Source organism: Nicotiana tomentosiformis, chromosome 1, assembly GCF_000390325.3.
Source record: "Nicotiana tomentosiformis chromosome 1, ASM39032v3, whole genome shotgun sequence".
NCBI lineage: Eukaryota > Viridiplantae > Streptophyta > Magnoliopsida > Solanales > Solanaceae > Nicotiana > Nicotiana tomentosiformis.
The window spans coordinates 67259676-67403854 of NC_090812.1; positions in this window are offsets into that span (position 1 = coordinate 67259676).

Consider the following 144179-nt stretch of genomic DNA (forward strand, 5'->3'; position numbering starts at 1 on the left):
AAGCCTTAACCTCACGAGACGAACCAAATTAAGCAGTGTGAAGATATGCAAGAATGCGTAGTGGATTGGTCTTTAGGAAAATCTCTTTCGATTATTCTCCTAACTAGGTTTAATCAATGATTCAACTAGCCTCTCTTTTGATTACTTAGAAGAATCTATTAACTCAACCAACAATATAATGCAAAGATATCACAAGTTATGCCTCTTTCGATTACATGAATTAGTGAATATAGATCCAACAATTAAATCTTCCAAAACGATTCAATACATAAAACTAGAGTTATAATCCACAAACAATCATCAATACACCAAATCCATCAAACTCTAAAGGGAACTACTCTATAGACATGGAGAAATTCATCACAAATATAACTAACCTATAGTAAAACATAGATTCAGTACAAACTCGGGTCTTGAGTGAGGAAGGAATGATGAAATTCTTGTGCTTGTTTTCTTCCAAAATCCTAACTTGTCGTGATGGCGCCTATCTCAATACTAGGCAAGCCGATAACCTCAATAAATCACAATAATCTCTTAAGTTTGAAAATATAATATTTGACTTCTGAAAGGAAAGAGAGTCAAGGTCTGCGGACGCCAAGAAGTTACCTTGATAGTCTCCAACAGATAAATCCTCAAATCTGGCGACCACCGTATTCGGAAGTACCTAGATCTGCACACGAGGTGCAAAGTGTAGTATGAGTACAACCAACCCAATAAGTAACAAGACTAACCTTTGGGATGAAAGTAGTGATGAGCTCAATAGGTACAGTCTAGTATAGAAATAACAGTACAGAAATATAGGCATGCTTTCTAGTTCAACAGTTAAACTCAATACAGAAAAAATAGATAAAATCTGCATGATATGAGGAAGGTGACATCTCTACATCTACATGCCAAAGTATATGCTGTATGTGATGTACCACAATGGAAACCTCGTGTACTCACACTCTCAGAATACTCAATCACCAAGCACTGTATATGGCCAATCCAGCCCAGGGAAGATCCATCCCATATATATATATATATATACATATATATACATCAACTGACAATCAGTCACTTAGTACTGTATAAGGCCAATCCAAGCCAGGGGAAGTTCCATCCCCAAATATAAATTATTCGGACAAGATCCATGTCCAGGGAAGATCCATCCCTCAATATAAATGATTCGGACAAGATTCATGCACAGGGAAAATCCATCCCTCGATATAAATGCTTCGGGCAAGATCCATGCCCGGGGAAGGCCCATCCCTCAATATAAATCAACCGCGCTCACTGTGGAGGGTGAAGACTCTGGAGGGGCTCCTTCAGCCCAAGCGCTATAATAGCCAGATCCAGGCATAAATAAAAATCACATGTTGCATCATGCAGCCCGATCCTATAAATATGACTCGAAAGATTTTTTCAGTCTCTCGGGCTCTCAATGACATGAAAATCAACCCTACATGATGATATGATATATCGATAAATGACAACAGAGACTGAGATATGATATGCAAATGATAAATGTGACTGAGTACAAACTTACAATTCAAACAAGTAATTCAATAGCAATAAGACCTTTGTGGATCTCAAATATCGGCACGTAGCCTACACATGATCTTTAACATGAGTCTCAGCTCAATTTCCTCTAACACATGGAGGATATGTGGATAATGACATGATTATTTGATTATGCAACTCCATGAAATCAATTAAGTCACAATTTCTATGGTGCACGCCCACACGCTCGTCACCTAGCATGTGCGTCACCTCCATACAATTCAGATAATACGTAATTCAGTGAATTTATACCCTTAGAATCAAGTTTAGAAATGTTACTTACCTCAATCCGAGAAATTCCTTATTACAATAAACCTTTTCCTACCGATTCGGCCTCCGGAAGCCTCGAATCTTAGTCAAAATAATTCGATACAATCAATACGAGGTATAGGAATCAATTCCATATGAAAATGCTAAATTTCACAATAAAAACCTGAAATTAATTCAAATATCAACAGTGGGGCCCACATCTCGGAATCCGAAGAATTCATAAAATCCGACAACCCATTCAATTACGAGTCCAGCCATACTAATTTTACTCAAATCTGACTCCGAATCGATGTTCAAATCTCGAAAATTCATTTTAGGAAATTGTTGAAACTTCCTCTGATTACTCTTGAAAAATCAATAATCTAATGCCGAAAACGAAGATTAATTCATGGAATATAATAATAAGGGAGTCAAGAACACTTACTCCAAGTTTTGTGGTGAAATTTCTTTTGAAAATCACCCAAACCGAGCTCCCCAACTCCGTTTTCGTCAAAAAAGGCAAAAACCTCCCATTTATAGGGATATTTAGTGTTCGGGCGCCACAGGTGGCATAGGGCATACATGTGGCGCCGTTTCCATAACTTCAGAAGTTCCAGAACCAGGGATAGAGCCCCACGCTACCCTGGATACTGACGACGACGAAAAATATTTTCTGACACGGAAATTGGCATAACTCTCTCATACGATGTCCGAATTTGACGATTCGTTTTGCTATGGCTCCGAAATATCAATACGGATCTAATGCTTCAATTAAAACTGAATTTGGAGCTAATTTTCTTAATGTGAAACAACTTAATCTTGAAGAAACAACGTCGGAACATTCTACATTCGATGCTGAAACTTAGCAAATCAAGTCTGATTGACCTCAGATTTTGCACACAAGTCATTAATGACATAACAGACTTATTCCAATTTTCAGAATCGGATTTCGATCCCGATATTAAAAAGTCAACTCCCCGGTCATACTTTCAACTTAAATTTCTATTTTAGCCATTTCAAGCCTAATTTAACTACGGACTTCCAAATAATTTTCCGGACACGCTTCCAAGTCCAAAATCACCATACGAAACTACTCTCTTTTAGCCGAAGTGGGAAAAGCTACAAACATTTTACACTTCATGCATCGCACTATGCTACACAGGGTGCGTAGCATTTGTCACGACCCGAAATTCCCACCTTCGGGACTGTGATGGTGCCTAACATTTCACTTGCTAGGCAATCCAATGTTAGAATAATCTTAACCATTTTTTTAAAAAATTAAATTAAATGAAAGTCAATTACTGAAATAAAGTGCGGAACACCATAACTACCGAATCATCAAAACACATCCCCGAATCTGGTGTCACAAGTACATGAACTACTAGAATAATACAAATAAAGGTCTGAATAAAATTCAAGTTGTTTGAAAGATAATACACAGCTAAGATAAGATAGAAGGTGACTTCAGAACTGCGGACGCTGTGCAGGTATACCTCAATTCTCCTCTGGGTAGCTGAATCCGAGCAAGTCTATGGTACGCCGGGACCAACTCCAAAATTTGCACAAAAAGTGCAGAATGTAGTATGAGTACAACCGACCTCATGTACTCCGTAAGTGTCGAGACTAACCTCGACGAAGTAGTGACGAGGATATGACAAGACACGTACGTAAACAACCAGTACAAGTATATACAAATACGAAGCAACAATAACACAATAAATAACAATTTATAAATTTGGGAGGGAATATGCGAAGGGAAAAAAATATAATAATTTCAGCAGGAGAAGTGTAACGTAGCAGCCAATTAATTCATCAACAATAAAATGAGCAGCCGATAATATGAAAATGGAATGGCACCACCCTTCGTGCTTATACTTTCATTCTTCCCACAAGCTGATAAATAAATAATAATAATTGACACGGCATTACCCTTCGTGCTTTAACTCTCTTTGAAAATGGCACAACATCACCCTTCATGCTTTTACACTCTTTCTCACCATAGCAAGGATAATATAAATAATATAAATGGCACGGCATCACCCTTCGTGCTTTTACACTCTTCCTTACCATGAAAATAATAATACAAATTCGGAAGAGTATTTAAATGCGGGGATATATACTTATCAATCAATTCAATACCAGAATACTGACCTTACCTTCCAAAATATTCAACAATAATTAAACTAACTATAATCTCATTAAAAATGATCAAATAAACAATAATAATTTAAGCAGGAATATCTTAATTAAATAGGAAATTATTCACAATAAATAAATTCCACCCGCATGCTTTGACTCAACCACAACGCATAAGTACTCGTCACCTCACATATACATTGTACCCGCATATTAAATCATGTGGCAAATAGACAAATAAGCCATACTCCCTCAAGTCAAGGTTAACCACAACACTTACCTCGCTTCGCAACCAAATGCAAGATTCCAATAAACCTTTGTCTCTCGAATTGATGCCTGAAAGCTTCAAATCTAGTCACAAACAAGTCAATATACTCAACACGAATCATAGGAGTTAATTCCATATGAATAAATGATGAATATAGACATGGATTTATGAAATATCATTAATATATGATAATGAACACTTACCCAGTTTGAGGTCGTGAAAAACGCCTTCAAATCGCCCAAAAACCGTGGTTTTAAAACACAAACGATATGAATAAAAATGGCCATTTTTGACCCTTTAATATTGTGCCCAGTCTCGCATTTGCGAGACAAGGGCCGCATTTGCGAAGCCAAGTAGCCAGATCAGTTCCGCATATGCGTAAAATGGGCCGCATTTGCGGCTGCGCAGATGCGCAAGATGGAGTCGCAGAAGCAATGAGTTGCGCATTTGCGATCGGCTGGCCGCAGAAGCGGTATCGCACCTGCGATCAAAGCTTCGCAGAAGCGAAGCTTCCTTCCCAGCCTCAATGTCACAGAAGCGACTTTTCCTTCACAGAAGCGGGCACTCACATGCGGCCAAAAATGCGCAGGTGCGACACACTATAACCAGCACTAGACAGCATGTTCTAAATGGTCTGTGGCTCGTCCGAAATTCATCCGAGCTACTTGGGACCTCGTTTGAATATTCCAACAAGTCCCGTAACATAATACGGACTTACTCGGGGTCTAAAATCACGTCGAATAACTTTGAAATTACAATTCACACCTCGATTCGAACTTTTGAGTTTCAAACTTTTTAATTTACAAAACTCATGCCGAAACGTATTAAACGAATCCGGAATGACTTCAAATTTGGCGCACAAGTCATGAAATTCTGTGTGCCATGCTTAGTTAAGTCCCTACTTTCCTTATATGTGTTCAATATAGACTGTATAACTCGACGTCATACTTGCCATTTCATCTTGCGTTGCATATTTAAATTGGGACTACGAACGTATTCCGGGAGATCCCCTAGCACTGCATATTTACTTTGGGACTACAGATGTATTCCGGGAGATCCCCTAGCACTGCATATTTACTTTGGGACTACAGATGTATTCCGGGAGATCCCCTAGCACTGCATATTTACTTTGGGACTACAGACGTATTTCGGGAGATCCCCCAGTACTGCATATTTACTTTGGGACTACAGACGTATTCTGCGAGATCCCCATATACTGCATATTTATTTGGAACTACGGGACGATATCCCGGGAGATTCCCCACTATGTTTACCTTGTCCTGAGTCGAGGACTCCCTTAACTGTTAAATTTTCGAGAATTTCTTTAACTGTGTTACCGTAAATTTTTCTTATATCTTTTAGTGTTTAATTTATTATATTTACTCCGGTAGGGCCTTGACCTGACCTCGTAATTACTTGACCGAGGTTAGACTTGACACTTCCTGGGTACCATTGTGGTGTACTCATGCCCTTTCCTGCACATGTTTTCATGTGCAGATCCAGGTGCGAGCTATCAGCCTCGGGGTTAGTACGTGTTAGTAATTTTAGGAGACTTCAAGGTACTACTGCTTGCTTTCCGCAGATCTTCGGAGTCCCCTTCTACTCCCTCGCCTAGAGACTTTCTTTATTATCTTCAAACTTTTGTATAGAACTATATAGATTATAGTAGCTTGTGACTTATTGATATTCCGGGTCTTGGGAAAATATTTTGTATATGCCGAGTGGTACTACTCTTGGCTATTCACAATATGTTGTTATCTTTAATATGTTGTGTTTTCTTTATATTTTTCATAATATTAGGCTTACCTAGTTGTAATGACTAGGTGCCATCACGACACCTTACGGAGGGTTAAATTTAGGGTCGTGACAGAACGGTTGCGTCAGGTCACCATGAATGTGTCATAATATGCCATCAGGTTCATTAAGTTAACCCGTCATATTCCTACTTTGCTTCCTACAACCAGAGAGCGAGTCCACAAACTCATTAAAGGACCCAATTACAATCGTAAAATTTTGTACGACTCGGGAGCTATATGCTGATACTTTATTTCTGCTAGTAGTAGAAATTGCCAAGATATTAGAACGATTTCGGGGTGAGGAAAAAGGAAACTAAGGAGACCAAGACATCTCGAGGTTCTAGGGGATTCAGTGGATTCTACTCTGCAAGTATAAATCATCATGGTGGGGGCTCGGGCAGTCGGCTAGCCCAGTCCACACATCGGATTACTCGATGTGCTCTAGTAAGTTCGTTTACCGACATGAGTTTCCTACAATGGTTATTCCATTTATCTGGCACAGACTCAATATGTGCAGCCAAACCCACAAAGGGGTTGTTATGAATACGGTGATACTAGGCACATCATGAGAAAATTATCCCAAAATTGGGAGAGACATATTTCATCAAAGCACTCAGGCTATGTGCCCCATTGCAGTTACTACACCACCCACACGACTAGTTAGGGGTGGAGGACATGCGGGTAGAAGGCATCCTAGAAGTGGAGACCCAGCCGTTGATATATATATATATATATATATATATATATATATATATATATATATATATATATATTATGGTATGGCAGAGGTCGCTACATCAGATGGTGTTGTTACAGGTACGACCTCGATTTAATATAAAGGAATAATCTCCTTAACTTTATTCGATTCTCAGTATCGAAACGAGTCCTCCTATGGTGCTCCACTTATGAGTGAGCTTTGTAATTCAATAATCTACTTATGTGTTTACTCCTGTTGGGAGATTCCATGGAGATAATGTAACGACCCGACCGGTCGTTTTGAGAATTACAACCCCGATCCCCTAATATATGCTTTCCCCATATTTGTTTCTACTTTTGGGATTTGCTGGAGTGATTGGTAATGGAATTCGGGGAGTTTTGGGATACTTAGTCCCTAGTTATGAGTTTAAGCCTTAGAGATTGGACCGTAGTCGGAACTATGTGAAGACGGATCCAGAATGGAATTCCGTCAACTCCTTTTGCTCCATTGAGTGATTTTGAGCTTAGGAGTGTATCCGAAATGTGTTTTGGAGGTCTGTAGTAGATTTAGGCTTTAATTGACGAAAGTTAGATTTTCAGCGATTTCGGTCGATAGTGGAATTTTTGATATCAAGCTCGAAATAGATTTCCGGAAGTGGGTGTAGGTTCGTAGTGTCATTTGTGACCTGTGTGTAAAATTTGAGGTCATTCAGACTAGATTTGACATGTTTCGGTGTCGTTTGTAGAATTTGGAAAATTCTAAATTCTTAGGCTTGAATCCGTGCTTAATTCATGATTTTGGTGTTATTCGATGTGGTTTGAAGGCTCGACTAAGTTTGTATGGTGTTATAGGATTGGTTAGTAGGTTTTGTTGAGGTCCCGGGGGCCTCGGGTGTGTTTCGGGTGCTTAACAGGTCAATGCTTGGACTTAGAGGAACTTTTGATTTTTTGCTGGTTCTGGTGTTTTCGCACCTGCGGTGGGGAGTCCGCTGGTGCGGCCTTGCAGAAGCAAGGATTGGATCGCAGGTGCGCTTTTAGGCCGGGAAGTCAGTGGTCGCAGATGTAACGAGTGAGCCACAAGAGCGGAGCCGCATCTGCGGAAGGGCAGTCGCAGATGCGGAGGTGAGAAGTACTAAAGGTTTCGCAGAAGCGGACGATTGAGCGCAGAAGCGCATCCGCAGGTTGCGGACTCAAGCGCGCAGGTGCGGGCTCTGGAGTTTTATGATAACTCGCAGGTGTGGCTGGTTGTCCGCAAAAGCGGAACCCCAGATGCGGCTCAGGGATCGCAGGTGCGGACCCAACCCAAGTAAGTGGACTTCACACCTGCTGCGATGGGTTGTCCGCAGGTGCGTGACCGCAGATGCGGTCCTAGGTCCGCAGGTGCGGAAATCGCTGGGCAGAGAAGGGGATTTCGAGGGTTTGAATTTTCATAACACAAAATTCGATTTAGAGCTCGGTGGGAGACGATTTCTCGGGGGATTTTGAAGGAGAACTATTGGGTAACTAATTCTAACTCTATTTTGATCATATTACATTAATCTATTGTTGTTTTCCTCGTCTAATTAAGGATATTGAGGGTAGAAATTTGGAAATGGGGGAAAAGGTTCCCCAATTGAAAATCTTAGATTTGAATGGGAATTTGACGTTGGATTTAGATGATTTTTGTTCGAGTGAACTCGTGAGTAAATGGGTGTTCATAATTTGTAATTTTTACCCGATTCCGAGACGTGGGCCCGAGTAAACATTTTGGGCGGTTTTCCTAATTTCACGCTTTAGCTTCGAATTAATTAGTTCAATTAGTTACTTGTAGTTATATTTACGTTATGCAATTAATTTGAATAGATTCGGTCCATTTGGAGTCGGATACTCATGGAAAGAACATGATATCAAGTTGATTTGAACGGTTGAGGTAAGTGGCTTGCCTAACCTTGTGTTGGGAACTTTCCCCTTAGGATGTTTGATATTAGTTGATGTATGGGCGCCGTGTACGCGAGGTGACGAGTATGTACATGGGCTATTATTGCAAATATTCCGTTTTTCCGTTCTAAATCATAAACTATTTTCCCTTGTTAAATTGCACTAATACGTTTAATTGTTTAGCTTAGATTAGAGGAGCATGCTTACGTGTTTTAACTGCCTATTTGACATTCTGTGCGCCATTCTTAGTTAAGTCCCTACTTTCCTTATCTGTGTTCAGTGTAAACTGTATAACTTGATGCCATACCTGTCATTTCATCTTGCATTGCATATTTATTTTGGGATTACGGATGTATTCCGGGAGATCCCCTAGTACTGCATATTTACTTTGGAACTAGAGACGTATTCCAGGAGATCCCCCAGCACTGCATATTTACTTTGCGACTACGGACGTATTACGGGAGATCCCCCTATACTGCATAGTTATTCGGAACTACGGGACGGTATCCCCGGAGATTCCCTATTGTGTCTACCTTGTTCTGAGCCGAGACCTTCCTTAACTGTTAAATTTTCGAGAATTTCTTTAACTGTGTTACCGTAAAATATACTTATATATTTTACTATTAAATTTATTATATTTACTCCGGTAGGGCCTTGACCTGAACTCGTCACTACTCGACCGAGGTTAGGCTTGGCACTTACTGGGTACCATTGTGGTGTACTCATGCCCTTTCCTGCACATGTTTTTGTGTGCAGATCTAGGTGCGAGCTATCAGCCTCGGAGTTAGTGTGTGCTGCTGATTCTAGGAGACTTAAAGGTACTTCTGCTTGTGTCCGCAGATCCTCGAAGTTCCCTTCTACTCCCTCGCCTAGAGACTTTCTTTATTATATTCATACTTTTGTATAGAGCTACATAGATTATAACAGCTTGTGACTTAGTGAAATTCCGGGTCTTGGGAAATTATTTTGTATATGCCGAGTGGTTCTACTTTTGGTTATTCACAATATGCTATTTATCTTTAAAATATTATGTTTTCTTTACATTTTTTGTAATATTAGGCTTACCTAGTCGTAAAGACTAGGTGCCGTCACGACACCTTACGGAGGGTTAATTTGGGTCATGACAGATAAATACGCCTATCATTCCATGTTGGTCACTAATAAGACCTGTGAGGCTAAATGTTGCTTTCTGTTACTCATTTCGGTAAGTTTTGATGTAATTTACGAATAATTAATTAAAAAGTTTGAATTATATGCCCTACCGATGTGGGGTTCATTATGTGTTGTGATTTTGTTTAATGAAAATTATTTAGAAGGAGCAAATGAAAAGTTTTGATTGGCTCGATATGCATATTACTTGTGATTCAGAACCGAGGACGAGATCCTCGCATTTTAATATAAAATGATATGTTTAAACCGGGCTACAAGCTGCGATGAAAGTTATATAAGGACATGATCCTTGTGAGGAAAATTCTTGTGTTTAAGTTCTCCCTTGTGAAATTTAATTTGTACTATAGTACCAATAGGGAGTCATGCCTGTTAGGCTTATTTGAAAATTCTATATGAAATTCTCTATGCATACTTGGCAATTTTGTGTTGTAATTATTGAGTTTTAACATACGAGGTAGGTTCTCGCCCAAGTGACTTTAAATGTGAATCATTAATTCGGGTAAATAATTATGAGGTCTTCATACCTCGTGTCTCGTTATCAGTATTGTGAAGGTCTGAAACGAGGTTTTTGTTAATATGAAGTTAATTGATGATTTTGTAATTGATTATGTACAACTATTAAGACCATATTGACCCAGAAGGGTGCTCCGTTCATATGGACAGAGGAATGTGAGGAGAGCTTCCAAAAGCTCAAGGCAACGTTGACTACAGCCCCAGTATTAGTATTACCTATAGGTTCAGGGTCTTATAATGTGTATTGTGATGCATCGCGTATTGATCTCGGTACAGTGTTGATGCAAGACGGTAGGGTGATTGCCTACGCGTCCAGACAGTTAAAGGTGCATGAGAAGAATTATCTTGTACACGACCTTGAGTTAGCGGCTATTGTTCATGCCTTGAATATTTGGCGGCATTATTTCTACGGTCTCCATTGTGAGGTCTACACTGATCACCAGAGTCTACAACATCTATTTAAACAGAAGGATCTTAATTTGCGGTAGTAGAGATGGTTGGAGTTGCTTAAGGATTATGATATCACCATTCTCTATCATCCCAAGAAGGACAATGTAGTGGTCGATGCCTTGAGTCGTAAGGCGGAGAGTTTGGGAAGCTTAGCATATTTACCGGTAGCAGAGAGGCCTTTAGCCTTAGATGTTCGTTCCTTAGCCAACCAGCTTGTCAGGTTGGATATTTTCGAGCCTAGCCGCGTTTTGGCTTGTGTGGTTTCTCAGTATTCTCTTTATGATCGTATCACTGAGCGTCAGTATAATGACTCCCATCTGCTTGTCCTTAAGGATACAGTTCAGCATGGTGATGCCAAGGAAGTTACTATTGGATATGGCAGTGTATTATGGATGCAGGGCAGGCTATGTGTACCTAATGTAGATGGCTTGCGTGAGTTAAATCTCCAAGAAGCTCACAGTTCTCGATACTCCATTCATCCGGGTGCTGCAAAGATGTATCAAGACTTGAGACATCACTATTGGTGGATGCAGATGAAGAAAGACATAATGGAATATGTAGCTCGGTGCCTAAATTGTCAGCATGTGAAATATGAGCATCAACGACCGGGTGGATTGCTTCAGAAGTTGGAAATTCCAGAATGGAAATGGGAGCGGATCACTATGAATTTTGTTGTTCGGCTCCCACGGACTCAGAGGAAGTTCGATGCAGCTTGGGTGATTGTGGATAGATTGACCAAGTCAGCTCGTTTCATTCCTGTGGTTACTACTTATTCTTCGGAGCAGCTGGCTCAGGTCTATATTCACGAGATTGTCAGACTCCATAGCGTACCGGTATCTATCATCTCTAACCAGGTTACATAGTTTACCTCACGATTTTGGAGGGTTGTACATCGAGAGTTGGGTACTCGTGTGGAGTTGAGTACAACATTTCACCCTCAGACGGACGGGAAATCCGAACGCACTATTCAGATACTGGAGGATATGCTTCATGTGTGTGTGATAGATTTTGGGGGTGCTTGGGATCAGTTCTTACTACTTGCGGAGTTTGCTTACAACAACAGTCGCCAGTCAAGCATTTAGATGGCTCCGTATGAGGCCTTGTATGGCAGGCGATGCCGGTCTCCAGTGGGTTGGTTCGAACCAGGCAAGGCTAGACTACTGGGTACAGACTTGGTTCAAGATGCCTTGAAAAAGGTTAAGTTGATTCATGATCGACTTCATACAGCCCAATCTAGACAGAAGAGTTATGCGGATCAAACGGTTCGTGATGTTGCATTCATGGTTGGTGAGCGGGTATTGCTCCGGGTCTCGCCTATGAAGGGTGTGATGAGGTTCGGGAAGAAGGGAAAGTTGAGCCCTAGGTATATTGGGCCTTTTGAGATTCTTGAGAGAGTTAGAGAGGCAGCTTACAGACTTGCACTACCACCTAGTCTTTCTGCAGTTCATCCAGTATTCCATGTTGCTATGCTTCGAAAATATTATGACAATCCGTCTCATGTGTAAGACTTCAGTTCAGTTCAGTTGGACAAGGATCAATCTTATATTGAGGAACCAGTGGCTATTTTAGATAGGCAGGTTCGAAAGCTGAGGTCAAAGAATATTGCTTCCGTGAAGGTTCAGTGGAGGGGTCATCCGGTCGAGGAGGCGACTTGGGAGACCAAGCATGATATGAGTAGCTGTTATCCACACTTATTCACCAACTCAGGTACTTTTTCTAACTCCGTTCGAGGACGAACGTTTGTTTTAGAGGTGGAGAATGTGATGACCCAAAATGTCATCTTTAAATTTAATAATTTATTTTGTGTTCTAAGACCTCGAAAAACAATATTTATCATTTCCTCGACTTGCATGAATAGTCCATAAAATTTTCCGGATTGTTTTTATGTGAAAAATAGATTAAAATATGAATTACAGCTTTAAAACTCAACTGAGTTAACTTCGGTCAACATTTTGAGCAAACGGACTCAGATCAGTGTTTTGACAGTTCCAGTAGGTTCGTATAGTGATTTAGGAATTGGGCGTATGCGCCCGGAATCAAATTCTGGGGTCCCTAGCTCGAGATATGAAATTTTGATGAAAAATTAAAAGTTTAAAGTTCAAATAGTGACCGGATATCGAATTATGTGCAAACGACCCCGGAATAGAATTTTGATGATTCCAACAGCTCCGTATGGTGATTTTGGACTTAGGAGCATGATCGAAATTTTATTTGGAAGTCCGTAGTGGAATTAGGCTTGAAATGCCTAAAGTTGAATTTTGGGAAGTTTCACCGGGGGTTTGACTTTTTGATATCGAGGTCTGAATCCGATTCTAGAAATTGAAATAGGTCTATTATGTCATTTATGACTTGTACGCAAAATTTATAGTTATTCCGAATTGATTTGATGTGTTTTGGCACAAGATATAGAATTTGAAAGTTCAAAGTTCATAGATTTTTATTTGAGGTGCGATTCGTCGTTTTGATGTTGTTTGATATGGTTTGAAGCCTCGACAAAGTTCGTATTGTATTTTGGGACATGTTGGTATAATTGGTTAAGGTCCCGAGGGTTTCAGGTGGATTTCAGAAGGTAAACGGAATGGATTGTGGACAAAGAGGGTTGCTGAAAATTTCTGTTGCAGAGCTGTTCGTCAGAAATTTTTGGTACGTGGAGCCAACTTTGAAAACTTATATCTCGCAATCTATAAAGAATCTGAAAATGTTTAAAACTTCAAAGTTGTAGCCCTTTGATTTTAGTTTCCAGAAAGTTAAACCAATCATTATTTAGACATTTGTACAAAAGGTTATGATGGATTGAATGAAGGATGGTAGAGTAGTTTCGCCAGAAATTTCGCCAAAAATTTATGATGCGTGGAGCCGACTTTGAAAACTTATATCTCGCAATTCATAAGGAATCGGAAAAGTTTCAAAACATAAAAGTTGTTGTTGTTTGATTCTAGTTTCCAGAAAGTTAAACCATTCATCAGTTGGACATTTATACATAAAGTTATGATTGATTGAATAAAGGTTGGTACAAGCAAGTTCTGGTGGACTTTTAGTGACTGAAAATGGACTTTTAGTGACGGATGGGCAGAAACTTAAGGACCAAAAATGGTCATTTCCTTCATTTCGTTTTGGATTTTTGGAGCATGGTTCTTGTGCGATTTTTGGGCGATTTTCACGAGAAAACATTGGGGTAAGTGTTCCTTATCCTATATTGATTATATTTTATGATTCTTTACTCATTTACATCATGAATCCGTGAATTTATGGAAGAAAAATCATGACTTTTGCAGAATCTTCCAAAAACGAAAATTTAAGATTTGGAGGTCTAGTTGTTATTGGAATTTGATAAAATTTGTATGGGTGGACTCGTAATTGAATGGGTTATCGGAATTTGTGAGTTTCGCCGGATTCCGAGACGTGGGCCCCACGGGTGATTTTTGAGCTAATTTCGGATTTTAATAAAAAATGTAGTATTTTCTTATGAAATTGATTCCTATAATTTTTGTTGACTGTATCGAATTAATTATGACTAGATACGAGTCGACCGGAGTCAAAAAATCGAGGAAAAAGCATAATACTTGGTTAAATTGGAGCAAGTCGAGATAAGTGACTTGTCTAACCTTGTGCGTGGAAACTTTTCCCTAGGATTAGTATTGATGTGATTATTGAAATGTGTTGAAAGTCGTGTACACGAGGTGACGAGTATGTATACGGGCTAAATGTGAAAGATTATATTTTTAAATTGTGTAGATCACTATTGCACATTTATTAAATTATTTTATCTTGTTATATTCTTCATCAATGATCTGAGATATATACTTTAAATTTGTTTGACCTTTTTCTTCTAATTGTTTTATCTGTTTAGTTGAAACTTGGTTTCTTTTATTCTGTGCATTATTTGAAGGTTGATTTTCTTTAAATTAAATATTATTAATATGAAGTATTTGACATTTTTTTAAAATTTTATATTGAAGCAACGCATTAAAGATTTTGAAATATTATTTTCCTGAATTATTTATTCCTGAATATTTTTGTAAGATTTTCGTACTCATTGTGATTGAGCCGTGAGCTCTTTATTGTGGAAAAATATTATTGATGATTTATTTTGGCATGAGCCGTGAGCTCTTTATTGTGAAAAAATATTGTTATTGAATTATTTTGGCAAGTTACATTATTTGAGCACTTGAGGTGTAAATTGTGATATATTGTGATATTGATACACATGCAGTGGTATAAGGTCTGAGTATTGAAATGCATGCGGTGAGATAAGGGTGGCTTGATACGCGTGGCTAGTAGGGGACACTACTAGAAGTCATGCGGTGTGATCAGGATGGCAAAAACGCGGGATGCTATTTCGAGAAAAATATTTTCTTTAAAATAAATTGTGAAGGCTCCCGCGGTGAGATAAGGAAATGAGATATTTTGAATTTATTTATGATTTAGGACCACGAGGCGGTACCTCGGGAGTTCCCTTGTTGATATTGATTTATGTCCGCAGTTGCCTTTGATTATTGTTGTGATTTTCTTAAAGTTGAAAAGAAATTATATTTTGTTTCCACGAGGTATTTATTTGCCATTATTTGGTGTAATTAAATGTGACATACTACTTGATTCATTTCCATTGTTATTTTATCTTATTATATTATTTAAACATTTTTACCATGTCATTATTTATTCTCCAGTAGGGCTTGACCTAACCTTGTCACTACTCTACCAAGTTTAGGCTTGGCACTTACTGGGTACCGCTGTGGTGTAGTCATATTACGCTTCTGCACATATTTTTCTGCAGATCCAGGTACATCTTATCAAACCAGGCATCAGTAAACTAGCTTTACGAGGAAGCTTCAAGGTATATCTGCCAGCGCCCGCAGACTCCGGAGTCCCCTTTTATTCTTGTTATGTTGCTTCCTTATTTTCTTTAGACTCAGTTATATAGAAACATTGAGGATAAATTCTTAGAAGCTTGTGACTTATTTCTACCGGGTTTTGGGAGTTGAAATTATTTGAATTGTAGTTTATTTATTTCAGATATTTATTATTTTTCCACATTGATAGGCTTACCTAGTCTTAGAGACTAGGTTCCATCACGACATCCTACAGAGGGAATTTGAGTTCGTGACAGCTACGAAAGTCGTATATATGAATAGTAGTAATGCATGATAAAATAAAAGAAAATGGAGATTTTGCGAAAACTTACTGTAACGACCCGGCCGGTCGTTTTGAGAGTAATAGCCTCGATCCCCTATTAACTGCTTTCCTCAAATCATTTTCTGCTATTGTGACTTGCCGGGATGATCGATTTTGAGTTTCGGAGTGTTTCGGGACACTTAGTCCCAAAATGAGAGCTTAAGCTTTAGGATTTGGGCCATAGTCAGAACTGTGTGAAGACGATTCCGGAAGGAAATTCTGTCGGTTTTTTTAGCTCCGTTTGGTGATTTTGGATTTAGGAGCGTGTCTGGATTGTGTTTTGGAGGTTCATAGCTCATTTAAGCTTGAAATGGCGAAAGTCAAATTTTTGGGCCGGTAATAGAATTTTTGATATCGGGTCATTTTTTGATTCCAGAAGTTGGAGTAGGTTTGTAATGGTGATTATGACTTGTGCGGAAAATTTGAGGTCAATCGAACGTGATTTGATAGATTTCGGCATCGGTTGTAGAATTTTGAAGTTTCAAGTTCTTTAAGTTTGAATTGGAGGGTGATTCATGATTTTAGCGTTGTTTGATGTGATTTGAGAGCTCGACTAAGTTCGTATGGTGTTTTAGGATTGGTTGGTATGTTTGGTCGAGGTCCCGGGGGCCTCGGGTGTGTTTCGGATGCTCAACGAGTCATCTTTGGACTTAAAGAAGTGGCAGATTTCTGGTGTTTTATTGCAGAAAAATCCTTCATCGCGTTCGCGAGAGGTGCCTCGCGTTCGCGTAGAGCATCTGGGAAAGGCAGCGAAGTTGTTCTTCGCATTTGCGGTGTTTTTCCCGCGTTCGCAAAGGTGTGGGACCTTAAGCCTACGCGTTCGCTATATGGTCCTCGCGTTCGCGTAGAGGAACGGGGCAGAGGAAGCTTCAGGCATTAATCCTTCGCGTTCACGAAGAGGTTCCCGCGTTCGCGAAGGGTCTGTCAGTGGAAGGTATGCATTCGTAAGAGTCCCCTCGCATTTGCGAAGGAGGAATTTTGGGTCAGTGGAAGATTGTTCATCGAGTTCGCGATCGTGATGTTGCGTTCGCGAAGAAGAACGCACCTGGGCATAATTTAAGGTTAAAAAATGAGGGTTGAGTTCATAACAGAAAATTTTGATTGAGAGCTCGGTTGAAGGAGAAATTTGGAGAGATTTTTGGAGGAAGTTTTTAGGTAATGATTCCTAACTCCTTTTTGGTTATATTCCACTAATCTATGGTTGATTTCATCATTTAATTTCGGATTTGGGGTGAAACCTTGAGAAAGATTCTTAGGCCGAACTTTGGGGTTTTGATCGATATTTTTGTATCAGATTTGAGCAATTTTGGCACGAGTAAACTCGTGAGTGAATGGGGGTTCGTATTTTGCAACTTTTACTCAATTTCGAGATGTGTGCCCGGGGGTGACGTTTTGGGCGTTTTTCCTAATTTCACGCTTTAGCTTCGAATTAATTAGCTAAATTAGTTACTCGTAGTTATATTTACATTATGCAATTTATTTGAATAGATTCGGGCCATTTGGAGTCAGATACCTGTGGCAAAAATGTGTTATCGAGGTGATTTGAGTAGTTTGAGGTAAGTGGCTTGCCTAACCTTGTGTTGGGGACTTCCCCCTTAGGATATCTTGATATTATTTGGTGTGTGGGCGCCGTATACGTGAGGTGACGAGTACGTACACGGGATATTATTGCAAAAATCCTATTTAACCTTTTTACATCATAAATTATTTCTCTTATTAAGTTGTACTTGTATGTTTAATTGTGTAGTTTAGACTAGAAAAGCATGTTTACGTGTTTTAACTACCTAATTGACATTATGTGCGTCATGTTTAGCTAAGTCCTTATTTGCCTTATCTGTGTCCAGTATAAACTGTATAACTCGATGTCATACCTGTCATTTCATCTTGCGTTGCATATTTACTTTGGGACTACGGACGTATTCCGGGAGATCCCCATGTACTGCATATTTACTTTGGCACTACGGACGTATTCCGGGAGATCCCCAAGCACTGCATATTTACTTTGGGACTACGGATGTATTCCGAGAGATCCCCCTGTACTGCATATTTACTTTGGGACTACGAACGTATTCCGGGAGATCCCCATGTACTACATATTTACTTTGGGACTACGAACGTATTCCGGGAGATCCCCCTGTACTGCATATTCATTTGAACGTATTCCCAATGTGTTTACCTTGTTTTGAGTTGAGGGCTCCCTTAACTGTTAAATTTTCAAAAATTTCTTTAACTCCGGTTGGGCCTTGACCTGACCTTGTCACTACTCGACCGAGGTTAGGCTTGGCACTTACTGGGTACCATTGTGGTGTACTCATGCCCTTCCCTGCATATGTTTTCGTGAGCAGATCCAGGTGCGAGCTATCAACCTCGGGGTTAGTACGTGTTGCTTATTTTAGGAGACTTCAAGGTACTACTGCTTGCGTCCGCATATCTTTGGAGTCTCCTTCTACTCCCTCGCCTAGAGACTTTCTTTATTATCTTCAGACTTTTGTATAGAGCTACATAGATTATAGGAGTTTGTGACTTAGTGATATTTCTGGTCTTGGAAAATTATTTTGTATATGCCGAGTTGTACTACTCTTGGCTATTTATAATATGTTGTTTATCTTTAAAATATTGTGTTTCTTTATATTTTTCGCAATATTAGGCTTACCTAGTCGTAAAGATTAGGTGCCATCACGACACCTTACGGAGGGATAATTTGGATCAAGACAAGTTGGTATCAGAGCACTAGGTTCAAAGGAGTCGCGAGTCACTAGCCGGTTTATTAGAGTCTCACAGATCGGTGCGGAGACATCCGTACTTATCTTCAGGAGGCTATGTAACTGTTAAGAACAATCATATTTCTTTGATTTCCTTGTCGTGCGTGTTATTGACACCAAAAAAAAAATCTAAGACTCTATTCTATTCTTTCTCACAAATAGTGAGGACCTGCAATGGGTGGACCGACGATCAAGCACCTGAGCTCAGAGGCCGGGGTTGGGGTAGAGGATGACCACACGTGGTAGCCCGAGCACCTGCGAGAGCTACGTCAGAGTAGCCCCCAGCAGCTCCAGTTGGAGGGAGAGCACCGGAGATTCCTATTGCTACTCCAGCCCTCCAGGAGACTTTAGCTCAATTCTTGAGCATGTTCAGCACTCTGGCTCAGGATGGACTATTTCCGATAGCTCCCGCTACATCTCAGGCCGGGGGAGGGGCACAGACTCCCGCACTCCTGAGCAGAGGGTCCAGGTTGATCAGGCCCCAGAGTATATTCCTATGCCTCCAGTGGCTCAGGTTCAGCATGAGATCAGGGTAGCTGCTTTTAAGGCAGAGCAGCTCAAACTTGAGAGGTACAAGAAATACCACCCACCTACTTTTAGCGGACTAGCTTCAGATGATGCTCTGGGTTTTCTTGAGGAGTGTCATCGTATTCTCCGCACTATGGGCATTGTGGAGACGAGTGGGGTTTCTTTCACCGCTTTCCAGCTGAGGGGAGCAGCATATCAGTGGTGGCGTGCCTATGAGCTGAGTAGTCCGGACGAGGCAGCCTCAGTCACTTGGACTCAATTTTCAGAAATGTTCTTGTGTGAGTATGTTCCTCAGAGACTGTGTCGGAGTATGCAGTCCATTTTAGTGGGTTAGCTTGCCATGCACCGGCTCTGGTTGCTACAGTCAGAGAGAGGGTTTGTCGCTTTATTGAGGGACTCCACCCCAGTATTCGGACCAGTATGGCCAGGGAGTTGGAGATGGACATCACTTATCACCAGGCAGTGAGCATTGCCAGGAGGGTGGAGGGCATGTTTTCCCTGGACAGAGAGGAGAGAGAGGCCAAGAGGTCTCGAGAGACTGGTCATTATTCAGGATCTTGTGCACCAGCAGCACGCTATGGTAGGGGATTTGTGAGTCACCCTGTTCATTCAGCTCTTCCAGCAGCCAGCGGTGTTCCAGCTCCTCCTAAACCTCAGGAGCCCTATTATGCACCGCTAGTATCCAGTATGCCTCCTACTCGAGGTGCTATTATCGGCTAGTCCAGCAAGTCATGTCCGAGTCAGTCTCATCGCCACGTCCTCTAAGAGGTTGTTTTGAGTGTGGTGACACACGTCACCTGGTTAGATATTGCCCCAGAGCCAGGAGGGGTGAACCTCCAGAGACTTATTAGCCTCCACGTGCTCCACCGGGTCCTCCTGTCATTTTTCCAGCACCAGCTACTACCCCACCTCCTCAGCTAGCTTGAGGTAGAGGTCGGGGAGGTCGAGTTCGCCCTAGAGGGGGAGGCTAGGCCAAGTACTATGACCTTCCAGCCCGTTCAGAGGTCGTTGCTTCAGATTCATTCATCACAGGTATCGTCCATGTCTGTCATAGGGATGCATCGCTATTATTTGACCCAGGCTCTACGTATTCATATGTGTCTTCTTATTTTGCTCCACATTTGGGGATATCTCGGTATTCTTTGAGTTCCCCTGTTTATGTATCTACTCATGTGGGATATTCTCTCATTGTGGACCGCGTATATCGGTCGTGTTTGATTGCTCTTAGTGGTTTTGAGACCAGAGCCGATTTTTTATTATTCAGTATGGTAGATTTTGATGTTATCTTGGGCATGGACTGGTTGTCGCCTCATTATGCTATTCTTGATTGTCACGCTAAGACCGTGATGATGGCTATGCCAAGTTTGCCTAGATTAGAGTGGAGAGGTACCTTAGAGTATACTCCCCGTAGGGTCATTTCATTTCATAAGGCTCAGCGAATGGTTGAGAAGAGGTGTGATACGTATTTGGCCTATGTGAGAGACGTTAGTATTGATACCCCTACAGTCGAGTTAGTTCTTGTAGTGATGGAATTCCTAGATATGTTTTCGTCTGATCTTCCGGGCATGCCGCCCGACAGAGATATTGATTTTGGCATTGATTTATTTCTGGGCACTCAACCCATCTCTATTCCTCCATATCGTATGGCTCCTCCTAAATTAAAAGAGTTGAAGGAGAAGTTACAGGAGTTGCTCGATAAGGGCTTCATTCAGCCTAGTGTGTCACCTTGGGGTGATCCGGTCTTATTTGTGAAGAAGAAGGATGGTTCTATGCGTATATGTATTGATTATCGGCAGCTGAACAAGGTTATAGTGAAGAACATGTATCCTTTGCCTCACATTGATGATTTATTTGATCAGTTACAGGGTTCCAGGGTGTTTTCCAAGATTGACTTGCGTTCTGGCTATCATCAGTTGAAGATTCGGGAGCCGGATATCCCGAAGACTGCTTTCAGAACCAGATATGGTCACTATGAGTTTCTTGTCATGTCATTTGGGCTGACCAATGCCCCAGCAGCCTTTATACATTTGATGCACAGTGTATCCCAGCCTTATCTTGATTCTTTCGTCATTGTGTTTATTGACGACATCCTAGTATATTCCCGGTCTCGGGAAGATCATGAGTAGCACCTGAAGACCGTGCTTCATACTTTGAGGGAGAAGAGATTGTATGCAAAATTTTCTAAGTGTGAATTCTAGCTTGATTCAGTGACATTCTTGGGCCACATAGTGTCTGGTGATGGTATCAAGGTAGATTCGAAGAAGGTGGAGGCAGTGCAGAGTTGGCCTAGATCGTCATCAGCCACGGAGATCCACAGTTTCCTTAGTTTGGTGGTGGTATTACCGTCGCTTTGTGAAGGGATTTTCATCCATTGCAGCACCTATGACTAGGCTGACCCAGAAGGGTGCTCCGTTCAGGTGTACCGAGGAGTATGAGCAGAGCTTTCAGAAGCTCAAGACAGCTTTGACTACAGCCCCAATATTAGTATTGCCTACAGGTTCAGGGTCCTACACTGTCTATTGTGATGCCTCGAGGAATGGCCTTGGAGTGGTATTGATGCACGACGGTAGGGTGATTTTCTACGCGTCTAGACAGTTGAAGGTGCATGAGAAGAATTATCCAGTTCATTATCTCGAGTTAGCAACTATTGTTCACACCCTGAATATCTGGCGTCATTATTTGTACAGTGTTCCCTGTGAGATTTACACTGACCACCGGAGTTTGCAGTACTTGTCCAGGCAGAAGTACCTTAATTTGCGTCAGCGGAGGTGGTTGGAGCTACTTAAAGACTATGATATCACTATATTATACCACCCAGGGAAGGCCAACGTAGTGGCCGGCGCCTTGAGTCACCTGGCAAAGAGTTTGGAGAGTTTGGCATATCTTCCGACAGCTGAGAGGCCCTTAGCCTTGGATGTTCAGGCCTTAGCCAACTAGTTCGTGAGATTGGATATTTCAGAGCCTAGCCGGGTATTAGCTTGTGTGGTTGCTCGGTCTTCTCTTTATGACCGTATCAGTGAGTGCCAGTAGGATGATCCTCATCTTCTAGTTCTTCAGGATAGGGTTCGGGGAGGTGATGCCAGAAATGTAACTATTGGTGATGACGGTGTGATGACTATTCTACACTGCTTTGTTCCTGCTTCAAACAAAGAAATATTGTGAGTTTTAAAAGTGGTGGTCGGTTTGTGGCCATGATGTCTTTGGAAGCTTGGCTTTGTGCCCATTCACTTCTAGAAGACTGACTGTATTGGTAGTTGGCTACACTGTTGCTTAATTGTTTTAACTAGAGAGTCAGGATAGATCCGATCCTAAGTGAGTTATCCCGGAGTTCCAAGTCACCTTTTATTTGAATCCCTAGTCAAAGGAAGGTTTGACTCTATTTTTATCGGTCTGCGAAACCAAAGTTCGGGTAAGGAATTCTGTTGACCGGGGAGAAGGTGTAAGGCATTCCCCGAGCCCCGTGGTTTTAGCACGGTCGCTTTATTAACTTAAATTTGGCATGAATTAATTTTGGACAAACTGTGATTTATAAGATTTTCATGTTTTACTTATCCGATTTTATTGCTTGATTATTAAAAAAATTGAAGAATTTTTGAATGATAAGATGTCATAACCACACTATGCAAGAGAATGCGTGATCGAGACGAAATTAATTAATTTTTTCATAATAGCGCTACACAAGAGAATCCGCAGTCATGACAAAGGATTATTAGCACGTTATTTTTTTTGTTTTGTTTTTTGGGAAAAGAGTTACTACAATTGTTCTTTGAGAAAATTAATACAAAATTACTATCGTGCTACGCAAGTAAATCTGCAGTTAGCCAAGGATTGATTAAATTTGAAATTAATTAAAGCTATTAGATACGGTATATGGTTATTGAATTTATTTATTAAATATTAAATATCACAATATGCAAGCGAATCTGTGAGCGAAAAGGTTAAAACGCGCCTACTAATTACCTAGCGTTTAAATTAATTACTAAGGTTATTAAATTACATAGGTAATTAAGCTACATAATTTAGAAGGAAATATGACAAATTGAAAACTATTTGAAAAACTAATAATTAGAAATTTGGACCAGCTTTCTTTATTAGGTTTGAAATGGCACTGGGCCACTTTCTTTGTTATTGGGGTTGCTCGGCCAATTTTGGTGCATTTACAGTGCTGGGCCATTTTGGACAACTTTAACATTGGGCCAGCCCTTACCTTGTTGTAGTTGGGCCTACAGAAATTTAGGTTTTGGCCCATGATACTTTGAAATTGGGGTTTGCATAGACAGCTACCTAAGGGCCAGATTATTGACCCAACCAATTTTACTATAGCCATTTCTACCAAGTTATGATTGCATAAACCACCACTTTATTAAAATGCCACTTTTATCATAATTTAGATCTAAATCAAAGTGGCAGGCCAAAAATTCAGCACTAATCAATTTTCAATATTTTAAACATAAAGCATTCAAAACTAACCTCCATAAACATACAACAAAATGGTTTCAACTACCCATGTAAAAGAAAGTTAATGTTAACTGACTTCTACCATGTTTCAAGGCTTAATCACAATCATAATATTTATTCTTAGACAAAATTGAACATATTCTTGTTCCAACAATCCAAACTAAATTCAAATCTTTATTACTTCTGAAAGTATCTGCAATACAAAGTAAAACAATACTCGGAACGTAGAATTGTAAAAGTACAGTCATAGAATGAGCAAGAATAGCAGCAAAAAACAGCAGCAGAAATGACGTTAATACATCCCAAAAAACCAACAAAGATGCTTGAAACTAGTCACTAAACAAGTTCACAAATTGCCAAAAGAGTCTTTCTATTTTTTCATAAAGGTTTTGCACTCTAAGAGACACTCACAAAGCTCACAATTTTCACATACTAAAGATGATTTTACTGAAATTTTTCTCTCAAAATTCTCTCCTTTATTTTTAGTCAATAGAAATATCCCTGCTACTCTAAAGATGTATGTTTTTAGGGGAAAACACCCATTTCATGATTAAAAATTTGTCTCCTTTTTTTTGGACAGATTGTTCAACAGGATCTGCTCTAAAATTCAAAATGCAAGATTTTCGAGTTCAATCTTGTCCAAAAGAGAGTATTCCAAACAAATTCTGTTCTTCACTATTCAAAGACAGACTTTTGTTAAAACAATTATCCAAAAGTATATATTTGTTTACCAAACAATTGACTTTTGCGTTTTGTACTCAAAAAGTCTCCGAAGTAGTAAATAAGAAACCAAACATGTGAAGAGAGAGAGAGAGGAAGGAGAAACGAAATATGGGTGGAAATGGGGGCAATTTTCAGATTTTTGAGGCTTTAAATACCTCGGCAAATAGTGAATGAGAGCCATTGGATCAAGATGAAATGGATGGGTAAGATTTGATCTCGCTTCATTTAGTGAAACGACGTAGTTTTATTACGAAACTACGTCGTTTTGATCGGGGTCTTAGCAAGCCAACAACTAGATTGGGTCGGCCGAATTCGGCTAAATAATTGGGCATGATTTGTATATAACTTAACTGAAAAATGGCATTAATCCAAACATTTAAACCCCTTAATTAATTAATTAATTAATTAATAATTTAATTCTAAAGTCTATAAACACACACAATAAACCTAAAAACAATATAATGTGGGAGAAATATAAAGAGCAAAAAATTGATATTTACAGCTGCCCCTATTTGCTCGAGAATACGAAGAGTTTTCGTGAAAATAAAATGAATGCCATAGCTAATTTTTCTCATGTGTAACTCCAATGAAATCATTTTTTTTAAAAACGTGACCGACCCTTGCTTCTGAGGTTGCCTACATATCCTTGGCTATAAAGTAATCAGGTTAGTGTAGTTCTAGGAAATATTTGGTAGCTGGGACTACCGGAGACTGGAGTTAAGACTGTTGCTGCTGTTGTTGTTGTTATTATTGTCACTTGTTGCTTACATCAAAAGAAAAAGAGAAGATAACTACATATGTCTGCAAGCTAAGATTTACAAAATTTCTATCTACATGTCTTCTTAAGTCAAATCATGATTATTAGTTTGCTCGTTTTTGTTGACCTTAGATTGTATCTTGTCGCCCTTTGAAAAAAGGATTATGGTTCATTATCAATTGCTTGATTTATCGATCAGAATTTGAGAAGATGGGCTACTGACACATTATCAAAACTAACTCCAAGTATCTTATGATCGAACGACTTCTCTCTTCTGAAGAGAAACTGAAACTACAAGCTTCAATCGTCACTTGTGCTTAAGGCAGGGCCTGCAAACCCATAAAAAACGAATAAAACGAACAAAATTTCTCTGCCCTAGTTTGCAGTAGAGAAATTTTGTTAGTTGTTAGAGAAAGTTATAAACTATCTAACTTATTGAAAGGAAGAAAAAGACAACAGTATAACCTAGCTATGTGAGGATATGCAACCATGGGCTAGTATCATGTGTTACCAAGAGGAAATATAACCAGGGGTTAGTACCCTGTATTATTGAAAGGAATGTAACCAGGGGTTGGTACCATGTATTACAGAAAAATATAACCAGGGGTTGGTACCCTATTTTACTGAGGAGGAATCTAGCCAGGGGTTTGGGCCTTGTATCACTAAGGAGAAATGTAACCAGGGGTTGGTACCCTGTATAACCGAAAGGAATGTAACCAGGGGTTGGCGCCTTATATCACTAAGGAGAAATGTAACCAGGGGTTGGTAGCCTGTATTACTGAACGTATTGTAACCAGGGGTTGGTACCCTGCATTAGTGAAAGAAATATAACCAATGGTTAGTACCCTGTATTACTGAACGGAATATAACCAGGGGTTGGTACCCTGTATTACCGAAAGGAATATAACTAGGGGTTGGTATCATGTGTTACTGAAAAAGTGCTGAATCCATCTACGTGAAAAAGGTTCTACTTGAGTTGAGCTACATAAAATATCCTGAGCGAAGAGTACTTCTACCCGAAAATATGAGTTGGATCCCCCTAGGCGAAAAGGTTCTACCTGGGTTAAGCTACGTAAAATAAACTCGAGTGAAGAGTACTTCTACCCGAAAATATGAGCTGGATCCCCCTAGGCGAAAAGGTTTTACCTTAGTTAAGCTATGTAAAACAAGCTTGAGCGAAGAGTAACTTTACCCAAAAATATGAGCTGGATCCCCCTAGACGAAAAGGTTTTACCTAGGTTAAGCTACGTAAAACAACCTGAGCGAAGAGTACTTCTACCCGAAAATATGAGCTGGATCCCCCTAGGCGAAAAGGTTCCACCTAGTTTAAGCTACGAAAGTGTTCTATATGAACAGTAGTGATGTATGCTAAAAATAAAAGAAAATGGAGATTTTGCGGAAACATACCTTTGGTGACATTCGTCATTTCAGAATCACCATTCTGCACTGCTTTGTTGTTGCTTCAAACAAAGAAACATTGTGAGTTTTAAAAGTGGTGGTCGATTTGTGGCCATGATGTATTTGCCAGCTTGTCTTTGTGCCCATTCGCTTCTGGAAGACTGACTGTATTGGTGGTTGGTTACACTACTGGCGGACTTTGTTGTTTCTATCAAGAGAAGTTTGCTCTCTGTACCAACGCTGATTGTGTTTGTGACTCAATCTGCCTTATCCCAAAAGGAACACACATTTTTTTAACCATTTTTTTGATATTTTGCATGACTTTTGCTTTAAAGAAATTTGTCTATCAGAGAGAATCACAACTTGATATGTGCCTTTTGCATGATGTGCATACACCATAGTCTTTGTTTGATACTATAAGAAATCCATGATTAATCTTGCGGTCTTTTCTTTGCTTGCTTTTGACAAGTAGGCCAACATGAGTATTTTTTGGAGGAACCTTTGTATTGCACGAATCCTCAAGATATGTCGATTGTAACAACTGAGTGCATGTTGCTCCCTGGACAGTGTTATCTTGAACGTTCTAGCCAGAATTTGCTTTGTGCAATTGAACATCTGGTAGCAGATTTTGAAATACTTTCTTGCTTGTTTTGATGAGGACTGACTCAAAAGCAAAAAGTCAAAGCTATGCACTAATAGAATGAATCAATTTTTAACTAGAGACACAACTTTTATAGGAAAGGAAGGAAAGAAGGGGCTCATGTGAGTGTGGTAGCCAACCTTAGTGCTGATGACATGCATTTTGGACTTAACGGCCTGATCTTTCAAACCAATCTAACCTTTCCTCTTGTCATTCCTTCTAGCTTTGAAACTAAGCATATTTGTGCCAATTATTTTGCATTAGACTCACGACTCACCTTTGACTAGTGGTGCTCCGAGGGGTTTTCACAAACAAGTCTCTCTCATTTATAAATCTCTACTTACCGTCGCCTTAAAGGTGTCCGTGAAGGTTTTCACTAGTAAGGCTCTCTCTCTTCTTTTTGTGTAATTAACTTGATAGTTTTTTATGTCACGTGACAAATGTTTCTCATTGCATGCTTCTCTTGGCATTCTTGAAGGTTTATCAAGAGGTCTTTATTTGGAAGGCTTTTGGATATGGTTAGAAAGAAACAATGAAGTGAAGGCTCAAAATAGACTCAATATGATGGGGTTGTACACTTACAACTCTTGGAATCGACTCTTTAAGAAAAGAAACTAAAACAAACTCATGCCAAATTTTAGATATTGGATTTTATTTTTGATTGGACTGAACCCTAGAATAGAACTGCCTACATATCCTTTAAAGGAATCTAGTCAAACGTAGTTAAAACTAACACGAAAGATTTGTTTTTTTTTTCATTTTTCTCTTTTCCTTTTCCTTTTTTATTTTTCTATATAATCCAATTGTCCTAACTCCTATTTTCTGGTGGCATAGATATTCGATGTTTTTGACTATATACTTGTAATGACCCGGTCGGTTGTTTCTAAAGTTGTAGCCCCGTTCTCCCTTTTCTGTTCATTTTTGTACTTCAATATTGCTTTACGACTTATCGGGTTAGTTGGTTCGGGTCCAGAGAGAATTCTAAGTGAGTTGAGACACTTAGTCTCTTAATTGAAAGCTAAAGTTGGATAAGTCGACTGGATGTCGACTTATCTGTAAATGACCTCGGATTTGATGTTTGATGGTTCCGTTAGCTCTGTTGGGTAATTATAGACTTAGGAGCGTGCCCGGATTGTGATTTAGAGGTCTGTAGTAGAATTAGGCTTGGAAAGGCGAAAGTTGAAATTTTGGAAAGTTTCGCCGGGAATGAACTTTTTGATATCGGGGTCGAATTCCGATTCCGGAAGTTCCAGTAGGTTCGTGGGGTCATATGTGACTAGTTAAAGGGATGTAACTAGGGGTTGGTACCATGTGTTACTGAAAAAGTGCTGAATCCATCTAGGTGCAAAAGGTTTTACCTGAATTGAGCTACGTAAAATAGCCTGAGCGAAGAGTACTTCTACCCAAAAATATGAGTTAGATCCCCCTAGGCGAAAAGGTTCTACCTAGGTTAAGTGACGTAAAACAAACCCAGTGAAGAGTACTTCTACCCGGAAATATTAGCTAGATCCCCATAGGCGAAAAGGTTCTACCTCGGTTAAGCTATGTAAAACAAGCCTGAGCGAAGAGTACTTCAACTCGGAAATATGAGCTGGATCCCCTTAGACGAAAAGGTTCTACCTAGGTTGAGCTACGTAAAACAACCTAAGCGAAGAGTACTTCTACCCGAAAATACGAGCTAGATCCCCCTAGGCTAGAAGGTTCCACCTGGGTCAAGCTACGAAAGTGGTACATATGAATAGTAGTGATGCATGATAAAAATAAAAGAAAATGGAGATTTTGCGGAAGCTTACCTTTGGTGACATTCGTCCTTTAAGAATCACCATTCTACACTGTTTTGTTCTTGCTTCAAACAAAGACATATTGTGAGTTTTAAAAGTAGTAGTCGGTTTGTGACCATGATGTCTTTGGTAGCTTGGCTTTGTGCCCATTCGCTTCGGGAATACTGACTGTATTGGTAGTTGGCTACACTGTTGCTTAACTATTTTGACTAGAGAGTCGAGATAGATCTGATCCTAAGTGAGTTATGTGTCAATGTATGAGTGAGGGTTTTGTTGATATTTTGTGCATTTCAGTGATGTCTAGACCTTGCCCCGTGTGTTTGCAAAGTGAAATAGTAATCTTGTTCAGTCTAGGAAGTGATATAGATATTTTTTTGCGGAGCCAATTAAATTTCTGTGACCCGCCTAGTTTTTGTGTATCCTAGTTAACCCCAATGAGCTCGTGATCCTATTTCTTTAGCAATCACACTGCAAGCCTGATCCACTTTGTTTGAATTAACTATCGGTTTGAACTTTTTACCTCTCTTTAGCATTTAATATATTTATGAGCTTGTTAAAATCTAAGTGGAAGTATGGTTGGCGTTTTGAGTGGAACTATAGAGAAGGAAAAAGGTGCACTATTTGAAAAAAAATTATTGTGAGAGCCACTTGTAGGGAATTGAAAAAAAAAGAGAGGACAAAATCAGAATCTAGAAAAAGAAAAAAAATGTTGGTGTGTTTATATTATAAAGAAAATTATTCCTTGCTAGTGGTAAATCTTGCTTTGTCTGTGCTTTAAGAAATTGGGACCTTGGTGCAATTATAAATGAAGGTTGGGGTTTGGTTCAACATAGGTGTGGGGATTGAATTGTTAATTTATATGTATTAAAGTGATTAGAGAGGTGTAGGCATTATATCTAAATGTATCCTACCCATCCCGCATCTTACATTACAACCAAATAAAGTCCTACTTGATCCTTGACTGAATGAGCTCAATTAGTAGAGTATTACACTACGGACAAGCCTATGGTACATCTCTTGTGGCATATGTGTCACACCCCCTTTTACCTCGAAAAGATATGTGTTTTATGGATTTCACGTTAAAGAGTATTTTCAATTAAAGTGACAAACTTGAGTATGGATTATTTTTTTTAAAGAGTCGCCACTTGGAATTGATTTATTTTTCCGGTGTTCCAAATCGCCTTTTATTTGAATCCCTAGTCAAAGGAAGGTTTGACTCTATTTTTATCAGTGTGCGAAACCAAAGCTCGGGTAAGGAATTCTGTTAACCGGGGAGAAGGTGTAAGGCATTCTCCGAGCCCCATGGTTCTAGCACAGTCGTTATATTGACTTAAACTTGGTCTGGACTAATTTTGGACAAACTGTGATTTATAAGATTTTCATGTTTTACTTATCCGCTTTTATTGCTTGATTATTGAAAAAATTGAAGAATTTTTGAATGATAAGATGTCCTAACCACACTACGCAAGCGAATGCGTGATCGAGACGAACCAAATTAATTTTGTCATAATAGCGCTACACAAGCGAATCCGCAGTCATGACAAAGGATTATTTGCACGTTATTATTTTTGTTTTTCTTTTTGGAAAATAAGTTACTATAATTGTTCTTTGAGAAAATTAATTTTTAAAATTAATACAAAATTACTATCGTGCTACGCAAGTGAATCTGCAGTTAGCCAAGGATTGATTAAATTTGAAATTAATTAAAGCTATTAGATACGGTATATGGTTATTGGATTTATTTATTAAATATTAAATATCACAATATGCGAGCGAATCTGTGAGCGAAAAGGTTAAAACGCGCCTACTAATTGCCTAGCGTTTAAAATAATTACTAAGGTTATTAAGTTACATAGTTTAGAAGGAAATATGACAAATTAAAAATTATTTGAAAAGCTGATAATTGAAAATTTGGACAAGCTTTGGTTATTGGGTTTAAAATGGCACTGGGCCACTTTCTTTGTTATTGGGGTTGCTGAGCCAATTTTGGTGCATTTACACTACTGGGCCCATTTTATACAACTTGAACATTGGGCCAGCCCTTAACTTGTTGTAGTTGGGCCTACAGAAATTTAGGTTTTGGCCCAGGATACTTTGAAATTGGGGATTGTATAGACAACCACCTGAAGGCCAGATTATTGACCCAACCAATTTTAGTATAGCCATTTCTACCAAGTTATGATTGCATAAACAACCACTTTATTAAACTGGCACTGTTATCTTAATTAAGATCTAAATCAGAGTGGCCGGCCAAAAATCCAGCACTAATCAATTTTCAATATTTTAAACATAAAGCATTCAAAACTAACCTCCATAAACATACAAAAAAATGGTTTCAACTGCCCATGTAAAAGAAAGTTAATGTTAACTGACTTCTACCACATTTCTAGGCTTAATCAAAATTATAATATTTATTCTTAGACAAAATTGAACATATTCTTGTTCCAACAATCCAAACTAAATTCAAATCTTTATTACTTCTTAAAGTATCTGCAATACAAAGTAAAACAATACTTGGATCGTAGAATTATAAAAATACAGTCGTAGAATGAGCAAGAATAGCAGCAAAAAACAACAGCATAAATGACGTCCAAATATCCTAGAAAACCAACAAAGATGCTTGAAACTAGTGGCTAAACAAGTTCACAAATTGCCTCAAGAGTCTTTCTATTTTTTCTCAAAGGTTTTGCACTCTAAGAGACACTCACAAAGCTCACAATTTTCACATACTAAAGATGATTTTACTGAAATTTTTATCTCAAAATTCTCTCCTTTTTTTCCCAGTCAGTACAGATCTCCCTGCTACTCTAAAGATGTATGTTTTTAGGAGAAAAACTAGGCATTTCATGATTAAAAATTTGTTTCTTTTTTTTTTTGGACAGATTTTTCAACAAGATCTACTGTAGAATTCAAAAGACAAGACTTTCGAGTTCAATCTTGTCCAAAAGAGAGTATTCTGAATGAAATTTTCTCCTCACTATTCAACGACAGACTTTTGTTCAAAAAACTATCCTAAAGTATATATTTTCTTACCAAATAATTGACTTTTGAGTTTTGTACTCAAAAAGTCTCCGAAGTAGTAAATAAGAAACCAAGCAAGTGAAGAGAGAGAGAGAGAGAGAGAGAGAGAGAGAGAGATAAGAGAGAGGAAGGAGAAAAGAAAAATGGGTTGAAATGGTCGCAATTTTCAGATTTTTGAGGCTTTAAATACCTAGGCAAATAGTGAATGAGAGCCATTGGATCAAGATGGAATGGATGAGTAAGATTTGATCTTGCTTCATTTTGAGAGCCATTTGATCAGGGTCTTGGTAAGCCAACAATTGAACTGGTTCGGCTGAATTCGGCTAAAACATTGGGCCTGATTTGTGCATAACTCAACTGAAAAATGGAATTAATCCAAATATATAAACCCCTTAACTAATTAATTAATAAACTAATTCTAAAGTCTATAAACACATACAATAAACCTAAAAACAATGTAATATAGGAGAAGTATAAAGAGCAAAAATTTGATATTTACAGCTGCCCCTATTTGCTCGAGAACACGAAGAGTTTTCGTGAAAAGAAAATGAAGGCCATAGCTAATTTTGCTCGTGTGTAACTCCAATGAAAGGATTTTTGTTTGAAAAAAGTGACCGAACCTTGCTTCCGAGGTTGCCTACATATCCTTGGCTAAAAGGTAATCAGGTCAGTGTAGTTATTGGAAATTTTGGCAGCTGGGACTACCGGACACTGGAGTTAAGAATGTTGTTGTTGTTGTTATTGTTGTTGTTACTATCACTTGTTGCTTACATCAAAAGAAAAAGAGAAGATAACTACATATGTCTGCAAGCTAAGATTTACAAAATTTATATCTATATGTCTTCTGGAGTCAAATCTTGATTATTGGCCTGCTCGCTGGCGTTGACCTTAGATTGTATCTTGACGTCCTCTGAAAAAAAGATTATGGCTCATTATCAATTGCTTGATTTATCGATCAGAATTTGATAAAATGAAACTTGAGAAGATAGACTACTGACACATTATCAAAGCTAACTCCATGTATCTTGTGATCGAACGACTTCTCTCTTCTGATGAGAAACTGAAACTGCAGGCTTCAATCGTCACTTGTGCTTAAGGCATGGCCTGCAAACCCATCAAAAACAAACAAAATGAACAAAATTTCTCTACCCCAGTTTGGTCTAGGGAAATTTTGTTAGTTGTTAGAGAAAGCTATAAACTATCTAACTTATTGAAAGGAAGACAAAGACAACAGTATAACCTAGCTATGTGAGGATATGCAACCATGGGATAGTATCATGTGTTACTCAAAGGAAATGTAACTAGGGGTTGGTACCCTATATTATTGAAAAGAATGTAACTAGGGGTTGGTACCATGTACTACTGAGAGAATGTAACCAGGGGTTGGTACCCTATTTTACTGAGGAGGAATCTAACCAGGGGTTTCGGCCTTATACCACTAAGGAGAAATATAACCAGGGGTTGGTACCCTGTATAACCGAAAGGAATGTAACCAGGGGTTGGCGCCCTGTATCACTAAGGAGAAATGTAACCAGAGGTTGGTAGCCTGTATTACTGAACGTATTGTAACCAGGGGTTGGTACCCTATATTATAAAAAGAAATATAACCAGGGGTTGGTACCCTGTATTACTGAATGGAATATAACCAGAGGTTGGTGCCCTGTATTACCGAAATGAATGTAACTAGGGGTTGGTACCCTGTGTTACTGAAAAAGTGCTGAATCCATCTAGGTGAAAAAGGTTCTACCTGAGTTAAGCTACGTAAAATAGCGTGAGCAAAGAGTACTTCTACCCGAAAATATGAGCTGGATCCCCCTAGGCGAAAAGGTTCTACCTAGGTTAAGGTACGTAAAAACAAGCTCGAGTGAAGAGTACTTCTACCCGGAAATATGAGCTGGATCCCCCTAGGCGAAAATATTTTACTTGGGTTAAGCTATGTAAAACAAGCTTGAGCGAAGAGTACCTTTACCCTAAAATATGAGTTGGATCCCCTTAGACGAAAATGTTCTACCTGGGTTAAGCAACGTAAAACAACTTGAGCGAAGAGTGCTTCTACCCGAACATATGAGTTGTATCCCCTAGGCAAAAATGTTCCACATAGGTTAATCTACGAAAGTGGTCTATATGAATAGTAGTGATACATGTTAAAAATTAAAGAAAATGTAGATTTTGCGGAAACTTATCTTTGGTGACATTCGTCCTTTCAGAATCACCATTCTGCACTGCTTTGTTGTTTCTTCAAACAAAGAAACATTGTGAGTTTTAAAAGTGGTGGTCGGTTTGTGGCCATGATGTCTTTGGCAGCTTGGCTTTGTGCCCATTCACTTCTAGAAGACTGACTGTATTGGTGGTTGGTTACACTACTGGCGGACTTTGTTGTTTCTATCAAGAGAAGTTTGCTCTTTGTGCCAACGCTGATTGTGTTTATGACTCAATCCGCCTTATCCCAAAAGGAACACACATTTTTTTAAACTATTTTTTCAATATCTTGCATGAATTTTGCTTTAAAGCAATTTGTCTATCAGAGCGAATCACAACTGGATATGTGCCTCTTGCATGATGGGCATACACCATAGTCTTTGTTCGATACTACAAGAAATCCATGATTAATCTTGCGGTCTTTTCTTTGCTTGCTTTTGACAAGTAGGCCAACATGAGTATTTTTGGGAGGAACCTTTGTATTGCACGAATCTTCAAGATATGTCAATTGTAACAACTGAGTGCATGTTGCTCCCTGGACAGTGTTATCTTGAACGTTCTAGCCGAAATTTGCTTTGTGCAATTGAACAGCTGGTAGCAGATTTTGAAATCCTTTCTTGCTTGTTTTGATGAGGACTGACTAAAAAGCAAAAAGACAAAGCTATGCACAAATAGAATGAAGCAATTTTTAACAAGAGACACAACTTTTATAGGAAAGGAAGGAATAAAAGGGCTCATGTGAGTGTGGTAGCCAACCTTAGTGCTGATGACATGAATTTTGGACTTAACGGCCTGATCTTTCAAACCAGTCTAACCTTTCCTCTTGTCATTCCTTCGAGCTTTGAATCTGAGCATATTTGTGCCAATTATTTTGCATCAGACTCACGACTCACCTTCGACTAGTGGTGCCCTGAGGTTTTTTCACCAACAAGTCTCTCACATTTATTTATCTCTACTTACCGTCGCCTTAAAGTGTCCGTGACGATTTTCACTAGTAAGGCTCTCTCTCTTCTTTTGTGTGATTAACTTGATAGTGTTCTATGTCGCGTGACAATTATTGCTCATTGCATGCTTCTCTTGGAAATCTTGAAGGTTTATCAAGAGGTCTTTATTTGGAAGGCTTTTGGATATGATTAGAAAGAAAGAATGGTATGAAGGCTCATAAAAGACTTAATATGATGGGGCTGTACACTTATAACTCTTGGAATCGACTCTTTAAGAACAAAAACTAAAATAAACTCATGCCAGTTGTAGATATTGGATTTTATTTTTGGGTGGACTGAACCCTAGAATAGAGCTGCCTACAAATGCTTTAAAGGAATCTAGTCAAACGTAGTTCAAACTAACACGAAAAATTTCTTTATTTTGTTTTCTTTTCATTTTTTTCTTTTCCTTTTTATTTTTTATTTCTTTTTATATAATCCAATTGTCCTAACTCCTATTTTCTGGTGGCATGGATATTCGATTTTTTTGCCTCTATACTTGTATTGACCCGACCGGTCGTTTCAAGAGTTGTAGCCCCATTTCCCATTCTCTGCTCATTTTTGTACTTCACTGTTGCTTTACGACTTATCGGGTTAGTTAGTTCGGGTCCGGAGAGAATTCAGAGTTAGTTGAGATACTTAGTCTCTTAATTGAAAGCTTAAGTTTGAAAAGTCGACTAGATATCGACTTATGTATAAATGACCTCAGATTTGAAGTTTGATGGTTCCGTTAGCTCTGCTGGCTAATTCTGGACTTAGAAGCATGTACGGATTGTGATTTAGAGGTCCATAGTAGAATTAGGCTTGAAATGGCGAAAGTTGAAATTTTGAAAAGTTTGGTTGGGAGTGGACTTTTTGATATCGGGGTCGGATTCGGATTCTGGATGTTGCAGTAGGTTCATGTGGTCATTTGTGACTTGTGTGCAAAATTTAAGGTCAGTCGGACGGGATTTGATAAGTTTCGGCGTCGTTTGTAGAATTTAGAAATTTTGAAGTTCATTAAACTTGAATTCGTGATTAATTCGTGTTTTTGACGTTGTTTGAGGTGATTTGAGGGTTCAACTAAGTTCGTACTGGATATAAGATGTTTGGTTGGGGTCTCAATGGCCTCGGGTTGATTTCGGGTGATTAACGGATTTAGTTTTGAAGTTGTAAGCTTGCTAATGATTTACCACTACTGGTGTAATCGCACCTACGGAATGGGAACCGCATGTGCGTGCCCGCAGAAGCGGGAGGCAAGCCGAAAAAGCATCCAAGGGAGTGATGTAGCAGAAGGTCACAGGTGTGATGGTGTTCCTGCGTCTGCGTGACCGCAGATGTAGCAGAAGGACCGCAGAAGCGGATTTGGCCTTGAAGCTTGATTCCGCAGAAGTGGAGATTTGTCTCGCAGAAGCGAGTCTGCTGGAGCAGAAAAAGGGATGCAGGTGCGGAGTTAGACACAAAAGCGGGCTTTAGGGCGCACCTGCGAGACCACAAAAGCGGCTATGTTGTCGCAGGTGCCGAAGACCTGGGCAGAACCTATAAATGCGAGACTTTGAAATCTTTCACCATTTTCATCATTTTGAGCTCGGACTTTGGAGTTTTTTGAAGAGATTACTGAGGTAAGGTCCTTGTGTTCATTTTTCTTCAATAATGATGTTTCCCCACTGATTGCCCACCTATTTGGTGTGTTTTTGAGTGAAATTTAGGGGTTTGAGGCTAGGGATATGGAGAGTTACGTTTGGGGAATTGAATGGCCATTTGATGTCGGATTTTGTTAAATTTGGTACGGTTAGACTCATGAGTGAATGGGCTTTTGGGTTTTGTGACTTCTGTCGGATTTCGAGATGTGGGCCCGGGGCTGGTTTTGGAGCCAATTTTGGATTGTTGGCTTATAATTTGTATTTATCCGATGGAATTAATTCCTTTAGCAGTATTGATTGTATTGTATTGCTTGTGGCTAGATTCAGGACGTTTGGAGGCTGATTCGCGAGGCAAGGGCATTTTGGAGTAGAGTTTTGGCTCGAATTGAGGTAAGTAACAGTTTTAAATCTGGTCCTGAGGGTATGAAACCTCGAATTTTGTTGTTATACGATTATTTTGGAGGTGACGCACATGCTAGGTGACGCGCGTGTGGGCATGCACCATAGGAATGTGACTTGGTCCATTCCGTTGAACTGTAAAGTTGAATAACTTATTATTAGGTATATTCTCTCCCTGTGTTATAGAAATTTGACTACAAATCATGTTAGGAGTCATGCTTAGCTATGTGATTATATTGTTGGGACCGTAGAGGCCGTGTATTCGTTAAGTTAATTGCTAATTATTGTTTTGTACCCAGTCACTGTTTACTTGCATATCATATCTCAGTCTCTTCTTGTTTCTTGTTGATACATTAAATTATCTTTGTTTGGGCTGATTTTTATGATTTCTGAGAGCCCGAGAAACTGGAGAGGTTGGTGACTGAGTTATGGCCTCAGTGCCGAGCTGTGAGCTATATGTATATATATGGAACGGGTTGCATGCCACAATGAGCCTTAGTACTGTATATATATATATATATATATATATATATATATATATATATATATATATATATATATATATATATATGGGGATCGGGCTGCACGCTGCAACGATATAGTGCTTGGGCTGAAGGAGCCCCTCCGGAGTCTGTACACCCCCAGTGAGCGCAGGTACCTATTGAGTGTGAGTGTTGAGTGCTTCCATTGTTGTTGCACATAGTTGTTATATATCATTGTTTTGAAACTTCTAAGGGATATTATATCAGGATTTTACTTGAACTTGGCATTTATAAATTGATTTGACTTAAATTGTCGAATTTGAAAGCATGTCTGCTCACGCTACACCCTGCACTTCGTGTGCTGATCCAGGTGTTCCCGGTCATAGCGGGTGGTGATATTTGAGCAGCTGATCCCGGAGACTATCGAGGTAGCTGCATGGCGTTCGCAGGCCTAGGTTCTCCTTCATTGTGATGCAAGTTTATTTCTGTTCCACAAAGGTTTTTCTTAAATATTTATTGCTTCCGTCTATAATTTCAAAGCTTTTACTTTGTTAAGATAGTTGAGTAGTGACTTGCCTAGTACCACGATAGGCGCCATCATGACGGTTGGTTTTTGGGTCGTGACAATACTTGATTCCAAAAGAGGGGGGTCAAAGAAATATTAAAACAGGCTAAAAAAGGGGTGACGAAGGATATAAAGAGTTTGGGTAGCAGAAAAGGGGCCTCCCAGCCTCAAGAATGCCAAACATTCTATCTCTTCTCAGGTTCGACATTGATGAAGATGAATATCTTCTTGGTTTTGTCAGTTGTGTAGCTCCATCGTCAATATCTTGTTTGCAACAAATAACCTTTGACAATTTGGAGCCACCTTTTCTTGGTCTTTGTCTTTATGTGAAATGATGCACTTCAGTACCAGCTAATCCATTTAAAATTCTCTAGAATGCACCTTCTCTGGAGATTTGGGTCATCTACCCTTCTTTGATTAGATTACGGCAGGCCGTGGCAAAAAACCTTTTTCATTGATTAGTCCAACAAAACTTCAAACCATTCAAATATTGCTTAAGCCCGATTTTCGTGATAGATTGAGATGAAGATCTTTAACCTCTACTGATATAACTATTTTTGTTCTTCCTGAACTTGACATAGGCTTATCATCAAAGTGTTTCACCCTTTTTCCTTATCTTCAAAGTGTTTTTCCTTGTTTCAATTTAAGATTGGACAGGCTTTCCAAAATCTAGCCGAAAACTCTGCATGCATGTCATGTCACTAAAATTGACGTGAAAAGAAACATATATGCAAGAAGAATTAAACACAATGGATTAAAATGACACAAAACGAAAAGTTACATTTTATTGATTAAAGAATAGAGAGGTTTGATGACAGGACAAATAAAAACAACATCTGGATCACAACCTCGAAGTAATCTAGATGATAGAAATTATGACAAAATAAGTTACCAAGACTCTTTCCTAACAAGGGAGGAGTGACTTTCCAATTACCAAGCTTGACATCTTAGCTACCCATTTGCACATCAGCATTACTACGGAATTCAATAAGATTGCTGTGGAATCAACATTCAAATTTTGACTTTTTGATCAAACCATTCCCCAATATTGGCTATCGGATTTCAGGACTGGCGGTATGAGAAATTTCATAGCAACCAATTTGCCAAAAGATTTGGAAGAACTCTCATGTCCCTATCATCACAAATCGTCTCATACAAAGCATGTCCTATTGGTCAAACCTGGTAAAAGTCAACCAACATTTGCCTCTACTTATCACCACCAATCTGTGTATTTGCCTTTTCGTGATCTTAGTTGGATCAACAATTGCGGTGCTTATTCCCTTGGTTGAGAAGATGATAGAGTGATCCTGGATTATTTTTGTGATTCACCACTGCAAACCAACAAACTGACCACCTTTAATTAGGTTTTATTTCAAAATAACAAGCATGTTAGAATGAACACTCTTTAGCTCTTTCTTTTTTTCTTTTTCTCTTTTTTAATTCTTCTTCTTTTCTTTTTTTTTTTATTTCAAAACCATTCGATTGAATCTGATGTGGGTTGCCTACGTATCATGTGAGAACATGAATCAAATCTTGTGCAGTTCGAGGGGAACAAGAATAAAGTAAATAAACTAACTCTTTTTCTTTTACTTATATACAAATAATCCCACAAAAGCTCCTAACAAGGAAAATATTTTAGATTTTTTTGGTTGAAAGAAACATTCTAAAGAAGAAAGAATTGTTTATTTGCATTTCGATTTGTTTTTTTTTTTTTTTTGGAATTGGTGCAAGAAAGGCTTCTAAAGAAGAAAGAAAATATTTTTGGATTTTGAATTTTTTTCTTTGAATTTCTGAAAATATTTTTGGATTAAGAGTTTTCTTTATAATTTTCGAAAGAAAAACTTCTAAAGAAGAACGAAAATATTTTGAAATTCAATTTTTTTTTTTATAATTTTTTTCTGGATTTGATGTCTCAAAGAAATATTCAAAGAAAAATATTTTTGGATTTTTTAAAATTGGGGATTGTTGAAAGAAAGACTTCTAAAGAAGAAAGATGTTTTTTTTACTTTGCTTTTTTTTGTTTTGTAATTTTTTTTTTTGGAATCTTCAAAAGAAAGACTTCTAAAAAGTAAGAAAATATTTTGTATTTTCATTTTTTTTTTGTAAATTTCGAAAGAAAGAAAATATTTTTTGGATTGTTTTTTTAATTTTTGGAGAAAGACTTCTAAAAAAGGAAGAAAATATTTTTGGATTTTTTGATATTTTTGAGAGAAAGACTTCTGAAAATATTATACAAAATTAATAAAGCCAAATAAAGTCAATGTACAAGCTCGATTTCTGGTAAGGTCCCCAGTAGAGTCGCCAGAGCTGTCACACCCCTTTTTATCCCGAAAAGATATGTGCTTTATGGATTGTGGGTTCAAGAGTTTTTCCAATTAAAGTGACAAACTTGAATACGAATTATTTTATTTACAGAGTCACCACTTGGAATTGATTTTTCTTTCTGGTGTTCCAAGTCACCTTTTATTTGAATCTCTAGTCAAAGGAAGGTTTGACTCTATTTTTATCATTCTGTGAAAATAAAGTTCGGGTAAGAAATTCTGTTGACCGGGGAGAAGGTGTAAGGTATTCCCCGAGCCCTGTGGTTCTAGCTCAGTCGCTTTATTGAGTTAAATTTGGGTTGAATTAATTTTGGCCAAATTGTGATTTATAAGATTTTCATGTGTAGCTTATCCGCTTTTATTGCTTGATTATTGAAACAATTAAAGAATTTTTGAATGATAAGATGCCATAACCACATTACGTAAGTGAATGCGTGATTGAGACGAAATTAATTAATTTTGTCATAATAGCGCTACGCAAGAGAATCCACAGTCATGATAAAGGATTATTAGCACGTTATTATTTTTATTTTACTTTTTGGAAAACGAGTTACTACAATTGTGCTTTGAGAAAAATTATTTTGAAAATTAATAAAAAAATTACTAATGCGCTACGCAAGCGAATCAGCGGTTAGCCAAGGATTGATTAAATTAGAAATTAATTGAAGCTAATAGATACGTTATATGATTATTGAATTTATTTATTGAATATTAAATATCACACTATGAAAGCGAATATGTGAGCGAAAAGGTTAAAACGTGCCTACTAATTGCCTAGCTTTTAAATTAATTACTAATGTTATTAAGTTACATAGGTAATTAATATACATAATTTAGAAGGAAATATGACAATAAAATTATTAGAAAAGCTGATAATTGGAAATTTTGACCAGCTTTGTTTATTTGGTTTAAAATGGCATTAGGCCACTTTTTTTATTATTGGTGCAGCTGGGCCAATTTTCATGCATTTACAGTGCTAGCCCATTTTGGACATCTTTAACATTGGGGCAGCCCTTAACTTATTGTTGTTGGGCATGCTGAAATTTATGTTTTGGCCCAGGATACATTGAAATTGGGGTTTGCATAGACATCCACCTAAAGGCCAGATTATTGACCCAACCAATTTTACTATAGCCATTTCTATGAAGTTATGGTTGCATAAACAACCACTTTATTAAACTGCCACTTATATCTTAATTAAGATCTAAATCAGAGTGGTAGGCCAAAAATCCAGCACTAATCAATTTTTAATATTTTGAACATAAAGCATTCAAAACTAACCTCCATAAACATACAAAAAATAAAATGGTTTTAACTACCCATGTAAAGGAAAGTTAATGTTAACTCACTTCTAGCACGTTTTCAGGCTCAATCACAATCATAATATTTATTCTTAGACAAAATTGAACATATTCATGTTCCAACAATCCAAAATAAATTCTAATGTTTATTACTTCTGAAAGTATCTGCAATACAAAGTATAAAAAAATACCTGGATCGCAGAATTATAAAAATACAGTCGTAGAATGAGTAAGAATAGCAGCAAAAAACAGCAGCATAAATGGCGTTAAGACAACACAGAAAACCAATAAAGATGCTTGAAACTAGTGGCTAAACAACTTCACAAATTTCGCGAAGGGTCTTTCTACTTTTTCTCAAAGGTTTTTGTAACGACCCGACCGGTCGTTTTGAGTATCACAGCCCCGTTCTCCAATTTACTACTCAATATATGCCTTACAATTAATTTATGACTTATCGTGTTAGTTGGTTCGAGTCCGGAAGGATTTCAGAGTGAAATGAGACACTTAGTCTTATAATTGAAAACTTAAGTTGGAAATTTCTTAAGACTAAAGTTTCAAGTGAGTTCGCACAAGACCTAATTTCAAATGAGCATAACTCTCATGATACGAAGTGTTATATGGTGTATTACCTATCAAATAAAATATCTTTGAATGTAGTTTTTAACCATTCAAACTGTTTGCCATTTGGACATTCCTACAAGAAGTTATGACACATTTACCAAAGGCTGGAAAAATACAATTATGCGACCGCAAAACAGTTATGCGATCGCAAAACTGCTTCTGCGACCGCAAACTGGTTGCAGAATGGACCAGAAGAGCCCAATTTTGGGCACCGATTTTGCGATCAATTTTGCGGCCCGCATACCCATTCTGCGGTCCATTATGCGACCGCAGACTTGCTTTCGGAGGGTTAATTTTTTTATTTTCATAACCCGACCCTATTTTGATAAATAGGCTTTGGGGCTTATTTTGGGGCAATTATCTAATAATTTTAGAGAGAAGTGAGAGTGTTCTAGAGAGAGGAAGTAGATGAATTGTCTTGTTCATCAAATTCTTGTCCAAGCCTTGAAATCCAACAAGAAATTGAGCTGAAAATCATATTAAAAATCATACTGAGGCTATGTGCCAGTATTATTGTGATCCATAGATATCATATTGCTGTGAATTATTTGTTTAAATTGAAGATTTATACTCAGTCATAGTCATTTCATTATATATCATATCTCAGTCTCTGTTGCTATTTATTGATTCATCATATCATCATTTTGGGCTAGTTTCATGACATTCTAAGCCCGAGAGCATGATTGTGAGGATAATTATGGGATAGGGCTGCACACCGCAGCATGCCATATTGGCTTTATATACTTTATTATTATGTGGGTCGGGGCTGCCCGCCTGCAGCAGGCCTTATAGGCTTTATTATTAAACGTGAGTTTTTCGTGCAGATACAGATATTGATATTATAGCATGTGAGTTGTCCGTGCAGCACGTGAGTTGACCGTACAGATTATAGCGCTTGGACTGAAGGAGCCCCTCCGGAGTCTGTATACATCCCCAGTGAGCATAGGTACCTACTGAGCGCGAGTGCCAAGCGCGAGTGCCGAGTGATTTGGGATGATTGAGTAACTGTGAGGCATGAGTGTCTGTGAGGACTGAAAGACAGTGAGAACGAGTGACTGGGAGGACCGAGTGATTGGGATGACTAAGTGAAATGATACTCTGAGAGTATGCATAGAATTTTATCATTGAGTTGCATCGCATTGACATGCACACATGACATATAGGTATAGAGATGAATTTTTCCTCATGTTGTACAGTATCACATCATTCATGAATTCTCACACATGTTGATAGATGGTCATAGTGATGTAATTGTTTTATATGGGTTATTTGGAAAGAAAATGAAACATCCCATTTATTATTGAAAAGATTTTGGGAAAATCACAGTTTTCAGACTCAATATTATATTTCAGACTCAATAACTCAATATTTTGGTGTTTTTAGCAAAAAGAATTGAGTTTTACTATTATATTTGAAAAGAAAAATGTTTATTTTTTCGGAACTGTGAACGAACTGAGCACTTTATTATTGAGTTATTCATTGTGCTGCCTTAATTCTGTTGTTATGAGATTTGTTTTCTGGATATTGTTGTGAACTATTGGTTTTGGTCCCGAGCTTGGTAAAAGCTCGCCACTGCTTTCAACCTAAGGTTAGGTTTGTTACTTACTCAGTACATAGGATCAGTTGTACTGATACTATACTTCTGCACCTTGCGTGCAGATGTTGGCTGCTGATGTTGCTGTGTTCGTTGGGATATGGATTTGAAGATGTACCTGCGTTCCGGTTGTAGCTGCCTCTTGTTCATAATAGACTTAGGTTTATAACAATCTGTTCATGTATATTTCGAACAGATGATGTGTTATTTCATACCAGTTTTGTAAATTCTATTCTTAGAAGCTCGTGATTTGTACTACCAGTTCTTGGGGAAAAGTATTAGTTTTAGATATTTTCTTTTAATTAATTGTCTCGTTAATTTCATTGGAATTAGATAGTTGGTAATTGGCTTACCTAACGGGTTGGGTTAGGTGCCATCACGACTAGTTGGATTTTGGGTCGTGAGAAGGTGGTATCAGAGCACTAGGTTCATAGGTTCTACAAATCATGAGCAAGTGTCTACTAGAGTCTTCCGATCGGTATGATGACTTCCATACTATCTTCGAGAGGCTACAGGGAATTTAGGATAATTTCCCATCGTTCTTTCTTTATCGTGTGGAGTTGATTCAGCTTGAAATATAACTCTTTGAATTCCTTCCACGTATTCGTATGCGCACATGAGCGCTCGGTATCAACTGTGCATCGCCAACTTATGATTCTATGAACGACGTACGAGATGTGTATTCTGTATTTTGGCGATAGGCCAGTCTGGAGGACTTGAGGCCAGGTTTGGACCATAGCTTAGGCTCGGTAGCTTCAGTTGTAACTTGTACAATTGGACTCATATGTCCGGTAATGACCCTACAAGTGGAATTTGTGGCTCGATGAGCTGTGGAATGGCTGTGTGATAGGTATGATGTGACCACGGGATGTGTTAAGATAATTTGAATATAATGAGAAGTGTTTCCTTGAAATGTAAAGGAAATTCCATTGGGAGTGCTTGATTTTTGATTTGATGTGACGTACAGTCTCGAGTATGAATTCTAGCACATTTTCAGGCTCAATCACAATCATAATATTTATTCTTAGACAAAATTGAACATATTCATGTTCAACAATCCAAACTAAATTCAAATCTTTATTACTTCTGAAAGTATCTACAATACAAAGTAAAACAAAATACCTGGATCGCAGAATTATAAAAATACAGTCGTACAATGAGTAAGAATAGCAGCATAAATGGCGTTAAGACAACACAGAAAACCAATAAAGATGCTTGAAACTAGTGGCTAAACAACTTCACAAATTGCCTGAAGGGTCTTTCTATTTTTTCTCAAAGGTTTTTGTAACGACCCGACCGGTCGTTTTGAGTATCACAGCCCCGTTCCCCAATTTACTACTCAATATATGCCTTACAATTAATTTATGACTTATCGTGTTAGTTGGTTCGAGTCCCGAAGGATTTCAGAGTGAAATGAGACACTTAGTCTTATAATTGAAAACTTAAGTTGGAAATTTCCTAAGACTAAAGTTTCAAGTGAGTTCGCACAAGACCTAACTTCAAATGAGCATAACTCTCATGATACGAAGTGTTATATGGTGTATTACCTATCAAATAAAATATCTTTGAGTCTAGTTTCTAACGCGACAAACCGTTAGCCATTTGTACATTCCTACAAGAAGTTATGATACATTTACCAAAGGCTGGAAAAATGCAATTATGCGACTAATTATTCGACCACAAAATAGTTATGCGATCGCAAAACTGCTTCTGCGACCGCATACTGGTCGCAGAATGGACCAGAAGAACCCAATTCTAGGCACCGATTTTGCGATCAATTTTGCAGCCTGCATACCCATTCTGCGGTCCATTATATGACCGCAGACCTACTTTCGGAGGGTTAATTTTTTTATTTTCATAACCCGGCCCCATTTTGATAAATAGGCTTTGGGGCTTATTTTGGGGCAATTATCTAATGATTTTAGAGAGAAGTGAGAGTGTTCTAGAGAGAGGAAGTAGATGAAGTGTCTTGTTCATCAAATTCTTGTCCAAGCCTTGATATCCAACAAAAAATCCATCAAGTTCTTCATCAAAGAGGTAAGGTTCCATACCCTTATTTTCAATTTCGAGTTTGGGTAATGATGGGTGATGGATGATTAAGAGTATGATTCTTGGGTGTAATATTATTATTGATACGTATCAATATGGTTTATGAAAGAGTGTTGAGTTCAAATGAGTAAAGATTGGGTTGAAATGGTAGAAATCTTCAAAGACTTTAATTCAAGATTTGAGGGTCGAGTTGATATCGGAATTTGGTGAAATTTCTATGTTTGGACTCGTGGTTAGATGGGCGTTCATATTTTGTAATTTTTGTCGGGTTTCGATACGTGGGTCCCAGGGGCAATTTTTTGAGCGTAATTTTGGATTTTGTGGAAAAAATAGTATTTTGATATGGAATAAATTCCTATAATTTGGGTTGACTGAATCAAATTAATTGTGACTAACTTCGAGTAGTTCGAAAGTTTTTACGCGCAGAATGGAATTTCTAGAGCATTGTTTAGCTTGCTCGACATTGGATTCGGGTTGTTCGAGGTAAGTAACTCTTCTAATCTTGGAGCTGAGGGTATGAACCCTGAATATATGTATTATGTGAATTGTTGGGAGGTGACGCATATGCTAGGTGACGGGCGTGTGGGCGTGCACCATAGAATTGTAACATAATTGGTTCCGTGAAATTTTGTAGTCGAATAATCTTGGCATTTTCTATGTAGTTTTATGTGTTAAAGAAATTGAGCTGAATATCATATTAAAAATCATGTTGAGGCTATGTGCCAGTATTATTGGGACCCACAGAGGTCATATTGCTGTGAATTATTTCTTTAAATTGAAGATTTATACTCAGTCATATTCTTTTCATTACATATCACATCTCAGTCTCTGTTGCTATTTATTGATTCATCATATCATCATTTTGGGCTAGTTTCATAACATTTTAAGCTCGAAAGACTAGAAGGATTGATGACTGAGTGAGGCCGAGGGCCTGATTATGAGGATAATTATAGGATCGGGCTGCACGCCGCAGCAGGCTATATTGGCTTTATATACTTTATTATTATGTGAATCGGGGCTACCCGTCTGCAGCAGGCCTTATAGGCTTTATTATAGCACATGAGTTGTCTGTGCGGATATAGATATAGATACTATAGCACGTGAGTTGTCCGTACAGATTATAGCGCTTGGGCTGAGGGAGCCCCTCCGGAGTCTGTACACACCCCCCAGTGAGCGCAGGTACCTACTGAGTGCGAGTGCCGAGTACGCGTGCCGAGTGATTTGGGAGGATTGAGTGACTGTGAGGACTGAGTGACTGGGAGGACTGAGTGATTGGGAGGACTGAGTGAAATCATACTTTGAGAGTATGCATATAATTTTATCACTGAGTTGCATCGCATTGACATGCACACATGACATACAGGAATAGAGATGGATTTTTTCTCATGCTGTACAGTATCACATCATTCATGATTTCTCATACATGTTGACAGATAGGCATAGTGATGCAATTTTTTTATACGGGTTATTTGGAAAGAAAATGAAATATCCCATTTATTATTGAAAGGATTTTGGGAAAATCACAGTTTTCAGACTTACTCGTATTTTGGTGATTTTAGTGAAAAGAATTGAGTTTTACTATTCTATTTGAAAAGAAAAATGTTTATTTTTTCAGAACTGTGAACGAACTGAGCACTTTATTATTGAGTTATTCATTGTGTTGCCTCAATTCTGTTGTTATGAGATTTGTTTTCTAGATAGTGTTGTGGACTATTGCTTTTGGACCTGACTTCCGTAAAACCTCGTCACTGCTTTCAACCTAAGGTTAGGTTTATTACTTACTTAGTATATGGGGTTGGTTGTACTGATACTACACTTCTGCACCTTGCCCGCAGATGTTAGCTGCTGATGTTGCTGTGTTCTTTGGGATATGGATCTGAAGATGTACCTGCATTCCGGTTGTAGCTGCCTCTTGTTCATGGTAGCGTTAGATTTATAACAATCTGTTCATGTACATTTCGAACAGCTGATGTATTATTTCATACCAGTTTTGTAAATTCTATTCTTAGAAGCTCGTGATTTGTACTACCAGTTCTTGGGGAAAAGTATTGGTTTTAGATATTTTCTTTTAATTAATTGCCTCGTTAATTTCATTAGAATTAGATAGTTGGTAATTGGCTTACCTAACGGGTTGGTTTAGGTGCCATCACGACCAGTTGGATTTTGGGTATTGATAGTTTTGCACTCTAAGAGACACTCACAAAGCTCTCAATTTTCACTACTAAAGATGATTTTACTGAAACTTTTCTCTCAAAATTCTCTCCTTTTTTTTCTAGTCAGTAGAGATCTCCCTGCTACTCTAAAGATGTATGTTTTTTATAGGAGAAATACCTGGCATTTCATGATTAAAAATCTGTCTCTTTTTTTTGGATAGATTTTTCAACAAGATCTGCTCTAAAATTCAAAAGGCAAGACGTTCTAGTTCAATCTTGTTCAAAAGAGAGTATTCAAAAAAAACATCTGCTCTTCACTATTTAAAGACAGATTTTTGTTCAAAAACTTTCCAAAAGTATATATTTTCTTACCAAACAATTGACTTTTGAGTTTGTTTTACTCAAAACGTCTCTGAAGTAGTAAACAAGAAACCAAATAAGTACCCTATACTCTCAAGTATTCCTTCATTACCTCATTTTTAATCAATACAAAACCATTATACTACTTCAATAAGTACAAAAATAGAAAATTTAGCATTTCAAACTTCAAAAACTAATGCTAAAATAATTAATCAGAGAAAAAATAAAATCTGAAAAATAAAAAAAAAAAAAATCAGCCATGAAAAAAGAATAGGATTTTTACCATTTTACAATTCAAGTGGCCGAAACAATGGTGGTATGCCAATTCGGTAGAACTTTGAACTTCGAGCACAATTTTCTTATTGATAAATCGTGACCGCAAACTCCGGTGAGCCGACGATCAGTCACGATATCATCAACAACAGAGTCATGTTTCGCGTTCGAGGCTAGCCTAAGCAGAGGCGAGGTATTGATGGCGGCGGGCGTCAGTGGTATTCTTGGGGTGAAATTAACATCAATGGGTAGGTCTTGAGGAGCTCTATCCATTGATATAGGTATTGCGAGGTGGTAGTGGCCGAGGCTTTAAGTATTTGGGCAAAGAAGTGGCGGCTAAAGTTTCCTAGATCTAAAATTCAAGGAGTATGAGGGCTTTTTGAAGGATTTTGTTTGGAGATATGAAAAGAGGAGGTTGTGGAGATTACATGGTGTGAATTTGGGGGTGTTTGGAGGTGGTCCACCACTGGTGGGCGGTTTTCGGCGACGAAGGAGGGGCAGTGGCTAGGGAGAAAGAGAGAGTGAAGAGAGAGAGAAGAGAGAGGAAGGAAAAAAAAAGAAATATGGGTGGAAATGGGGGAAATTTTCAGATTTTTTAAGCTTTAAATACCTATGCAGATAGTGAATGAGAGCCGTTGGATCAAGATGGAATGGATGGGTAAGATTTGATATTTCTTCATTTATTGAAACGACGTAGTTTTATGTTGAAACTACGTTGTTTTGATCCGGGTCTTGGCAAGCCAACAATTGGACTAGGTCGGTCGAATTAGGCTAAATAATTGGGCCTGATTTATACATAACTCAACTGAAAAATGACATTAATCCAAACCTTTAAACCCCTTAATTAATTAATTAATAATCTAATGCTAAAGTCTATAAACACAGACAATAAACCTAAAAACAATGTAATGTAGGAGAAATAGAAAGAGCAAAAATTAGATATTTATAATATGAATGTTATTTATGAGAGTGAGTGAATTCTTTCTATCTAGAGTTCCTATTTGTTCTGAATTTTAGTGTGTGTGGAACTAATCTCTATTGTTGTGTGAGGCTACTTGATTCACTAAGGAAAGGTAATGTTGTTGACCTCTGTGTTAGAGTAAGTTGTGAAAATGCTTGGTACATTTGAGTCAAATCTTGAGGCAAGGATATTACGTTAGGGTGCTTAGTATGTTTTAAATATTCTTGGTATGATGAGTTGGGAGATTTGTGTAAAAGGGTCGTGTCTACGTGAAATGTAGTTTGATTGCTCGAGGATGAGCAATGGTTTACATGTGGGAGGTTGATGGTAGGCTAGGAACACGTGTTTTAGTCGCATTTTGCACTTTAATCCACTGCACTTTACTTGTGTTTGAGCTTTAATTAGTAGTATTTTGCACTGATTGTGTGTTTTATGCTTTCTAGAAGATGTTCTAGAGCTAAATCGGATAATTTAGAGCTTTGAAATATGAGTAAAAGTCCAAAGAATAAAACCAGTATCGCGTCCGGAGCTCGTGGACCGGCGTTGCACATGAAAGTTGGAAGCAAGGGCTAGAGCAAAAAGCACTATTTATCATTCATTTTTGTGTTCTTTAGCAAAAAGCACTATTTAAAGATGGCCCAAAATGTTATCTTTAATTTAAACAATTATTTATCATTCCTCGACTTGCGTGCGCAGTCCGTATAATTTTTCGGAGAGTTTTTATGTGAAAATGGATTAAAATACGAAATAGAGCTTTAAAACTCAACTGAGTTGACTTTGGTCAACATTTTGAGCAAAGAGACTTGGATCAGTGTTTTGACAGTTCCGGTAGGTCCGTATCGTGATTTAGGACTTAAGTGTATGCCCGAAATTGAATTCGGAGGTCCCTAGCTCAAATTATCACCATTTAACGAAAACTAGAAATCTAATGGCTAAAGATTTTGAAAATAAGGAAAAACAGTTTATGATTTAGAAGGGAAAAACGGGATTTTTGCAATAATTGCCCGTGTACGTACTCATCACCTCGCGTACACGACTCCCACACATCAATTAATATCAAACATCTTAAAGAAAAGTCCCCAACACAAGGTTAGGCAAGCCACTTATCTCGAACCGCTCAAATTAACTCGATATCACATTCTTGCCACGAGTATCCGACTCCAAATGGACCGAATCTATTCAAATTAATTGCATAATTTAAATATAGCTACAAGTAACTAATTTAGCTAATTAATTCGAAGCTAAAGCGTGAAATTAGGAAAAACACCCAAAAAGTCTCCCTAGGCCCACGTCTCGGAATCGAGTAAAAATTACAAATTATGAACACCTATTCACTCACGAGTTCACTCGAACAAAAATCATCTAAATCTGACGTCAAATTCCCATTCAAATCTCAGATTTTCAATTGGGGAACCTTTTCCCCCATTTCCAAACTTCTACCCTAAATTTCCCTTATTAGACGAGGAAAACAATTATTATGCTTTTTCCTCGATTTTCCGACTCCGATCGACTCGTATATAGTCATAATTAATTTGATATAGTGAACAAAAATTACGAGTCCATTCAATTACGAGTTCACCCATACCAATTTTATCAAATTCCGATAACAACTCGACCTCCAAATCTTAAATTTTCGTTTTTGGAAGATTTTACAAAAATCATGATTTTTCTTCCATAAATTTACGGATTCATGATGTAAATGAGTATGGAATCATGAAATATAATTAATATAGGATAAGGAACAGTTACCCCAATGTTTTCCCGTGAAAATCACCCAAGAACCATTCTCCAAAAATCCAAAACGAAATAAAGGAAATGACCATTTTTGGTCCTTAAGTTTATGCACATCCGTCACTAAAAGTCCATTTTCCGTCACTAAAAGTCCAACAGAACTTGCTTGTACCAGCCTTCATTTAATTGACCATAACTTTATGTATAAATGTCCAACTAATGAATGGTTTAACTTTATGGAAACTAGAATCAACGACTAGAACTTTTATGTTTTGAAACTTTTCTGATTCCTTATGAATTGCGAGATATAAGCTTCCTAAATCGGCTCCACGCATCAGAAATTTTTGGCCAAACTGCTCTACCATCCTTCATTCAATCCATCATAACTTTCTTTACAAATGTCTAAATAATAAATGGTTTAACTTTCTGGAAACTAAGATCAAACATCTACAACTTTGAAGTTTTAAACATTTTCAGATTCCTTATAGATTGCGAGATATAGGCTTCCAAAGTTGGCTCCACGTACTAGAAATTTCTGGCGAACAGCTCTGCAACAGAAATTTTCAGCAACCCTCTTTGTCCGAAATCCATTCCGTTTACCTTCCGAAATTCAGCTGAGACGTTCGGGACCTTAACCAATTATACCAACATATCCCAAAATAAAATATGAACTTAGTCGAGGCTTCAAACCATATCAAACAACATCAAAATGACGAATCGCACCTCAAATAAAAATCTATGAAGTTTGAACTTTCAAATTCTATATGTTGTGCCAAAACGCATCAAATCAATTCGGAATGACTTCAAATTTTGCACACAATTCATAAATGACATAACAAATCTATTCCAAGTTCTAGAATTGGATTCTGACATCGAAAACAAAAAGTCAACCCCCGGTCAAACTTCCCAAAAATTCAACTTTTGGCATTTCAAGCCTAATTCCACTACGAACTTCCAAATAAAATTCCGATACGGACCTAGTGGAACTGTCAAAACACTGATCCGAGTCCGTTTGCTCAAAATATTGACCGAAGTCAACTCAATTGAGTTTTAAAGCTCTAATTCATATTTTAATCCATTTTTCACATTAAAACATTTCGGAAAATTTTATGGACTATGCACGCAAGTAGAGAAAATGATAAATAGTGTTTTTCGAGGTCTTCGAACACAAAATTAATTATTAAATTTAAATATGACATTTTGGGTCATCACATTTCCATCTCTAAAACAAACGTTCGTCCTCGAACGGAGTTAGAAAAAGTACCTGAGCTGGTGAATAAGTGTGGATAACAGCTACTCATATCATGCTCGGTCTCCCAAGTCGCCTCCTCGACCGGATGACCCCTCCACTGAACCTTCACGGAAGCAATGTTCTTTGACCTCAGCTTTCGAATCTGCCTATCTAAAATAGCCACTGGTTCCTCAATATAAGATTGATCCTTGTCCAACTGAACTGAACTGAAGTCTAACACATGAGACGGATCGCCGTAATATTTTCGAAGCATAGCAACATGGAATACCGGATGAACCGTAGAAAGACTCGATGGTAGTGCAAGTCTGTAAGCCACCTCTCCAACTCTCTCAAGAATCTCAAAAGGCCCAATATACCTAGGGCTCAACTTGCCCTTCTTCCCGAACCTCATCACACCCTTCATAGGCGAGACCTGGAGCAATACCCGCTCACCAACCATGAATGCAACATCACGAACCTTTCGATCTGCATAACTCTTCTGTCTAGATTGGGCTGTACGAAGTCGATCTTGAATCAACTTAAACTTTTCCAAGGCATCCTGAACCAAGTCTGTACCCAATAGTCTAGCCTCGCCCAGTTCGAACCAACCCACTGGAGACCGGCACCGCCTACCATACAAGGCCTCATACGGAGCCATCTAAATGCTTGACTGGCGACTGTTGTTGTAAGCAAACTCCGCAAGTGGTATGAACTGATCCCAAGCACCCCCAAAATCTATCACACACACACGAAGCATATGCTCTAGTATCTGAATAGTGCGTTTGGATTGCCCGTCCGTCTGAGGGTGAAATATTGTACTCAACTACACACGAGTACCCAACTCTTGATGTACAACCCTCCAAAATTGTAAGGTAAACTGTGTAACCTGGTCAGAGATGATAGATAACGGTACACCATGGAGTCTGACAATCTCGCGAATATAGACCTGAGCCAGCTGCTCCAAAGAGTAAGTAGTAACCACAGGAATGAAATGAGCTGACTTGGTCAATCTATCCATAGTCACCCAAGCTGCATCGAACTTCCTCTGAGTCTGTGGGAGCCGAACAACGAAATCCATAGTGATCCGCTCCCATTACCATTCTGGAATTTCAAACTTCTGAAGCAATCCACCCGGTCGTTGATGCTCATATTTCACCTGCTGACAATTTAGGCACCGAGCTACATATTCCATTATGTCTTTCTTCATCCGCATCTACCAATAGTGATGTATAAAGTCTTGATACATCTTTGTAGCACCCGGATGAATGGAGTACCGTGAACTGTGAGCCTCCTGGAGAATCAACTCACGCAAGCTATCTACATTGGGTACACATAGCCTGCCCTGCATCCGTAATACACTGTCATCTCCAATAGTGACTTCCTTGGCATCACCGTGCGGAACTGTATACTTAAGGACAAGTAGATGGAAGTCATCATACCGACGCTCAGTGATACGATCATAAAGATAATACTGAGAAACCACACAAGCCAAAACTCGGCTAGGCTCAGAAATATCCAACCTGACAAGCTGGTTGGCTAAGGCACGAACATCCAAGGCTAAAGACCTCTCTGCTACCGGTAAATATGCTAAGCTTCCCAAACTCTCCGCCTTATGAATCAAGGCATCGACCACGACATTGGCCTTCCCGGGATGATAGAGAATGGTGATATAATAATCCTTAAGCAACTCCAACCATCTCTGCTACCACAAATTCAGATCCTTCTATTTAAATAGATATTGTAGACTCTGATGATCAGTGTAGACCTCACAATGGACACCATACAAATAATGCCGCCAAATCTTCAAGGCATAAACAATAGCTGCTAACTCAAGGTCGTGTACATGATAATTTTTCTCATGCACCTTTAACTGTTTGGACGCGTAGGCAATCACCCTACCGTCTTGTATCAACACTGCATTGAGACCAATACGCGATGCATCACAATACATAGTATAAGACCCTGAACCTATAGGTAATACCAATACTAGGGCTGTAGTCAAAGCTGCCTTGAGCTTTTGAAGGCTCTCCTCACATTCCTCTATCCATATGAACGGAGCACCCTTCTAGGTCAATATGGTTTTTATAGTTGTTCATAATCAATTACAGAATCGTCAATTAACTTCATATTAACAAAAATCTCGTTTCAAACCTTCACAATACTGATAACGAGATACGAGGCATGAAGACCTCTTAATTATTTACCTGAATTAATGATTCACATTTAACGTCACCTGGGCGGGAACCTACCTTGTATGTTAAAACTCAATAATTACAACACAAAATTGGCAAGTATGCATAGAGAATTTTCAAATAAGCCTAACATGCATGACTCCCTATTAGTACTGTAGTACAAATTAAATTTCATAAGGGAGAACTTAAATACAAGAATTTTCCTCACAAGGATCTTGTCCTTATATAATGTTCACCGCAGCTCGTAGCCCAGTTTAAACATATCAGTTTATATTAAAATGCGAGGATCTTGTCCTTGGTTCCGAATCAAAAGTAATATGCACATCGTGCCAATCAAAACTTTTCATTTGCTCCTTCTAAATAATTTTCGTTAAACAAAATCACATCACATAATGAACCCTACACCGTAGGGCATATAATTCAAAATTTTAATTAATTATCCGTAAATTACATCAAAACTTACCGAATTGAATAACAAAAAGCAACATTTAGCCTCACAGGTCTTATTAGTGACCAACATGGAATGATAGGCGTATTTATCTGTCACGACCCAAATTAACCCTCCGTAAGGTGTCGTGACGATGCCTAGTCTTTACGAATAGGTAAGCCTAATATTACGAAAAATGTATAGAAAACACAACATTTTAAAGATAAATAGCATATTGTGAATAACCAAAAGTAGAACTACTCGGCATATACAAAATAATTTCCCAAGACCCGGAATATCACTAAGTCACAAGTTGTTATAATCTATGTAGCTCTATACAAAAGTATAAAGATAATAAAGAAAGTCACTAGGCGAGGGAGTAGAAGGGAACTCCGAGGATCTGCGAACACAAGCAAAAGTACCTTGAAGTCTCCTAGAATCAGCAGCACGCACTAACTCCGAGGCTGATAGCTCGCACCTGGATCTGCAGACGAAAAAATGTGCAGGAAAGGGCATGAGTACACCACAATGGTACCCAGTAAGTGCCAAGCCTAACCTTGGTCGAGTAGTGACGAGTTCAGGTCAAGGACTTACGGGAGTAAATATAATAAATTAAACAGAAAAAGATATAAGTAAAGTTTACGGTAACACAGTTAAAGAAATTCTCAAAAATTTAACAGTTAAGGGAGCTCTCGGCTCAGAACAAGGTAGACACAATGGGGAATCTCCCGGGATACCGTCCCGTAGTTCCGAATGACTATGTAGTACAGGGGGATCTCCCGTAATACGTCCGTAGTCGCAAAGTAAATATGCAGTGCTGGGGGATCTCCCGGAATACGTCTCTAGTTCCAAAGTAAATATGCAGTACTGGGGGATCTCCCGGAATATATCCGTAATCCCAAAATAAATATGCAACGCAAGATGAAATGACAGGTATGGCAGCGAGTTATACAGTTTACACTGAACACAGATAAGGAAAGTAGGGACTTAACTAAGAATGGCGCACAGAATGTTAATAGGCGGTGAAAACACGTAAGCATGCTCCTCTAATCTAAGCTAAACAATTAAACGTATTAGTGTAATTTAACAAGGGAAAACAGTTTATGATTTAGAGAGGAAAAATGGGATTTTTGCAATAATAAGCCGTGTACGTACTCGTCACCTCACGTACACGGCGCCCACACATCAACTTATATCAAACATCCTAAGGGGAAAGTCCCCAACACAAGGTTATTGATATCATGTTCTTGCCACGTGTATCCGACTACAAATGGCCCGAATCAATTCAAATTAATTGCATAATGTAAATATAACTATTAGTAACTAATTTAACTAATTAATTCGACGCTAAAGCGTGAAATTAGGAAAAACGCCCAAAAAGTCTCCTCGGTCTCACAGCTCGGAATTGGATAAAAATTACAAATTATGAACACCCATTCACTCACGAGTTCACTCGAACAAAAATCATCTAAATCCGACGTAAAATTCCCATTCAAATCTCAGATTTTCAATTGGGGAACCTTTTCCCCCATTTCCAAACTTCTACCCTCAATTTCCTTAATTAGACAAGGAAAACAACAATAGATTAATGTATTATGATCAAAATAGAGTTAGAATTAGTTACCCAATAGTTCTCCTTCAAAATCCCCCGAGAAATCGTCTCCCACCGAGCTCTAAATCGAATTTTGTGTTATGAAAATTCAAACCCTCAAAATCCCCTTTTCTGCCCAGCGATTTCCACACCTGTGGACCTAGGACCGCATCTGCGGTCACGCACCTGCGGACAACCCATCGCAGGTGTGAAGTCCACTTACTTGGATTGGGTCCGCACCTGCGACCCCTGAGCCGCATCTGCGACTGGCCTTTCGCAGATGCAGCTCCGCTCCTGCAACTCACTAGTCGCATCTGCGACCACTGACTCCCCGGCCTAAAAGCGCACCTGTGATCCCAGCCTCTCTCTGCGAGGCCGCACCTGCGGACTCCCCACCGCAGGTGTGAAAACACCAGAACCAGCAACTAAAAAATTCCTCTAAGTCCAAGCTTTCACCCGTTAAGCACCCGAAACACATCCGATGTCCCCAGGACCTCAACCAAACCTACTAACCAATCCTATAACACCATACAAACTTAGTTGAGCCTTCAAACCACATCGAACAACACCAAAATCATGAATTAAGCATGAATTCAAGCCTAAGAATTTAGAATTTTCCAAATTCAAACGATGCCGAAACACGTCAAATCTAGTCTGAACGACCTCAAATTTTACACTCAGGTCACAAATGACACTAAGAACCTACAGCAACTTCCGGAAATCCATTCCGAGCTCGATGTCAAAAATTCCACTATCGGTCGAAATCGCCGAAAATCTAACTTTCGCCAATTCAAGCGTAAATCTACTACAGACCTCCGAAACATATTCCAGACACACTCATAAGCTCAAAATCACTCGACGGAGCTAACGAAGTCAACGGAATTCCATTCCAGATCCATCTTTACATAGTTCCGACTACGGTCCAATCTCTAAGTCTTAAACTCACAACTAGGGACTAAGTGTCCCAAAACCCCCCGAATTCCATAACCAATCACTCCGGCAAATCCCAAAAGAAGAAACAAATATGGGGAAAGCAGATACTAAAGGGATCGGGGCTCTAATTCTCAAAACGACCGCTCGGGTCGTTACATTATCTCCATGGAATCTCCCAAAAGGAGTAAACACATAAGTAGATTATAGAATTTCGAAGCTCACTCATAAGTGGAGCACCATAGGAGGACTCATTTCGATACTGAGAATTGAATCAAGTTAAGGAAATTATTCCTTTATTTTAAATCGAGGTCGTACCTGTAACAACACCATCTGATGTAGCGACCTCCGCCATATTGTAAAATATATATATCAACGGCTGGGTCTCCACCTCTAGGACGCCTTCTACCCGCATGTCCTCCACCCCTAACTAGTCGTGTGGGTGGTGTAGTAACTGCAATGGGGCACGTAGCCTGAGTGCTTTGATGAAATATGTCTCTCCCAACTTTGGGACAATTTTCTCATGATGTGCCTAGTATCACCGTATTCATAATAACCCTTTTGTCGGTTTGGTTGCACATATTGAGTCAGTGCCAGATAACTGGAATAACCATTGTAGGAAACTCATGTCGGTGGTGCATTAAACGAACTTACTGGAGCACACCGAGTAATCTGATGTGTGGACTGGGCTAGCCGACTTCCCGAGCCCCCGCCATAATGATTTATACTTGTAGAGTAGAATCCACTGAATCCCCCAGAACCTCGAGATGTCTTTGTCTCCTTAGTTTCCTTTATCCTCAACCCGAAATCGTTCTAATATCTTGGCAATTTCTACTACTGGCAGAAATGAAGTATCAACATATAGCTCCCGAGTCGTACAAAATTTTACGATTGTAATTGGGTCCTTTAATGAGTTTGTGGACTCGCTCTCTGGTTGTAGGAATCAAAGTAGGAATAATACGGGTTAACTTATTGAACCTGATGGCATATTATGACACATTCATGGTGACCTGGTGCAACTGTTCTGTCACGACCCCAAATTTAACCCTCCGTAAGGTGTCGTGATGGCACCTAGTCTTTACGATTAGGTAAGCCTAATATTACGAATAATATAATGAAAACACAATATATTAAAGATAAACAGCATATTGTGAATAGCCAAGAGTAGTACCACTCGGCATATACAAAATATTTTCCCAAGACCCGGAATATCACTAAGTCACAAGCTGCTATAATCTATGTTGTTCTATACAAAAGTCTGAATATAATAAAGAAAGTCTCTAGGCGAAGGAGTGAAGGGGACTCCAAAGATCTGCGGACGCAAGCAGTAGAACCTTGAAATCTCCTAAAATCAGCAACACGCACTAACTCCGAGGCTGATAGCTCACACCTAGATGTGCACACGAAAACATGTGCAGGAAAGGGCATGAGTACACCACAATGGTACCCAGTAAGTGTCAAGCCTAACCTCGGTCGAGTAATGACGAGGTCTGGTCAAGGCTACCGGAGTAAATATTATAAATTAAACAGTAAAAGATATAAGTAAAATTTACGGTAACACAGTTAAAGAAATTCTCGAAAATTTAACAATTAAGGGAGTCCTCGACTAAGAACAAGGTAAACACAGTGGGGAATCTCTCGGGATACCGTCCCATAGTTCCAAATGAATATGCAGTACAGGGGGATCTCACGAAATACGTTCGTAGTCCCAAAGTAAATATGCAGTACTGGGGGATCTCTCGAAATATGTCCGTAGTCCCAAAGTAAATATGCAGTGCTGGGAGATCTCCCGGAATACGTATGTAGTCCCTAAGTAAATATGCAGTGCTGGGGGATCTCCCGAAATACGTTCGTAGTCCCAATTTAAATATGCAATGCAAGATGAAATGGCAGGTATGGCATCGAGTTATACAGTCTATACTGAACACATATAAGGAAAGTAGGGACTTAACTAAGCATGGCACACAGAGTTTCAAATAGGCAGTTAAAACACGTAAGCATGCTTCTCTAGTCTAACTTTAACAATTAAATGTATTAGTGCAATTTAATAAGGAAAAATAGTTTATGATTTAGAAGGGGAAAATGGGATTTTTGCAATAATAGCCCGTGTACGTACTTATCACCTCACGTACACGGCGCCCACACATAAATTAATATCAAACATCTTAAATAAAAGTCTCCAACATAAGGTTAGGCAAGCTACTTACCTCGAACTACTCAAATCAACTCGATATCACGTTCTTGCCACGAGTATCCGACTCCAAATGGACTGAATCTATTCAAATTAATTGCATAATGTAAATATATCTACAAGTAACTAATTTAGCTAATTAATTCAAAGCTAAAGCGTGAAATTAAGAAAAACGCCCAAAAGGTCTTCCCAGGCCTACATCTCGGAATCGGGTAAAATTACAAATTATGAACACCCATTCACTCACGATTTCTCTCGAACAAAAATCATCTAAATCCGACGTCAAATTCCCATTCAAATCTCAGATTTTCAATTGGGGAACCTTTTTCCCCATTTCCAAACTTCTACCCTAAATTTCCATTATTAGACGAGGAAAACAACAATAGATTAATGTAGTATTATCAAAATAAAGTTAGAATTAGTTACCCAATAGTTCACCTTCAAAATCCCTCGAGAAATCGTCTCCCACCGAGCTCTAAATCGAATTGGTGAAAAAATGAGGGATATGATGAACCTTCGAAGCTGCCTCTTCAACCCAGCGATTTCCGCACCTGCACTAATGGGGCTGCATCTGCGGTCATGCACCTGCGGAAAAATCATCGCAGGTGTGAAAGTCACTTATCCGGGATGGGTTCGCACCTGCGCGCTTGAGTCCACACCTACGGATGCGCTTCTGTGCTCAATCGTCCGCTTCTGTGGAACCTTAGGTTCTTCTCACCTCCGCACCTGCGACTGCACTTTCGCAGATGCGGCTCCGCTCCTGCGGCTCACTCGTCGCATCTGTGACCACTGACTCCCCAGCCTAAAAGCGCACCTGCTATCCAAGCCTCACTTCTGCGAGGCCGCACCTGCGGACTCCCCACCGCAGGTGCAAAAACACCAGAACCAGCAAGAAATCAAAAGTTCCTCTAAGTCCAAGCTTTCACCCGTTAAGCATCGAAACACACCCGAGGCCCCCGGTACCTCAACCAAACATACCAACCAATCCTAAAACACCATAAGAACTTAGTCGAGCCTTCAAACCACGTCGAACAATAACAAAATCATGAATTAAGCACGGATTCAAGCCTAAGAATTTAAAATTTTCCAAATTCTACAAACGATGCCGAACCACATCAAATCTAGTCCGAATGACCTCAAATTTTACACCCAGGTCACAAATGACACTCCGAACCTACAACCACTTTCGGAATTCCATTTAGAGCTCGATATCAAAATTTCCACTCTCGGCCAAAATTGCCGAAAAACTAACTTCTGCCAATTCAAGCCTAAATCTACTACAGACCTCCAAAACACATTCCGGACGCGCTCCTAACCCCAAAATCACTCACCGGAGCTAACAGAGTCGACGGAATTCCATTACAAATCCATCTTCACATAGTTCCGACTACGGTCCAAACTCCAAGGCTTAAACTCACAACTAGGGACTAAGTGTCCCAAAACTCTCTGAATTCCATAACCAATCACTTCGGTAAGTCCCAAAAGCAGAAACAAATATGGGGAAAGCAGATATTAGGGGATCGGGGCTCTAATTCTCAAAACAACCGGCCGGGTCGTTACATTCCCCCCCTCTTAAAACAATCATTCGTCCTCGAACGAGTATAAAGACCTACCTGAAACTTTGAAAAGATGAGGGTACTGGCTGCGCATATCCTGCTCGGTCTCCCATGTTGCCTCCTCGACCGGCTGACCCCTCCACTGGACCTTTACTGAAGCAATATTCTTTGACATGAGCTTTCTGACCTACCTGTCCAAAATGGCTACTGACTCCTCAACATAAGATAGATCTTTGTCCAACTGGACTGAGCTGAAATCTAATACATGAGTCGGATCACCGTGATACTTCCGGAGCATAGACACATGGAATACCGGGTGAACTCCTGCTAGGATAGGAGGCAAGTGAACCCCAACTCGCCGCAATATCTCAAAAGACCAGTGAACCTCGGGCTTAGCTTGCCCTTCTTCCTGAACCTTATGATGCCCTTCATAGGCGATACCCGAAGCAAGACCTGCTCACCAACCATAAATGCCAAGTCATGAACCTTCCGGTCCGCATAACTCTTCTTCCTGGACTGGGCTATGAGAAGTCTCTCCTGAATCACCTTCACCTTATCCAGGGCATCTGGGACCAAATCTGTACCCAACAATCGGGCCTCGCCCGGCTTAAACCATCCCACTGGGGACCGGCACCGCCTACCATACAAAGCCTCATACGGTGCCATCTGAATGCTGGACTGGTAACTGTTGTTGTAAGCGAACTCTGCAAGTGGCAAGTAATGGTCCCATGACCCTCCGAACTCCATCACACAGGCACGGAGCATATCCTCAAGAATCTGAATCATGCGCTCAGACTGCCCGTCCGTCTGAGGGTGAAAGGTTGTACTCAACTCCACCCTAGTACCCAACTCATGTTGTACGGCCCTCCAAAACCGTGATGTGACCTGTGTACCTCTGTCTGAAATGATGGATACTGGAATACCATGAAGCCGGACAATCTCTCTGATATAAATCTCAGCCAACCTCTCCGAAAAATAAGTGGTCAACACTATAATAAAATGAGTTGACTTGGTCAGCCGATCCACGATCACCCAAATAGCATCGAACCTTCTCGAAGTTCGTGGAAGTCCAACTACACATGGTGATCCGCTCCCACTTCCACTCTAGGATCTCTAACCTCTGAAGTAATCCACCTAGCCTCTGGTGCTCATATTTGACCTGCTGACAGTTGAGACACTTGGCCACAAACCCAACTATATCCTTCTTCATCCTCCTCCACTAGTAGTGCTATCTCAAATCCTGGTACATCTTCGCGGCACCGGGATTAATGGAGTACCGCGAGCTGTGGGCCTCCTCGAGAATCAACTCCCGAAGCCCATGTACATTGGGCACAAAGATCTGGCCATGCATCCTCATCACATCTTCATCACCAATAGTCACATCTATGGTATCACCTCGCTGAACCCTGTCCTGAAGGACTAGAAGATGAGGTTCATCATACTGGCACTCCCTGATACGTTCATAAGGAGAAGACCGAGCAACCACACAAGCTAATACCCGGCTAGGCTCTGAAATATCAAACCTCACGAACTGAGTGGCTAAGGCCTGAACATCCAAGGCTAAGGGACTCTCAGCTGCCGGAAGATATGCCAAATTCCCCAAACTCTCTGCCCGGCGAGTCAAGGCGTCGGCCACTACATTGGCCTTCCCCAGGTTATATAATATAGTGATATCATAGTCTTTAAGTAGCTGCAACCACCTCCGCTGATGCAAATTAAGGTCCTTCTTCCTGGACAAGTACTACAAACTCCGGTGATCAGTGTAGATCTCACAAGGAACACCGTACAAATAATGACGCCAGATCTTCAGGGTGTGAACAATAGCTGCTAACTCGAGATCATGGACCGGATAATTCTTCTCATGCTCCTTTAACTATCTAGACGCGTAGGCAATCACCCTACTATCCTTTATCAATACCGCCCCAAGGCCAATTCTCGAGGCATCACAATAGACAGTGTAGGACCCCGAACCTATAGGCAATACTAATACTGGGGCTGTAGCCAAGGTTGTCTTGAGCTTCTGAAATCACTCCTCACACTCCTCGGTCCACCTGAACGGAGCACTCTTCTGGGTCAGCCTGGTCATAGGTGCTGAAATGGATGAAAATCCCCCCACAAAGCGACGGTAATACCCCACCAAACCAAGGAAATTGCGGATCTCCATAGCTGATGATGGTCTGGGCCAACTCTGCACTGCCTCCACCTTCTTCGGATCTACCTTGATCCCATCACAAGACACTATGTGGCCCAAGAATGCCACTTAATCAAGCCAGAATTCGCACTTAGAAAATTTTGCATACAATTTCTTCTCCCTCAAAGTCTGAAGCACGGTCCTCAGGTGGTGCTCATGATCTTCCCGAGACCGGGAATGTACCAGGATGTCGTCAATAAACAAAATGACGAAGGAATTAATATAAGGCCGGAACACACTGTGCATCAAATGCATAAAGGCTGCTGGGACATTGGTCAGCCCAAATGACATGACAAGAAACTCATAGTGACCATATCTGGTCCTGAAAGCAGTCTTCGGGATGTCCGGCTCCCGAATCTTCAACTGATAATAGCCAGAACGCAAGTCAATCTTGGAAAATACCCTGGAACCCTGTAACTGATCAAATAAATCATCGATGCGAGGCAAAGGATACATGTTCTTCACTGTAACCTTATTCAACTGCCGATAATCAATACACATACGCATAGAACCATCCTTCTTCTTCACAAATAAGACCGGAGCACCCCAAGGTGATACACTGGGCCTGATGAATCCCTAATCAAGCAACTCCTACAACTGCTCCTTCAACTACTTCAACTCAGGAGGGGCCATACGGTAGGGATGAATAGAAATGGGCTGAGTGCCCGGCAACAAATCAATGCCAAAATCAATATCTCTGTCGGGTGGCATGCCTGGAAGGTCAGCTGGAAACACATCTGGAAAGTCCCTCACTATTGGAACTGACTCAACTGTAGGGGTATCAATACTGACATCTCTCACATAGTCCAAATACGCATCACACCCCTTCTCAACCATTCGATGAGCCTTAAGAAATGAAATGACCCTGCGGGGAGCATACTCTAAGGTACCTCTCCACTCTAATCTCGGCAAGCCTGGCATAGCCAGCGTCACGGTCTTAACATGACAATCAATAATAGCATAATGAGGCGACAACTAGTCCATGCCCAAGATAACATCCAAGTCTACCATACTGAGTAATACCAAATCGGCTCTGGTCTCAAAACCACTAAGAGCAATCAAACATGACCGATATACGCGGTCCACAATGAGAGAATCTCCCACAAGAGTAGATACATAAACAGGGGAACTTAAAGAATCCCGAGATATCCCCAAATGTGGAGCAAAATAAGAAAACACATATGAATACATAGAGCCTAAGTCAAATAATACTGATGCATCCCTATGACAAACAAGGACGATACCTGTGATGACTGAATCTGAAGCAACGGCCTCTGAACGGGCTGGAAGGGCATAGTTCCTAGCCTGGCCTCAACCTCTAGGGCAACTTCGACCTCCCCGACCTCCACCTCGAGCTGGCTGAGGAGGTAGGGTGGCAGCTAGTGCTGGAAGAATGGCTGGAGGACCCGGTGGAGCATGGGGAGGCTGATAAGTCTGTGAAGGTGTACCCCTCTTGGCTCTGGGGCAATCTCTAACCATGTGACGAGTGTCACCATACTCAAAACAACCTCTCAGAGGATGCGACGGCTGAGACTGACTTGGACCTGGCCTACTAGACTGGCCAGTAATAGCACCTCGAGTAGGAGGCATACTGGACACTGGTAGTGCATAATAGGGCTCCTGAGGTCTAGGAGGGGCTAGAACACCGCTGGCTACTGCAAGAGCTGAATGAACAAGGCGACTCACAAAACCCCTACCATAGCATGATGTTGGCGTACGAGCTCCTAAATAATGACCAGTCTCTTGAGACCTTTTGGCCTCTCTCTCCTCTCTGTCCCGGGCGAACATGCCCTCCACTCTCCTGGCACTGCTCACTGCCTGCTGATAAGTGATGTCCATCTCCAACTCCCTGGCCATACTGGTCTGAATACTGGGGTGGAGTCCCTCAATGAAGCGATGAACCCTCTCTCTGATTGTAGCAACTAGAGTCGGTGCACGGCGTGCTAACTCACTAAAATAGACTGAATACTCTGACACAATCATAGACCCCTGACACAACTACTCAAACTCTGTGCGCCAAGCATCCCTGAGGCTCTGAGGAACATACTCACGCAAGAACATCTCAAAAAACTGAGTCCAAGTGAGTGAGGATGCCTCATCCGGACTACTCAGCTCATAGGCACACCACCACTCTTATGCTGCTCCCCTCAGCTGAAAAGCGGTGAAAGAAACCCCACTCGTCGCCACAATGCCCATAGTGCAGAGAATACGATGACACTCCTCAAGAAAACCCAGAGCATTATCTGAAGCTAGTCCACTGAAAGTAGGTGGGTGGTACTTCTTGTACCTCTCAAGTTTGAGCTGCTCTGCCTCAGAAGAAGCTACCCTGATTTCATGATGAACCGGAGCCACTGTGGGTATAGGAATATACTCTGGGGCCTAATCAGTCTGGACCCTCTGCTCAGGAGTGCGGGCTACGGGAATCTGTGCCCCTCCCCCGGCCTGAGATGTAGAGGGAGCTATCGAAAATAGTTTGTCCTGAGCCAGAGTGCTGAACATGCTCATGAACTGAGCTAAAGACTCCTGGAGGTCTGGAGTTGCAATAGGGATCTCCGGTGCTGGCCCATGTAGAGGGAGCTATCGGAAATAGTCCGTCCTGAGCCAGAGTGCTGAACATGCTCATGAACTAAGCTAAAGACTCCTGGAGGTCTGGAGTTGCTGGGGTCTCCTCTAACGCAGCTCTCGCAGGTGCTCGAGCTGCACCACGTGGTCGTCTCTACCCTGACCCCGGCCTCTGGCGGCTCTGGCAGGGGGCTCGGGTGCTTGATCGTCGGTCCTCCCATTACGGGTCCTCACCATCTGTGAGAAAGAATATAATAGAATCTTAGAATTCTTTTGTGTTAATAACTCGCACGACAAGGAAATCAAAGAAATATGATTGTTCTTAACAATTACATAGCCTCTCGAAGATAAGTACGGACCTCTCTGCACCAATCCGCGAGACTCTAATAAACCGGCTTGTGACTCGCGACTCCTATGAACCTAGTGCTCTGATACCAACTTGTCACGACCCCAAATTTAATCCTCTGTAAGGTGTCATCATGGCACCTAGTCTTTACGACTAGGTAAGCCTAATATTACTAAAAATATAAAGAAAAAACAACATATTAAATATAAACAGCATATTGTGAATAGCCAAGAGTAGTACCACTCGACATATACAAAATATTTTCCTAAGACCCGGAATATCACTAAGTCACAAGCTGCTATAATCAATGTAGCTCTATACAAAAGTTTGAAGATAATAAAGAAAGTCTCTAGGCGAGGGAGTAGAAGGGGACTCCGAAGATCTGCGGACGCAAGCAGTAGTTCCTTGAAGTCTCCTAAATTCAACAACATGCAATAACCCCGAGGCTAATAGCTCGCACCTGAATCTGCACACGAAAACATGTGCAGGAAAGGGCATGAGTACATCACAATGGTATCCAGTAAGTGACAAACCTAACCTCGGTCGAGTAGTGACGAGGTCAGGTCAAGGCCCTACCGGAGTAAATATAATAAATTAAATAGTAAAAGATATTAGTAAAATTTACGGTAACACAGTTAAATAAATTCTCGAAATTTTAACAGTTAAGGGAGTCCTCGACTCGGAACAAGATAAACATAGTGGGGAATCCCCCGGGATATCGTCCCGTAGTTCCAAATGAATATACAGTACAAGGGGATCTCCCGGAATACGTTCGTAATCCCAAAGTAAATATGCAGTGCTGGGGGATCTCCCAGAATACGTCCGTAGTCCCAAAGTAAATATGCAGTGCTGGGGGATCTCCCAGAATACGTCCGTAGTCCCAAAGTAAATATGCAGTGCTGGGGGATCTCCCGGAATACGTCTGTAGTCCCAATTTAAATATGAAATGCAAGATGAAATGGAAGGTATGACATCGAGTTATACAGTCTATACTGAACACATATAAGGAAAGTAGGGACTTAACTAAGTATGGTACACAGAATGTCAAATAGGCAGTTAAACATGTATTAGTACAATATAATAAGGAAAAACAGTTTATGATTTAGAACAGAAAAATGGGATTTTTGCAATAATAGACCGTGTACGTACTCATCACCTCACGTACACGGCGCCCACACATCAATTAATATCAAACATCTTAAAGGAAAGTCCCCAACACAAGGTTAGGCAAGCCACTTACCTCGGACAGCTCAAATCAACTCGATATCACGTTCTTGCCACGATTATCCGACTCCAAATGGCCCAAATCTATTCAAATTAATTTCATAATGTAAATATAGCTACAAGTAACTAATTTAGCTAATTAATTCGAAGCTAAAGCGTGAAATTAGGAAAAACGCCCAAAAAGTCTCCCCGGGCCCACGTCTCGGAATGGGGTAAAACTTACAAATTATGAACACTCATTCACTCACGAGTTCATTCGAACAAAAATCAACTAAATCCGACGTCAAATTCTCATTCAAATCTCAGATTATCAATTGGGGAATCTTTTCCCCCATTTCCAAACTTCTACCCTAAATTTCCTTAATTAGACGAGGAAAACAACAATAGATTATTGTATTATGATCAAAATAGAGTTAGAATTAGTTACCCAATAGTTCTCCTTCAAAATCCCTCAAGAAATCGTCTCCCACCGAGCTCTATATCGAATTGGTGAAAAAATGAGGGATGAACCCTCGAAGCTGCCTCTTCAACCCAGCAATTTCCGCACCTGCGCTCATGGGGCCGCATCTGCAGTCACGCACCTGCGAAAAATTCATCGCAGGTGCAAAGGACACTTATCCAGGCAGGGTTTGAACCTGTGCGCTTGAGTCCGCAACCTGCGGATGCGCTTCTGCACTCAATCGTCCGCTTCTGCGGAACCTTGGGTTCTTCTCACCTCCGCATCTGCGACTGCCCTTCCGCAGATGCGGCTCCGCTTCTGCGGCTAACTCGTCGCATCTGTGACCACTGACTCCCCGACCTAAAATCGCACCTGCGATCCAAGCCTCGCTTCTGCGAGGCCGCACCAGCGGACTCCCTACCGCAGGTGCAAAAACACCAGATCCAGCAAAAAACCAAAAGTTACTCTAAGTCCAAGCTTTTACCCGTTAAGCATCTGAAACACACCCGAGGCCCCCGCGACCTCAACCAAACATACAAACCAATCCTAAAATACCATACGAACTTAGTCGAGCCTTCAAAGTACGTCGAACAACACCAAAATCATGAATTAAGCATGGATTCAAGCCTAAGAATTTAAAATTTTCCAAATTCTACAAACGACGCCGAACCACATCAAATCTAGTCCGAATGACCTCAAATTTTACACACAAGTCAAAAATGACACTACGAACCTACATCCACTTTTGGAATTCCATTCCGAGCTCGATATCAAAATTTCCACTCTCGACCGAAATTGCCAAAAAACTAACTTCCGCCAATTCAAGCCTGAATCTACTATAGACCTCCAAAACACATTCTGGACACGCTACTAACCCCAAAATCACTCAACAGAGCTAACAGAGTCGACAGAATTCCATTTCGGATCCGTCTTCACATAGTTTTGACAACGGTTCAAACTCCAAGGCTTAAACTAATAACTAGGGACTAAGTTTCCCAAAACTCTCTGAATTCCATAACTAATCACTCCGAAAAGTCCCAAAAGCAGAAACAAATATTGGAAAAGTAGATAATAGGTGATCGGGGCTTTAATTCTCAATACTACCGGCCGGGTCATTACATGTTGAAATCCTATGTGCCACGCATTATGGAGAGTCCGGGAAACAAACTCTTTCAAAAGCATTTCTGAGAACTGAGCCAAGTGGGCGGTGTTGCATTGGATGGTATGCCCTCTTAATAGGCTTTCCACGAACACCGGTGGAGAATTATCTCTCCCAAGGCCAATTTCTTCTTTTGTTATGCTGACTCAACACTATTGAGCTGACCCATTTCTTAACATACTCTTCGATTCTTCTTTGGGGTAACCCTTACCCCTATTTATACACAACGATCACAAAAGTAGATCTCCATACAGACAAATCTTGGCACGAACCACATTGTCCAGAATCTCGTCAACAACTGTACTTCATCTTAAGCACCCCCAAAATCCATAACCGTAATGTCCACGCTAAGTAGACCTTCTGTAATTTAGAGTTGTTTCTATACCGCAAGTCCCAAACTTATCCTCTACAAAATCTCAGGCCTTAAACATGTGTAAATTTCAGGGAACCTTACAGTATCACATATATACATTTCAGGCCAAAACTGATATAACACATGACCCCGCAATCCATTAATTGATAATGGACTCCCCCCACTCGGCACGAAGTCATAGGTCACAATGTCCGATGATCCACAATAATAACCTTCAAAGCTCGTATAAATCAACCAGATGCCAACGTCCGTTGCAACCCCCCCCCACATGATTCACTAGGTGATCTCTCAATACGCCTGCATCTTCAGTCGGTACCACACGTTGAGGCAATTTTTGAGCATCTCTGGCTCCCTCGTAGTCTATCTGCGGCATCACGAACCGTCGATGCACAACTGATACCGAGTGCGCAATGTCATACACGAGTGAATACAAAAGAATATAATATATATGTTTCAAGCTAAATCAATGCCGCACGATAAGGAATCAAAGAAGTGAATATTTCCTAACAGTTCCATAGCCTCTGGAAGATAAGTACAGACTTCTCTGTACCGATCCGCAAGACTCTACTAAACCTGCTTATGACTCATGACACCTATGAACCTAGTGCTCTGATACCAACTTGTCACGACCCCAAACTCCCTCTGTAGGATGTCATGATGGCACCTAGTCTCTAAGACTAGGTAATCCTTTCAATGAGGAAAAATAATAAATATCTTAAATAACTAAACTACAATTCAAACAATTTCAACTCCCAAAACCCGGTAGAAATAAGTCACAAGCTTCTAAGAATTTATCCTCAATGTCTCTATATAACAGTGTCTAAAGAAAATAAGGAAGCAACATAACAAGAATATAAGGGGACTCCAGAGTCTGTGGGAGCTGGCATATATACCTCGAAGTCTCCTCGTACAGCTAGTTTACTTATGCCTGGTCTGTTAAGATGTACCTAGATCTGCACAAAAAGATGTGCAGAAGCATAGTATGAGTACACCACAGCGGTACCCAGTAAGTGTCAAGCCTAACCTCGGTAGAGTAGTGGCGAGGTCAGGTCAGGCGCTACTGGAGAATAAATAATGACATGGTAAAAATGTTTAAACAATATAATAAGATAAAATGACAATGGAAATGAATCAAGTAGTATGTCACATTTAATTACACCAAATAATGGCAAATAAATACCTTGTGGAAACAAAACAGAATTTCTTTTCAACTTTAAGAAAATCACAACAATAATCAAAGACAACTGCGGCTATAAAGCAATATCAATAAGGGTACTCCCGAGGTACCGCCTCTTAGTCCCAAATCATAAATAAATTCACAATATCTCATTTTCTTATCTCACCGCGGGAGCCTTCACAATTTATTTTAAAGAAAATATTTTTTCCGAAATAGCATCCCGTGTTTTAGCCATCCTTATCACACCGCATGACTTCTAGTAGTTTTCCCTACTAGCCACGCGTATCAAGCCACCCTTATCTCACCGCATGCATTTCAATACTCAGACCTTATACCACCGCATGCGTATCAATATCACAATATATCATAATTTGCACCTCAAGTGCTCAAATAATATAACTTGCCAAAATAATTCGACAATAATATTTTTCCACAATAAAGACCTCACGGCTCATGCCAAAATAAATCATCAATAATATTTTTCCACAATAAATAGCTCACCGCTCCATCACAATGAGTACGAAAATATTACAAAAATATTCAGGAATAAATAATTCAGGAAAATAATATTTCAAAATCTTTAATACGTTGCTTCAATATCAAATTTTAAAAAAATGTCAAATACTTCATATTAATAATATTTAATTTAAAGAAAATCAACCTTCAAATAATGCACAGAATAAAAGAAACCAAGTTTCAACTAAATAGGTAAAACAATTAGAAGGAAAAGGTCAAACAAATTTAAAGTATATATCTCAGATCAATGATGCAGAATATAACAAGATAAAATAATTTAATAAATGCGCAACAGTGATCTACACAATTTAAAAATATAATATTTCACATTTAGCCCGTGTACACACTCGTCACCTCGTGTACATGACTTTCAACACATTTCAATAATCACATCAATACCAATCCTAGGGGAAATTTCTCTCACACAAGGTTAGACAAGTCACTTACCTCGACTTGCTCCAATTTAACCAAGTATTATATTTTTTTCTCGATTTTCTGACTCCGATCGACTCGTATCTAGTCATAATTAATTCGATACAGTCAACAAAAATTGTAGGAATCAATTTCATAAGAAAATACTACATTTTTTAATAAAATCCGAAATTAGCTCAAAAATTGCCTGTGGGGCCCACGCCTCGGAATCCGGAGAAACTCACAAAATCCGATAACTCATTCAATTACGAGTCCACCCATACCAATTTTATCAAATTCCTATAACAACTCGACCTCCAAATCTTAAATTTTCTTTTTGGAAGATTTTGCAAAAATCTTGATTTTTCTTCCATAAATTCACAGATTAATGATGTAAATAGGTATGGAATCATGAAATATAATCAATATAGGATAAGGAACACTTACCCCAATATTTTTCCTTGAAAATCGCCCAAAATTCTCCCAAGAACCGTGCTACAAAAATCCAAAACGAAATGAAGGAAATGATTACTTTTGGTCCTTAAGTTTCTGCCCTTCCCTCACTAAAAGTCCACCAGAACTTGCTTGTACCAGCTTTCATTCAATCAATCATAACTTTATGTACAAATGTCCAAATGATGAATGGTTTAAATTTTTGGAAACTAAAATCAAACTACTACAACTTTCATGTTTTAAAAATATTCTGATTCCTTATGCATTGCGAGATATAAGCTTCCAAAATAGGCTCCACGCATCAGAAATTTCTGGCAAAACTGCTCTACCATCCTTTATTCAATCTATCATAACTTTCTGTACAAATATCTAAATAATGAATATTTAACTTTATGGAAACTAGAATCAAAGGGCTACAACTTTGAAGTTTTAAAGATTTTCAGATTCCTTATAGATTGCGAGATATAAGCTTTCAACGTTGGCTCCACGCACCAGAAATTTCTGGCGAACAGCTCTGCAACAGAAATTTCCAGCAACCCTCTTTGTCCGAAATCCATTCCGTTTACCTTCCGAAATCCACCTGAGACCCTCGGGACCTTAACCAACTATACCAACATGTCCCAAAAAATAATATGAACTTATTAGAGGCTTCAAACCGCATCAAATAATATCAAAATGACGAATCTCACCTCAAATAAAAATCTATGAACTTTGAACTTCCAAAATCTATATCTTGTGCTAAAACACATCAAATCAATTCGGAATGACTTCAAATTTTGCACACAAGTCATAAATGACATAACAGAACTATTCCAATTTCTAGAATTGGATTTCGACCTCGATATCAAAAAGTCAACTCCCCGGTCAAACTTCCCAAAAATTCAACTTTTGGCATTTCAAGCCTAATTCCACTACGGGCTTTCAAATAAAATTCTGATCACGCTCCTAAGTCCAAAATTTTTATACGGAGCTGTTGGAATCATTAAAATTCTATTCTGGGGTCATTTGCACATAATTCGACATCCGGTTACTTTTTGAACTTAAACTTTTAATTTTTCATCAAAATTCTATATCTCGAGCTAGGGACATCGGAATTTGATTCTGGGCATATGCCCAAGTACCAAATCACGATACGGACCTACTGGAACTGTCAAGACACTAATCTGAGTCTGTTTGCTCAAAATGTTGATCGAAGTCAACTCAATTGAGTTTTAAAGCTCTAATTCATATTTTAATCCATTTTTCACATAAAAACTTTCTAGAAAATTTTATGGATTGCGCACGCAAGTCATATTGTTTTTCGAGGTCTTAGAACACAAAATTAATTATTAAATTTAAAGATGACATTTTGGATCATCATAGTAGCTTAACCCAGGTGGAACCTTTTTGCCCAAGGGTTCCAGCTCATATTTCCAGGTAGAAGCACTCTTCGCTCAGGTTATTTTACGTAGCTTAACCCAGGTAGAACCTTTTCGTCTAGGGGGATCCAGCTCATATTTCCGAGTAGAAGTACTCTTCGCTCAGGCTTGTTTTGAATAGCTTAACCGAGGTAGAACCTTTTCGCATAGGGGGATCCAGCTTATATTTCCGGGTAGAAGTACTCTTCACTCGGGTTTGTTTTAGATTGCTTAACCCAGGTATACCCTTTTCGCCTAGGGGGATCCAGCTCATATTTCCGAGTAAAAGTACTCTTCGCTCGGGCTATTTTACATAGCTCAACTCAGGTATAACCTTTTTCACCTAGATGGATTCAGCACTTTTTCAGTAACACAGGGTACCAACCCCTTGTTATATTCCTTTCGGTTATATAGGGTACCAACCACTAGTTACATTCCATTCTGTAATACAGGGTACCAATCCCAGGTTATATTTCTTTCAGTAATGCAGGGTACCAACTCCTGGTTATATTTTGTTCATTAATACAGGATACCAACCCCTGGTTACATTTCTCCTTAGTGATACAGAGTGCCAACCCCTGGTTACATTCCTTTCGGTTGAACAGGGTACCAACCCCTGGTAACATTTCTCCTTAGTGATACAGGGCGCAAACCCCTGGTTAGATTCCACCTCAGTAAAATAGGGTACCAACCCCTGGTTACATTCCATTCAGTAATGCAGGGTACCAACCCCTGGTTACATTTCCTTTTGGTAACATATGGTGCTAGCTCGTGGTTGCATATCCTCAAATAGCTAAGTTATACTGTTGTCTTTGTCTTTCTTTCAATAAGTTAGATAGTTTATAGCTTTCTCTAACAACTCACAAAATTTCAATAGTCAAAACTGGGGCAGAGAAATGTTGTTCGTTTTGTTCATTTTTGATAGGTTTGTAGGCCCTGCCTTAAGCACAAGAGACGATTGAAGCTTGCAGTTTCAATTTCTCATAAGAAGAGAGAAGTCGTTCGATCACAAGATACTTGGAGTTAGTTTTGATAATGTGTTAGTAGCCCATCTTCTCAAGTTTCACTTTCTCAAATGCTGATCAGAAAATCAAGCAATTGATAATGAGCCATAATCGTTTATTCAAAGGGCATCAAGATCTAATCTAAGGTCTACGCAAGCGAGCAGGTAGCTTGCAGTTTCTATTTCTCATAAGAAGAGAGAAGTCGTTCGACCACAAGATACTTGGAGTTAGTATTGATAATGTGTCAGTAGCCCATCTTCTCAAGTTTCATTTTCTCAAATGCTGATCGGGAAATCAAGCAATTGATAATGAGCCATAATCGTTTCTTCAAAGGGCATCAAAATCCAATCTAAGGTCAACGCAAGCGAGCAGGTCAAGAATCAATATTTGACTTAAGAAGACACATAGATAAGAATTTTGTAAATCTTAGCTTGCAAACTATTTAGGTATCTTTTCTTTTTCTTTTGATGTAAGCAGCAGGTGACAGTAACAGCAACAATACCAACAACAACAGTCTTAACTCCAGTGTACGGTAGTCCCAGCTACCAAAATCTTGCCAGAACTACACTAACCTGATTACTTTATAGCCAAGGATATATAGGCAACCTCGGAACCAAGGTTCGGTCAAGTTTTTCAAAACAAATTATGCTTTCATTGGAGTTACGCACAAGCAAAATTTTCTATGGCATTCATTTTGCTTTGCACGAAAACTCTTCGTGTTCTAGAGCAAATAGAGGCAGCTGTAAATATCTATTTTTTGCTATTTATATTTCTCCTACATTACATTTTTTTAAGTTTATTGTGTGTGTTTATAGACTTTAGCATTAGATTATTAATTAATTTATTAAGGGGTTTAAAGGTTTGGATTAATGCGATTTTTCAGTTGAGTTATGCACAAATCAGGCCCAATTTTTTAGCCCAATTCAGTTAACCCAGTCCAATTGTTGGCTTGCCACACCCCTGATCAAAACGATGTAGTTTCATAAGAAAACTACGTCGTTTCACTAAATGAAGCAAGATCAAATCTTACCCATCCATTCCATCTTGATCCAATGGCTCTCATTCACTATTTGCTTAGGTATTTAAAGCCTCAAAAATCTGAAAGTTGCCCCCATTTCCACCCATATTTCTTTTCTCCTTCCTCTCTCTTCTCTCTCTCTCTCTCCACTTGTTTGGTTTCTTATTTACTACTTCGGAGACCTTTTGAGTACAAAACTCAAAAGTCAATTGTTTGGTAAGAAAATATATACTTTTGGACTGTTTTATGAACAAAAGTTTTTCTTTGAATAGTGAAGAGAAGATTTTGTTTGGAATACTCTCTTTTGGACAAGATTGAACTCGAAAGCCTTGCCTTTTGAATTTTAGAGCATATCTTGTTGAAAAATCTGTCCAAAAATAAGGAGACAATTTTTTAATCATGAAATTCATGGTTTTTCTCTTATAAAAAAACATACATCTTTCGAGTAGCATGGAGATCTCTACTTACTGGAAAAAAAGGAGAGAATTTTGAGAGAAACATTTCAGTAAAATCATCTTTAGTAGGTAAAAATTGTGAGCTTTGTGAGTATCTCTTAGAGTGCAAAACCTTTAAGAAAAAATAGAAAGACTCTTCAGGCAATTTGTGAACTTGTTTAGCCACTAGTTTCAAGCATCTTTGTTGGTTTTCTGGGATGTCTTAACACCATTTTTGTTGCTGTTTTTTGTTACTATTCTTGCTCATTCTACGGCTGTAATTTTAAAATTCTACGAGCTAGGCATTTCTTTTATTTTGTATTGCAGATACTTTTAGAAGTAATAAAGATTTGAATTTAGTTTGGATTGTTAGAACATGAATATGTTCAATTTTGTCTAAGAATAAATATTATGATTGTGATTGAGCCTAGAAACGTGGTAGAAGTCAGTTAATATTAACTTTCTTTTACATGGGTAGTTGAAATCATTTTTTTGTATGTTTATGGAGGTTAGTTTTGAATGCTTTATGTTTAAAATATTGAAAATTGATTAGTGCTGGATTTTTGGCCTGCCACTCTGATTTAGATCTTAATTAAGATAAAAGTGGCATTTTAATAAAGTGGTTATTTATGCAATCATAACTTGGTAGAAATGGCTATAGTAAAATTGGTTCGGTCAATAATCTGGCCTACAGGTGGCTATCTATGCAAACCCCAATTTCAACATATCTTGGGCCAAAACCTAAATTTCCGTAGGCCCAACTACAATAAGTTAAGGGCTGGCCCAATGTTAAAGTTATCCAAAATGGACCAGCAGTGTATATGCACCAAAATTAGCCCAGCAGCCCCAATAACAAAGAAAGTATCCCAATGCCATTTTAAGCTGGTCCAAATTTCCAATTATTAGCTTTTTAAATAATTTTCAATTTGTCATATTTCATTCTAAACTGTGTAGCTTAATTACATATGTAACTTAATAACCTTAGTAATTAATTTAAACGCTAGGCAATTAGTAGGCGCGTTTTAACCTTTTCGCTCACAAATTCGCTTGCGTATTGTGATATTTAATATTCAATAAATAAATTCTATAATCATATATAGTATCTAATAGCTTTAATTAATTTATAATTTAATCAATCTTTGGCTAACCGCATATTCGCTTGCGTAGCATAATAGTAATTTTGAATTAATTATAAAAATTAATTTTCTCAAAGCACAATTATAGTAATGTTTTTTCCAAAAAATAATAATAATATTAACGATCTAATAATATTTGTCATGACTGCGGATTCGCTTGCGTAGTGCTATTATGAAAAAATTAATTACTTTTGTCTCGATCACGCATTCGCTTGCGTAGTATGGTTATGACATCTTATCATTCAAAAATTCTTCAGTTTTTTCAATAATCAAGCAATAAAAGCAAATAAATAAAATATGAAAATCTTATAAAACACAGTTTGTCCAAAATTAATTCATGCCAAGTTTAAGTCAATAAAGCGACCGTGCTAGAACCACGGGACTCAAAAAATACCTTACACCGTCTCCACGGTCAACAGAATTCCTTACCCGAACTTTGATTTCGCAGACCGATAAAAATAGAGTCAAACCTTCCTTCGACTAGGGATTCAAATAAAAGGTGACTTGGAACACCGGAAAAAAAAATTAATTCCAAGTGGCAACTTTTTAAATAAAATAATCTATAATCAAGTTTGTCACTTTAATTGGAAAAACTCTTTAACCTCTAATCCACAATACACATATCTTTTCGGGGTAAAGGAGGTGTGACACATATGCCACAAGAGACGTACCATAGGTTTGCCCGTAGTGTAATACTCTACTAATTGAGCTCATTCAGTCAAGGATCAAGTAGGACTTTATTTGGTTGTAATGTAGGTTGCGGGATGAGTAGGATACATTTAGATATAATGCATACACCTCCCTAAGCACTTTAATACATACACATTAACAATTCAAACCCCACACCTATGTTGAACCAAACCCCAACCTCATTCATAATAGCACCAAGCTCCCAATTTATTTAAGCACAGACAAAGCAAGATTTACCACTAGCAAGGAATAATATTTTTATAATATAAACAAACCAACATTTTTTTTCTCTTTTTAGATTCTGATTTTGTCCTCTCTTTTTTTCAATTCCTTACAAATGGCTCTCACAATAATTTTGTTCAAATAGTGCATATTTTTCCTTCTCTATAGTTCCACTCAAAAACTCAACCACACATCCACTTAAGTGCTCAAAAGAAGTAAAAAGTTCAAACAGATAGTTAATTCAAAAAAAGTAGATCAGGCTTGCAGTGTGGTTTCCAAAAAAATAGGATCACGGGCTCAACAGGGTTAACAAGGATACACAACAACTATGTGGGTCACAGACATATAACTGAATCAACAAAACTACTATTTCGCTTTGCAAACACGCGGGGCAAGTTCTAGACATCACTGAAATGCACAAAATATCAACAAAACCCTCACACATACATTGGCACATAACTCACTTAGGATCGGATCTATCCCGACTCTCTAGTCAAAACAGTCAAACAACAGTGTAGCCAACTACCAATGCAGTCAGTCTTCGAGAAGAGAATGGGCACAAAACCAAGCTGCCAAAGACATCATGGCCACAAATCATCCACCACTTTTAAAACTCACAATTTTTCTTTGTTTGAAGCAGTAACAAAGCAATGCAGAATGGTGATTCTTAAAGGACGAATGTCAGCAAAGGCAAGTTTCCGCAAAATCTCTATTTTTTTTATTTTTAGCATGCATCACTACTGTTCATATAGACCACTTTCGTAGCTTAACCCAGGTGGAACCTTTTCACCTATTGGGATCCAGCTCATATTTTCGAGTAGAGGTACTCTTCGCTCAGGTTATTTTATGTAGCTTAACTCAGGTAGTACCTTTTCGTCTAGGGGGATCCAGCTCATATTTCCGAGTAGAAGTACTCTTCGCCAACGCTTGTTTTACATAGCATAACCCAGGTAGAACCTTTTCATCTAGGGGGATCCAGTTTATATTTTCGGGTAGAATTACTCTTCACTCGGGTTTGTTTTACGTAGCTTAACCCAGGTAGAACCTTTTCGTCTAGGGAGATCCAGCTCATATTTCCAGGTAGAAGTACTCTTCGCTCAGGCTATTTTACGTAGCTCAACTCAGGTATAGCCTTTTTCACCTAGATGGATTTAACACTTTTTCAGTAACACAGGGTACCAACCCCTAGTTACATTCCTTTCGGTAATATATGGTACCAACCCCTGGTTACATTCCGTTCAGTAATATAGGGTACTAACCCCTGATTATATTTCTTTCAGTAATGCAGAGTACCAACCCCTAGTTACATTACGTTCAGTAATACAGGGTACCAACCCCTAGTTACATTTCTCCTTAGTGATACAAGGCGCTAACCTCTGGTTACATTCCTTTCGGTTATACAAGGTACCAACCCCTGGTTATATTTATGCTTAATGATATAGGGCGCAAACCCTTGGTTACATTCCTCCTTAGTAAAACAAGGTACCAACTCCTGGTTATATTCTTTCCGTAATATAGGGTACCAACCCCTGGTTACATTCCTTTCAGTAATATAGGGTACCAACCGTTGGTTATATTTCCTTTTGATAACACATGGTACTAGCCCGTGGTTACATATCCTCACATAGCTAGGTTATACTGCTGTCTTTGTCTTCCTTTCAATAAGTTAGATAGTTTATAGCTTTCTCTAACAACTCACAAAATTTAACTTGTCCAAACTGGGGCAGAGAAATTTTGTTCGTTTTGTTCGCTTTTTATGGGACTGCAGGCCCTGCCTTAAGTACAAGTGACGATTGAAGCTTGCACTTTAAGTTTGATAATGACCCATAATCTTTACTTCAAAGGGCGTCAAGATCCAATCTAAGGTCAACGCAAGCGAGCAGGTCAAGAATAAATATTTGACTCCAGAAGACACATAGATAGGAATTTTGTAAATCTTAGCTTGCAGACATATTTAGTTATTTTCTCTTTTTCTTTTGATGTAAGCAGCAAGTGACAGTAACAGCAACAATAGCAGCAACAACAGTCTTAACTCCAGTATCTGGTAGTCCCAGCTACCAAAAGTTTGCCAGAACTACACTGATCTGATTACTTTATAGCCAAGGATATGTAGGCAACCTCGAAACCAAGGTTCAATCACGTTTTTCAAAAATAAATATGCTTTCATTGGAGTTACGCACAATCAAAAGTTGTTATGGCATTCATTTTGCTTTCCAAGAAAACTCTTTGTGTTCTCGAGCAAATAGGGGCTGCTGTAAATATCTATTTTTTGCTCTTTATATTTCTCCTATATTACATTGTTTTTAGGTTTATTGTGTGTGTTTATAGACTTTAGCATTAGATTATTATTAATTTATTAAGGGGTTTAAAGGTTTGGATTAATGTCATTTTTCAGTTGAGTTATGCACAAATCAGGCTCAATATTTTAGCCCAATTCGGCTGACCCGGTCCAATTGTTGGCTTGCCAAGACCCGGATCAAAACGACGTAGTTTCATAATAAAACTACGTCGTTTCACTAAATGAAGCAAGATCAAATCTTACTCATCCATTCCATCTTGATCCAATGGGTCTCATTCACTATCTGCCTAGGTATTTAAAGCCTCAAAAATCTAAAAATTGCCCCAATTTTCACCCATATTTCTTTTCTTCTTCCTCTCTCTCCTCTCTCTTTTCACTCTCTCTTTCTCCCTAGCCGCAACCCCTCCGTTGTAGCCAAACAATGCCCATCGGCGGTGGACCACCTCCAAACACCCCCAAATTCACACCATGTAATCTCCACAACCTCCTATTTTCATATCTCCAAGCCAAATCCTTCAAAACCCCCCTCAAACTCCTTGAATTTTAGATTTAGGAAACTTTAGCCGCCACTTCTTTGCCCAAATTCTTGAAGCTCTGGCCACTACCACCTCGCAATACCTATATCAATGGATAGAGATCATCAAGACCTACCCATTAATGTCAATTTCATCCCAAGAACACCAGTGTCGCCGCCGCGATACCGTCGCCACTGCCACCGGATGCCATCACTACCTCGCCTCTGCTTAGGCTAGTCTCAAACTAGAAATACGACTTTGTTGTTGATGATTTCGTGACTAATCATTGGCTCACCGTAGTTTGCGATCACGATTTATCAATAAGAAAATTATGCACGAAGTTCAAAGTTCTACCGAGTTGGCATACCACCATTGTTTCGGCCACTTGAATTATAAAATGGTAAAAATCCTATTCTATTTTCATGGCTGATTTTGTTTTTCAGATTATATTTTGTCTCTGATTAATTATTTTAGCATTAGTTTTTAAAGTTTAAAATGCTAAATATTTTTGTTTTTGCACTTGTTGAAGTAGTAGAATGGTTTTGTATTGATGAAAGATGAGGTAATGAAGGAATACTTGAGAGTATAGGGAACTTGTTTGGTTTCTTATTTACAACTTCAGAGACTTTTTGAGTACAAAAGTCAAAAGTCAATTATTTGGTAAGAAAATATATACTTTTGGACAGGTTTTGAACAAAAGTATGCCTTGGAATAGTGAAGAGCAGATTTGGTTTGGAATACTCTCTTTTGGACAAGATTGAACTCGAAAGTCTTGCCTTTTGAATTTTACAGCAGATCTTGTTGAAACATCTGTCAAAAAAAGGAGACAAATTTTTAATCATGAAATGCTTGGTTTTTTTCCTATATTAATCATGAAATGCTTGGTTTTTCTCCTATAAAAAAACATACATCTTTAGAGTAGCAGGGAGATCTCTATTGACTAAAAAAAAGGAAAGAATTTAGAGAGAAAAAATTCAGTAAAATCATCTTTAGTAGGTGTAAATTGTGAGCTTTGTGAGTGTCTCTTAGAGTGCAAAACCTTTAAGAAAAAATAGAAAGACTCTTCATGCAATTTGTGAACTTGTTTAGCCACTAGTTTCAAACATCTTTGTTGGTTTTCTGGGATGTCTTAACGCCATTTCTGCTGCTATTCTTGCTCATTCTATGACTGTATTTTTACAATTCTGTGATCCAGGTATTTTTTTACTTTGTATTGCAGATACTTTCATAAGTAATAAAGATTTGAATTTACTTTGTCTAAGAATAAATATCATGTTCTTTTACGTGGGTAGTTGAAACCATTTTTTTGTATGTTTATGGAGGTTAGTTTTGAATTCTTTATGTATAAAATATTGAAAATTAATTAGTGCTGAATTTTTGGCATGCCACTCTAATTTAGATCTTAATTAAGATAAAAGTGACAGCTTAATAAAGTGGTTGTTTTATGAAATCTTAACTTGGTAGAAATGGATATAGTAAAATGGTTGGTCAATAATCTGGCCTTCGGATAGTTGTCTATGCAAACCCCAATTTCAAAGTATCCAAGGCCAAAACCTAAATTTCTGCAGGCCCAACTACAACAAGTTAAGGGCTGGCCCAATGTTAAAGTTGTCCAAAATGGGCCAGCAGTGTAAATGCACCAAAATTGGCCAAGCAACCTCAATAACAAAGAAAGTGGCCCAATGCCATTTTAAACCCAATAAACAAAGCTGGTCCAAATTTCCAATTATCAGCTTTTCAAATAACTTTTAATTTGTCATATTTTCTTCTAAACTATGTAGCTTAATTACCTATATAACTTAATAACTTTAGTAATTAATTTAAACGCTAGGCAATTAGTAAGCGCGTTTTAACTTTTTCGCTCACAAATTTGCTTGCGTATAGTGATATTTAATATTCAATAAATAAATTCAATAATCATATACCGTATCTAATAGCTTTAATTAATTTCTAATTTAATCAATCCTTGGCTAACTGCATATTCGCTTGCGTAGCATGATAGTAATTTTGTATTAATTTTCTCAAGGCACAATTGTAGTAACTTTTTTCCAAAAATAATAATAATAATATTAACGTGCTAATAATCCTTTGTCATGACTGCGGATTCTCTTGCGTAGAACTATTATGATAAAATTAATTAATTTCGTCTCGATCGCGCATTCGCTTGCGTAGTATCGTTATGGCATCTTATCGTTCAAAAATTCTTCAGTTTTTTCAATAATCAAGCAATTAAAGCGGATAAGTAAAATATGAAACTCTTATAAATTACAGTTTGTTCAAAATTTATTCAGGCCAAGTTTAAGTTAATAAAGCGACCGCGCTAGAACTACGGGGCTCGGGGAATGCCTTACATCTTCTTTCCGGTCAACAAAATTCCTTACCCGAACTTTTATTTTGCAGACCGATAAAATAGAGTCAAACCTTCCTTTGACTAGGGATTCAAATAAAAGGTGACTTGGAACACCAGGAAAAAAAATCAATTCCAAATGGTGACTCTTTAAATTAAATAATCCCTACTCAAGTTTGTCATTTTAATTGGAAAAACTCTTTAACCTGTAATCCATAAAATACATATCTTTTTGGGGTAAAAGGGGGTGTGACACATATGCCACAAGAAACGTACCATAGGCTTGACCGTAGTGGAATACTCTACTAATTGAGCTCATTCAGTCAAGGATCAAGTAGGTCTTTATTTGTTTGTAATATAGGCTGCGGGATGGGTAGGATACATTTAGATATAATGCCTACACCTCCCTAAGCACTTTAATACATATAAATTAAAAATTCAAACCTCATGCCTATGTTGAACCAAACCCCAACCTTCATTCATAATAGCACCAAGCTCCCAATTTCTTTAAGCACAGACAAAGCAAGATTTACCACTAGCAAGGAATAATTTTCTTTATAATATATACACACCAACATTTTTTTTCTTTTTCTAGATTCTGATTTTGTCCTCTTATTTTTTCAATTTTCTACAAGTGGCTCTCACAACAATTTGTTTCAAATAGTGCATCTTTTTCCTTCTCTGTGTTTCCACTCAAAACCCTAACCATACATCCACTTAGCTTTTAACAAGCTCATAAATATATTAAGTGCTCAAGAGAGATAAAAAGTTCAAACATATAGTTAATTCAAACAAAGTGGATCAGGCTTGCAGTGTTGTTGGCAAAGAAATAGGATCACGGGCTCAACGGGGTTAACTAGGATACACAACAATTAGGTGGGTCACAGACATATAATTGTCTCAATAAAGAAATGTCTATATCACTTCCTAGACTGAACAAGACTACTATTTTGCTTTGCAAATACACGGGGCAAGTTCTAGACATCACTGAAATACACAAAATTTCAACAAAAACCTTACTCATACATTGGCACATAACTTACTTAGGATCGGATCTATCCTGACTCTCTAGTCAAAACAGTTAAGCAAAGTTGCAATCACACAATTTAAGGTGCTTATTTAGGAGTCAAGAACTGAGCCTAGGCGTCACAAATAAGGTACTCTTTACTCTCAAGGCACAACAAAGTCAAGGAAAGTCATCTCCATTCAATACATAGCACAAGACTACACTACTCTTAATAAAAGAAAGAATAACTACACGTGATACAAGCAAAACCCTTGAAAAAGAACCGCGGCATAAAGATAAACCAGAGGGGAATTATTACACTACCTACGGAAAAAAATAAAACAAACCAAAAGAAAATCTTTTTATTCTTTTTTCTTCGACTTTAATCCCTCAAGAAACCCATCGATGATATCCTTCGTCGGGAAAAAATGATAACTTAAAAAAGATTCAACTTTTCTATCTCTAACTCCTACAACTAACAATAAGGAAAACTAATATACACACACATATACATACATACATACATACATACATATATACATACATACATACATACATACATACATACATACATACATACATGCATACATACATACATACACACACACACACAAATATCCCCCACCCCACACTTTAAGTTGTGGCATGTCCCCATGGCACACAATAAAAAAAATATAAGGTAAAAGAAACTTCCCTGATCATCTAGTCAGGGTCTGAGTCGAAGTCGAAGTCAAACCCCATTTCTCACGCCCGAACTAATGCACACATCCATGCAGACAACTTCTTCTCGGACTTTTTTGGGTACACCCCACACTTATATTTCTCGCTCACCGCAACCTTCTATTTCGATCCCTTTAACTTCCACTCAACACTCGCAACTTTTTTGTCCTTTTGTGCCCCATTTGCAACATCCATCTTAAAAGTCACAGTCTCCTCACCAACTCTAAGCATGAGTTTTCTCTCGTGTATATCTAATATAGCTCTACCCTTTGCTAAAAATGGTCTTCCTAGAATGAGAGAGACCTCTTTATTTTCCTCCATATTCACCACTATAAAATCTACAGAAAATATAAACTTATCCACCCGAACTAACACATCTTCCACTATCCCCTCGGGTGTTATAGTCATTTGGTCTACCAGCTGCAAAGATATGGGTGCAGACCTTATCTCTCCAATCTTCTTCTACAATTTTCTATAGATAGATAGAGGAATTAAATTAATTGAAGCACCTGAATCACATAACGATTTATCAAAATTAATAGTTCCTAAAGAGAAAGGTATAGTAAAACTTCCTGGATCTCCACATTTTTATGGGAGTTTATTTTGCAATATCGCGTTGCAATGCTCGGTGAGCTTGACCACTGAGGTCTCCTCTATTTTCCTCCTCTTCGTAAGGATCTCTTTCCAGAATTTAGCATAATCAGGCATCTGTGAGAGCACTTCTGTGAATGGTAAGTTTACATGAACCTGTTTCAGCACATCCAGAAATCTCTCAAACTGCTTGTCCGATTTTTCTCTACTTAGCTTTTGGGGAAAGGGTAGAGAATACATATTCTTGTTCTCCTAAGGTTCCTCCCTGCTCGAGTTTTCTCCCTTCTTCTTTTTCTTAGCTTCCATATAGCATTTCTTCTTCTTATCAACATCACTTTTCAGTTACTACCTACTTTCCTTTTCAAGTCTCATATCTTTTTGGGTTGGGGTGATATCTTTCAACACTTGCCCACTTCTCAACGTTACAACATTCACTATTTCTTTGGAATTTCTTTATGTATCATTCGGGAGCGTTCTTAGGACCCACTTAGATATTAGAGTAGCTAGTTTCCCAACCTGTCTTTCCAAATTTCAAAAAGATATGCCCAGTTCTTTGATAGATGCACCATAGGCGTCAAGCCTCTCATATGTCTTGATAATGAAATCCTTCATTAGATCTTCCATGCTAGACTGATTAGACTTTGGAGGCTGATATTGCTGCCTCTGCTGATTTTGAAAACCCAGAGCTCCTTGTCCCTAGGATCTAGAGTTACTTTGTTGTCATGAGTCCTAGCTACTATTTTGTGAGTTCCACGAAAAGCCTGGGTGTTTCTGTCCTATGATTGAAATTATTACCACTCTGGTAGTTGCCTATATCAAAACTTCCCACAGAATTTACCACTTCATCTATTGTTCCAGCCTGACACTCAAACATTGGATGACTCTTTCCATAGAATTCACAAGCAGGTGATGGTTGACTTTGGATCTTGGCTAAGGTCAGTTTTCTTATCTCTTTGGCCATGGCATTTAGTTAGGTTTGCACTGCTGTATTGGAATATACTTGAGGAACCCCAACTGATTTTCTTCTATAATTGCTCTCAGAAGGCCATTGGTTAGCATCTTCAGAGAGCTCATCAAGAATTGCCACAATCTCCTTTGGAGTCTTCTTCATTAAAGGACCTCCAACTGCAGTGTTCAGAGTTCATCGTGATGCATCCACAATTCAATTCCACTATGCTGACACTTCCTCACTATCTTGTTGAATCTTTCCCAAGGCTCGAAAACTGTTTCGGTGTCCGTCTAGAAAAAGTTGTGAATTTCCTTTCTGAACTTCACTGTTTTTGCAGCTGAGAATTATTTATCAAGAAACTTTCTAGTCATATCTTCCCATGTCCTAATCGACCCTATTGGAAAGCTACGAAGCCAATGCTTTGTGTTATGCTTCGGTGAAAAGGGGAATGCCCTTAAGTAGACCGCATCCTTTGATACTCCATTGTATTGGAAAGGTGTTCATGATTTTTTCAAAGTCCATCAAGTGTGTGTTAGGATCTTCATTCATTTTTCCTCTGAAAATGCAATTATTTTGGTTGTTTGAAGCAAGCCTTGCTTCAACTCAAAATTATCCTTTGCTACTGGTGGAGGTATGACACTGGACAATCCATGATTGTAGACTGGTCTGGCATAATCACCCAATGCTCTACCAGGCATGGGTACCTCATTCTCGAACGGATCTTCAATCAAGGGTCGATTCAGATTGAACATTCGACCCCCATCATCGTTGACGGTCTCATCAACAGCTCTACGGGTTGCCTAAGCTACTATCCTTGTAGGTTCTTCTCTCTGTTGTGCTGCTTCTCTTGCAGCCAGATTTGCCGCATCTTCACTGTGATTAGCCATGTGTTCTTGGGTTGAAGGCTGTCCCAAGAACTTTCTGATGAGTTCTTTCTCTTTCCTCAACTTTTGCAGACTCTTTTCTACCTTTGGGTTGTATGGAATCAATTCCTTTGAAGAAGATCGAGTCATACACCAAAGGAGTCAATATGTTGCATGTGTATGGAAGAGGAAACCCATGAAGAATAAAAAATAAAAATAAAATAAAATAAAATAAATTACTGAATTAGCACCAAAAACTATTTTGAATACTATTGATTTCCAATCTCCAGCAACGGCGCCAAATTTTGAAGAGCGCAAAATACACTTAAATTATACTCGCTAATCAAAGACATCATAGTATAATATCGTATCCACAAGGATTGGATTTAAACAGTATTCTCGTAGCTTCTATCTTGATTGCTATCCAGGTGGATCAACAGTTAAGATATATATGATTCATAATTAAAATTAACTAAGAATCTAAAGCTATTGACTAGTGACTATCGAGACAAGGAATAAGCAAATAAGGTTATCAATGGGACAAGGTAGGGTTTTGATAGGATAGGTGCAAGATAATTGTTCGGGATCTAACTCTAGATAGTTCACTTCTAATGTTCAAGTGAGTCTCTCGAATTCACTCACTTATTAGTTCAAACGTTCAGTAGAAACTCCTCTCTCTATTAAACCTTAACCTCACGAGACGAACCAAATTAAGCACTGTGAAGATATGCAAGAATGCGCAGCGGATTGGTTTTTAGAAAAACTTATTTCAATTATTCTCCTAACCAGGTTTAATCAATGATTCAACTAGCCTCTTTCGAATACTTAGAAGAATCTATGAACTCGACCAACAATATAATGCAAAGATATCACAAGTTATGCCTCTCTCGATTATATGAACTAGTGAATATAAATACAACAATTAAATCTTCCAAAATAATTCAATACATAAATCTAGAGTTATAATTTATAAACAATCATCAATACAATAAATCCATCAAACCCTAAAGGAAACTACTCCATAGACATGGAGAAATTCATCACAAATATAATTAAGGTATAGAAAAACATAGATTCGGTCCAAACTCGGGTCTTGAGTGAGGAAGGAATGATGAAATCCTTGTGCTTGTGTTCTTCCAACTCATCCTTAGCTTCCTTAGGTAGAAAGTATGTCAAAAGTCCTTTCAAAAACGTATTTCTAGTGTATTGATACCAAGTAGGAACGAACCCGGATGAAACTACCCTCTTTGAGCTAAAGTGGAAAAACCTACAGACTTTTTACACTTCATGCGTCGCACTATGCTACGCAGGGTGCGTAGCACTAGTGTATTTTGCTCGGTTGTAAACTCTCTGAGCTTAGCTTGTCTAACGAATTTTTGTACTAGTGCGACGCTTAATGCCATGCCTTATGCGACACACTAGTACTTTTTTTTGCTCTAGCCCTTACTCTTTCTTCCAACTTTCGTATGCAACGCCGGTCCACGAGCACCAGACGCGATCCCGGTTTAATTCCTTGGGCTTTTACTCGGATTTCAAAGCTCCAAATTATCCGATTTAGCTCCAGAACATCTTCTTCACTTAGCATCATCTCCTACAAAGCATAAAATACACAATCAGTGTAAAACACTATCAATTAAAGCTCAAACACAAGTATAGTGAATTAGTGTGCAAAATGCGGCTAAAACACGTGTTCCTAGCCTACCATCAATTACCATATACCTATTTTACCTTCTAAATTATCAACGTTTGTCTTCTTTTTATTTTTATTTTAAAAAATATTAATATTATAATTTTTTTTCTCTTTTAATTAATATTATGGTTTTACTTATAGAATAAATAAATTTTATTTATAAATTAAAAAGATAAAAATAGTATTTAAGCATGTATAATGTTGGAATAATAAAATGTTGAGAATAGTAAAAAAATTAATTAGAACAATTTGTTAGTAATGATATTTTTTATGTTAATAATGAAAACTCAAAATTTATTTACATAATTGAGAATGAAAGAAAATAAATATTTTAAAATATATATATTCTATCAACGTAATATAAAAAATAATTATTTAAAATAAAGATATTATTATAATATGCATTATATATTCTTGAAGATTATGCTCAATTATATTATTATTCCGATATTATGTATGCTAGAAAACTTTTTTATTTTAAAAATAAATTTATTTGTTCTTTAGGTAAGTCCATAATGTACATTAAAAAGATAAATGAATCATAATATTAAAAAAAGATAAGAGTTGATAATTTAGAGGGTAAAATAGGTATTTGACAATCAAAAGATTGAGAAATCTGGTCGAGTGACATTCTGAGTGTTATAGGCATAATTAAGTGATTTTTCTGTTATAAACAAAAGAAAGATGACTTTATTAGATAACTTTGGATAATTGAGTAACCATTTAAATAATGAACTCTACTATACAACTTTAATTTTTAGTTAAGTAGTGTAGGGTTTAAATTGGGCTTTTTTCACTAAAAGCCCTCCTCTCATATTCACGGACTAGCTCCTACTCCCCCCCCCCCCCCCCCCACAAAAAACCCCCTAAAAAATTATCTCTTTAAACTTTATAGTGTTACCATGGAATTACTTAATCGTAGCTAGTGAGATATGATGACGGTGGTAATAGAAAGTTAAAATGGCAACGACTTTTAGAGTAATTTTTATCAATCTGGAAAATATAGAGTATGTTTCTTTTTTAATTCGCTACAAGATAAATAATTTCACGCCTAGACTATGGAATTCGGAGATACTGCTTTGTTCATTAATTGATACACATACCCACATTAAAACAACTTTTTAAAAAAATCTCATGGCCACACTTGAACTGCTAGTTTCGAAATAAGATACGCAAAGGACCTTAAAAGGGCCCAAAAAAAATAGATTACTTTAAATTTTAGCGGGCTACATGGTACAGAAAGCTGATAAAACTTACCATCAAATGATATATGGCTCTACAGAAAAATAAATATTTATAACTCTAATTTATTTCCCTTTTAACAACGAATCTATGCAAATAATTATATATTAAAACCAAAAAAAGTAAGCAAACTACCTAATAATTAATTTTTATGAGTAATTAGCATAATAGATCCAGTCAAACAAAGATTGTGTAATGTGATTGTGAACTTTCCCCAGTTGGTGCCACCTTAACTAAATTCTGTGCCACGAATTAGAGCTTAATTTCACGTATTATTACTGAGGTTTACCCATTGTAACAATAAATTTACAAAATTGTTACTAGGCACATTAAAATAACTAAAATTTTACCCCTATGAAAGTAAAATTCACAAAAATATTTTGTGTTACATTAAAGTAACTCAACTATGTATGTATTGCTCAAAAAATACAAATGATCATAGGTTCAAGTTTTTCACACGTTACTTGTTATGTCATGCAGTACATTTCATGTAAGAAAATTAAAAATTTCTACCTGGCAAAAATTTCGTTTACCCATATTTTAAATAAAAGGCAATTAAAAAGACCTTTAAATGGAGCCAAAAGAATAAACAATTACGATATAGATATGTTCAGTTCCTAAATCCAAATCCTTTTTTATATTGTAATTGTTTTTTTCCCTTTCAAACTCAATAATTAAGGAAGATTACCTGGTTGGTGGTATTTGCAACATCTAACTCGGTGATCCAAATTGGCAATCCAGCTGAAGCAAGAATGTCCCTGGAGTCCAATCCCTAAAGGGCCATTGTAACCATGGGATCGAAGCTCTTTAATCTTTTTTAGGTACTTAGCTGGATTTGAAGTTCCATCACATCCATGTTCAAGCGTATTGAATTCATTCAAGAACGGAATTGCCTTGCTATCAATTTCATTAACCTTTTTGTAGTAAACAGCAGACGCATTCTTCCCTAGCATCTGCTCTAAGAACGAGAAGTGGACATTTTCATTCACAACATCCCAATGAATAAGTTGGCCTAAATATCTATTCATCACTGAATTTATCCTTCTTGATGCAGCTGCGGATAACTGTGCTGGTGAAAGATAGCGCGCCCACGTGGGCATATTCTGAGGATTATCCCAAAAGACATTGTGGCTGCGGACTTTAATGTTATATTTTTGGACAAGACTAAGCATAGCATCAGCTACGTTGTAGTCTAGTTGGCCGGGGATTTTCTCGTTGGCGTACCATTTCATTTCGTTTTCGAAAACTGTGTATTTAAATCTTGAAGTAAACCAATCTTGGTAGGCTTTGTTGTTTAGGATGTGTTGGCTTATTGCATTGCCAAACGGGAAATTGTTCTTTTGTTGTGCCAGGGAGACAGTTGCATTTGGTAAAGGTTGGCCTTGAGAATCCACTGCTTGCATTTTCACTCTAGCTTTGCGTACCTGCGGCATTTTCTAGTGATTTTTTAGAATTTAGCTTACATAAACTAATTGTTTTTAATACTATCAGAAAAGTTACAAGATAATACATGCAACCTATAATAAGATTGTAACATGCTATAATATGTTAAAATCATTGACAGCATAAAAAAAATTATATTATTGTCAATATATATAAATTAAATTCATTTTAAATGAGAAATCTCATGAAATAAAATTAAACATATCGTAAGAACTAGTTAAGTTATTCTCCTTCATATTTATATATATAGGATTAAAGCAGTAACAAGTTTGCTACGTAATATTTTATATATATATATATAGAGAGTGTTTTCAATTAATTAACGGTTCAGTGAGATGTATAATATTTAATTTCATTCACCTTCTCAGTGCTTTGATCTTGATGAAATCTCCACTCATCTAGAGAAAATGGCTTTACTGATATGCTATCTGCCCATAGCTCAACGACTGTGTTGTTTGCCTAGGAACAGACAAGGGAATTAAGTGAAAATAAACAAATTAGGTCCAACAATCAGAATTTTGTGTTTGAAAACATAATAGTACTAGCTAGTACATTTTATTCTGTTTAAGTATGGTTATAGAATATGAACAATGACTAATAATTATGAAAAAGTGAAAACTCACTTCAAGATATAGCTCGACAGGACCAGAAATATTGAGCACAAAACCACCTTTTAGCATAGACCAGCAACCAGAACGAGCAATAGCCCATCCACTACGTTGGATGCCAAATGCTGTTCCGAATGCAAGAGCTACGTGAATCATGTCTCCTTGGCTCACTTGTACCCAAGCTGCAATTGAATTTCAATACATATACATTTTGACCGATCAGTAACAACCATCTCCTATAATATATATGCTACATCGACGACACGGCTTGAAAATAATGGTCAAAATTAAATTGAATTTAGTAATTAAACATAGAAATCAATATGATACCTAAATAATAATAACCACTTCAAATTCAAAAAAAATATAAAAATTTAATATATCTTGACATATGAATAAGGAAGAACAAAAAGAGATTGACGCATTTCAGTAACACTTGATAAGAAAGTAATCATACAATCCATTATTTAAGGTTAATAAATATGGAGCACTTCATATTCTATTAAATATTTTATCCCATAATAGAATCTCAAATATTTCTAAATAATTTTTAAAGAAAATTATATATAAAATCTTAAACGTATATATATAAAACTTATACATTTATATGTCGGTTTGGTTCGGATTTTTTACTCAATACCAAACCAAATCAAACCAAACTTAGTCGGGGTTTTTTAATTGGTTCGGTTTGACTTTTCAGTTTAGTGTGGTTTTTTGGTTCGGTTTGAACACCCCTAAAATATAGTATATAAATTATTTGCATTGTCGGTGTATATATTAAATCCTCTTCAGAAAATCTGGACTTCAAATCCTCCAGGTTGTAAAATATTACTATAAAGATAGCAGAAAAGGCATGCGTATATCAAAATTTAAAATTTGTGCTTGATTTTGCTTCACCAAAATGTCAAATATTCCTTGAAGGAATATTATTCCTTTGAACTTTTTTTTTTGACTTAATCAATGCATTTTTCGTTATACTGCAAGTAATTTCTTCCTTGACTCGTCTTGGAAAATGGAAAGAGAAATATTTGTTTGCAATTTAATTAGTATGTTTCAACAGAGTATCAAATCAATTGGCTAGTAGTAACGAAAAACCAAAGGTCTTAACTAATGATTTATCAAATAGGCTAGGCTTAATTGCAAACCTGGATAATAAACAAGGAAATAAATCACAAGCCAAAGTATAAAATTTTCCATCTTCACGGTTTCCATGGCCAGAGTTCGCTGTTTCAATCACAATAACACTAAAAATTAGAGTATATACAAAAATAAAAATAAAAAATAACTTAAGACAAAAATTAAAGAAGATATGCATCTCCCAGAAAAGTATTGGCTGCAAAACCGCATTTTTCCAACATTTGTTTATTACATGGATGACGTGCCCTTCAATATAAAAGAAATAAAATGAAAAATGTGCGGTATCCTTCCATGTTTGATTACCTCTAGGCTTGATATTGTGTTTGCTCGAGGTGTCGGATTAAGCTATGAATGCATGCATGCATATATATAGGACTATAGGTGAAGCCTGTACATTTTAGTATGTGTTAATGGAAAAAACCTCCTTCATCACTTCGGACTAAAAAATACCAGCGTCACCTACCAACGCCTAGTAAACCGGATGTTCGAGGAACAAATACGAAAATCAATGGAGGTTTACATTGATGATATGTTGGTTAAGTTCCTGCGATGAGAGGACCATTTGAAACATTTGCAGGAAACCTTCGGCATATTGAAGAAATACAATATAAAACTAAATTCAGAGAAGTGTGCATTTGGAGTCGGGTCCGATAAATTCCTCGGATTCATGGTTTCCAACCGGTGAATCGAGATCAACCCCAATAAGATCAAAGACATCAAAAATATCACTATTGTGGACAACATGAAGGCCGTACAAAGATTAACCGGACGTATAGCAGTCCTGGGGTGATTCAACTCGAGGTCTTCCAACAAGAGCCACCGGTTCTTCTCACTGTTTAAAAAGAAGAATAACTTCCCGTGGACCCCGGAGTGCCAACAGGCCTTGGAGGAGCTCAAGCGATATCTATCGAGCCCGCCGCTACTCCACACGCCGAAGACAGGCGAGCAGCTATACTTATACCTAGCAGTATCGGAGATAGCAGTAAGCGGAGTCCTAGTCCGGGAAGATAAAAGTACGCAATTTTCAATTTACTATGTTAGCAGGATTATAGGCGAGGCCGAAACTAGATACCTTCAGCTAGAAAAAATTGCGCTCGCTTTGCTAAGCGCCTGCAGGAAGCTGAAATCGTATTTTCAATGTCACCCCATATGTGTTGTGACTACTTAACCATTGAGGAATGTAATGCATAAACCCGAGCTCTCGGGACGGTTGGCCAAATGGGCCATGGAGATTAGCGGGTACGATATTGAATATCGGCCCCGGACCGTGATTAAGTCTCAAATTTTAGTAGACTTTGTAGTCGACTTTACGCCAGCCGTGATACCTGAGGTCGAAAGAGAGTTATTGTTGAAACCGGAGACTTTTTCGGGGATCTGGACCCTCTTTACGGATGGCGCCTCGAACGCAAAAGGGTCCGGACTTGGCATCTTATTGAAGCCACCAAAATGCAATGCAGTTAGACAATCTATTAGGACTATAAAATTGACTAACAACGAGGCCGAATATCAGGCCATGATTTCAAGTCTCGAACTAGCCAAAAGCTTGGGGACAGAGGTAATCGAAGCTAAGTGTGACTCCATCCTTGTGATAAACCAAGTTAATGGGACGTTCGAAATCAGATAGGAACGAATGCAAAGGTACCTGGATAAGTTGCAGGTAACATTACACCGGTTCAAGGAGTGAACTTTACAACACATACCTCGGGATCAAAATAGTGAGGCCAATGCCCTTGCTAAATTGGGGTCGTCGGTCGAAGACGATGAGTTCAACTCCGAGGCGGTCGTACAACTCATAATATCGGTAGTGGAAGAAGTCCACGCCGAGATAAACTCAAAGAGCCTGACTTGGGACTGGAGAAATAAATATATAGAATATCTAAAGACCAGAAAACTGCCCTCAGATCCAAAAGAATCGAGGGCCATGTGTACGAAGGCAGCCCGGTTTAGCTTGTCCGAAGACCGAACCCTATTCAGAAGAACATTCGATGGCCCACTCGCGATATGTCTAGGAACAGGAGATACCGAGTACGTTCTGAGGGAAATTTATGAAGGAATCTGCGGAAATCATTCAGGTGTCGCATCATTGGTTCGAGAGATAATCAGAGTCGGCTACTACTAGATCGATATGGAAAAGGATGCGAAGGAGTTCGTACGAAAATGTGATGAATGTCAAATACATGATCTGATGATTCATCAACTTGGGGAGCTACTGCATTTGATTTTGTCACCGTGGTCGTTCATGAAATGGGGGACATCGTTGCCCCCTTCCTTGGGCACCCGGTAAGGCTCAATTTATATTTTTTATGACTGTTTATTTTCTAAGTGAGTGGAAGCCCAGGCATACGAGAAAGTCAGGGAGAAGGAAGTCATAGATTTCATTTGGGACCACATCATATGCCGATTCAGAATGTCGGCCGAGATCGTATGCGACAATAGGAAACAGTTCGTCGGTAGCAAAGTAAGCAAGTTTCTCGAGGACCATAAGATCAAAAGGATCCTATCAACACCCTGCCACCCTAGTGGGAATGGACAGGCAGAGTCCACTAACAAAACCATACTCCTAAACCTTAAAAATAGGTTGGTCGACGCCAAGGGAAAATAGAAGGAAATCTTGCCCGAAATCCTGTAGGCATACCATACGACCTCTAAGTCCAGTACCGGGTCCACCCCGTTCTCGCTGGTTTACGGCATCAAAACTCTAATACCGGTCGAAGTCGGAGAACGAAGTCTCAGGTTTCGATATGCAACCAAGGAGTCAAGCGACGAAGCCATGAATATGAGCCTAGATCTGATGGATGAAAGGCTCGAAGCCGCCCTTGTTCGGTTAGCCGTCCAAAAGCAGCAGATCGAGAGGTATTACAATCGAAGATCCAACCTTCGACATTTCAATGTCGGGGACTTGGTGTTAAGGAAGGCCACGATAAGCACTCGGAACCCAAACGAAGGAAAGTTGGGGCCGAACTGGGAAGGTCCTTATCAAATTATCGAGATCACCAGAAAAGTATCATACAAACTCGGGACAATGAACGGTGAATAACTACTGAATAGTCTCGGCTCGATCGATAGGACTTACTATAAGGGCCAAACGGTCGAATGAACTGTGCCCACATAGACTGCTCGAGTCCTGATATAAAGCTTGTACGCATGTGTAATCGTATATATTATACATAGAAATAAAAAGAAGTTTCTACCTTGCAGATAAATATCTTTCCCCTTAAAAATATTTTTATCTTAAGGAATTTCCTACATTCGATCCCCTAAAGATATCAAGCTCGAGGGATGCCTTTATCCGGGTTCAAAGGACCGCTCTCACTCGGGGACTGCCGTCCCAAGACAAACTCGGACAGCACGGCCTCTCAGAGCCCGGGGGCACAAGACCTACTAGGCAGTGCCCGAACCTGAAAGGCTACGGCCATCCCCACTCGGGGACTGTTATCTTAGGCAAGCCTGGATAACTCGGGGTAACAAGCCCATTGGGCAACACCCGAACTAAAAAGGCTACTGCCATATTAAAACGGCTCGGAGACTGTGAACACCTAATTTTTGACCATGCTTGAATTTTTTCCCAGTCATCTCACAAATACCTCACTTACTACTCCATCATTCTCGCTCCCATTATCCCCACGCGTGTCCCCACTCTACTTTCCCACACATGTCCCTCACTCTTTGTCCCCCCACTCTTTGTCCCCCGACTCATGTCCCCCACTCCTTATCCCTCCACAAATACACACGTACACTCACAAAGAGGGAGCTTCATCTCCACCCCAAAGACCAACAAAACCCCTCTATATAGTTGTTGCAAAAATCAGCCATAAAAGGCCATGAAGTCCAGCAAGAAAACAGCCCCCAAAACAGTAAAGAATGACCCCAAAAAAACATAAAAATAGCTCCAAACCCAGCTGAAAAATACCATAAAAATTAGCTGAAATTTCACTATTAGACTGCCCCCTGTAACACTTGAAACCTCCGTCCAAACCGAGTCGAGTCAGTGAAGTTTTCGTTCGAGGTGATTGGTAGAGCTCGCTATTTGTTTGCAAGTTTTGTCGTGGTCTCAAGTAATCTTTGGAATCTTGTTTTCTCCTCATTAAATCGATAAAGGGAGCTGATTTATTAAGGTCCATTTTCTCACTTCTGTTTTATTTTTTAAAGAGTATTCTTGTTGGTTTGGTGAATGTTTAAGCTACTAGATTGTCACATTTGACTCATATATATTTTTTATTTGTTTCTTGAATGAATGGCGTAAACTTTATAATAATGCTCGAGTGTTTGTGATTGATATTTGTATGTTTTACTTGGGATGAACGTAGTACAATTTTATTTTATTTTTCTTCTTTCTTAGTTTAGCTCTCAAGATACGTGTTTTTTTGTTTTTGGTTTATATCGGGGAAAAGGTAGTACGTTAAACAAGTATGGCCAGTTAGTTAAGTAACAAAATGAGCCATTGAAACTTAATGCAAGATCTAATGAAATTAGGCCATAAAACGTTTACTGCTTTTTCTACCTCTCTTTAATTAAATATTTTATTATTTTTTTGTTTTTTTTATTTCCTTGTTTAGTTTTCTTTAAATATTTGTTGCTCTTAATTTGTTTGTTTCAATTAAAATAGTTTAATAAATATGTGAGTTTGTCTACATACGTTGTTCATAAAGTGTGACTAAAAGGATGACCTCATCGGGTCAAGTAGTTGAGAATCAAAATCTATTAGAGTTGGATAATCTCAATAATAGAATTAACAAAAATAAATAATTTTGTCTTAATCGATGTCTGAAAAACTCGCTTCGGAATAAAAACATAAATAAAATGGCAAGGTTGTGAAGACGCGCCTTGTTCCAATTTTTTCCAAATAATTAAAAGTTTGTTATTTAATTAACTCCGAGTATGCTCCAATTTTAGGTGCGATACACAAGCTAAGGTCGGGGATACTCGTCTTGGTTAGTGTAAGCTAGGGTTGGGGATACTCATCCTAGTTTGAAGGTTAATAAAATTATCAACAATACAAATAAGACATAGGCAAAACATGAAAATCAAATAAACCACAGTTTATCCAAAATTAATTCAATCCAAAGTGTAGTCAATAAAGCGACTGTGCTAGAACCACAAGACTCGGGGAATGCCTTATACCTTCTTTCCGGTCAATAGAATTCCTTACCGAGTCTCTTATTTTTTCAGACCAATAAAAATAGAGTCAAACCTTCCTTTGATTAGAGATTCAAAATAAAAGGTGACTTGGAACACACAAAAATTAAATTTGAAGTGGCGACTCTGTAAATAAAATAATCTCTATTTCAAAAATATTACTTTAATTGGAAAAACTCTTTAACCGCACAATAATTCATAAAACACATATATCTTTTTGGGGTAGAAAGGGATGTGACAGCTCTATCGACTCCGCTGGGGAATTCAAGAATTCGAGCTTGTACATTAACTTCATTTGGCTTTATTATATTTTGTATATATTGTGATTTATTTGGGCCTAATGTCCTACTTGTCCACTTTTTACTGATTTGATATTGTTGAACTGTACATATAAATAGTCTTCTCATGCACCCCCTCTGAGTCTTCTGAATATAACCCTTGGAATCGCGGATACGCGCCCCATTCCTTTTTGAGATAAAGGCGGTGGGCCTGAGCTCTCGGCGAAGGATTATTAGTCACCCATGTTTAAGAACGGGGAGGGTCCAGTAGTTAAGCCGGAGAAGTATTGCTCTTGGTACGCTACCCCTTCCTAACTCGAGTTGTCCGATCGTTTTATGGCGAGTCTAGATATACCTCATCTCCACCAGGATTTAAACCTAAAAGAATAAATCTCATGTCGGATATCCCTAGTAGGTTTGCTTTATTTGCATCATGTGCATTTGATTTAGCAGCGCTCGGCACAGGGGCCGAGTTCTGTTTTAGGACAAGTACCTTGTTGAGACTAATATGTTCACTTATGTACTTCTTGCTGCATCATTTCGAAGGCTTGCTTGCATTGTTGACTGGCTTTAGAAAATTAGTTGAGCGGAATTGAAAAAAAAAAATCATTACCCCAGTTTTAACCGAACTATGCGAGTCTGATTCTCCCCGGATATGAGATACGTAGGCAAAGCTCATCAGTTCTGGTCCCCAATTTTCAAAACCAAAACTCCATAAAAATATTTTCCTCCACTTCTTTCTTTAGAAAAGTCTTTCTTGGAGACCCCAATTTTTAAAAATTCAAAAATATTTTCTTTTAATTCCTTCTATAGAAGTCTTTTATTAGAAAATCCCAAATTAAAAAAGATTTTAAACCCAAAAAATATTTTTTTTCTTTTTAGAAGTCTCTCATTTGAAAAAAATAATCAAATCAAAATCCAAAAATATATATATATATTTTTTTTAGAAGTCTTTCTCCCAAAAATTCAAAAACAAAATCAATCAAAATCCAAAAAATAATATATATTTTCTTTCTCCTTTAACAAGTCTTCTTTTCAAAAATTCCCAAGAAAAAATTATAAGAAAATGAGCTAGCTTGTGTACTTTGAACCCGGTATTCCTGAACTACGTAATAATCTGATTCGTACGGCGTCATACGTATGCAATCCCCATCGGATTCGATCATAGTTAGTAAATATACCGAGTGAAAAAAAAGAGTGACAAAAAATAACAAAGAAAACAAAGAGCGAAAAAAAGCATAAGTGAAAAAATCCAAAAAGAGAACTCTTTGTCCAATTTGAAAAAGAAAATTGCAGAAAGTTTCTGTGAATATGCTGTCAAATGACGCGAGCAAGCCGCTAGGGTAAAGCCTTCAATGGACGAAGCAGAAATGATTACTGTCATCCTACAGACCCAAGAGGCGGACTACTTCCAGAACATGATATCCGCTATGGGTAAGTCATTCGCAGAGGCTATCAAAATTGGGGAGATGGTCGAAAATGGTTTAAAAACGGGCCGAATCTTGAGTCATGCTACCTTTAAGGCCACATCACAGGCCGTTCAAAATAGTTCAGGGGGTTTGATGAACAGAAACGGGTGATGAACAGAAAAGGAGGGAAGGGGGAGCCATGATGGTTTCGAGCTCGAGTGGGCCCGCAGGTTATTCAACCAATCATATATGCTTCCTAAGGCCCCACAACACTATTATCCCCATCAAGATGCTGCTTATGCCGTGGCACTGCCTCACAATACAGTGATGAATGCGCAACCTTATACGCGGCCACAACATTATAGACAAAACCGAGCTCTACCTCTCAGAATTGCCCATCCCTACCAAGCTCTATATAATCCTCAACTAAATGTTCCCCAATATAATCCTCGCCCAAGAGAGCCCCTCAGAAGGAATCAGTTCACTCCTATTGGTGAATCATACTCTAACTTATTCCAAAAGCTAGTCAGGCTAGGTCTGCTGCAGCCAGTGGCCCCGAATCGGCCAAACCCCGAGTCCCCCTCGCACTGAGCTAATGCTAGATGTGAATACCACTCCGGAGCAGTGGGACATGATACATATGACTTTTGGACCCTAAAAAGGGCATTTGATGAATTGATGATCCATCATTGAAAGCCACGGTAGCCATTGTCACGGCAGAACAGAAACCTAAAAACAGGCGCCAAACCTAAAAAGTTCTCTATCAGATGGGAGTCTCGATAGCCGGTCTTGCTATCATTTTTGTGTCTGGGTTATTTCAGGGTGTTATCCAGATGTTTTACTTTATTGTCTTACTTTCTGATGCAAAACCCTCCTATCTTTAAAAATTTAAAAAATATCAAATGAAATTAATATTTCATTGTACAAGAATGTTTGTTTTCTTAATCTTGTCATTTTTCTTATTCTCTTTTTAGTTCTGTTAATGCAAATTTTAATGACATGACATGATTGCGAACTTCATGCCCAGATCCTAAAACGTTGTGAGACCCTAAAATAATGAATCAAGAAAGAGAATGTTTTGACGACAAGGCTTCTAAGAAAATAAATAGAAAATTGAAACGAAGTTGAGATTCCCTCCTTCGGATAATTGTTGAAGCCGAGATTGAGGATAAATATTGGTCAAGAACCGATTGGAACAATTGACATTGATTGATGAAGAATGAGTTTCCGTAATTTTCCACGGGCAGTTGTACCAACAAAGAATGACCCGCGTCTACAACAAGAAAGTGCGGCCCAGGAAATTTGAAATAGGACAACTCATTCTGAGACGTATCTTCCCACCTCATGAAGAAGCTAAAGGAAAATTGGCTCCAAATTGAAAAGGTCCATACATTGTAACGAGACTACTACCAAAAGAAAGCGTTGTACCTGGAAACATCAAAGGAAATGTCCTTGAAACAACTATCAACGCGGATGCAGTCAAAAGGTACTATGTTTGACCCTCTATGTAGCATTATTGTTCTCTGAATGGGATGACAAAAGCTTTCATTCTCGCTATCCAAACATCATTAACCCTTTTGCTAACCCTTTTGCTAACCCTTTTGAGCTGGTTACTGATAAGTAGGGATTTTGACTACTTATTTGCACTCTTTTACTTTAGTTTTAGCTCAAAAATGCTTAAAGGTATTCCCAAAAACTGATAAAATATGCTTACTTGCAGGAGCATTGGAAAAAGAGCCAAAACAATAAAATTCAACTCAAGAATGAGTATTTTTGGACAAGGACTAAAACCAAGGAAAACGAGCAAAGTGCGGACCGCACAATATTGAGTCGGTCGCAGACTATGAAGGACCTCTAACAGAATTCCATTGCAAAGTGCGGACCGCACAATTATTGTGCGGCCGCAGAAGATGAGGTTCAGAGAGATGGAGTCCTGAGTCCATGAAGAAGTACGGACCGCACTATTATTGTGTGGCCGCAGAATTCAAGAGTGCGGCTGCACTCAAAAATGTGCGGTCCGCAGAAGTCCCTCATGTCAAGCTCAAATTCAAGAGTGTGGCCGCAGAAGTCCATCCTGTCAAGCCCAGCTTCAAAGTACGGACCGCACACAGAATTGTGCGGCCGCAGAACCTCCGCAGGGGAAATTTTATCCGATAATTTTAGCTGGGTATAAATAGTTCTTTTTGTCAAATTTAGGTTAAGTTTTGTACTCAAAAGTAGATAGTCGTTTTTCCTTTACTGATTTGGGAAACTTTGTATTAGTTTATCATTTTAACATTGGATTTTCATCCCTTTATCATCTATTATGAGTTTAGTCTTATTTTCTTCCTTAGTTTCTTCGTTTTTGCCTATGAGTAGCTAAATCTCTAGCTAGGGTTGTGATCCAACCCTAGTGTGGGTACTTAATGCGTGTTTGATTTAGGGCTTGTTTAAGGTTGGGTGTATGATATTTAGCCTAGTTCTTGCTTGAATTTAGGAATTAATGGTTGCAAACATTGATACAGTCTCTACTTGAGAAAAAGAGACTAAGTCTAGGAAAACTTGGCTAACAAGAAATTGGGGTGGACTCAAGAAATTGATAGCCCCAATAAAAGGGTTGAATCTAGAGATAGTAAGACCCGACTTGAGCATATATCAACAGTTTTGTGAAGTACCCATTTGGACTTGAGAAAGCCAAATTGGGCAAAACCACTCTAACTACCGAGAGGTATCGAGTGGGTAATCGCGTGTCGATTGCTATATTACACCCCGACCAATGAAACATGCCCTAAAGCCCACAACCCGTTAGGTAACCACCTAGGTAGAAGTCACAACCCTAGATCTTTTATAAACTTGAAAAACAACAACACCAAAAATATCGTTCTATAGCTTTACATTTACAAACAATAGCATAAATTTTAGAAGTAGAAAGAAACAACCAAGTACGTGGAAGTGCATTTTAGGCACGTCATACACCTATTCTAAGTATATACCTAACCCAATATAAGCTCTCTAAGGAATCAGCCCCGACTCAAAGTTGGGTAATTATAATTGTATCGATTGTTTCACAATCCCAATCAGTGGTATGAATTTGGGCGACATCAATTTTTGGCACCGTTGCCGGGGAGCCTAAAAATGGATTTAGCTATATATTTGGTTTTATATGTGACTTTTCTTCTTTTCCTTCCGAGTTACTAACCTTTTTGTGAATCGGTTGTAGGTACAACAATGGCTCTCAACAATGATCCTCTCGGAAACTTGCCTTTCGGGGAGGAAGTGGACGATGACCAAGGTGATGAGGTTCCTCTTGAATCTCAAGCAAATAGGCGAGGCCGATCGCCTCATGACAATATTTCCATCCCTCCCCCACCTCCACCAAGAGCGGCTCCACACCAGGTGTTGCCAAACGAAGGATACGTAAGTGCCATAGTCCCGCCCTGCATTAGGGCGGTCAACTTCCAAATCACCAATGTTATGCTCACATTACTAGAGCAACGAGAATTCTTCAACGGGGCTCCGAGTCAAAATGCATACAAATACTTGAAGGGGTTTGTGGACACTTGTTGGGGGAGTAAATAGACCAACATCTCCGAGGATGCTCTAAGGTTGAGGCTATTTCCCTTCTCTCTATGGTGGAAAGCCTTGGATTGGGTAGAAAGATTGCCAAACCATTCTATCCATACATGGGATGAATTGGCGAAAATATTCATTGCCAAGTTCTTTTCTCCCGGGCATATGGCTACTCTTCGAGACGAGATTATAGCATTAAAGAAAGAACCCAATGAGCCTTTGCATGAGATTTGGGAGAGGTACCGTACTATGGTGAAAGAGTGCCCGAATAATGACATGACTGAGGCTATGGTTCAACAAACCCTCTACAGGGGGATCAATACTATCAATCAATGCGTGGTCAACCAACTTGCTGGTGGAAATTTCATGACAACACCATATGCCGAAGCTTGTGAGACTTTAGATGTAATGGCGGATACTTCATCGACATGGCAAAGTAGAGCTAATGTTCCTCAAGGTGATCCAAATGTGATTCACCTACACAAAGAATTGCATAATCATGGGCCAACAATTGCCGAGTTGACCAGAATAATGAATCAATTAGCCAAAGCTCAACTTCAACAAGTTCAAGGTCCTAAGCAAGTAAATGCAATGGAAGGTGTCAACATGATAGTGAACAAGCGAAGGCAAAAAGGGTCAACAAGTGCAAAACCGTGTGGAACCATTTGTGCAAGATGATAGTGGGTTTGACCAAGATGAATCATACAATGAGCAAGAGGAAGAAGTGCAATATGTGAACAACTACCAAGGGCAAAGAAACAACTCTCAAGGCCCGAATCAACAACAATGGCGATCTCAAGGAAATCAAGAAAATTAGAACAATCAAAACCACCAAGCCAATTGGAGTGGTGGTAACAACAATCAAGGTAATTGGAATAATAACAATAATCAAGGAAATTGGAATAATCAAGGCAACTAAGGCAATTGGGGTGGCAATAATCAAGGATATTGGGGAGGCAACAACCTAGGGGGTTGGAACAATAACCAAGGAAATCGGGGGTCGGGCTTTCAAAGGCTCCCGATGTATCAACAACCAAGCAACCCGTCTCTTTATCCGTCTCATGGTTCTAGCTATTCCAATAATGAGATGGGACGGATTGAAAATATGTTTAAACAAATACTGAAGAAAAATGCTGACTCCGATGCTCAACTAGCCTCTCACAACACTTTAATCCGTAATTTAGAGGTTCAATTAGGGAAAATCTCGCAAACTTTAAACACTCTTCCTAAGGGGGCACTGCCTAGTGACACAGTGGTGAACCCGAAGGGTGGGAACAACATGGGACATGCCATGGCCATAACCAGAAGGAGTGGAAAAGGTGGGGAGGCAACAACCTCAAACCAAAGAAGAATTGTGGATGATGATGTAGTGATTCAAGAAGATGAAATTCCAAGAAATGTGGTTCAAGCTAATGAAGAAGTGAGAATTAATATTGATGAAAATGTGGAGGAGACTCAAGAAGAAGTGAACCCGTCTAGGGAACACGTGATTGACATACCAGAACCGGTAGTACCAAAGGCCAAGGCACCAATGCCAACGCCTCCTACTCCATACCCTCAAAGGCTCGCCAAGAAAAATAGAGAGAACCAATTTAAGAAGTTTATTGACATGATGAAGAGCTTATCCATTAATGTGCCATTGGTTTAGGCGTTGGAACAAATGCTCGGCTATGCAAAGTTCATGAAGGATTTGGTGACAAAGAAAAGATCAATGAATTGTGAGACTATCAAGATTACACATCAAGTGAGTGCTATTGTGCACTCAATGGCTCCGAAATTGGAAGATCCCGGCACTTTCACAATCCCTTGCACTATTGGGAGTGCCGACTTTGCCAAAGTTCTATATGATGTAGGGGCGAGTATCAACTTGATGCCCTACTCGGTGTTTAAAACTTTAGGAATTGGGCAACCAAGACCCAGATCTATGAGGTTACAAATAGCGGATCATACTATGAAGAGACCATTGGGTATTATTGATGATGTGTTGGTTCGTGTTGATAAGTTCATCCTACCGACGGACTTTGTGATTCTTGATTGCGAAGTGGACTATGAGGTACCTATTATCTTGGTTACACCTTTCCTTGCTATGGGGAAGGCTCTTGTTGATGTGGAAGCCGGTGAATTCACCTTTCGGGTAGGCGATGACAAGGTGGTTTTTCATGTATGCAAATATATGAGGCAACCGAATAGCAATGAAGTTTGTTCGTTTGTGGACTTAGTGACCGAGGTGATTATTGATGATACTAGTGACGTGATGAATGTTGATGATACTTTGGAGGCCGTATTGCTTAATCATAATGATGATGAGAAGGAAGGCTATGTGGAATGTGTAAATGCATTGCAAGGAATGAGGTCGTACACTTATGAACCTCGAAAATTATCCTTAGATCTTAAGAATCGGAAGACTCCTCCAACAAAGCCCTCAATCGAGGAGCCTTCCACTTTGGAGTTAAAGCCATTGCCTCTACATCTCAGGTATGAATTCCTTGGGCCATGTTCTACTTTACCGATTATTCTTTCCTCTTGTTTCACTAATGTGCAGGTAGACTCTACTTTGGTGGTGCTACAAAAGAGGAAGAAAGCTATAGGATGGACATTGGCGGACATTCGGGGTATAAGCCCCGCCTTTTGCATGCACAAGATTATTTTGGAGGAGGATGCCAAACCCTCTGTTGAACATCAAAGAAGATTAAATGAAGCAATGCAAGAGGTGGTGAAGAAGGAGATCATAAAATGGTTGGATGCCGGGGTTGTTTACCCCATTTCCGATAGCTCGTGGACCTCTCCGATGCAATGTGTCCCAAAGAACAGGGGTATGACTGTGGTCACAAATGACAAGAACGAGTTGATACCCACAAGAACAGTGACTGGGTAGAGAGTGTGTATGGACTATCGGAAGCTCAACAAAGTCACTCGGAAAGATCATTTCCCACTTCCATTCCTTGATCAAATGCTTGATAGGTTGACTGGTCGAGCTTTCTAGTGTTTCCTTGATGGATATTCCAGCTACAATCAGCCGAGGAGTTTTGATACAAAAGTGCGGGCCAAAAAGCCCTTCTCATGGTACTCCTTTCAAGGTCCGGAAAACCCAAAGTTCAAGGGTAAGGCAACTACCACCGTTGGTCAGTCTAATGAGCCATCAGTGGTGGTTACAGAGTTAGCTGCTGAGCCTTCTACAACTCTTATGCCTTCTACAGTAGCCGATCCTTCTACCGAGATAGCTGACATGCCACTACCTTTATCTTTTAGACCATCAGCATCAGTACCAGTGCCTGCCTCATCCACATATCCACTCACTGCACTGCGAGTCTCCCAGACATTGGCAAGTCTCAATAACTAGATGTAGACAACTATTTCAAAGTTGTCTGACATATCCAGTGTTGTTGCAACACAGTCTTCTACACCAGCAGCACCACAGGTTCCTCCGTAAGTGGAGGAAACATTGAAAAAGATCCTGGACAACCAGAAGACCATTATGGATACACTGGTGGCACATGGGGGAGCTATTGAGGAGTTAGGAAAACAAGTGAAGAAGATGAGGAAATCCCAGGCCTCGAAGAAATAAGTGGAGAGATTGAGAAATGAGGTGACAAAGATTGCAGCAGCTGGTGATTTAACATTTGATCTACTGATAGAGACAGATCCATCAGTACCAGCAGACCTAGCAGCACCATTAGCAGAGGCACCAGCTGGTCAGTCTGACGAGCCAGGCCTTGCTGCCCATACTGCCGAGGAGGTGTTTCAGTTGTTGACCAACCCCGTTGTTCCCCGAGCAGAGGATGATGAGATCCAGTTGGAGGAGACCGAGGGTGGTGATGCTGCCATGCACCCTGAGACCATATGGGGAGTTTTCTTTACTCTCTACCCTCTCTTATTTTGATTTTGCTAAGCATTGGGGACAATGCTTTTTTTTATTCAGGGGGGTGGTCTATTTTGGTTGGTTTGATTTGATGACATTGGCCTGTAATAACTTTAATACTATTTTTCTTTTATCTTTATTTTCTCTTTCATTATGTATATATTCTTTCCGTAGCTTATTTCATAGCTTCTTTATTTTGTTTTCTTAGTAGTCTAGCTTCTTATTTATGTTAATAGCTTCTTTTTATGTTTAAGTGAGCAATGAGCCTTTGGTTTTCTTAATGCCACGGTTCTTTCCAAAGGTGGATTTTGTATGAACCAGGTGGCTCTTCCCAACGATAGATGGCTTAAGGGATTGAGCCCGTTTTTGATGTTTAGGCAGAAACAGTAGTGTTAATGAATAAAAAAAAGGGTCAAGCATGTTTCACTTGGTACCAACACACTTAACTACACGCTTATGGTTAAAAATAAGCTTTTGGAAAGAAATGGCTCTAGTTAGTGACCTTGTGTCTCTTGTGTTGACTTAGGCAATCATCGGGTGGTTTAGTTGAACCATTAGCAATCTTCAATCTTGAATACGGTTGTTGTGGGCCCTTGACTCTATCCTCTTTAACAATCTAGTTGTGTGAGAGGTGAGATATTTTGTTACAAGTCCAAGTACCCGTGCGAATAGTCTAGAACTTGCCCCGAATGTGTTTCTAGGCTAAATTCTAAGTTTGCTTGGCTTGAGAAGTGATTGTAGGCTCTCCTTCACCTGTTTTGAAACCTCCCATGGCCCACCAATAATGTTATCCTTAGTCAACCATTTTGAGCCTAAAGCCTTTTTCATTCGATAACCATGTTACAAGCCTTTACCCGTTTTATAGTGACCCTCTCTTGGCACCCGAGCTTTCCTTAGCACTCATGAGAAACAAATGGTTAAAGCATAAGATTGGGGTAGATATGAAGAGTTTGAAAGTGGTATCAAGGCACAAGAAGTGAAAAGAAATGAAGAAAAGGAAAGGCAAAGAAAAAGAAAGAAATAAAGAACAAAAGAAAAACACAAAAAAGAAAGTGAATAATTTGAAGGGTTGAAAGATTCAAAAGAAAGCAAAAGTGTAAAGCATGGAGAAAACAAAGAAGGAGAATATGATTATCATGATCAAGAAAGAGTGATGTCAAGTCTCTCTAGGTCCCCTAAGAAAAAAGAAAATGACTCAGAATCGGCAAAGTATGAGCCAAAAAGAGAAAATGGAGTGCTAAAGGGAAGATGAACCTGTTCTATCCCAACATTTCCCTCCTTAGTCCAAAAGCCTTCATTACATGCTGAAAACGCCCTACGTGATTTCAAGCCGAGTAAGCTTACATTAGTGGTGATCTACATGAGGAGCAAGCATATGGTACTTAGAGTCGTACTTGTGACATTCTTTTGAGAGTGATGAGCGAACCTTTCACGAATCATTGAATTGAGTGCTGCATTATTGAGTGAGATGAGCTTATAGAGAGTATAGGAGGAGGAGTTTGGGATCCACAGTGATCTACATGAAAGTGTGAACTTCCTTGATGAGTAAAGTCAACTCTTGATGCTCAAGTGTCACATTAGAGCTATTTGTGCTTTAACATTAAAAAAATAGCCTTGTTGATAATTCATGAGTGTGTGGGTAATTATTGGTCCCAATTGAAGTGTGTTTGATGCAACTTAGGCTAGCTGAAATAGCTCTTTTCTTGTGAAGGTGGGAATTACTATATTAGCTTGAGGACAAGCAAAAGCTTAAGTTTGGGGGAGTTGATAAGTAGGGATTTTGACTACTTATTTGCACTATTTTACTTTAGTTTTAGCGCAAAAATTCTTAAAGGTATTCCCGAAAACTGATAAAATGTGCTTACTTACAGGAGTATTGGAAAAAGAGCCAAAACGATGAAATTCAACTCAAGAAGGAGTATTTTTGGACAAGAACTAAAACCAAGCAAAAAGAGCAAAGTGCGTACCGCACAATATTGAGTGCGGCCGCAGACTATGAAGGACCTCTGACAGAATTCCGTTGCAAAGTGCGGACCACACAATTATTGTACGGCCACAGAAGATGAAGTTCAGAGAGATGGAGTCCTCAGTCCATGAAGAAGTGCGGACCGCACTATTATTGTGTGGCCGCAGAATTCAAGAGTGCGGCTGCACTCAGAAATGTGCGGTCCGCAGAAGTCCCTCATGTCAAGCTCAAATTCAAGAGTGCGGCCACACTCAGAAATGTGCGGTCCACAGAATCTGAAGATGTGCGGCCGCAACCTAGAATTGTGCGGCCGCAAAAGTCTATCATGTCAATCCCAGCTTCAAAGTGCGGACCACACACAGAATTGTGCGACCACAGAACCTCCGCAGGGGAAATTATTTCCGATAATTTCAGCTGGGTATAAATAGTTCTTTTTGTCAAATTTAGGTTATGTTTTGAACTCCAGAAAGTAGATAGTCGTTTTTCCTTTACTGCTTTGGGAAATATTATATTAGTTTATCATTTTAACATTGGATTTTCATCCCTTTATCATCTATTATGAGTTTAATCTTATTTTCTTCCTTAGTTTCTTCATTTTTGCCTGTGAGTAGCTAAATCTCTTGCTAGGGTTGTGACCCAACCCTAGTGTGGGTACCTAATGGGTTTTTGATTTAGGGCTTATTTAAGGTTGGGTGTATGATATTTAGCCCAGTTCTTGCCTGAATTTAGAAATTAATGGTTGCAAACATTGATTCATGCCTAATTGACTTATTCTCTAACTTGAGAAAGAGAGACTAAGTCTAGTAAAACTTGGCTAATAAGAAATTAGGGTGAACTCAAGAAATTGATAGCCCCAATAAAAGGGTTGAATCTAGAGATAGTAAGACCCGACTTGAGCATATATCAACAGTTTTGTGAAGTACACATTTGGACTTAGGAAAGCCAAATTGAGCAAAACCACTCTAACTACCGAAAGGTATCGAGTGGGTAATCGCTTGTTGATTGCTATATTACACCCCGACCAACGAAACATTCCCTAAAGCCCACAACCCGTTAGGTAACCACCTAGGTGGAAGTCACAGCCCTAGATCTTTTATAAACTTAAAAAACAACAACACCAAAAATATCATTCTATAGATTTACATCTACAAACAATAGAATAAATTTTAGAAGTAGAAAGAAACAACCAAGCATGTGGAAGTGCATTTTAGGCACGTCATACACCTAGTTTAAGTATATACCTAACCCAATGTAAGCTCTCTGACGAATCGACCCCGACTCAAAGTTGGGTAATTATAATTGCATCGACCGCTTCACAATCCCAATCAGTGGTGTGAATTTGGGCGACATCAGCTACCTTTCTTTAATTACCCTCTTTGAAACCTGAAAACAAAACAAACAAACAAAAAAAAAGAAGAAAAGAAAAAAAAAGAAGAAGAAAAAAAACAAAAATCTAAACAAGTTCATGTTAATTGAACTACGTTTGACTTGATTCCGAAAGGATACATAGGAAGTCTCTCTCTGGGGTTCAGTCACACCAAAACAAAAATCCACATTCCCCCAAAAGATGTAACTGGGCAGAAATTATAATGTTTCGGCAACGGTATCGCCTGAAAGGTTCCAAAGTTGTAATTCAATCCAAATCCTTTTTACCCCAAATCATTTTCAAGTCCTTCCGATCAATCAACGAGAATGTTCAAAATTGGAAGATACAGTCACTTGGATCAGATGCAACCAAAATGAGAGAAGTAAAATGAGAGAATCTTATTGGTGAAAATCTTCACGGGCACCATAGGGCTGTGGCGAGCAGAGAAAAAAGAGATATGAGAAAGGTAAGTTGTTGAAAACCTGCAAAGGGTACTACTGATCGAAAAGAGGATCTTCACAGCCATTGGCATCGACACAGCCCTAGGCAAGGTTTCTCGGTTTTGAGGCAAAAGTTGTGATGATTTTCTGAGATTCGGACGATTTACACAGATTAGTCATCCACTCTAAAAGGTATATCATGTTCATTGAAGTCCGCATGTACTCCAGATAAGTCTTTTCCTTTCCCCGAAAGGGATACCTCTTGTTTAAATTCATTGTCCATTCCATTGTTTGTTGTTCTTTGAATCCCTTTCGGTCTAATTCTGTCCCAAAACTAAGCCGAAGAAGCGATGGCAAGACTGATTTATAGGGCTTTTGTTTGATATAAACTAATATTCAAGAGGCACCCAGCCTCGACAGGGGCATCAAGTCAACCCCGACTGGCCATGGTGGCTGATGCTTTGAAATCAAAAACTCCCGAAAGGAGGAAATCAAATTGAAAGTGCCTACAAGGGAAAAATGAAGTTGAAAAGGTCCCAAGTGGCTAACCGTTTTGGCAAAGTTTGAAAAGCCAAAGGTTCCCTAATGCTTTAAAATTGAAAGTTTTGGAGGAAAGAAGTCGAAAGTGAAATTCCACAAAGGCAAAATAAAGTTGAAACGGTTAAGTCTCGCGCGATCAACCGTCATGTAAAAGTTTGAAAAGTCAAAGGCTCTTTGGGGCAAGAAATGCAAGTAGTATTTAGAAAACATCTAGTGGCAGGTTGAAATCATTATCAAAAGAAGATGGGCACAAAGCCAAGCTGCCAAAGACATCAAGGCCACAAACCGACCACCACTTTTAAAACTCACAATTTGTTTTTGTTTTGAAGTAGGAACAAAGCAGTGCAGAATGGCGATTCTTAAAGGACGAATGTCACCAAAGGTAACTTTCGCAAAATCTCCATTTTCTTTTATTTTCAGCATGCATCACTATTGCAGATTATTTTCATAGCTTAACCCAGGTAAGACCTTTTCGCCTATGGGGATCTAGCTCATAATTCCGGGTAGAAGTATTATTCGCTCAGGTTGCTTTTCGTAGCTTAACCCAGGTAGAACCTTTTCACCTAGAGGGATCCAACTCATATTTCTGGGTAGAAATACTCTTCGCCCAGGCTTGCTTTTTATAGCTTAACCCAGGTAGAACATTTTTGCTTAGGGGTATCTAGCTCATAGTTTCGGGTAGAACTACTCTTCGCTCAGGATGTTTTACGTAGCTTAACCCAGGTAGAACCTTTTTGCCTAGGGGGATCCAGCTTATAGTTCTGGGTAGAAGTACTCTTCGCTCATGATGTTTTACGTAGCTTAACCCAGGTAGAACCTTTTCGCCTATGGGGATCCAGCTCATAGTTCCGGGTAGAAGTACTCTTCGCTCAGGATGTTTTACATAGCTTAACCTAGGTTGAGCCTTTTCGCCGAGGGAGATCCAGCTCATAGTTCTGGGTAGAAGTACTCTTCGCTAAGGATGTTTTACGTAGCTTAACCGAGGTAGAACCATTTCTCCTAGGGGGATCCAGCTCATAGTTCCGGGCAGAAGTTCTCTTCGCTCAGGATGTTTTACGTAGCTTAACCCATGTAGAGCCTTTTTTGCCTAGGGGATCCAGCTCATAGTTCCGGGTAGAAGTACTCTTCGCTCAGGATGTTTTATGTAGCTTAACCCAGGTAGAACCTTTTCGCCTAGGGGGATCCAGCTCATAGTTTCGGGTAGAAATACTCTTCGCTCAGGATGTTTTATGTAGCTTAACCCAGGTAGAGCCTTTTGCCTAGGGGGATCCAGCTCATAGTTTCGGGTAGAAGTATTCTTCACTCAGGATATTTTACGTAGCTTAACACAGGTAGAACCTTTTCGCCTAGGGCGATCCAACTCATATTTCCAGGTAGAAGTACTCTTTGCCCAGGCTTGCTTTTCATAGCTTAATCGAGGTACTACATTTTCACCTAGGGGAATCCAGTTCATATATCCGGGTAGAAGTACTCTTCGCTCAGGTTATTTTTTTGTAGCTTAACCTAGGTAGAAACTTTTCGCCTAGGGGAATACAACTCATATATCCGGGTAGAAGTACTCTTCGCTCAAGTTGTTTTACGTTGCATAACCTAAGTAGAACCTTTTTCGCCTATGGGGATTTAGCTCATATTAGTAATACAGGGTGCCAACCCCTGGTTACATTTCCTTTTCAGTAATACAGGGCGCCAACCCCTAGTTATATTTCCTTTTCAGTAATACAGGGCACCAACCCCTGGTTACATTTCCTTTTCAGTAATACAGGGCGCCAACCCCTAATTTCATTTCCTTTTCAGTAATACAGGGCGTCAACCCCTGGTTACATTTCCTTTTCAGTAATACAGGATGCCAATCCCTAGTTACATTTCCTTTTCAGTAATACTGGGTACCAACCCCTGGTTACATTTCCTTTTCAGTAATGCAGGGCGCCAACCCTTGGTTTCATTTCCTTTTCAGTAATACATGGCGTCAACCCCTGGTTATATTTTCTTTTCAGTAATACAGGGCGCCAATCCCTGGTTATATTTTCTTTTCAGTAATACAGAGCGCCAACCCCTGATTACATTTCCTTTTCAGTAATATAGGGTGCCTATCTCTGGTTACATTTCCTTTTAGTAATATTAGGTACACCACTCCTTAGTTGATTTGTATTTAAATGTAGGGTAGACCACTCCCTAATATTTTTATTAATATAAGTTACATCATTCCTTAGTCGCATTTCTCCAATATAAATTACACCAATCCTTAGTTGAGATATCATTTTGACAAGAAGGGTACATCATTCCCGATACTTTAATGCTTTTAATAAATAAGTAGTTTAGAATTTTATTACAATAACTCACACAATTTTCCTAGTGAAAATTGGGGCAAAAAAATTCTGTTCGTTTGTTTGTTTTGGTGTTTGAGCAGGTTTTACCTAGAGGCACAGGGTTCGAGATGACAAAAAGAAGAAATCTCAATCCAGAATAAAGAAAAGAAAAGAAAAAAGAAGTGAATCAAAAATGAAGAAGTGAATGAAAAGATGTGAACTGCTCAAAACATTACTGAAATCACGAGCATTGCATTTCCTGTTTCTTATCAGAAGAAGCCGTAGAAGAATAAACTAGCACTTGCAGCTAGCAAGCATCAAGGTTCAAATCAAAAGTCAGCATGATTCTCCATTCAAGACACAAGATCAAGTTTCAGAACACTTATAAATAGGAATCTTGTAACTCATAGTTGATAGCTTTGTTTAGTTTCTTTTGATTTTGATGTAATAATAGGACCACAGACCGGAGCCTCGACGGAACCTCACTCGACTCTCCAACTCATCATTCCATCACTCTTATTTAAATACACACGAGAGTATTCCCTTATAATCCGGGATATGTAGGCCGTCTAAGCCAAGACTCGGTTGCACTCTTTTCTCTTATCTCTTCCCTTTTGAATAATGGTATGGCCAAAATTTAGTCATATCGCTCATCTTTTCTTTGCCTGAAAACTCTTCATTTTTCCAAGCAAAGAGAGGCATGCTGTGAGCACCTAATTTTTGACCATGCTTGAATTTTTTCCCACTGTTCTCACCAATACCTCACTTCCCACTCCATCATTTTCGCTCTCATTTTTTCGCACGTGTGTCCCCATTCTACTTTCCCACTCATGTCCACCACTCCTTGTCCTTCACTCTTAGTCCCCCCACTCATGTTCCCCACTCCTTATTCCTCCACAATCACACACGGACACTCACAAAAGGGGATCTTCATTTCCTCTCCAAAGACCAACAAAAACCCTCTATATAGTTGCTGCAAAAATCAGCCATAAAAGGCCATGAAAACCAGCAAGAAAACAGCCTAAAAAACAACAAAGAATGACTCCAAAAACAACATAAAAATAGCTCCAAATCCAGCTGAAAAATACCATTAAAATTAGCTGAAATTTCACAATTAGACTACCCCCTTTAACACTTGAAACCTTCGTCCAAACCGAGTCGAGTCAGTGAAGTTTCCGTTCGAGGTGATTGGTATAGCTCGCTATTTGTTTGCAAGTATTTTTAAATATTTGTTGCTCTTAATTTGTTTGTTTCAATTAAAATAGTTTAATAAATATATGAGTTTGTCTACATGCGTTGTTCATAAAGTGTGACTAAAAGGATGACCTCATCGGGTCAAGTAGTTGAGAATCAAAATCTGTTAGAGTTGGATAATCTCAATAATAGAATTAACAAAAATAAATAATTTTATCTTAATCTATGTCTGAAAAACTCGCTTCGGAATAAAGACATAAATAAAATGTCAAGGTCGTGAAGACGTGCCTTGTACCAATTTTTTCCAAATAATTAAAAGTTTGTTATTTAATTAACTCTGAGTAGACTCCAATTTTAGGTGCGATATACGAACTAAGATCAGGGATACTCGTCTTGGTTAGTGTAAGCTAGGGTTGGGGATACTCGTCCTAGTTTGAAGGTTAATAAAGTTATCAACAATAAAAACAAGACATAGGCAAAACATGAAAATCAAATAAATCGCAGTTTATCCAAAATTAATTCAAGCCAAGTTGTAGTCAATAAAATGACTGTGCTAGAACCACGGGACTCGGGGAATGCCTTATACCTTCTCTCCAGTCAACAGAATTCCTTACCCAGTCTCTTATTTTTGCAAACCAATAAAAATAGAGTCAAACCTTCCTTTGATTATGGATTCAAAATAAAAGGTGACCTGGAACACCCAAAAATCAAATTCCAAGTTGCGACTCTGTAAATAAAATAATTCCTATTTCAAAAATATCTTTTTAATTGGAAAAACTCTTTAACCCCACAATAATCCATAAAACACATATATCTTTTTGGGGTAGAAAAGGGGTGTGACAGAGACGTCCGAGACCCGTAACAATAAACAAAGCCTTCAAAATTTATAAACCGGTTCTAAAGGCTATCCTCGGCAAACTATAATTTAAAAAATTATAAGTACTTTGGGGAAACGTTTTCGGTCTTACCGAACCCCCACGATACCTTAAACAAAATAATGTCCAAGGCAAGGCCTGTTCGAACCTCCGAACATGACCTAACTATTTAATGCTAAGGCATTTTGATCTTTGCAAACATAAAGAATAAAGCAAAGGAAAACAAACTTAGAGATTGTCGAACGGAAAAAAGAAGACTTATATATATATATATATATAGAGTCTTTACAAAAAAAGAAGAAGTTATATTCCCTTATAACTTCCAAACTCGAAACTAAAATGGTTGGTGGAGGGTGATGGGGTGGATTTCTTGGGTTGACGATAAAATCCCCCCTTCGGCCGTTCAAATTTTCTGTTAGTATTGCAGTACGAATCCTTTCATAAGCACCAGCATCAATAGTAGAGGAGATGTAGTACCCAACTTGTGGGTACCCATGCTCAATGGCAGCTTGGATGGTACTCTGAATACCTTGTTCCTTCTCAATCCGTAATCTCCCATAGCTAATCTCCCATATCTTTAATAAATCAACAACAATATTTTTTCATAACAAGGAACTCACGGCTCAATCACAATGAGTACAAAAATCTCACAAAATATTCAGCAAAAATAATATTTCACAAATTTAACACCTTGTCTAAATATCAAAATTTTAAATATAAAATACTTCATTTTTAATAATATTTAAATTTAAGAAATTCATCCTTCAAATAATGCACAGAACAAAAGAAACAGAGTTTCAACTAAACATGTAACACACTTAGCAGGAATAGGTCAGGCAAATTTAAGATACAAAAATATATTAAGGATGATGAATATAACAGAATAAAATATTTTAATTAATATGCAACAGTGCTCTATACGATTTAAAGACATAATCTTTCACATTTAGCCAGTGTACACACTCGTCACCTCATGTACACGACTTTCAATACATCAATATTTCCATATCAATACCAATCCTAAGGGAAATTTTTTCCCACACAAGGTTAGACATGTCACTTACCTCGAACCACGCTCAACCAGTCAAGTAGTATGCCTTTTTCTCGATTTTTCAACTCCGATCGGCTCGAATCTAATCATAATTAATTTTATTCAATCAATACAAATTATAGGAATAAATTCCATAAGAAAATATAATTTTTCTAACAAAATCCGAATTTTAACCCAAAATCTCACGTGGGGCCCACATCTCAGAATCCGACAAAACTCATAAAATTCGACAACCCATTCAATTGCGAGTCCAACCATAGTATTTTTACTCAAATCCGACTCCAAATCGATATCGAAATCTCTAAAATTTGTTTTATGAAATTTCTACAATGTTCCCCAGGTTTCCATCTCAAAACACTAATTAAATGATGAAAACAATAATATATTCATGTATATTGACCAAATCCGAGTTAGAATCACTTACCCCGATGTTTTCTTCTTGAAATTCTCTCAAAAATCGCCTCTCGCCAAGCTCCAATTTGTCAAAAATGGAAAATGGGACGAAGTCCCCTTTTTATAACTTAAATTTGCTATCTAGGCGTTGCCCTCGATTTCCTGCCCTCGATTTTCTGCCCTCGATTTTCAGCCCTCGATTTTCTGCCCTCGATTTCCTGGCCCTGATTTCTAGCCCCAATTTCTAGCCTCGATTTCCAGCCTCGATTTCCAACCTCTATTTCCAACCTATTTCCAGCAGGAAATTTTCCAGTAGCTGTTTAAGTCCAATTTTTGATCCGTTAACAATCTGAAACTCACCCGAGGCCCTCGCGACCTCAACCAAATACACCAACAAGTCCTAAAACATCATACGAACTTAGTTGAAACCTCAAATCACATAAAACATCACTAAAACCATGAATCATACCCTAATTCAAGCTTAAGGAACTTAAGAATTTCCAACTTCTACATTCGATGCCGAAACCTATCAAATCAATTCCGATTGACCTCAAATTTTTCACACAAGTTATAAATGACATAACAAAGCTATAAAAATTTTCAGAACTGGATTCCGACCCCGATATCAAAAAGTCAACTCCTCGGTCAAACTTCCCAAAAATTCAACTTTCGTCATTTCAAGCCAAATTCCACTACGGACTTCCAAATAATTTTCGGACACGCTCCTAAGTCCAAAATCACCATACAGAGCTATTCGAATCATTAAAACTCTATTCTGGGGTCGTTTACACATAAGTCGACATCTGATTACTATTTAAACTTAAACTTTAAACCTTGTTACTAAGTTTCATTCCTAAAACCTCACCAAACACAAACTAATCACCCCTGCAAATCACATAACAACTGTAAAGCATAAATTGAGCACTAAATAGGGGAATGGGGCTAGAACTATCAAAATAACCGGTCGGGTCGTTACATCCTCCCCCTCCTAAACAAACATTCGTCCTCGAACGGGTTTAGAATTATACATGGAGTGGTGAAAAGATGAGGTAACAGCTGTGCATATCATGTTCGGTCTCCCAAGTCACCTCCTCGACCGGATAACCCCTCCAATGTACTTTCACTAAAGCAATGCTCTTTGATCTTAGCTTTCTAACCTGTCTGTCCAAAATGGCTTCTGGTTCCTCGACATAAGATAGATCCTTGTACAACTGGACTGAGTTGAAGTCTAACACATAAGACGGATCGTCGTGATACTTCCGGAGCATAGAAACATGGAACACTGGATGAACTATAGAGAGACTAGGTGGTATTGCAAGTCTATAAGCCGCCTCTCCAACTCTTTCAAGAATCGCAAAAGGTCCGATCTACCTCAGGCTCAACTTGCCCTTCTTTCTGAATCTCATAACACCCTTCATAGGAGAAACCCGAAGCAAGACCCACTCACCAACCATTAATGCAACATCACGAACCTTCCAATCCGCATAACTCTTTTATCTAGATAGAGCTGTACGAAGCCGATCCTGAATCGATTTAACCTTTTCCAAAGCATCTTGAACCAAGTCCGTACCCAATAGTCTAGCTTCGCCCGGTCAAATCAACCCACTGGAGACCGGCACCGCCTACCATACAAGGCCTCATACGGAGCCATCTGAATACTCGACTGGTAGCTGTTGCTGTAAGCAAACTCCGCAAGTGGTAAGAACTGATCCCAAGCACCCCCCAAATATATCGTACACGCACGAAGCATATCTTCCAATATATGAATAGTGCGCTCAGATTGTCCGTCTGTTTGAGGGTGAAATGTTGTACTCAACTCCACATGAGTACCCAACTCCCGTTGTTTGGCTCTCTAGAATCGGGATGTAAACTGCATACCCCGGTCAGAGATGATAGATATTGGTACACCATGAAGCCAAAAAATCTCGCGAATGTAAACCTGAGCCAGCTGCTCCGAAGAGTAAGTAGTAACCACAAGAATGAAATTATCTGACTTGGTCAATCTATCCACAATCACCCAAACTACATCGAACTTCCTCTGAGTCCGTGGGAGCCCAACAACGAAATCCACAGTGAACCACTCCCATTTCCACCCTGGAATCTCTAACTTCTGAAGCAAACCACCCGGTCGCTAATGCTTATATTTCACCTGCTGACAATTTAGGCACCAAGCTACATATTCCACTATGTATTTTTTCATCCACCTCCATCAATAGTGTTGTCTCAAGTCCTGATACATCTTCGTGGCACCTGGATGGAGTACCGCGAACTGTGAGCCTCCTGGAGAATCAACTCATGCAAACCATCTACATTAGGCACACATAGCCTGCCATGCATCCGTAATACATCGTTATCTCCAATAGTGACTTCTTTGGCGTCACCGTGCTAAACTGTGTCCTTAAGGACAAGCAGATGGGGGTCATCATACTGACGCTCCCTGATACGATCATACAGAGAAGGTTAAGAAACCACACAAGCCAAAACTCAGCTCGGCTCGGAAACATCCAATCTAACAAACTGGTTGGCCAAGGCCTGAAAATCCAAGGCTAAAGGCCTCTCTACTATTGGTAAGTATGCTAAGCTGCCCAGACTCTCCGCCTTACAACTCAAGGCATTGTTCACCACATTGGCCTTTTCGGGATGATAGAGAATGGTGATATCATAATCCTTAAGCAACTCCAATCACCTCCGAAGCTGCAAATTAAGATCCTTCAATTTAAACATATGTTATAGACTTTGGTGATCGTTATAAACCTCACAATGGACACCATACAAATAATGCAGCCAAATCTTCAAGGCATAGCTGCTAACTCAAGGTCATGGACTGGATAATTCTTCTCATATACCTTTAACTATCTGGATGCATAGGAAATCACCCTACCGCCTTGCATCAACACTTCACCGAAACCAATGCGCGACGCATCATAATACACAGTATAAGACTCTGAACCTGTAGGCAATACCAATACTAGGGTTGTAGTCAAAGCTGTCTTGAGCTTTTGAAAGCTCTCCTCACATTCCTCGGTCCACCTGAACGGAGCTCCCTTCTGGATCAATTTGGTCATAGGTGAAGCAATAGAAGAGAAACCATCTACAAATCGGTGATAGTACCCAGCCAAGCCAAGAAAATTCCGGATCTCAGTAGCTGATGACGGTCTGGGCCAACTCTCCACTGCTTCAATTTTCTTCAGATCTACTTGGATCCCATTGTTCATTACCACATGACCCAAAAATCCTACTGAACCAAGCCAGAATTCACACTTTGAAAATTTTGCATACAACTTCTTTTCTCTAAAAGTCTGAAGCACAGTCCTCAGGTGTTGTTCATGACCCTCCTGATTTCGGGAATACACCAGAATGTCGTCAATAAACATAATGATGAAAGAATCAAGATAGGGCTGAAATACACTGTTCATTAAGTGCATAAATGCTACTGGGGCATTGGTCAGTCTAAAGGACATTACCAGGAACTCATAATGGCCATACCGAGTCCTGAAAGTAGTCTTCGAGATATCTGGTTCCTGAATCTTTAACTAATGATAGCCTGAACGCAAGTTGATCTTAGAGAACACTATAGCACCCTAAAGCTAATCAAATAGGTCATCAATACGTGGAAATGGATACCTGTTATTCACTGTAACCTAGTTAAGTTGGCGGTGATCAATACACATCTGCATAGAGCCATCCTTCTTCTTCACAAATAAGACAGGAGCACCCCAAGGCGATACACTAGGCCGAACAAAATCGTTATCAAGCAGCTCCTGTAACTGCTCTTTTAAATTCCTTCAATTCTGCTGGGGCCATACGATATAGTGTAATAGAAATGGGTTGAGTGCTCGATAACAAATCAATGCCAATGTTAATATCCCTGTCGGGTGGCATACCTGGAAGATCCGCTGGAACTACATCAGGAAAATCCCTTACTATAGGAACTGACTCCACGGTAAGAGTATCAACACTAACATCTCTCACATAGGCTAGATACGCATCGCACCCCTTCTCAACCATTCGTTAAGCCTTAATAAATGAAACAACCATGCTAGGAACATGATCCAAGGTACCTCTCCACTCTAGCCGTGGTAGACCTGGCATAGCCAACGTCACCGTCTTGGTGTGACAATCAAGGATAGTGTTATAGGGCGACAACCAGTCCATGCCCAAAATAATATCGAAATCTACCATACTGAGCAATAATAAATCAGCTCTAGTCTCAAAACCACTAATAACAATCAAACACGACCGATACATGCGGTCAACAATAATAGATTCACCCATGGGTGTAGATACATAAACATATGAACTCAAAGAATCATGGGATACACCTAAATACAGGGCAAAATAAGATGACACATAAGAGTAAGTGGAGCCTGGATCAAATAAGACTGATGCATCTTTATGACAGACCGGAATAATACCAGAGATAACAGAATCGGATGCAACTGCCTCCGTCCTACCAGGAAGGGCATAATATCTGGCCTGGCCTCCCCCTCTAGGGCGACCTCTACCTGTCCGACCTCCACCTATAGCTGGTTGTGTAGGTGGATTAGCAACTGGTGCAGTGATCATGGCATGAGAAGCCTTAGGGCCCTGTGGAATGGGTGGGGCTTGAGAAATATGTGGAGGTGCACCCCTCCTAATTCTGGGGCAATCCCTCATTATATGACGAGTGTCACCACACTCAAAACAAGCCCTTGGAGGACGTGGCTACTGAGACTGACTCAGGCCTGGTCAGCTGGACTGACCGATGAAAGCACCCCATACAGGAGGTACAGTAGACACTGGCGGTGCATAATATGGAACCTAAGGTCTGGGAGTAGCTGGAATACTGTTGGAAGCTGGAAGTGCTAAAATACACTGTTCATATAACCTCTACCATGACGGGCGATAGGTGGGGCACGAGAACTGTTATATGTGCCAGAATCTCGAGGTCTCTTAGCTTCCCTCTCTTCTCTCTCCTGAGTCTGCATACCCTCCAATCTCCTAGCAATTGATACCACCTGTTGGTATGTGATGTGCATCTCCAGTTATCGGGCCATACTGAATCTGATACTAGGGTGGTGTCCCCCAATAAATCGGTGAACCAGCTCTCGAACAGTAGTAACCAAGGCTGGTGCATGCCTAGCCAAATCACTGAATCAGACTGCATTCTCTGACATAGTCATAGAATCCTGGCGCATCTGCTCAAACTCTGCGGGCCATGTATCTCTAAGACTCTAAGGAACATACTCCCTCAAGAACATATCTGAAAATTGAGTCCAAGTTTGTGAAGTTGCCTTACCCGAACTATCCAACTTATATGCCCGCCACAACTAGTAGGCCGCTCCTCTAAGCTGGAAAGCCGTGAAAGAAACCCCACTGGAATCCACAATACCCATAGTACGGAGGATACAATGGCATTCCTCAAGAAAAACCTGAGCATCCTCTGAAGCTAAACCGTTGAAAGTGGGAGGGTGGTACTTCTTGTACCTCTCAAGCCTGAGTTGCTCCCCCTCTAAAATTGCTGCCCTAGCCTCGGGCCGAACTGGGGTAACTGGATGTACTGGTATAACCTCTGGGGCATGGTCAACTTGGGCCCGTGGCTCTGGGGTACGGGCGGCGGGAGTCTGTGCTCCTCCCCCGACCTGAGATGTAGCAGGAGCAAGTGACATTAATCGTGCCTGAGCTAGAGTGCCAAACATGCTCAAAACCTGGGCAAGAGTCTCCTGAAGTGCAGGAATAGTAACAGGCATCTCAGGTGCCTGTTCTCCAACTGGAGCTACTGGTGGTCGTGCGGGTGCTCTGGCTGCACCATGTGGTTTTCCTCAGCCTCTAGCTTGGCCTCTGCCCCGGCCCCGGCCTCTTGAGGCTCCAACAGGGGGCGCGAGTGTCTGATCATCGGATTCAGTTGTGCGTGTCCTCACCATCTATGAGAGAATAGAAAGACAATGGTTTAGAACTTCGAAGTCAACAAACGCGCACGATAAGGAATCAAAGAAGTGAACATTTTCCTAACAGTTACATAGCCTCCCAAAGATAAGTACAGATGTCTTCGTACCGATCCGCAAGACTCTACTAAACTTGCTTGTGCTTCATAACACATATGAACCTAGAGCTCTGATACCAACTTGTCACGACCCCGAATTCCCTTCGTAGGATGTCGTGATGGCACCTAGCCTCTAAGACTAGGTAAGGCTATCAATGCGGAATAATGAAATATAAATTAAAATTTAATCCTCAACAGTATAATAAATAAGAACTGTAAATTTAACAATTTCAACTCCCAAAACCCGATAGGAATAAGTCACAAGCTTCTAAAAATTTATTCTCAATGTCTCTATACATCAGAGTCTAAAGAAAATAAGGAAGACAACATAATAAGATAGAATGGGAATCCGGAGTCTGCGAATACTGGCAGATATACCTCAAAGTCTCCTCGTACGGCTAATTCACTTATGCCTGGTCTGATAAGATGTACCTAGATCTGCACAAAAAGATGTGCAGAAGCGTAGTATGAGTATTCCATAGCGGTACCCAGTAAGTACCAAGCCTAACCTTGGTAGAGTAGTGACGAGGTCAGGTCAGGCCCTACTGGAATAATAAAAGACAGGGAGAAAAGTTTAACAATATAATAACAATAATGACAATGGGGATAAATCAAGTAAGTAGTTTATCACAATTTAACTACACAGAATAAGGGCAATTAACACCTCGCGGAAGGAAAACAGAAATTTACAACTTTAAGAAAACACCAAAAATAACAAAAGGCAATGCAGCCATAAAGAAATATCAACAAGGGCACTCCCGAGGTACCACCTCCATAGTCCCAAATCATAGATAAATTCACAATATCTCATTTTCTTATATCACCGCGGGAGCCTTCACATTAAATTTTAAAGAAAATATTTTTCCCGAAATAGCATCCCACGTTTTAGCCACCCTTATTACACTGCATGACTTCTTATAGTTCCCCTACTAGCCACGCGTATCAAGCCACCATTATCTCACCGCATGCGTTTCAACACCCAGACCTTATACCACCGCATGCGTATCAATATCACAATTTGCACCTCAAGTGCCCAAATATTTCCACTTATCAAAGTAAATCAACAACAACAATATTTTCAACAATAAGGATCTCACGGCTCATGCCGAAATAAATCAACAACAACAATATTTTTCCACAATAAAGAGCTCACGACTCATGCCAAAATAAATTAACAATAATATTTTTTCACAATAAGGAGCTAACGGCTCATGCCAAAATAAATCAACAACAACAATATTTTTCTACAATAAGAAGCTCACGGCTCAATCACAATGAGTACAAAAATATCACAAAATATTCAGCAAAAATAATATTTCACAAATTTAACACCTTGTCTAAATATCAAAATTTTAAATGTAAAATACTTCATTTTTAATAATATTTAAATTTAAGAAATTCATCCTTCAAATAATGCATATAAAAAAAGAAACAGAGTTTCAACTAAACAGGTAACACACTTAGCAGGAACAGGTCATGCAAATTTAAGATACGAAAATATATAAAGGATGATGAACATAACATAATAAAATAATTTAATTACTATGCAACAGTGCTCTATACAATTTAAAGACATAATCTTCCACATTTATCCCGTGTACACACTCGTCACCTCGTGTACACGACTTTCAACACATCAACATTTTCATATCAATACCAATCCTAAGAGGAATTCCCCTTCCCTCCTCCCTCCCCCCCCCTCCCCCCACAAGGTTAGACATGTCACTTACCTTGAACCATGCTCAATCAGTTAAGTAATATATATTTTCCTCAATTTTTTGACTCCGATCGGCTCGAATCTAATCATAATTAATTCTATTCAATCAATAAAAATTACAGGAATAAATTCCATAAGAAAATATAATTTTTCTAACAAAATCCAAAATTTAACCAAAAAATCGCCCGTGTGGACCATGTCTCGGAATCCGGCGAAACTTACAAAATCCGACAACCCATTCAATTACGAGTCCAACCATACTAGTTTCACTCAAAACTGACTCTAAATCGACATCGAAGTCTCACAAATCTGTTTTATGAAATTTCTACAATCTTCCCAAATTTCCATCTCAAAACACTAATTAAATGATGAAAACAATAATATATTCATGTATATGGACCAAATCCGAGTTAGAATCACTTACCCCGATGTTTTTCCTTTAAAATCTCTCAAAAACTGCCTCTCCTCAAGCTCCAATTTGTCAAAAATGAAAAATGGGACTAAGTTCCCTTTTATAACTTAAAGTTTCTGTCTAGGCGCTGCCCTCGATTTTCAGCCCTCAATTTCCTACCCTCGATTTCTTGCCCCCGATTACCAGCCTCGATTTTCAACCTATTTCCAGCCTCGATTTTCAACCTATTTCCAACCTCGATTTTCAGCCTATTTCCAGCAGAAAAATTTCCAGCAGTTGCTTAAGTCCAAATTTTGATCCGTTAACCATCCGAAACTCACCTGAGGCCCTCGGGACCTCAATAAAATATATCAACAAGTCCTAAAACATCATACGAACTTAGTTGAAACCTCATATCATATAAAACAATGCTAAAAACACGAATCATACCACCATTCATGCTTAAGGAACTTAAGAATTTCCAACTTATATATTCGATACCGAACCCTATCAAATCAAGTCCGATTGACCTCCAATTTTGCACACAATTCATAAATGATATAACGGAGCTATGAAAATTTTCAGAACTGGATTCCGACCCCGATATCAAAAAGTCAACTCCTCGGTCAAACTTTCCAAAAATTCAACTTTTGCCATTTCAAGCCAAATTCGATTACAGACTCTCAAATAATTTTCTGGACACGTTCTTAAGTCCAAAATTACCATACGGAGCTATTGGAATCATCAAAACTCTATTCCGGGATTGTTTACTCATAAGTCGACATCCGATCACTATTTCAACTTAAACTTTAAACCTTGGAACTAAGTGTTCCAATTCATTCCTAAAACTTCACAGGACCCAAACTAATCACCCCGGCAAATCATGTAACATCTGTAAAGAATAAATTGAGCAGTAAATGGGGGATTGGGGCTACAACTCTCAAAATGACCGGTCGGGTCATTACAAAATGAATACAAAGTCTAACTAATAAAAATATTGTCCGAAAGTATAGAACAATACAATAACTGAAAGAAAGAGAATCAAGGTAAGCGGATGCCAGGTAGCTACCTTAATAGTCTCCAATTGATAGCACTCTGAAATCTAGCAATTGCCGTGTCCGAAAGCACCTGGATCTGCACACGAGGTGCAGAGTGTAGTATGAGTACAACCAACTCGATAAGTAACAAGACTAACCTTTGGGCTGAAAGTAGTGACGAGCTTAGCAGGTATAATCCAATATAGAAATAACAGTACAGAAATATATACATGCTTTAAATTTTAACAATTAACTCTGTATAAATAAAATAGATCAATACTGAATAATATAAGGAATATGACATCTCAGGGGGAAACCTCGTGTACTCACGAGCACAAATTACTTGGTCACTCAGTACTGTATATGGCCAATCCAGTTATCACGACCCAAAATTTCACCTGTCGTGATGGTACCTATCTCAATACTAGGCAAGCTGACAATCTCAATAAAATACCATATCTTTTAAGCTTGAAAATATAATATTTAAATTTATCGGAAGAAATCTCACAAATATAGATATAAACACTCCCCAAAATACGGTGTCACTGAGTACATGAGTATTTAATATAAATACAAAGTCTGACAGATAAAAACACAGTCTGACAGTATATAGCAGTACAATAACTGAGAGAAAGAGAGAGTCAAGGTCAGTGGATGCCAGACAGCTACCTTGATAGTCTCCAACGGATAGCACTCTGAGATATAACAGTCGCCGTGTCCAAAAGCACCTGGATCTGCAAACGAGGTACAGAGTGTAGTATGAGTACAACCAACTCAATAAGTAACAAGACTAAGCTCAGGGCTGAAAGTAGTGACGAGCTCTGCTGGTACAGTCCAGTACATAAATAATGGTACAGAAATGTAGGCATACTTTCAAGTACAACAGTTAAACTCAGTACTAGCAAAATATATCAATTCTGCATGATATGAGGAATGTGACATCTCAGTGGAAAGACCTCATGTACTACTGGTCACTAATCATTCGGTCACTCTGTACTGCTTATGGCCAATCTAGCCCAGGGGTAATTTATCCCCAGATATAAATGATACAGACAAGATCCATGTCCAGAGAAAATTCATCACAGTATAAATAAGTAAGGCAAGTCCATGCCCTGAAAAGTCCATCCCGAATATATAATCATCTACGCTCACTGGGGGTTTATACAGACTCCGGAGAGGTTCCTTCAGCCCAAGCATAAATAAAGCCAATATGGCCTACTACAGGCGGGCTATCCCGATCCGTATAATAAATACGCCTATAAGGCCTGCTGTAGGCAGGCAACACCGATCCATATAATAATAAATCCTATAAGGCCTGCTGCATACGGGCAGCCCCGATCCATATAATATTAAAGACTATAAGGCCTGTTGCGGCGTGCAGCCCGATCCCATAATAATAATAATAATAATAATAATAATAATAATAATAATAATAATAATAATAATAATAATAATAATAATAATAATATATAACCAATATGGCCTGCTGCAGCGCACAGCTCGATCCCATAAATATCCTCACAACGGATGAATATGACTGAGTGTGAAATGTACATTTTTAAAATAATTAATTCAACAGCAACACAACCCCACGGGTTCCAAAATTTTAGCATGTAGTCTAAACATGGTCTTTAATAAGAGCCTCATCTCAATTTCTCAAACACGTGGAGGATACACGGATAATAACATGGTTCATACACGGATAATAACAAGGTTCTTTAATTTTTCAACTCCACAGAATTTATTTAAGTCACAATTTCTATGGTGCACTCCCACACGCTCGTCACCTAGCATGTGTGTCACCTCCAACAATTGATATAACACAACATTTAGGGATTCATACCTTCCGAACCAATGTTAGAAATATTACTTACCTCAAACCGTATAATTTCTTACTCCGCAATGCCCTTGCCTCGTGAATTGGTCTCTGAAAGCCTCGTATCTAGCCACAATTAATTCGATTCAGTCAATAAAAATTATTGGAATTAATTCCATAAGAAAATACTAATTTTTCCAACAAAATCTGAAATTTAACTCAAAACTTGCTCGTGGGGCCCACGTCTCGGAACCCGACAAAAGTTACAAAATTCGAAGGCCCATTCAACTAAGAGTCTAACCATACCAATTTTACCAAATTCTTACATCAACTCGACCTCCAAATCCGCAAATCTTATTTTCAAATCCCTAGGTCCAAATCCCGATTTATACCTCAAAATCATATAATCTAGTCGGACTATTCGATGATAATTCAATATTATGGAGTAGAAATGATCACAAGTGTCTTACCTCAAGATTTCCCGATATTTCTCGCTCAAACATCGCCCCAAGCCGTGTTCTTTCGTCCAAAAATATTGAAATGAGCTAAAAAATAAAACTGCTCAATAAAAACACTATTCAAATCGCTAAAAGCCCAATTCCCATTGCTAAAAGTGCCAAATCTGGTCGCTAAAGGTGCGCACTAGAACCTGTTGGACCAACATTATATATTTTCACTAAAAAAGCTCTAACTCCATCATACGAACTCGGAATTTAACGATTCTTGTTCCAATGAGTCACAAATAATAATACAAACCTAGTCCGTCAATCGAAACCTAATTCGGAGCTCAATGCGATACCAATTTAGCTTGTTAAATAATTAACTCATTTTTCATACTAAAAACCCAATAGCGACTTGATGAAATTAGACCAAACTTTCCAAATCATTCCTATAATCCATTATCAAACTTCAGGAAGTATCGAAATCGAATTTTGATCTCTAGAACTAAAAATGGAGTTTGGATTATTACATGCTTATGATGTTCTGCCTCGTTTCGTATAATAAAAATCCCGAAATTCTCCTTTGATGCCTCCAATGGATTCCTTATGAAATTTCAGTCAAGTTAGGCTTTTTAATCACCCAATTTGGCCTTGATGTTTTGAAGATTTAAATGAAATTTGGAAATTTAAGGGATAAAATTGACTGGTGGTGCCCCAGGTATCTGAAGTCCCTGCACTACCTGCTCTAGAGTACTGGCAATAGGGGTATGAGTACCTCCCCCGGCCTGAGAAGTGGCAGGTGCGGCCTGACCCGAAGCCACCTGAGCTAGGCCAGTGCAAACAGTCAAAATCTGAACTAAAGCCTCCTGAAGGCCGTGAATCACAATGGGTACAGCTGGTGCCTGAGTTGGTCTTGTCGGCTCAGCCATATCTGGAATCTGCTCCTGAGCTGGAGCAACGGGTGGTGCTACAGGTGCTGCTCCAACAGTTGTACGGGCTATACCTCGACCTCTACCTCGTCCCCAGCCTCTACCACAGCCCCGGCCTCTCGCGGCTCTAACTGGTGGTAGACTGTCCGATCCGGTAGTACGTGTCATCGCCATCTGTGAGAGAATAGAATTGTAATTTCTGGAATCAACATATTCGCACGACAGAATACAAGAAAGTGAAATATTTCCTAAGGGTTCGGCAGCCTCTCGAAGATAAGTACAGACGTCTCCGTACCGATCCGCAAGACTCTACTAAACCTGCTCATGACTCGTGAGACCTATGTAACCTAGGCTCTGATACCAACTTATTACAAACTAAGTCGTGTCCTTAAATTATGGTGAGAAAATATCTGATTTTGATTGTGCTAATTATTTCATGATTACAGAGGTTATAAGTAATTAAAAACACCTCTTCATATCTTATTTTGATTAAGAGAGTTATTTCATGATTTTGGAGGTTATAAGTAAAATCACGTCTTCATATCTCATTTTGATTCTGAAAATTATTTCATGATTTTGGAGGTTATAAAAGCACGTCTTCTTATCTGATCTTGATTATAAGAATTATTTCATGATTTTGGATGTCATAAAAGCTGTATCCTTATCTGATTTTAATTATGAGAATTATTTCATGAAATTGGAGGTTCTAAAAGCGCATATAATATAGGTTAAAAAGTTACCAAGATTGTACCAAATCTTACCATGAATCTGTTTTTGCGAGACTATTATCCAAGATTTATTATCATTCATAATAAGAAAACGGAACGAAAATATTTTCCTGAATCGGAACATACAAAAAGACCGGGTAATTTGGTACGTGTATATTTAGTCGTTGCGGAAAAGAAAATTGCTAGTACTTAACGGAATGGAAGAGATACACAACCTACCGAAACAAGTAGGTAATAACACTAACAATACAAGTATATCATAATCCTAACAATATGATTAGATTTTATCTTATCTTGATGTCCATATATGGCAACGAATCTACTAGAGTACTAAATAAAGCCGTCTTGTAGTGGCGGGGTTTGGCAGAGACTACCACCTCGTAAATTAAAATCTAAAAGGTGAACACAAAAAGAAAGAGAACATAAAGAATCTATCATTAAAAATCTACGATTACTATATAATCCTCATGTTGTCTTATTAAAAAAAATAAAGAAATTTGTGATGCAAATTTTAGTGTAGGTGATACACAAAAAGAAATTTTCACTTTCAAGAGCTCTTCGAATTGAGATTGAAGTTGCATCCAAAGTACTCAAATTGTCATTCAATTATCCGAATTCATTTGTAACAGCAAATTCTCTTAACTATACATATAGCACTCAGATGGTCACTCAACTAGATTTTTTAAAATTTTGATTACTAACGAGTGCAAAACACACACTTAAATTATGCTCGCTAATCAACGATAGTATAGTATAATAACGTATCCACAGAGATTGGATTTAAACGGTATTCTCATGGTTTTTAGCTTGATTGCTATCCAGGTAGATCAACAATTGAGATTTATATAATTTATCGTTAAAATTAACTAAGAATCTAAAGCTATTGACTAGTGACTATCGAGACAAGAAATAAGCAAATAACGTTATCAGTGGGAGAATGTAGGGTTTTGATAGGATAGGTGCAAGATAATTGTTTGGGATCTAACTCAAGATAATTCACTTCTAATTCAAGTGAGTCTCTCGAATTCACTCAATTATTGGTTCAAACGTTCAGCAGAAATGCCTCTCTCGATTAAGCCTTAACCTCACGAGACGAACCAAATTAAGCATTGTCAAGATATGCAAGAATGCGTAGTGGATGGGTCTTTAGGAAAATCTCTTTCTATTATTCTCCTAACTAGGTTTAATCAATGATTCAACTAGCCTCTTTCGATTACTTAGAAGAATCTATTAACTCAACCAACAATATAATGCAAAGATATCACAAGTTATGCCTCTCTCGATTACATGAACTAGTGAATATAGATCCAACAATTAAATCTTCCAAAACGATTCAATTCATAAAACTAGAGTTATAATCCACAAACAATAATCAATACACCAAATCCATCAAACCCTAATGGGAACTACTCCATAGACATGGAGAAATTCATCACAAATATAACTAACCTATAGGAAAACATAGATTCAGTCCAAACTCGGATCTTGAGTGAGGAAGGAATGATGAAATTCTTGTGCTTGTTTTCTTCCAACTTCTCCTTAGCTTCCTGTCACGACCCAAAATGCTAACTTGTCGTGATGGCGCCTATCTCAATACTAGGCAAGCCGATAACCTCAATAAATCATAATAATCTCTTAAGTTTGAAAATATAATATTTGACTTCTGAAAGGAGAGAGAGTCAAGGTCTGCGGATGCCAAGAAGCTATCTTGATAGTCTCCAACAGATAAATCCTCAAATTTGGTGACCGCCGTATCCGGAAGTACCTAGATCTGCACACGAGGTGCAGAGTATAGTATGAGTACAACCAACTCAATAAGTAACAAGACAAACCTCTAGGCTGAAAGTAGTGACGCGCTCAATAGGTACAGTCTAGTATAGAAATAATAGTACAAAAATGTAGGCATGCTTTCCAGTTCAACAGTTAAACTCAGTACAGGAAAAATAGATAAAATCTGCATGATATGAGGAATATGACATCTCTATATCTACATGCCAAGAGTGGGTTGCTCTAGTGGTGAGCACCCCTCACTTCCAACAAAGAGGTTGTGAGTTCGAGTCACCCAAAAGCAAGGTGGGAAGTTCTTGGAGGGAGGAAGCCGAGGGTCTATCAGAAACAGCCTCTCTACCCCAGGGTAGGGGTAAGGTCTGCGTACACACTACCCTTCCCAGACCCCACTAGTGGGATTATACTGGGTTGTTGTTGTTGTTGTTGTTGTTGTTGCTGTTGTTGTTGTTTATCTACATGCCAAAGTATATGTTGTATGTGATGTACCACAATGGAAACCTCATGTACTCACACTCTCAGAATACTCAATCACTCAGTACTGTATATGGCCAATCCAGCCCAGGGAAGATCCATATATATATATATACACATCAACTGACAATCAGTCACTCAGTACTGTATAAGGCCAATCCAGCCCAGGGGAAGATCCATCCCCAAATATAAATGATTCGGACAAGATCCATGTCTAGGGAAGATCCATCCCTAAATATAAATGATTAGGACAAGATCCATGTCCAGGGAAAATCCATCCCTCGATATAAATACTTCGGGCAAGATCCATGACCAGGGAAGATCCATCCCTCAATATAAATCAACCGCGCTCACTGTGGAGGGTGCAGACTCTGGAGGGGCTCCTTCAGCCCAAGCGCTATAATAGCCAGATCCAGGCATAAATAAATAACACATGCTGCGGCGTGCAATCCGATCCCATAAATATCACTCAAAATCTTCAGTCTCTCGGGCTCTCAATGACATGAAAATCAACCTGACATGATGATATGATGTATCGATGAATGACAACTGAGACTGGAATATGATATGCAAATGATAGATGTGACTGAGTACAAAATTACAATTCAAACAAGTAATTCAATAGCAATAAGACCTTTGTGGATCCCAAAATATCGGCACGTAGCCTAAACATGATCTTTAACATAAGTCTCAGCTCAATTTCCTCTAACACGTGGAGGATATGTGGATAATAACATGATTATTTGATTATGCAACTCCACGAAATCAATCAAGTCACAATTTCTATGGTGCACTCCCACACGCCCGTCACCTAGCATATGCTCACCTCCATACAATTCAGATAATACATAATTCGGGGATTTATACCCTCAGAATCAAGTTTAGAAGTGTTACTTACCTCAATCCGAGCAATTCCTTATTCTAATAAACCTTTTCCTACTGATTCGTCCTCCGTACACCTCGAATCTTAGTCAAAATAATTAGATACAATCAACATGAGGTATAGGAATCAATTCCATATGAAAATGCTAAATTTCACAATAAAAATCCGAAATTAATTCAAAAATCAACAGTAGGGCCCACGTCTCGGAATCTGACGAATTCAAAAAATCTGATAATCCATTCAATTACGAGTCCAACCATACTAATTTTACTCAAACCCGACTCCAAATCGATGTTCAAATCTCGAAAATTTATTTTATGAAATTGTTGGAAATTCCGCCGATTTCTCTTGAAAAATCAATAATCTAACGCCGAAAACGAAGATTAATTCATGGAATATAATAACAAGAGAGTGAAGAACACTTGCCCCAAGTTGTGTGGTGAAATTCCCTTTGAAAATTACCCAAACCGAGCTCCTCAACTCCGTTTTCGTCAAAAATGGCAAAAACCTCCCATTTATAGGGACTTTTAGTGTTCGGGTGCCACTGGTGGCGTGGGGCGCTGCCTGTGGCGTCGTTTCCATAACTTCAGAAGTTCCAGTGCCAGGGATAGCGCCCCATACTAACCTGGACGCTGACGACGACGGAAAATATTTCCTGACACGGAAATGGGCATAACTCTTTCATACGATGTCCGAATTTGACGATTCTTTTTGCTATGGCTCCGAAATTTCAATACGGATCTAATGCTTCAACCAAAACTGAATTTGGAGCTCATTTTATTAATGTGAAACAACTTAATCTTGAAGAAACAACGTCGGAACATTCTACATTCGATGCCGAAACTTAGCAAATCAAGTCCAATTGACCTCAGATTTTGCACACAAGTCATAAATGACATAACAGACCTATTTTAATTTCCAGAATCGGATTCCGACCTCGATATCAAAAAGTCAACTCCCCGGTCAAACTTTCAACTTAAATTTCTATTTTAGTCATTTCAAGCCTAATTTAACTACGGACTTTCAAATAATTTTTCGGACATGCTCCCAAGTCCAAAATATCATACAGGGCTATTGGAATCATCAAAACTCTATTTCGGGGCCGTTTATATATAAGTTAATATCCGGTCAAGTACCTCACCGAACCCGAACTAAGTACCCCGGCAAGTCACACAATAGCTGTAAAACACAAACTGAGCAGTAAATGGGGGAACGGGGCTGAAATATTCAAAATGACCGGCCGGGTCATTACACTTCCTTAGGTCAAAAGTATGTCAAAAGTCCTCTCAAAACGTGTTTCTAGTGTATTTATACCAAGTATGAACGAACCCGGACAAAAGTACCCTCTTTTAGCAGAAGTGGGAAAACCTGCAAACTTTTTACACTTCATGCGTCGCACTATGCTATGCAGGGTGCGTAGCATTTGTCATGACCCGAAATTCCCACCTTCGGGACCGTGATGGCACCTAACATTTCACTTGCTAGGCAAGCCAACGTTAGAATAATCTTAATCATTTTTTAAACAAATTAAATTAAACGAAAGTCAATTACTGAAATAAAGTGTGGAATACCATAACTACCGAATCATCAAAATACATCCCCGAATCTGGTGTCACAAGTGCACAGACTACTAGAATAATATAAATAAAGGTCTTAATAAAATTCAAGTTGTTTGAAAGATAATACACATCTAAGATAAGATAGAAGGGGACTTCAGAATTGCGGACGTTGTGCAGTTATACCTCAAGTCTCCTCTGGGTAGCTGAATCCGAGCAAGTCTATGGTACGCCGCTGGGACCAACTTCAAAATTTGCACAAAAAGTTCAGAGTGTAGTATGAGTACAACCGACCCCATGTACTCCGTAAGTGCTGAGCCTAACCTCGACGAAGTAGTAACGAGGATATGACAAGACACGTACGTAAACAACTTGTACAACTATAAACAAATACGAAGCAACAATAAAACAATAAATAACAATTTATAAATTTAGGAAGGAATATGCGAAGGGGAATAAATATAATAATTTCAGCAGGAGAAGTATAACGTAGCAGCCAATTAATTCATCAACAATAAAATGAGCAGCTGATAATATGAAAATGGCACGGCACCACCCTTCGTGCTTTTACTCTCATTCTTCCCACAAACTGATAAATAAATCATAATAATTGATACGGCATCACCCTTCGTGATTTAACTCTCATTTAAAATGGCACGGCATCACCCTTCGTGCTTTTACACTCTTTCTCACCATAGCAAGGATAATATAAATAATATAAATGGCACGGCATCACCCTTCGTGCTTTTACACTCTTCCTTATCATGAAAAAAATAATACAAATTCAGAAGAGTATTTAAATGCGGGGATATATACTTATCAATCAATTCAATACCAGAATACCGACCTCACCTTCCAAAATATTCAACAATAATTAAACTAATAATAATCTTATACAAAATGATCAAATAAAAAATAATAACTTAAGCAGGAATATCTTAATTAAATAGGCAATTATTCACAATAAACAAATTCCACCCGCATGCTTTGACTCAACCACAACACATAAGTACTCGTCACCTCACATATACGTTGTACCTGCACATTAAATCATGTAGCAAATAGACAAATAAGTCATACTACCTCAAGTCAAGGTTAACCATGACAGTTACCTCGCTTCGCAACCAAATTCAAGATTCTAATAAACCTTTTCCTCGCGAATTGATGTCCAAAAGTTTCAAATCTAGTCACAAACAAGTCAAAATACTCAACACGAATCATAGGAATTAATTCCATATGAATTTACTAATTTTTCGGATTAAAATCCAAAATTCATTTTCAAAATTGACAGTGGGATCCATGTCTCGAATATTGGAAAAACTCACAAAATCCAAACACCCGTTCCGATACGAGTTCAACCATACAAGAACTATCGAATTCCGACATCGGATTGGCTTTCAAATCCTAAATTTTTATTTTTGGAAAGTTTGACAAAAACTCCAATTTATTCCATTTAAATCTGAAATAAATGATGAATATAGACATGAATTTATGAAATATCATCAATATATGATAATGAACACTTACCCAGTTCGAGGTCGTGAAAAACTCCTTCAAATCGCCCAAAAACCGTGGTTTTAAAACCCAAACAAAATGAAGAAAAATGACCATTTTCAACCCCTTAATGTTCTGCCTAGTCTCGCATTTGCGAGCAAAGGGCCGCATTTGCAAAGACAAGCAGCCAGGCAAGTTCCGCATCTGCGTAAAATGGGCCGCATTTACGGCTGCGCAGAAGCGCAAGATGGAGTCACAGAAGCGACGAGGTGCGCATTTGCGATCGGCTGGCCGCAGAAGCTTTAGCCTTTAGATTTATAGTTTCCGTTAAATGGTAATAATTTGATTTAGAGACCTTCGAATTCAATTTCGGACATACACCCAAGTCCTAAATCACGATACGGACCTACCAGAACTGTCAAAATACTGATCCAAGTCTGTTTGCTCAAAATGTTGATCAAAGTCAACTCAGTTGAGTTTCAAAGCTCTATTTCGCATTTTAATCCATTTTTCTCATAAACATTCTCCTGAAAATTATACAGACTGCGCACGTAAGTCGAGGAATGATAAATAGTACTTTTTAAGGTCTTAGAACACAGAAATGAATATTTAAATTAAAGATGACATTTTGGGTCATCACAACATAGTGTCTTTTTCTCGGTTGTAAACTCTCTGAACTTAGCTTGTCTAACGAAATTTTGTATTAATGCTGAGCTTAATGTCATGCCTTATGGGACGCACTAGTACTTGTTTTTGCTCTAGCCCTTGCTCTTTCTTCCAACTTTCATGTGCAACGCCGGTCCACGAGCTCCAAATTAATTCTTTGAACTTTTACTCATATTTCAAAGCTCCAAATGATCCGAATTAGCTCTAGAACATCTTCTTAACTCAGCGGCATCTCCTACAAAGCATAAAATATACAATCAGTACAAAATACTACTAATTAAAGCTCAAACACAAGTAAAGTGCAGTAGATTAGAGTGCAAAATGCGACTAAAACACGTGTTCCTAGCGTACCATCAACACCCCACACTTAAACCATTCCTCATCCTCGAGCAATCAAACTACACTTCACGTATACACGACCCTTTTACACAACTCTCATAACTCATCATACCAAGAATATTTAGAACAGACTAAGCACCCTAACGTGACGTCCTTGCCTCAAGATTTGACTCAAATGCACCATGCATTTTTTATAACTTACTCACTTACTCTAACACAGAGGTCAACAACATTACCTTTCCTTCGTGAATCAAGTGGCCTCACACAACAATAGAGATTAGTTCCATACACACTAAAATTCAAGAACAAATAGGAACTCAAGATAGAAAGAATTCACTCACTCTCAGAAATAACATTCATATTGTAAATATCTATTTTTTGCTCTTTCTATTTCTCCTATATTACATTGTTTTTAGGTTTATTGTGTGTATTTATATACTTTAGCATTAGATTATTAATTAATTGATTAAGGGGTTTAAAGGTTTGGATTAATGTTATTTTTTAGTTGAGTTATGCACAAATCAAGCCCAATTATTTAGCCTAATTCGACCGACCCAGTCCAATTGTTGGCTTGCCAAGACCCGGATCAAAACAACATAGTTTCAACATAAAACTACATCGTTTCACTACATGAAGCAAGATCAAATCTTACCCATCCATTCCATCTTGATCCAATGGCTCTCATTCACTATCTGCCTAGGTATTTAAAGCCTCAAAAATCTGAAAATTGCCCCCATTTCCACCCATTATTCTTTTTTTCCCTTCCTCTATCTTCTCTCTCTCTCTTCACTCTCTCTTTCTCCCTAGCTGCCGCCCCTCCTTCGTTGCCGAAAACTTCCCACCGGCGGTGGACCACCTCCAAACACCCCCAAATTCACACCATGTAATCTCCATAACCTCTTCTTTTCATATCTCAAAACAAAATCCTTCAAAAAACTTTCATACTCCTTGAATTTTAGATCTAGGAAACTTTAGCCGCCACTTCTTTGCCCAAATTCTTGAAACTCCGGCCACTACCACCTCGCATTACCTATATCAATAGATAGAGCTCCTCACGACCTACCCATTGATGTCAATTTCACCCCAAGAATACCACTGCCGCCGGAGCGGTACCGCCGCCACTGCCACCCGCCGCCATCAATACCTCACCTCTCCTTAGGCTAGCCTCGAACTCAAAACATGACTCTGTTGTTGATGATATCGTGAATGATCCTCGGCTCACCGGAGTTTGCGGTCACGATTTATCAATAAGAAAATTGTGCTCGAAGTTCAAAGGTCTACCGAGTTGGCATACCGCCATTGTTTCGGCCACTTGAATTGTAAAATGGTAAAAATTCTATTCTTTTATCATGGCTGATTTTTTTTATTTTATTATTATTCAGATTTTATTTTTTCTCTAATTAATTATTTTAGTATTAGTTTTTGAAGTTTGAAATGCTAAATTTTCTATTTTTGTACTTGTTGAAATAGTATAATGGTTTTGTATTGATGAAAGATGAGGTAATGAAGGAATACTTGAGAGTATAGGGTACTTGTTTGGTTTCTTATTTATTACTTCAGAGATATTTTGAGTAAAAAAATCTCAAAAGTCAATTGTTTGGTAAGAAAATATATACTTTTGGATAGTTTTTGAACAAAAAACTGTCTTTGAATAATGAAGAGCAGATTTATTTTGGAATACTCTCTTTAGAGCAGATCTTGTTGAAAAATCTATCCAAAAAAAGAGATAGATTTTTAATCATGAAATGCCTGGTTTTTCTCCGACAAAAACACATACATCTTTAGAGTAGCAGGAAGATCTCTACTAACTAGAAAAAAAAGGAGAGAATTTTGAGAGAAAAATTTCAGTAAAATCATATTTAGTAGTGAAAATTGGGAGCTTTGTGAGTGTCTCTTAGAGTGCAAAACCTTTGAGAAATAATAGAAAGACCCTTCAGGTAATTTGTGAAGTTGTTTAGCCACTAGTTTCAAGCATCTTTATTGGTTTTCTGGGCTGTCTTAACGCCATTTTTACTGCTATTGTTTGCTGCTATTCTTGCTAATTCTACGACTGTATATTTACAATTCTGCGATCCAGGTATTATTTTTACTTTGTATTGCATACATTCAGAAGTAATAAAGATTTGAATTTAGTTTGGATTGTTGGAACATGAATATGTTTAATTTTGTCTAAGAATAAATATTATGATTGTGATTGAACCTGAAAACGTGCTAGAGGTGAGTTAACATTAACTTTCTTTTACATGGGTAGTTGAAACCATTTTATTTTTTGTATGTTTATGGAGGTTAGTTTTGAATGCTTTATGTTCAAAATATTGAAAATTGATTAGTGCTGGATTTTTGGCCTGCCACTCTGATTTAGATCTTAATTAAGATAAAAGTGATTATTTATGCAACCATAACTTCGTAGATATGGCTATAGTAAAATTGGTTAGGTCAATAATCTGGCCTTCAGGTGGATGTCTATGCAAACCCCAATTTCAAAGTATCCTAGGCCAAAACATAAATTTCTGCATGCCCAACTACAACAAGTTAAGGGCTGCCCCAATGTTAAAGTTGTCCAAAATGGGCTAGCACTGTAAATGCACCAAATTGGCCCAGCTGCCCAAATAATAAAGAAAGTGGCCCAATGCCATTTTAAACCCAATAAACAAAGCTGGTCAAAATTTCCAATTATCAGCTTTTCTAATAATTTAATTGTCATATTTTCTTCTAAATTATGTATATTAATTACCTATGTAACTTAATAACATTAGTAATTAATTTAAACGCTAGAAAATTAGTAGGCGCATTGTAACCTTTTCGCTCACAGATTCGCTTGCGTAGTGTGATATTTAATATTCAATAAATAAATTCAATAATCATATAACGTATCTATTAGCTTCAATTAATTTCTAATTTAATCAACCCTTGGCTAACCGCTGATTCGATTGTGTAGCGTAGTAGTAATTCTTTTTATTAATTTTCAAAATTAATTTTCTCAAAGCACAATTGTAATGACCTTTTTACCAAAAATTAAAATAAAAATAATAACGTGCTAATAATCCTTTGTCATGACTGCGGATTTACTTGCGTAGCACTATTATGACAAAATTAATTAATTTTGTCTCAATCACGCATTCACTTGCGTAGTGTGGTTATGGAATCTTATCATTCCAATTTTTTTTAATTTTTTCAATAATCAAGCAATAAAAGCGGATAAGCAAAACATGAAAATCTTATAAATCACAATTTGACAAAAATTAATTCAAGCCAAGTTTAAGTCAATAAAGCGACCGAGCTAGAACCACGGGGCTCGGGGAATGCCTTACACCTTCTCCCCTGTCAACAGTATTTCTTACCCGAACTTTATTTTCACAGACCGATAAAAATAGAGTTAGACCTTCCTTTGACTATAGATTCAAATAAAAGGTGACTTGGAACACCGAAAAAAATAATCAATTTCAAGTGGCGACTCTGTAAATAAAATAATCCCTACTCAAGTTTGTCACTTTAATTGAAAAAACTCTTGAACCCACAATCCATAAAGCACATATCATTTAGGGGTAAAAAGGGGTGTGACAGCTCTGGCGACTCTGCTGGGGACCTAACCAGAATTCGAGCTTGTACATTGACTTTATTTGGCTTTATTAATTTTTTATAATATTTTCAGAAGTCTTTCTCTCAAAAATATAAAAAAATCCAAAAATATTTTCTTCCTTTTTTTAGAAGTCTTTCTCCGAAAATTCAAAAAGAATCCAAAAAATATTTTCTTTCTTTTGAAATTTACAAAAACAAAAATAAAAATCCAAAATATTTTCTTACTTTTTAGAAGTCTTTCTTTTGAAGATTCCAAAAAAAAATAACAAAACAAAAAAAAGCGAAGTAAAAAAAATATCTTTCTTCTTTAGAAGTCATTCTTTCAACAATCCCCAATTTTCAAAAATTCAAAAATATTTTTCTTTGAATTTTGAGACATCAAATCCATAAAAAAAACATTTTAAAAAAAATTGAATTTCAAAATATTTTCGTTCTTCTTTAGAAGTTTTTCTTTCAAAAATTATAAAGAAAACTCTTAATCCAAAAATATTTTTGGAAATTCAAAATCCAAATTTTTTTTTCTTCTTTAGAAGTCTTTCTTGCACTAATTCAAAAAAATAAAAAAAATAAAAAACAAATCGAAATCCAAAAAACAATTCTTTCTTCTTTAGAAGGTTTCTTTCAACAAAAAAAAATCCAAAATATTTTCCTTGTTAGGAGCTTTTGTGGGATTATTTGTATATGAGTAAAAGAAAAAGAGTTAGTTTATTTACTTTATTCTTGTTCCCCTCGAACTGCGCAAGATATGATTCATTTTCCCACATGATACGTAGGCAACCCAAATCAGGTTCGATCGAATGATTTTGAAAAACAAAAGTGAAAAAAGAAAAGAAAAGAAGAAGAATTAAAAAGAGAAAAAGAAAAAAAGAAAGAGCAAAAGAGTGTGTTCATTCTAACATGCTTGTTGTTTTGAAATAAAACCTAGTTAAAGGTGGTCGGTTTGTTGGTTTGCAGTGGTGAAGCACGAAAACAATCCAGGATCACTCTATCATCTTCTCAACCAAGGGAATAAGCACGGCTATTGTTGATCCAACTAAGATCACAAAAAGGCAAGTACACAATTTGGTGGTTAAAAGTAGAGGCAAATGTTGGTTGACTTTTAATAGGTTTGAGCAATAGAACATGCTTTCTGTGAGACGATCTGTGATGATAGGGACATGAGAATTCTTCCAAATCTTTTGGCAAATTGGTTGCTATGAAATTTCTCATGCCGCCAGTCCTGAAATCAGATAGCCAATATTAGGAAACGGTTTGATCAAAAAGTTAAAATTTGAATGTTGATTCCAAAGCAATCTTATTGAATTCCGTAGTAATGCTGATGTGCAAATGGGTAGCTAAGATGTCAAGCTTGGTAATTGGAAAGCCACTCCCCCTTGTCGGAAAGGAGTCTTGGTAACTTATTTTGTCATAATTTCTATCATCTAGACTACTTCGAGGCTGTGATCCAGATGTTGCTTTTTTGTCCTGTCATCAAACCTCTCTATCCTTTAATCAATAAAATGTAACTTTTCGTTTTGTGTCATTTTAATCCATTGTGTTTAATTCTTCTTGCATATATGTTTCTTTTCACGCCAATTTTATTGATATGACATGCATGCAGAGATTTCGGCTAGATTTTGGAAAGCCTGTCCAATCTTAAATTGAATCAAGAAAAAACACTTTGAAGATAAGGAAAAGGCTGAAACATTTTGATGATAAGACTATGTCAAGTTCACGAGGAACTAAAATAGTTATATCAGTAGAGGTTAAAGATCTTCATCTCAATCTATCATGAAAATCGGTCTTAAGCAATATTTGAATGGGTTGAAGTTTTGTTGGACTAATCAATGAAAAAGGTTTTTTGCCACGGCCTGACGTAATCTAATCATAGCAGGGTAGATGACCCAAATCTCCAGAGAATGTGTATTCTAGGGAATTTTAAATGGATTAGCTGGTACTGGAGTGCATCATTTCACATAAAGACAAAGACCAAGAAAATGTAGCTCCAAATTGTCAAAGGTCATTTGTTGGAAACAAGATATTGATGATGGAGCTATACAACTGACAAAACCAAGAAGACATTCATGTCCATCAATGTCGAGCCTGAGAAG